The following is a 144,179-nucleotide window of genomic DNA, read 5'->3' on the forward strand; positions in this document are numbered from 1 at the left end:
CTCTCTTTTCAAAATGCAAACCAAATTGCTTTTCCACACGGGGAGCTGCATCTTAGCAGCTCCGAATTTGGAAAAGCAATGCCAGCTCCCGCATGAGGCAGGGAGCCGGCTTGGACTGTGGGGGGATTGGGGACCACCCCACAGTCCCCACCAAGAGGCCAGGCCCTGGGAATGGGGCCACGGGCCATAAGTGGCCCGGGAGGGGGGCCACGCGGCCTCCCTCCCCAAAATAAAAAAGAACATGTTTAAAAAGGCCGGCCCCAGGAGATGGGGTCACCGCGCCATTAGTGGCCTGGGGAGGGGGGCAATGCAGCCCCCCCCCCAAAAATATAAAAAAATGTAAATAAAGGCCATGTCCGGGGCCGATTAATGACTTGAGAGGGGGCCACACGACCACCTTCCAAATTCTTATATTTTTTTTTAATAAAAAGGGGTCAGGCCTTGGGGGATGGGGTCCCCAGGCCAAAAAAATAGGAAAAGAAGGGGGCCACACAGCCCCTTCTTAAAAAAAATTGAAAAACAAACTGCCCCCCTGGAGCGTTTGCAGAGGTGGAACTAATTCCCCTTGAATACTGGGGATCTCTGGGGGCCAACTAGCCCACCAGGAACCTCCAGTATGTGCCAGGGGGCTGCAATGCAGAGAGTTGTTCTGGGGCCACGCCCCTTTTTACACCTCTCTGCAACGCAGCTCTGTGGCGCTTAATGGAGGTAGCTGGTGGGCTAGTTGCACTCCAGGGACCCTCAGGATTCAAGGGGAGTTAATCTCCCAACTTAAAAAGCGCCACAGGGCGCGTTTGCTCAGTGGTGAACGGAGGGTCGGGCCTGAGGTGAAATGTGTGCAAACACGCCCTGTGGTGCGTCTTAAGTTGGGGAATTAATTCCTCTTCAATCCTGAGGGTCCCTGGGAGCCAACTAGCCCACCGGGTACCTCCAGTATGCGCCGCGGATCTGCGTTGCAGAGTGTTGTAAAAGGGGCGTGACCTCTGAACACCTCTCTGCAACACAGCTCTCTGGCTCATACTGGAGGTACCTGGTGGGCTAGTTGACCCCTAGGAACCCTCAGGATCGAGGAGGAAATAAGTTGCCAACTTAAAATGAGCCACAGATGTGTTTGCTGACATGTCACCTTAGGCCCCGCCCTCTTCCTTCACCATTGTGCAAACACGCCCTGTGGTGCGTTTTAAGTTGAGGAATTACTTCTTTTTCTATCCTGAGGGTCCCTGGGGGCCAACTAGCCCACCAGGTACCTCCAGTATGTGCCAGGGAGCTGTGTTGCAGAGAGGTGTTCGGAGGTTACACCCCTTTTTACACCTCTCTGCAATGCAGTTCTGTGGTGCATACTGAAGGTACCTAGTGGGCTAGTTTGAACCTAGTGCCCCCTAGGATTCAACGGGACTTAATCTCTTGACTTAGAACGGCCACAGGGCGCATTTACACAGTGGTAAAAGGAGGGGATGGGGCCTGAGGTGACGTGTGCAAACACACCCTGTGGTGCCTTTGAAGTTGAGAAAATAATTCCCCTTCAATCCTGAGGGACTCTGGGGGCCAACAACCCCACCTGGTGCTTCCAGTAAGCGCCACTGCACTGCGTTGCAGAGAAGTGGTGAAGGCTGTGCCCCTTTTTACATCTCTCTGCAATAGCCCTTACTGGACGTACCTCGTGGGCTAATTTGCCCCTAGGGACCCTCAGGATTCAAGGGGACTTAATCTCCCAACTTAAAACGGCCACAGGGCATGTTTACACAGTGGCGAAAGGAGAGGACCGGGCATAAGGTGACGTATGCAAACACACCCTGTGGTGCGTTTTAAGTTGGGAAAATAATTCCCCTTCAATCATGAGGGCTCCGGGGGACCAACTACCCACAAGTTGCTTCCAGTAAGCAGCACTCCACTGCATTGCAGAAAGGTGGTTCAGGCCGTGCCCCTTTTTACATCTCTCTGCAACGCAGCTAGGTGGTGCTTACTGGAGGTACCTAGTGGGCTAGTTGGACCCTAGGGACACACAGGATTCAAGGGGACTTAATCTCCCAACTTAAAACGGCCACAGGGCGTGTTTACACAGTGGGGAAGGAAGGGGACGGGGCCTGAGGTGAAGTGTGCTAACACGCCCTGTGGTGCGTTTTAACTTGGGGAAATAGTTCACCTTCAATCCTGAGGGACCCTGGTGGCCAACTAGTCCACCAGGTGCTTCCAGTAAGTGCCACTGTGCTGCGATACAGAGAGGTGGTGTAGGCTGAGCCCCTTTTTACAACTCTCTGCAACACAGCTCTGTGGCGCTTACTGGAGGTACCTAGTTGGACACTAGGAACCCTCAGGATTCAAGGTAAATTAATCTTTCAACTTAAAATGCCCACAGGATGCGTTTACACAGTGGGGAAGAGAGGTGACAGGGCCTGAGGTGACGTGTGCAAACACGCCCTGTGGCGTGTTTTAAGAGGTAGTTTTAAACCCTCTGCCCTATACTAAGGGCTTTTAGAGGAGGTCATGCTAATCACAGGGAGACCCCAACGCATAGTGTTCCCTAGTGTATGTAGGTTTTTTCACTGTATTCTAAGTGTCTTTTAACATAGCACTGGCTCTAGGACTGGTTAGTGAGACTCTTTCTGCACGTTTTACTTCTTTCTGCACTTTTCTTCTTCTTTGTTGATTTCTGTTGCTTCTTTCTTTTTTTCTTTCTGTGCGTTTTTTCTTCTTTCTTCACATGTCATATCTCTGTAGGCATAGTTAGAAATTAGCATTTAAAAACCTTTGGAATTAACTGAAAAAAACATAGGTTTCAGGGGCATTATAGTTAGCTGGACATTTCACTCGTACAAAACCATTGAAATTTCCCGGTTATAGTTAGTTCAGCTAACTATAACTCGCTCGCCCGCAATGCACTGCTGATGACATCACATAATACATCACTCATGACATGGTCAGTGACATCATTCATGATATCACTGATGACATCTCAAATGACATCACTGATGACATCTCTGATGACATCATCCTTGTAATAAAGTGGCAGACCTCCTCTTACCCTAATATAACCTTTGATACATACATTCAAAAATACAAACTAACATTTTCAAAAAAATGAACATACCAATCCCAGTTACAACAACCTATTCAGTAATTCCAAGATCTACATACACATCCACTCATTCACCAACAGTCCTATATAGTCACTCATACATGTACTCACTCATCAGATGTACTCATACACCTCTACATCCTGTTACACACCGTCACTCATTCATAGTTACTCACACACATAGTCACTCTTGCTAATAAAGAATAAAACATCCATTTACTTGCATATACAGTTATACACACACCACTACACTTACTTCTACAGAAACTTACACATACTTACGCTCTTAAAAAATCACTTATAGAAACACATACTTATTTATACAGGAACTATTCCAATCTCTCACTCTCACATATACTCACTTATATACACCAATAATCACATATACTAGTTTTAAATATACTCATAGCCACTATTGAGACAGTCATTCACTCACTAACACACCCACACACATTCATCCAACCATAGAGTCCTGCACATGCTGTCTTCAAAACACATACAAACAGTGAGTCACTCATTCATGCATCTATGCGCTAAGTAATACCCCCCACTGAACCATACAGACACTCTCACTGATACTCAAAAAAACAACTAATAACCCATATAGACACTCATGTAGCTACTCACCAAGCAATGCAGCCACTTATACACAAAGTGAGAGACTGATACAGATATTTACATATTTAAACATAACTCGCTAACCAACCCATGTATTCACTAAGATACACTTAATCAGTCAGTTATACAATCAATTTTACAAAAAAAACGTCCAATTAGACACTAATTTACCCATTTATTCTTCTATCGACCTTGAGATATACATATATAAAAAATATTTAATTTTCAGAAAGACACACATTCACTGGATGATGTCATCAGTGATGTCATTTGAGATGTCATCAGTGATGTCATGAGTGATGTCACTGACCATGTCATGAGTGATGTAATATGTGACATCATCAGCAGTGCATTGCGGGCGCGTGAGTTATAGTTAGCTGAACTAACTATAATGGGGGAATTTAAATGGTTTAGTACGAGTAAAATGTCCAGCTAACTATAACGCCCCTGAAACCTATGGGGTTTTTTCAGTGAGTTTCCAAGGTTTTTTAAATGCTAATTCCCATCTATAACGTACCTGAAACCTATGTTTTTTTCAGTGAAAATATATATAAATATATATACATATACACACATATATATATATATCAGAGTGGTGGCAGCCACCCTGAGTTTATAGTTATGATTATCAAGAGATAGGTATTATGTGGAGTTTTGCCCCTTTATAAGTTTGTACTCGTTTGACGAAGCTCCTCAAAACATTCCAGACCTATCATTCCTTATACATTAGCAGATGATGGAAAGTTTCATGGCGATTGGGCAATGGGGTGCTAAGAATAAGGGGGGTCAAATCAAAATCAAATAAACTTTATTCGGTTTTGTAAGAGAAAACCATGAAAGTTAAAACATACAAAGACATAAAACCAAATTACGTTAAAAAAATGTGTTAAAATACCAATCCAGTTGCAGAACCCCTACAATTTAATATGTAAAGCTGAGGTATATAAGAGACACAGATTAGGATAAACAACCACATTCAATACATATAAAACATAATATGCAATTATAAAGTGCAATGTGCCATGTGGGACATTTCTTCCTTTTATATGTTTGACCTTATAATGTGGACTAAAACTTCACAATTTGTCAAGAACCTAACTATCCAAACAATAACTAAGCGTCCAAGCAGATCCTGGTTTTTTTTACAATAGATTTCAAATATCCCACAATAAAAAATATACAGTCCTCTTTCAGCAACTGCAAATACAAAGGGGCAGGGCGAGCCTGAATAAAATTCAACTTCTTTAAAATGGGAACCAAAAAATGCCTTTGGGGAGTTTCATAAAACCTACATATAAACATAAAGTGCAGCAAATCCTGTGGAGACTGACCGTTGCAGCCACAGGGTGCAAGCACTTGCCCTCTACTGCATCCCTTAGGCCTTGCTAACAGGAGGTGAAAAAAATTCATCCGAAACCTAGTTAATAAAAACCGCTCATGTATGGATAAGGACCCTATAAGGTAGGGCTCCATTAGCGGGGTTGTTTTAAGCATTAAAAACTTTCGAACACTTGATTTCTGCAGCTCCTGTTCATCCCTTTCCAATTTCCAAGGGTTAGAAAACTACACTAATTGATTCCACGTCTTTCGTAACAATAGTTTCAGGTTTAAAAAATTAAATCAACTCGCCCTAACCCTGCCAAACTTCTTTTAATATAATTTAACCAGGGAATTCGCATTGCCTTGCAAGAGACATGCACTCCCGTAAAATCAAATTGTTTAGAGTTAACTCCTCGTTCATCCAACACTTTATCCAAAACACAAGAGAGGGTAGAGCCAGGGTATCACTTAGTAAGGGGACTCCCAGCTCCTCATGGGCCGCTAGGTTAGATAAACCGCACAGGACACACAACAACCGGTTCAGGAATTTGTTCTCGATCACCTTAAGGGGGTTCACAGCAATAGGTCCCCAAATTTTGCTTCTATAGCTAGCTACAGCCTCGCTTTTAGATTAAGAAACTTTTAACATGGCTCCAATCGGTTTCCTACCTACTTTAGAAGCAAAGTTGAAAATTGCCGCGTAACCTGGCACAGGTCGCCCTTTTTCTTAAACATAAGTGGCCCCCAATTTAGCTGGTCATCCAAGAGTACCCCTAGATAAGAGAAGACGTTCGTGCGAGGGATTTTTGCAGGGCCAACACTAAATTGATAATTTTTTGTAGGTCGCTGCCCCACTTGCATTATATAACATAACATGTGTATTTGTAAAGCGCACATTCACCCAGAGGTATCTTGGCGCAGAATAACATGTTTCTTTTTACCCAACTCAATGGTACTCATTTTATCAACCTCAGATGGATGAAAGGCTGAGTGGACCCCCGGGGATTAGAAACTGAGACCATGAGATCAAACACAGGCCCCTGCAGTGGAGGCATTAGTCCACTGAGCCACCAGACCCGGCATTATTTACTGCCAAATTATGGTCCATCATAAATTTGGAGAATGCATTTAATAAAGATTGCAATCCTAATGCGGTCCTGGATAAAAGAACGGCATCGTCGGCAAAAAGTAAAACAGGGATTCCGCGCCTCCCTACACATGGAAATTCTACCCCTGTGGCTCTAAGTACACTGTCCAGATCATTAATATAAAAATTAAATAAAAAAGGGGACTAAATACAGCCTTGCCGGACTCCCCTCTTAATCTCCATATCCCTGGTAACCCTAAGATCCTTAGAAAACCTGACATTGGCCGTGGTGGACTTATGCAGGTCCTCTAGAAAGTTAACAACCCTGTTGTCCACCCCCAATGCCCTCCTGGACTGCCACAATTTGACCCTGTTGACAAAATCAAAAGCGGAAGACAAGTCCATGAAGGCAAGGGAAACAGTGTATTTACTCAATAACATAGAAAGCTTGAGGCACTGGGCAAAGGTTGACTTCCCCGGTCGGATTCCAAACTGGATATTTGACAAAACCTCCTGCTCCTCCACCCAAGTAGATATTCTCTCCAGGAGAATACGACTTATAACCTTAACCACGGAGTCAAGAAGGGATATAGGCCTATAGCAATGAGTGATATTCTTATCACCCTTTTTAAAAACAGGAACTATAGTAGAAGTGACCCAGGACTGGGGACAACCGTTCCTTGTGGCTGCGTTAAACACAGCCACGAGTACTGGAGCCCAGAAGGAAGGGTCGGACTTGTACAGGTCCGGGGGAAGGCCATCTGGGCATGGTGCTTTGTTAGTAGAGAGCCCTGCGATGCCCATCTCCACCTCGCCTTGATGAAAAATCATTACCGGGGCATATGAATCCCAAACTATTTGACAAGGACAGGGGTGATCCGTTGAGCTCGAGAACATTGATTTAAAATGCAGCACCCATTCTTCCTCTGTTATGTGTGCGTCTAGGGCCCCCCATTTTGCTGATCAAAAAGAGGGATGTTAACAATACTCCAGAACCTGAGCTATTTCTGAGGGTACTTGAATCTATCAGGTCCCTCCAAGCCTCCTCTTTCAAAGCACCCTTCCGTCAAACCAGGGATAATTTATATTCTTTCCGGCAAGTACGCACCTGGGTTTGATTTCTAGGTTAAGCGGGCAGGGCTTTCCTCAGGTTTTTTGCTGCCCGAGAACAGGACACGTCAAACCAACTGGGCCTGGGACTGACTGTTCTACCTGCAGGGATACTTAAAAGTTCCCCGACTTTGTGGGCTAAAGATTCATAGGCACCAATAACCTCATCTGGGAAAGAACCAACCGCGGTACACTGTACTAGCTCAAGGGAGCAGGATTCTCTAACTGACCAAAAGAATTTTTATGGGGCAATATGAGTCCATTTCAGACGTTGTCTGCTGTCCGAAGGTCTGAGAGTACCCCTTGATACTGTATCACAACTCTGTACTGACCATGGGCCCCTCATGGAGACGCATAGGAGGTTATGATCACTATATACGCTCCCCACAATATTAAAAGAACAAAGTATGGATTGAAAAGAAGAGGAAGTTAAAATAAAATCAATAAAGGACCCCCTACCTCTCCCTTTATAATTGGGGACAGGAAAAGTGGTGTGCAGGGCAGTTAAGGACATCAGGGTCATCATGTCAAATTCATTTCACAGGTTGTTTAACAATTCTCCCTGCAGAAGATGTTCAAAGTGTAACCACAGTAAAGAAAAAAGGACATGTACCCCTATTCAGAATATGGACAGGGTGATAACAAGTTAAAAAACAAATGAGTCCCTAATAATTGTCAAAGCTATTTAGGAACTACTATATTACACAGTGCTGGTGCTTGAAGTTAACTACAGAATACCATACAGACAAAATGTTATGCAATTTAAAGTACCTCAGTGCAACACAGAGAACGAATCACAAACTAAATAATACATATAAAATATATTCCATTAGATTATACAGTCAAAATTAAAAACACTTCATAATAAAAACAATTCACGATATTACTAGAAAACAGAAAGGTCGACACTGCGTTTCGGTGAGTAGATAATTGTTCACCTTCTTCAGGACAGTTTTCTAAACGACAGAAACATTTGTTATTATCAATCTCATGTGTTGCTGACGTTCCTCTTTAAACAGTTCAATGCATACATAATATATAGGGTTTATTTTAGTGTTCTTCCATTAAGCCCTGAAAGGGGCAGTAGTGTGCTGAGACTGACCACAATATCCTTGTTTTAACAATACAAGTACTAACCATGGTTCTATCTAGTTCACAAACTTATTTTTAAGAAAACAGAAAACATTTTATCACAACCAATAATTTTTTTTACAAAAGACAAAAACATTTTATCGCAACCAATACATTTACAAAAAAAGGACCATACCTGAAAATTGGGAAGTTACTAGGATTCAATTCCACTAGACTTCTGATCAAACAACCATGTGTTTAAAAATGGGGGATTTTGAAGATGTACCACCTATTAACGACCTATTGGAGTAAAATAGAAGAAATACAGGGCTAGAGAAAGAATTTGTTCTTAGCGATACCTTCATGAACATATTCTCATATCAGAAACCAAAGGATGTTGGTTATGTTAGTTGGTGCCACCGTTATTTTATTGTTCATTAATTGCGAACAAAAACTATAAAAAAAAATATATACACAATGCATTACACAACATTTCATTATTAAATGGTTAGCCCAGAGGTAATTAGTGTTATAGATGGGTTTACCATAAAATGAGATAAAAGACCAGGACCACATTCATGCCAATGGAGGAGCCGTGATTGGAGGTACACGGTACAAGTATCCTTGAGACCCTTCCGGGTGAGTAGCGCGCGATACAAATGCCATGATTGATTGATTGATTGATTGATTGATTGATCCATTATTTCTATTGCCAATATAAAGTTCAAAGGCTATAGCAGGGAAAAGACAATAGGAGAGATAGTCACTGCCAAAGTTCTAGGACTAAAATGTCCTACTGTCTAACGGGGTTAATCAAGATATTACCTGATCAAGGTGCTGTAGGGTTCGTATAGCTGGTAATTAAAAAGCCTGTAGGAATAAAACATCGTATTATCTTAAGGTACCTAAAAGGCCTTCACCATCTCTACTCCAAGTCTAATATTGTGGCTATCTCTGTCTACTACTTATATCTACCACGTAGGTGTCCACACCTACCTACATGTAGTAATAGTACTGGTTTTGTGTATGGTGAAAACGACCGATACCTATAGTATGTACTATGGGGCAGATTTATGTTAACTGGCGCATCCCCAGGGATGCGCCAGTTAACATGCGCCACAGTGCGCCACTGCTCCGCCACCCATGGTGCGCCGCATTTATGATGCGGCGCACCATGGTGCAAGGCAGTGAGGATGCGTGACGCATCTCTCGGCGTACGTGCGGCGCATTGCAGCAGTCATGTCGCAAGTGCAACATGACTCCTGCAATGCACAGGAGCCACCTATTCTATGCATGCTGCGTCACCCTTACGCCTGCTTCAAGCAGGCGTAGGGAATTGACCTAGAAAGTGACTGAGTGAAATCTCATAGATTTCACTCAGCCACTTTTAGGAGGCGTTCCTGCGCAGGAACGCCCCCCCCTGCGCAGGAACGCCTCCTTATGGCGCAGGGGTTTCTAACGTGACGCATCTCCTAGATGCGTCATGTTGTAAATAGGGCGCATTGTTTGCGCCGCCGTTGCGTCACATTACGTGACGCAATTGCGGCGCAAGGAGGCGCAAGAGCCTCATAAATCTGCCCCAATGTCTCCACACTCCTCGGTAATACTAAATCCACCACGTGGCGGTTAAGCCTCATTCCACTGCCCGCATACATATGCACTGATCTTAATAGCTATGCGTTTATGTCCGCGAAGGTCCCGACTTTAATATAAAGGCCCCCTCTTTCTGCCAGTGTTTACATAGATATTTTGTATTGAACTTAGCGACAAAACAGCTGAACAGATTTACATGAAATTTGGCAGGCTTAAACATTGTGGTGCAGATGATCCTTTTGGGTACAACAGGTAAGTAGGGTATGCATTGTTCAAGTTATATGCTATTTTACTTTAGTGATACATGCAGTTCTGTTATTTTGTGGAAGTACTGCAGTACATAGCAATGACAAATTATTAGAAGAATGGAGAATGAATGCCTTTAAAAAGGTTAAAGGAGCCATGTTGTTCTTAGGTGCAGTTTGGCTGTGTTCTGCATTACACCAGCAGACCTAGGTAAGTATTAGGTGTGGTATTTTCTATTTTTAACTTATTTAAATATGCACAAAAAAGTCTGTGGAGTAGCGTAGTAATACCTATAAATGTTCTGCGGTACTAAAAAAATTGCAGTTCTCCCAACAGTGCTATGAAAATATTTATAAAACTATATATAAACCATTCTAAATACATTTCTTTATGTATTACCACTTTAATAAAGTGGTAAGAGGTAGTCAATAACAATGAGAACTACTATTTATCTATATGTAAGAGCCATAGCCATTTATATCAATACATCCAAGAATGCATGCTGCATTTCAGCTGTGGGTGCCCTGCCTTTTTGTGGACTTTTTGTCCTCTTGGAGGAAATGAGCACTGAAATGTTACCAGTAGCCTGAGCTCACATGCACACGACCCCACAGGGCCTGATTCAGGAATGTAAACGTACACGTTTGTCTACGTTTAAAATTTTGGGGGGTATTCATCAAGTTTCATTTTACTAATAGTAATTGTATGACTGTAGAGACTCTTCGGTCAGGGTGGAGAACTCTGCACATAAAAAGATAGGACATTCCTATCTTTTTATGTGAAGAGTATAGTGGACTTTGTTGAGTACTTCAGTAAGGCACTGAATAGTTGGGTGAAGGGTAGTGATAAAAACACCTATGAGGAGCTGTACAATCTGTTTTCCAGAGAGCACATGTTCAGTCATTGTTTTCCAGAGCTATGCCAACACCTAACAGATAGCAAGCTCCCTAGCCACAGGGAGCTTGCCAAGAAGGCAGACTGCTGGCTCAGCATCAGGGTCCACAAGAAGGTCTCAGGGGATCATCAAAAGGATGGGCAGGGTCCCGACCAGGAAAAGGAGGAGGGGTGGGGACAGAAATACAACAGGGTTTTCAAAAGGCTCACAAAACAATTCACAGGAGGATTTCCAGTCACATCCTGAACAGAAGAAGGGAGGCTTCCATGATAAAAAGTTTTCAGGTCACTTCAACCCTAAGTGTTCTGAGTGTTACAGGTGCGAGCCCTCAAAGGGCGACCCCACCTGCCTGAAGAGACAGCAGTCCCAACTAGTGGGCAGACCCCAGGAATGATGAGTGTAGTGCTCAGGGAAGAGGTTGTTTAAGTTAGTGCAGTTGTTAGTGCAAAGGTGAGCCTAGTCTCTCTGGGTACCAGAGTGATGGGACCCAAAACTTAAATAGCTAATAAAACTAAATAGTTTAGGGAGTGTGTCACCATCAATGGGGAGAGGGTGGAGGTTCTGAGAGACACATGGGCTAGCATGACTACTGTTAGATGTCATCTGGTATCCTCAGAGAATGTACTTTCTAATCTAGTCCACTGGGTGGTAGCTGCTGAAAACCAAAAGTCACTTTCCTGTGGCTCTGGTTCTCTTTGAATGGGGCGGTCTCAGGTTCCTTGAAGGTAGCTATGAATCTAGCCATGCTTGTGGATTGTGTACTCGGTAATGATGTGGAGAATGTCATCTGGTAGGAGATAGACTTCCGGTCACACTAGGAGATGTTAGGGTTGCCTGAGTGAGTGTGCCTGACTACACGCTCAATGACTGCTTAAGAGGAAAGTCAATAGCTCCTGAAGTGTGAAAGAATTGCCCAGTCACTTGAAGAAGAGGAGGGGTAGGGGCAGGGGGAACCTCCACCGAGAGATTTTCCCATTCAAGAGGCAGCTGAGCCTTAGGGTGATGCTCTGGAACCAACAAAGGAAGACATCACTGCCCTAGGAAACCTACCTGAGCTGACTTGGTGGCAAGCAGAAGTGGGCCCCTCCAGGGGAGCATTCTGCCAAGCACAGAAAGAGTTCCTCACACTCAGGGGGGCTTGGCACCAGGCTGAAGCACTGGCACATTTACACACCTCTAGTTATCACCTAATCTATTGAGAGAATGATCTCCTGTATAGCAAGCCTAAGGTTCCTGACCCTGGGGCAGCCTGTGTGCTGGTGGCCCCCAGTGCTACAGCGCCTTCCCACTGAGACTAGCTCATAAACCTGCCCTGGCAGGTCATATGGGGTTAGAACAAAACCTTTGAAAAGCTGGTCACCCACTTCTACTGGCCCCGGATGAGAATTAATTCAGAGGCATTCTGTAGTTCCTTTCCCACCTGTGAGGCCAGGAAGAAGAAAGGGAGAAAGCAGACAGCTTCCCTGGTATTGACATTGTTGGGCCTCCGGACTCCAAGACAAACCTGAGATATGGCTATATTCTGGTATTGGTGGACCATTCTACTCAGTACCAAGAGGCCATTCCTCTGATCACATTGAATGCACCTGCCATGGCCAGAACATTCATGGGGATCTTTACACAAGTGGGTTTCCCCAAAGAGGTGGTGTCTGACTGGGCTATCAATGTCCTGTCAGTGTATATGAAATCCATGTGAAACGAGTGTGGAGTAACTTGCAAGTTCCCTATACCCTATCATCTGCACACTAATGGGCGTGTGAGAGGTTCAACTAGACCCCTAAGGGTATGATCATGAGCCTGTCAGTGCCATTGAGCAAGAAGTGGGAAATCCTCCTGCCATGCCTGTGAATTGCTTACAGGGAGGTGCCTCTGAAGGGAGAGGGGTTCAGCCCCATTGAATTTCTGTATGGACACCCTGTCAGAGGGCCTCTCAGCCTTGTGAAGGAGGGATGGGAGCAAGCTCCCAAACACACCCTTCAGGTTGTAGATAGCTACATGTTGGTCCTAAGAAAACAAGTGAACTGAGAAATTAGGGGCCAGCTTGGAAGTGATGAAACTCTGATATGACCAAAGGGCCACTCTGTTTAAGCTTCAGCCAGGCCAGAAAGTGAGGGTCGGAAGCCAGTGGAGTCACAGGCCTTACAGGACTAGTGGACAGGGCAAAACAAGGTCAAGTCATGCCCTTTGGGTTGCCAGGTCAATGGGGCTAAAGTTCAGAATCTCTAACCCAAAATTCAGATCATCCTAGCTTGGGAACCCCTAAGACCTAGTCAGAAGTAAGAACCTTCTAAGGCCTCACTGGATGGTACAGGAGATTGGTCAAGGGATATAGCACCATTTTTGCCCCCTTGACTGAGCTGACTTCCAAGAAGCAGCCAAAGAAGGTGATCTAACTAGAGGTGAGAAAGAAAGCATTTGACACCCTGAAGAAAGTCATGTAATCAGCATAATTGCTATAGCAACTGACTTCTGCCAAACATTCATTGTTCAGATGGCTTCCCAGAGCGTGGCATAGGGACTGTGCTCTCACAGATAAATGAAGAGGGCTTAGAGCAACCTAATCTTGCCTTATTAGCAGAAGGTTTCTTCCTTAGTATCAGAGGTTGAATGCTAACGAGAGGAAAGCCTTTGCACTTATCAGGAGACACTGAAGAAGTTCTGAGTTCTGACAGACCACGGACCCCTCAGATCGCTATTGCAAATGAGAGATGAGAATCCCAAACTGTTGACCTGGTCCTACGTTCTACAGGCAATATACCTTATGGTGGAAAACTGTCTTGGGACACACTACTCAATTGCTGATGGTCTTTCCAGATTATTCCACCATAGTGATGGGAACTCCCATGAGGGCAGGTAATTCTCCCTGCTTTCAGCTGGGGGGGGGGGGGCACTTCTTAGACCAGTCACCCTTAGGTGGTAGTCCCTCAAACATGTTGTCTTCACCCCTCCTATCTTGCTGAAATAATATATGTTTGCTTTAGAACTCTGTGCACTTTACCACTGTTAACCAGTGCAAAAGTTCTTGTCTTCTCCCTAAAACATTGTAAAATTGTCCTGCTCCTAATTGCCACAGTTAATGTACGTGTACATCCCTGGTAAATGGTACTACATGTACCCATGGCCTGTAAATTAAATGCTACCAAAGTAGCACTTTAAAACATGTCTCAGGTCTCCCATTGCAGCTTGTAGTGCATTGTTTTATCTCAACAAAATGTATTCATTTTTAAAGGTACAAAATGGCCAGGGCCCGACAGATGCATTATAATTATGCAGACATGTCTATTAGCTATCTATTTTGTCTGACTATGGTGCATTAATATGACCCATGTATTACCCAGTGGGATTATGAAAGTCTGAATGTGACAAGGAGGGTAGGTCAATGCCTCGATATGCCACCAAGAAAGACCAGATTTTCCTGTGTTTCTGTGGGCATCTCTGCACTTGAAAGACTACGATTTCAGCACCCATGCACCTATGCATTGCCTTCTTCCAACCCCCTAAGCTTGGAGGGGAGATTGCCTTCTATTTCTGGTATATGTCCCTTTTAGCTAGAGTTAGACCCAAAAACAGGAGGTGCTGCTTATAACGGTTTTCTCCAATCTCCTCTGTGCTATGAAGGAGCAGCCGTCTGGGGTCAAGTGGGATGGTCCAAGCCAGCACCCGTCCTAGGCAGGACGTCACCTTCTTCCAAGATGGCTGTAACACAACTCCACACCGTGTGGAGGAAAGAGCCCTCGTATTTTGTACATCAAAGGCATTGGGGGACTGGATAACTCTCATCCTCCATAGCCGGGATCAGTACTAGAATTGTATGAGGCGGAAGTGCGAGGAAACCACCACATGTTGGGTGCTAGCTAGGGCATCCGTCCAGTCATCGTCCGTCAAGGTCAGCATATCAACTTCCCACGCTGCCCTGGTCTTGTGTAATGTGTTGTGTGTGTGTGAGTGATTAACGTCTGGTAGATTTCTTTGAACTTGTGGGCCCCAATGTCCCCCATTAATAGACAACATTCTAATGGGTGAAACTCTGGAAGTGTCCCCACTTGACAGATATGAGGATCTAAAGCATGTTGCAGTTGCAGATATCGGTGGAACTGAGATTTATGTAGATGGAACCTGTAGTGAATCTAAAAACAAATGGAATTTACACCTGGCAACATAAACACATTGCAGGCCTAATCCTTTCTTTTTAATACTTATAAGTCACCCCTAAGGCAGGCCCTATCACCTAGTAGGGCACGGTGATTGGTATTTAAAAAATAGTGCATGTGTACTAAAGGTTTACATGCCATTGCAGGGAAAAAATCCTAAAGTTGTTTTTCACCATGGTACTGCCGATCTCTCCCATTGACTGTGTTGGTTTATTACATTTAATAAGTGTTAACTTTGGATTGGGAGCAGATAGTGATATGCTGATTCGACTCAAATTAATTGTAATTTGAAATCCTCTTTAATGTTAAGGCTGGATTTTAAGTCACAATTCTGAAAGTGCCACTTTAAGAAAGTTGGTATTTTCTTTTCCTGCCCATTTGTTCCTTCTGCTAGTACCCTGGGTCACATGACAGTGAATGGCTCTGATATTGGGCTTTGTGTATTCTTCCCGAAGAGGAGACTAGTTTTGGTCAGGATTGGACATCCTGCCACAAGTGTGGGGGCAAGCTCTACCCTGCCCCAGTTACACTTCAAACGGTTTTGCCTCCAACACACAAAAAGGATTCTGACACCAGCATTTTTTTCATCCCAGACAGTGTTGAGCGTTACCAGGGGAAGGGAAGGACTTTCCATAACCAGATGTGGAGATAGGACATGGTTTACCGGCACACAAAAAGGATGATACCAGGTATAAATATTGGACCCCTAGAATCACTCTTCACATCACTTATGTACCTGTAAAAGACTCAGAGGAAGGACTACTATGCTGCCCTGCTGCCTCAGGAAGGTAGACTAGACCTTCTACCTGAACTCAGGGCCACTAGAATGACTACAAGGGCTACCTGGCTGGCCTCCTGGGAGAGCTGCTGGGACACAATAAGTTCCAGAAATCTTGCAACTTACCTGCCTGCTGCTGTTGATCCCTGCTGGAGCGAGTCCTAGGCCCTTTGTGGTGCCCTCCCAGGTCCTGGACCCTTGATGTTGAGGAAAAGTGGCCTCTTCTTACCAAATCCAAAATCTCAGACTTAAAATATGGTTCCGCAGAAACTGCTCTGCAAACCAACAGGCGACTGGGATTAACCTGTAAGCCAATATGAAAAAGGTGCATCGCTAGTGGGATTGACTTCACTACAGCTCCTGCTATTTTCTCATCATCAGCAGATTCTTTTCAGTGGGACCTCCCAGCAGCAGTATCCAGCCACGTGGAATCCTCTTCAACTATAGCCTGCTGATTCTTCCTGCTGGGTGAATCTGAGCTCCTGAAAAATATCTAAATCCAAGGTAGAAATCATAATCAGGCTTGTTGACAACCAGCACCCCATTGACGATGATGAACTCCTCGGCTGGGAAATGTAGCTTCAGCTGCTTGCAGCTTTTAGTGTCTTCATTAATGGCATCACCTAAACTTCGTCCATTAGTTGCCTATTGTCAATAACTCATCCTCTGATACAGCCTGCTGCTTTGCCCTGCGGAGAGTCTTCCTACTCAAGAACTTTTGAATTTATTCTAAGTCTGAGGAAAGCCGAGACCAAGTCCAAACCATCCCTTGTATCTGACCCGTGCTCCATTGCTGATGGCCACTTTGACAGGGTCTTATACGAGTAGATACCCATTGTTGACATGTTGATCTTTTAGGCACTAGATTTCACCCAAAAAAAAAAAATCATAACTCCGGCTCTACTGATTGGATTTAATTTGTGCTTATGTAATTTTATTTACTAAACTTTACTCTATTTTTTTCATTTGTGTGTGTTTTTTATTGTGGTGTTTTTCACTTTATTACTGTTTGTCTGCTTCATTAATACTTTCACATTGCCTCTAACCTTATCAAATAATAACGCAATTGGGAACTACCCAATGACAACTAATCATCCCCCTATTACAACACCCTCAGCTCACAAAGCCCATCCATCTACAACAATAACACCCACTCAGCTATGCAAATCCCACCAGACTTGCACACATCTTATTACATGACAAACTCACCAGAACCTAATGAACCTCATTTTAACTAACTCACATAGACACTCTTACACTGACCTCATAATCAATATCAACTATATTAACTATATTACCCATCCGCTCGATAACACATACTTACCTCAACCATCCCATCCACTGTGCTCTAAACTCTAAACCAACACCCAGTAACACTTCTGACTCCACTTTAGCTTCTTCATACTCCCACAACAAATAAAAACAGTGGTCCACATAACAGTAACTTGAATCCCACTCCTAATAAAAGACAACAAATCTCAAATAATTGCACTTTGAATTGGCAAGGTCTCTCTAGACATGATACAGCTGTCTCCCATACGAGACAACCATGCACTGTTATCTCTAGCCCCACCTAGTACCATCACACACTGATTCATCATGAAGATAAGGATACTTTCACCACTCACAATGACACTATAAGTCCACCACCACCTTATGTTACTCAACCATCATCCTCCTTACCAACCTTTCTGCCTCTCAACAATATCATTAATGTCAATGACCCATGCATCACCCTCCCCACAAAAACCCAGTTTCATTTCTAATACATGCCTACATACCACACATTCTTCACCCTAGACTGCCCAATAACACTTTCACCACAACGCTCTCGGGAGAAAGTCATAAACATAGCAAAATTGAAAACAAGATTAACCACCTGTGAAAGTTAATAAAGATCATGTCGACCAACCTAGCCTAGAACACTAACCTGACCTCCACGACACAGTCAGCCAACGAGATTGATCAATTCCAAGAGGACAGAGAACTGAAACTCTACGAACCAATCACCACTCAAAACATACAAATGCACCCCTGGGTAACCATTCCCAACATCACAGTAAAAGGAGATCACAATGAACTCCTAATAGCCTGTTAAAAAGAAACAGATGACATGCTTCACTCATACAACTCAGTGACCGCAATATGCCCGAAACAAAAGAAGTTCAAATCTCAAAGGAACTTGGGAAACAATAAGCGTATACAAACATACAACCAAACGGGGAGCCAAATTACATAATTAACATACCAATACAACAGAACCAAAGCAGTCAGACCGTTACAACAGAAATCAAATACATGCTCCACAACTGCAGATCAGGAACCAAACACATCACCGAAATAACTGAGGCAAACCTAATACATGAAACTGATACTATACTTCTAACAGAAACATGGCTAAATGATTTTGTCACACCACCTTTAGAAATGCTCATTCCCCCCATTTCCTACATAAAATTAGTTGATGATAGGGCTGTAAATGAGGCAGGATAGCAGCTAAACATAGCAAAACCCTACAAAGCAACACTTTCTGGACAAGAAAAATGAACCAATTAATACCACCTTAGATCTAAACCTGACGTCCCACATTGCAGATCCCTTACTCTCTACCCTAGTCAGGGAACTCAACCCCGTCCTTGCACCACTTTGGACTAAATTATTCAACACCTCACTATCCCATGGATCAGTCCCAGACTGCTTGAAACTAGGAGAGGTTACACCGCTCCTCAAGAAACTAGGAGTCGATCCTGTAGACATGAATAATGTTCTCCCTATAACCAACATGCCTTTCTTTGCAAACCCATGTGATCCAACTCAACCAACACATAGAAAACTATGACCTGCTTGACATCTTCCAGTCAGGCTTCGGGCTGGGCTGCAAGATGGAAACAGCTATGCTGAATGTCACGGATGATATCTTTAGAATGATGGACGTAGGCAATGCTTATGTGCTTATACTTCTTGACCCATCATCAGCGTTCAACACAGAGAGCCATGAAAAGCTCATAAGAACCCAACTTGTGCATGTGCATGGGAGGCACAGTTCCCAATGGGTTCAACTCTCACCTCAACAACCAGGGCCGGCTTTAGAGCTGGTGGCGCCCTGTGCGACAATGTGTGTTGGCACCCCACCCAATGACCACTTCCACCACAGATTCTCTTACTAGCACCCTTTAACAGAGACCAAGTCTCCATAACCACTCTCTCTCAGATGCATTGAATTAGTTATATAGTGCCACTCATACCAGTGTAGGGTGTCAGAGTACTTTTCTTCACACACACAATACACAGAGACAATCAATTATAAGTGTGTAAATCAGTGTATATGAAATGTTACATAAGCCAAAGGGCTAAAAGTGTTAGAGTCACATGTCATCCATACTGGTAGGCAGTATAGTTTAAGAGTGCTTGGTGTGGAGAAGCACAAACTCTGAGTAGTAAAAGAAACAGCATAGTTGGGAATTTTCGTTAATGATAAAAATCGCTTGTTAGCCAAATAAACCCTTTTTGCAACATTAATCAATGTTCTAATGTATACTTTGCAGAGTGTGTGCAGTTCTATGATGAAAGTTAATAGATCACTGTTGTATAATAGTACTTTAAGTTATAAATTGCAAGTAACAAAAGGATATCTCTTTTAAAAGCAGAAACCCGCTGATCTGTTTACATTCTATGCATTTTGTAATCTACTTGGTACACGTTCTTTGCAGCAGGCATATTAACCCTCTGCACTAACTTCACATAAGTCAAAACCTCAACTATACAAAACACTGTTCTCTCTCCAGGAAGATAATTAATCACAGGAGTTATCTTGACATTTTTGTGAGGCCTGGTAATTAAACTTGCAAACTCGGCGCCCCCAGGAAGCCAGCACCCATTGTCAGGGCACTTGTCAGGAGGCCACTGCTGCTGGCAACACCCTGAATTTTGCAAACAGACCAACCATGTGTCAGACTATCATAAGTTATGGTGTGGACAATTAAGTGCTGGTGCTGAGCACAGGAAACCACCGACTCAAATTAAGCTCGGATGATAATCCATCTCCCATACACCAAGGAGTCAGTTCTATCACATATCCTCTTCAACTTTTATATGAAACCTCAGAGTGCAGTTCTTTAACAGACCAACCATGCATGACACCTATATGCAGACAAAACTAAAGTCTACATAAAAACCTCCTCCCTCAAAGACATCCACACCTAAACAAAACACTAGAAGAGGTTCAACCCTCGATAGCTACAACCACCTGAAATGCAACGCCCTGAAGACTGAAATTCTCCTACTGTGGCCCCACAGGTAAGACTCTGCCGATCCAATAATGGATGACTCACCTAAATGCCCTCAACTGTAGCCCCCAAAAAATCAGCTGCTTAAATCACTTGGAATGGCAATAGACAGAAATTTAAGGATCAACTCCACAATGAGAAATATTATGTGCAATCTCAAGCTGCTAAAAAAGGTCAAACTTTCATCCTGAGGGGGCGACTTGAACGCCTAGATAGTGCTTAGCGGGTGAGCTCCCGCTCCAATCTGACTGCTGTGGCTAAAATCCTGTCCCTACAGACTAAGGGCTCCCAGTCTGATTGCTAGGAAAATACAACTTTTGGGGTGGGGAAGCGAGCGATGACCACAGGGCCACACTGGAGGAAGAGGGAGATCAAGGAAACTCTCCTGCTCCCACACTAGGGTAACAGCTACAGGCCATTCAGGTTTCCAGGGCTCCTGTGGAGATAAAAATATGCACAGTGGCAATGGACATCATACTGATATGAGCGAACATGGGCAGAATGGCAGAACAGCTCATGGTGATAGAGAACACCCTGAAGAAAAACATTGGATCTATAAACACTCTAATGGCTAAAATCTGCCACCTTCACAAGGCCACCAAACTTCCACATGCATGTGCTGAGGATTCTGAAGGCAGGTCATGCCACAATAATGTTCGTTTTGAAAGTTCCCAGAGAGGACAAAGGGTGCAAAGAATTCCTGGGATTACCCCAAAACCTGGAGTGAGACCGAGACCATAATTGCCTGATTTCTGCACTTCAAGGACAGTGAGACAGTACTGAGGGCAGCCCGGTTGCAGGGACCGGTCCTCTATGAGAACCACACAATCATGGTGCTCTCTGACTTCACAGAGGAGGTACAGGTCAAGATCCGATCCTCCATTAATGTGGAACTCACGAAGGGTAATCTACAATACTCCAGGCAAAACTATGCATTGTGAATGAAGGCAAGATTTGGTTCTGTGAGACATCAGAGGAGGCATGGGACTGGCTGGAGGAATGGCAGCCGGTGAGCCTAGTGAGGTGGTCCTCTGCCTCCCTGCACACAAGGAGAAGGGTCAAAAATGGTAGCAGGGCATGGTGTGGGCTCCCTCCACAGATTTAGGATGAGCACGGATCTGAGCAGAAACATACCACAGCCTCAGTAGGGGACAGATGGGACAGACCACCACATCCCATAGAAACTGTCATAGTGAGCCCAGCTCCTGACCCCTGTAGTCTCATCCAGCTCCAGTCCAGTCATCCATTTGCTCAGCTATTCCAATGTTGCAAAATCAGCCCCATGGCACAATCCTATTCCAAAGTGTTTGTTACTTTGTCCCTTTGGCATCTCCGCCCCGATCATGACCACCGTGGTCATCGCTCGCTTCCCCACCCCAAAAGTTGTATTTTCCTAGCAATCAGACTGGGAGCCCTTAGTCTGTAGGGACAGGATTTTAGCCACAGCAGTCAGATTGGAGCGGGAGCTCACCCGCTAAGCACTATCTAGGCGTTCAAGTCGCCCCCTCAGGATGAAAGTTTGACCTTTTTTAGCAGCTTGAGATTGCACATAATATTTCTCATTGTGGAGTTGATCCTTAAATTTCATTTGTACCATTCCCAGCACCAAGCACCTGCACCGAGTTTGTTGTTTTCTTCAACAGCTATGTACTCTGCTAAAGAGTATTGCATGTACTGCCATAATCATCCCATGGTTACCACTGTATTTGCTGCTCACTCGTGGCTAATAGCTTGCATGAAGCATTGGTTTGCCGAAATCCTGCAAGAGTTTTATTTCTAGTGTGAGATGCTACAACAAATCTCGGCGGACATTTTGGGCATTGTTCTATTCAAATCACACACAATGCAGACCGCTCACTTTGCCTCATGCTTCCCGCAATAGCAAGACCTTCACCTGGATCCGCTTACCTCAAGTAGGCTGCTTTTCTCTCCGCCGCATGCATTGCGGCCAGCCACTGCAGGATTCCTCTCCGGCACATTGCGACTCTGCCACACAACCTGGAAAAAAAAAGAAATTAATGGCCACATGTATCAACCGTTTTTGAGTATGCAAACGTGCCGATTCTCAGAATCAGCCTGTTTGCAAACGTAAAAAATGTTTTTCACATGTATCAAACCCAAATTGCAATTCGGTAACAAGTTACCGAATCGCAATTTGGTTTGCGATTCAGTATTAAGAAGGGGTGTGTTAAGGGCGCCCCTTCCTAATACCGAATCGCATTGTATATATGAATGTTTTGTGACCGAAATGCAGTCGCAAAACATTTGCATTTTACCACCTACTCCAAGTAGGTGGTAACTCATTCGCAAATGGAATGGGGTCCCCAGCACCCCACCTTCCCTTTGTGAATGTTTGTAAAAGCATGTTTTAAGAGCAGTCAGTGGTCCCACAGAAAACTTTTCATTTTTCTTTTTGTATAGCATCCCATTTTCCTTTAAAGAAAACAGGCTGCTTTAAAAAGAAAATTGCATGCACATGGTAGTTTGCTGACCCCAGCAGGGCACCATCCGGGTGATTTTTGCGACCTACCTCATTAATAATCATGAGGTATGTCATTTGCAATCCCTTAGGAATCACAGAAAGAGTTCAACACTTTTTCATGCATGCCCTTTTGCGATTTCCTAATTGTGAATGGCAAGGATTCGCAATTAGGAAATCTCAAAACGTGGACTTTATACATCTGGCCCTAAACAATGAAAATTTCAGAAAGAGCATGCTACTTGCGAGGTACAATACAATTAATGTATAATTTACTGTAAAGGCACAGAGGGTTATTACGAAATACTTTGTTTATTCAAGACAAGACTTAAAAGCAACATGAGAAAACATGTGTTTGCATTCCTTTCTGTTGTGTACACCAGAATGTTTGTCATTCTTTGTGTGAAACAACACAACCTAGATTGAAAAAGGAACTTTCTAGTAGTTTGCTTGGGTAATTACATTTTAGGCAAGTGTTCTGCGCATTACCATTGTTTAATTGAAATTGTTGTTAACCACACACCTGTATATTTCAGATCTAATCGTATTGGGAAAGGCCAATAACAGAGGACAATTAATAGGAGAACTGGCTGAAGAATTCCATGGATGCACAAATAAACACCTGTTCCTTCATCTAGCTGTTTCCCAGTAGAATATTCTTGTACTCACACTAATGGGGCTATATTGGGCTGAGGAGGTTGCGGGCAACCACATTATAGACACAGTTACTGTTCATAGTTTTTTTTAAAGGTCGACAGCTGTCAAGTATCAATCAATTATCCAGAGCAGGCCCCTTCCCAGGTTCCAGTCCCTCTGCTTGACGTTCACGTAAAGTCTCAGGTAGGGACGGTTGGAGCACATCAGGTGGGTCCTTATCGTCTCCACAAAGATCCTACGTTTGATGGATCTGACAAAAAACAACTTCAAGTGCTGACTTCACCCCAGGATATGAAGCCCCGGGAAATCCTACAGGCCCATGTTACAAAGACTAAAGTCGGGCATCCCTGGGCATTACATTCCCCAGTTCAGCCCAGGGAGAACCCAGCTACCTTCTGTGCTGGAGAGCAGGGCCGGACTGGGAACCGAAACCGGCCCTGGCAGAGCGCTTGTCTGGCTCGGAAATGGGGGGAATCTTTGTGCAGAAGGAAAGAGGTAAGCTTTGGGTCGCTTTTGTGGCTAGGGGCTGATATTGCCCCAGTAATAAAAATGGCCCCCAGGGGGTCTTAAACCGGCCCCCACCCTGATGGCCCACCAGGGAAATGCCCGGTGCCTGCTACGGCCAGTCCGGTCCTGCTGGAGAGGGAGCAACCGCAGCATAAGAATGTTTCTGGAGGTGCGACTCAAGTCCATGTAATTACCCCAGTACAAATACCCTTAGCACCACCAGAAAATCTTTATGGTGACAACGTTAAATTTGCAACATTCATGAATCAGCGCCACTTGCACTTCATGGCTAGAACAACTGCATTCTCTGATAATGCTTCCAGGGTGGCCTTTGTCCTCTCCTACTTGGGTCACAATGCGGTAAGATGATCCAGCCCCTGAGTGGATCAAGATGATACTTTAATGTACAACTAGAGAAACTTTAAGGAGGCTATGCGTAAATTATTCGCAGAATACATATATATTCAGGCTGTAGACAATGAACGACTGAACCTAAAACAGGGATCCTGTGATCTATTACACTATATTTCTACTTTCAACTGCCTCGTGGTGGAGGCTGACTGGCCAGAAACAAGAAGAATCTCAGCGACACATTGCATCACACATGACACAAACTTCTAAGTCAGGGTTTTTAAGCCAAACAAAACTACTTTGCATGGTTCTAAGTGGCTTCATAAATCGGAAGTAAAGCAACACAAATTACTGAATTTGGTTACTCTGCCATTGGTAGGCGTTCCATGGGTGTTGTGTGGGCGTTCCATTTTGGATTTGCACCAAAAATGTATACCTTCCCAAGGGAGACATAACAAGGAGAAATATCTCTATTTCTCCTCATTTCTTCCTCTTTCCATGTGTGCTGCTTCAGCGTACATAAAAAGAGGAATATGACTCACTGGATTGGTTTTGTACAGAAAGGTGCCCCTCATGCACAAATACAATCCTGCAATCAACACAGGCAACCACGCACCATGATGATGCGAGGGTGCCTGCGGTGGCACTAGACTGCCAAAGGAGCACCAGCGCAATTGAAATGACAGCGCAGCAACCACACACATAACGAGTGAACGCCGATATGATCACATCACATCCACATTAAAGAAACTTGGATGGCTTCCAATAGAAGCAAGATGCATTTTCAAAACAGCTTGTATCACACAAAAAGCTCTCCATCTACACCGAAATGCCTATCACAAAACCTATTAAGAGCAGTAAAAACCTGCAACCGATTCAAGAAGGAAAGGTCTCACATGCATGTGTTTTCCGGCAAGGCACTCCCTACCATCAAACATTCGTAAAACCCATACCCATCTTCAAGAAGAAAAGTTATTTTTTCTGCGGTATGAAAGTCATTTGAGGTGTTAGTCTTTGGGATTGTAGTTGAAAATCTTTTGAACAACAATTAAAATGTGCACTCTTGCACTACATTGACTCTTCCAGTGGGTACAAGAATTGGATTGGTATAGCAGACTAGCTTCCGCTGATTTCGGTAGGCTGGATGTGTGTCCCTGTAGTGAGCGTGCCAATGTTGAGCCAAAGGTACATCAAAAGAGAGCTTGTCTGTGTCTGTCCACACTTTGTCCACACCCAGCCCTGGGAATCCTGGTTCCTCCTCTCCTCAACCCGACCCTAGATGAGTTATTTGGCATCTAAGATAGCTGTGTTGGATTGTCCTACATTGTAAGCACTGCCCTAATGCTGGGTCTTTGATTACAGAAGGCAGCTTCATGTGCATTTTTTGTAAACTCTTGCCCCTTATTAAATATGTTGTAGGTCTTAACCAAAAGCTTTCATGTCTGTTACTGCTAACTTAAGCCCTAATATGTCACTATCTGATGAGCGCTTATAGTACCGACTTATGATCAATGTTCATTCACTATTAAACATCAGACATCTGAACATAAGCTTCCTAACTGAGAAATGGTTAGAACCAGAGTACACCTCTTATAATGGCAATGTCATTTCCCCCAGTCACCTCATTATCCATCATGTTCGGCCTAATAAGAAGACAGGCTGGGTGATGATATCATACAAAGTATGCTATACATGCAAGGTAGTTGATATCCCTATAATTGACATTGGTGATTGTCTACTGTTCAATGTATTGATCAACCCCAATATTCCTAAAGAGGGGCACTCATTTATAGATCTACCAAGTCATGAGGTTTTGTTCAGTATGAAGTTGTCAGAACCTTTGGCACCCTCTATCCTGAAGGTATCAACGTTAATTATGTTAGAGGATCCTAATTTTCATCTTGAGTTAAAGCATGACCTCCAGCAATATCCCTGAATCAAGACCTTGCAATTGTGGGTATAAATAAGATAGTGACAGGCCCTACACATACTGAGGGCACCTCCTGGATCCAGTGTTTACCAATATAGGGGGTTCAGTGGGTAGCACTACCATCCCACTTGTTTGGTCGGACCATTTTTTGATCCCTTTAAATCGCCTGATAGTTGGGTGAAATCTGGTAAACAGGTATTGTTTCTACTGGCCTGGCCAAGGTCAAAAGTGACAATTGGAAGCTTATGCAATGCCTTAACCAATGTATTAGGGCATCAAAAACAAAGTGATGAATGGAATGGTTGAAATAATCTCAACCACCTGCAATCACTCGAGCCGCATCCAAATACATCGATTTCCTCTCACCAAATCACTTTAGTTTGCTCCAATGAGAACAAACCAGCCCAAACTGCCAGGCTAGGTCATCCCAGAACTGTAATGCAAGCAACCCATGGCCAGTTTCACTCTTTTTAGCACTCATCAATTGGGTATGGCTTGGTTGCAGTGTCACAGTTAGCATGGACCTCCGTTTTGGCACGGATTGGGATGTGTCCGAAACAATTGGCAGTGGCTGTGATTAATTCAAGCACTCCATCCATCATGTTGTTTTCAATGACATGAGTGTGACGGGTATTCCCCATCATGGGTCCCCTGCTTACTGTGCCAGTGGAATCAAGCTATACTTGGCTGAGAAGCCCTAATAAACTTAATAACATTAAACTCATCAACAATTAATATATGCAGTTCTGATGGTCAATATTAGCAAGTTGAATGCTTGGTCAAGAATTTTGACAGCAATATAATTTTTTGTGGTCACAAAGTATGTACGATTAGATCACAAAAGATTTTGTGAAACCCGTTTTCGCGAAAACTTATTTAAACACCCGGACTATAACGTTAACCTGAAACAAATCATCATATAAACATTCTAAATTACTTTATAAACATTATTCCAATGTTACAGCATTTGAGCTCCTAGAAAGTGCTTATTTGGAGACATAGACAGCGGCGTAACACAAAATGATGCCCACCCTGCAGAATAGTATGTGTGGCCCCTGCATTTCCTATATCTTACAGATATTCATAGAACATCCATTGAACAGAAGGCCCCCTGATGGGTTGGAGGCCCCCCTGCGCCACAGGGGCTACAGGGGCCTGTGTTACCTTCCTGGGTGTAGACCATATTGATGGAAAATATAGTAATCACAAATCCGCTATAAGCAGGAGTTTACCGTTGTTTCAGGATTTTTGAGTGTGCGTTGACATGTACTACTACTTTCTTATTTCATGCATCTATTTCCAGTAAAAACATTGTGAAACCTGAGTGAGAAAAGGGATTCAAAGTGGAGGAAAACGTGGAAATTAATGTGAGAATCCCCTTTCAGCATTAATTCTCTATCTCAGACTGTGAAACTTTGTAAAATCAGGCCTGTTTAACAGACTAAGGGCTAGATCTCCGAAAGTTGGGTGTAGCAATTTCCTAGTTGTGATTTTTTGCGAATCGCAATTAGGAAATTGCTATTCCAAATGCATGAAACTCTTTTGAGTGGGTCGCAAATACAGCTACCTCATGAATATTAATGAGATTGGTCTCAATCTGCGATCCACTATGATTTGCTCCCAACAGAGGATGGTGGCCTACTGGGGCCAGCAGACCACCATGTCTGTGATTGCTTTTAAATAAAGCAATCTTTTTTTTTTAAACACAGCCCGTATTCTTTAATGGAAAATGGGATGTGAATTCAAAAATAAAAATGAAACTTTTAAGTTTCATTTTTGAAGTGTAGCCAGTGGTCTCTTGGACCACTGCCTGCTCTTAAAAATATTTTTTCAACCATTTTCAATGGGGAAGTTTTTTTTTTGGGACCTCTTCCCATTGGCGAATGAATTACCACCAACTTTGTACTGGTGGTAAATTACAAATGTTTTGCAACTGCATTTCAGTCACAAAACATTTGTAAATACAATTGCAATTCAGTAAGAGGAATGGACGCCCATAACACCACCCTTCTTTATACCGAATCAGAAAACCCAAACTGCAATTCAGAACCTAGTTACCAAATCACAAATTTGGCTTTCTACATCAAAACCAGTTTTTTTTTGGCCCCAAATGGCCCGACTCAGGCTGTTTGTGAACACAAAAGTGCTTCGTCCATGTAGACCTTAGTTCAAGCTTCCAGAAAAGTGCACACAAGGATAAGGACTGTATCACCAATCCCCACCTCCCTGCAGACAGTCCTGTAGCACTAAGTGAGCCACCACTTCAAATGCATTGGAGCGATCGAAAAGGACCAACCCCATGGCATTGCATTCGTCCAGCATGGATATTAACTCCTCAGTTGTGGAAATCAATGTAGATTCAGTCACTATTTTGAGGTGAAAATCAAACTGCAGTGGTTTGAGGACATAGCTCTCGTTCAGGGTAGGTCTTTAGCAGCTAAATGCTCAAATAGTTTGCCTAGAACTGATAGGATGGTGCAATAGTTTGCTATAGCGGTAAGGCAAAATCCCTCCAGGTTTTCAGTGCTCATTGACCATGCCTCTTGCTACGGAATTATTTATAGGAGCCAGACGTTTGTCTAGAATTTGTGGAGCCAGCCATTTTCAAAATGGCTACTGGATTTGGAGGTTCTGTACAACAAATCTAGATGCATCAGAAAATCCTAAAGGGCTATGTCCGTTACTTCCTATAGAGAGAGAGTACCTTTTTTGTTTAGAATGATTCTGATCAGATCTTATATCGGTTGAAGTGCTCAGAATTTTGGAATAAACAATGGGCTAATTCCTAACAAAAAGATCTTGAAGGCTTCTCCAGACTCTCTATTTGGAGAGGTTTTTAGGTGAACATCAAGACCAACTTACTGGAGAAATATTAGTGACATACGTCAGAGTAACTGATACGAAGATGAGATCAAGTGAGCCCCTTCTCCACACCTTGCCTAGTAATTTTTACAGAGGATTTTGCAACTGTCTGAGAGTGCATGCGCAAGTATGGGGACATAGTTCTGGTAAATATTCCTGGCTAGTAACAAAGTGTCCAAAAGCTAATTGGTCCATGAATTATATGTTTCATTAGGAGCATTCTATCATTAGGAAATCATTTATTTTAGGCACAAGGCCCTATCTGATGTGCCTTTCAGTCTGAGTGATGATGAAAGTCAGACAACTACATTTCCATCAGAGTTTTGAGAATTTAAATGCTCTCAGCCGATATCTCACAGTGATGTTGAGCTTACAGTGGCCAATAGGTTTCCATCTGGTATTAAAGATTAATTATTTTTATTTCATGTTGCCCTTATCTTTCAATATTAATGTCCGTGTACAATGTGGGGTGTATCCATCCACCCTTAAAAGTACGATATTATTACTTCCCCTGAAGAAGTTTGGCTTACAACACAGTTTGTTGGGTAACCATAAACAGAGTTCTTCCTTGCATCTAACATCACAGAGTCTCTAGCCAATGCCCATCTCCAAGATTATTTGGAAGATAATATTCTCTTCGTAGACATTCAATCAGTCTTTTACCCACTTTTGAAAAGCTGTCTGAGCTGGGGTCCCCAGCTCAGTGCTGTAAGTCCAGAGAATAACCTGTGTGTGTCATATGTGGGAGTCATTTGCCTTCTGATCTTTGCAGTTTCTGAAATTGATTACTATCACTTGCACAGTGTATTACAAAATTATACTGTTGGTACAAAAATACTCTAGTATTGTTTATCTGTATATTTAAATTTACAGCAGAGCTAAATAAACAAGCCTCAGTCTCTTCAAAATTGTGGTGTTCAAATGATGTATGTTCTAAAAACATATGATCATATTTCCAAATGCTGCGTCCAGCTGGTATGGCTCCAGATTAAATACCTGCTAACATTCAGGATCTTGCATTTATTCTGAAGGGCCCTCTGTGCTTTTATCCACCGAGGCAGCTCACTACAGTTATCCATTAACATTTAGAGCATTTCTTTATGTGGCAGTGCCATGCTTGATTATTCAAACATGGTGGTGGTGGGAAAAGCTCCATAGAGTTGCAGGACCCAGACTCTAGTCAACTTTCTGCACAATTGGATTGCCTTTCTGGCTTAAAGATTTTTAAATTCAAACTGAAATGTATCAGTGAATTCCATCTTTTGCAGTTAATTGCAGTTTTAGGTTTCAATTATTTACCATTTTTTTATTAGCTTCTATTGGATGGCAAAAGTTTTATCACTGTTTCTGTTTTTTATTTGTTCTCTTTGTATTGCTTGTTTAGCAGTCCCTTGAAGCTTGAATTGCTTCAGCATTGTTGTGTGATATGAAATTAATAAATACAAATAAAGCAAGATTGCCTTCTTCCCCTGAAAGGGTTTGGTGTTTGCCAACAATAGTGTTGTTTTCAGCTTTACTAGCTTTCTTCAAGTAAAGTTATCCATATTGACAACTGATGCCACATTATTTAAAGTTACCCGGTGGCACCAACGGCAACACTTTCAGCACTCCTGGTGCACTTTGGTATTGCAGACACGGTCACAGAGGCTTGCGTGGTGCCTTCAGTAATACAGAAAGCCCCAACATGCAGGTAGTGTGGATGCAAACCTAATGGTGCCTTCTCCCATTCACTTCTGGGTGTGACCCCATGCAAATGAGTGAAACATTTTCCCATTGTGCCCACACTGTATTACGGATGTGGGCACAGAGGCAAAGTGGCTGTCAGAGAGAGCTGGAAAGAGGTGGTGCAGTCAGAGAGCCCACCACAAGGGTACACCCTGCTTAGGGAGAAAAAGGTATGCCACAAACCCCTCAAACATCTCCAGTAGGTAGGTAGAGTCATTCAATTTACCTGCCTGAAATGGCATTCCTGTCCTCCTTTGTAATACTGGTGAGTATCACCTGCTCTGTGAAAGATGGGGCAACTGCTTGCACCACTGGGTATTTCACTAATAGGCTTTCCCCAGGGCAGACACGAGCTTGTGGCCGCCATGGGGCAGCACACTATCTGTAATATGGTGCACTGTCCCTGTTTTCACCCAGCGCACCAATTTGAAGGTGTGTCACTGTGTCAGTCAGGGACAGTGCACCCTTTACATAATGTGGCCCGTGCTATTCCACCAATGGAGCTAAGATACCATTAAAGCTTCCCATAGTTACTTACTTCCCACCTTAATGAACATAGTTGACAATCTGCAGTGCAAATATATGTTTTCTTAAATAGCGTACATTACAATATGATAGCATGTCTAGTGCTCTGTTTTTAAAATATTTATGTTTACTTACACCCAAAGAAAAGGTTGCAAATTGCACAATGGTAGGCATGTGTCCACATGCACGTCATATACTTCAATAAAACTACAATTCCAAATGTGGACTACATACCATTACCCGAGGACCATCTGTTTCACTGTAGAGACCCAGAGAATGTTCATTTGCCAAGATAACAAGGAGACCCACTTTCATATAGTTTTCCAGAAAGAGCCCACTATTTAGTAACAATGATTCACATTGATTATCTTAACCATGTGTGAGCTGGCCACCAAACCTTCTATTGGAGTGTGAATAAAGTATCTGCCTGAAAGCAATGACAACTGGAAGCAGTCAATGAATATTTCTTACTGGTTTTGGGAATTGAAGACTATGTTAATTGCAACGTATATTGCAGTCATTTTCGTTTAATTATTTTCACTGTAATCAGGAGTTAGACTAGATCACAAAAAGGCAAGATGTTATATGTGTAGAGTCACATATATTGCAGATTACACACAGAATATCTTTTACATTTGGTAATTTAGAAGGTACAGATATTTCACGGGTTATTCTTTAAAACGCTGTAGTTAAAAAGTTTATAAGACAAATCGTCGGTATCTCAGGAGTGTCTTAGGCTCATTGGCCCACATGCATCATTGTGTCTTTTTGCATTTCTTAATTTGCGAAAAATAAGGAATCGCAAATTAAGAAATGCAAAATGATATGCATCAATATTTTCGGTATTCTTGTGGGATTCGGTAAAAATCGCATTTTTTACCGAATCCCAAAGAAATACCGATTTCTTAACTTAATTTTCGCAATTCCCATTGATTCCTATGGGCCAAAAGGCCCATAGGAGTCAATGGAAATTGCGAGTGGCACTTAGAAAATTTCATGGGTGCAGGGGGGGGTCTAAAGGACCCCCCCATGCACCCCTGAAATGTACTTTTCAGCATAAGTTACATACACACATGTCCTAAGGACATGTGTGTGTGTAACTTTACAGTTTAAAAAATGCATTTTTGTGCATTTTTAATCAATTTCGCAATTTACCACGAAGTTGAACTTCGTGGTAATTTGCACTTCCAATTTTAAAAAACGCATCTTTTTCTATAATGATGCATAGCATTTAAGAAATCGCACAATTGCGATTTCTTAAATGCTAACGCAATTTTAGAAATCGTAAAAAAGATGCGACTTCTAAAATGGCATGATGCATCCCAACAAGCACTTTTGCATTCGCAAACGGCCGATTTTAAGGAATCGCACCGTCTGCGACTGCAAAAATGCTTGATGCATGTGGGCCATTATCTTTCCTGGCCTTGGTAGAAAGGTCACGGTGAGAAAGTGCCTGATTTTGCATGGTCACTTCCATTTATTGTGGCTTATGCTGCTTGTTTTTTGACTCAGTGCATAATTGGTGTAGATGTGAAACATCTCATTGAGAGTAGGCTGAGAGACACTTTTGGTGACTTTGGCACTGCAGCATGTTCCATGTTAGAATGCTTGCCGCTTGGCAAGAAAAGTAATGTTGAGGAGCAAGTTAGGAAATGTTATTTTACAATGCATGAGGAATGGCTTGCAATGATGCATAGAAATGTCCCTTCACCAACCATGGCATTTAAAGTAAATGAAGCCTTAGTCAATGAAGCTTCGCTGTGGTACTCTGCACAAGTTGTAGATCACTTCCATAGTAGGGAATTTTCTCCGGACTTTAAAAAGTACTACTTCCTTTTTAACCGCTTCAATAACTCTGAGGGCAAATTTGCCCAGTTCAACACATATGTTGCAGAACTGTCCCAGAGATTTGCACTCTTCAGGTGCACCAGTATTGGCATATAAAGCTATGTCAGTGGCCAGAGTTAGCAAATTGTGTACTGGCTGTTTTGGCGATTCCCATCTTAAGTGCCAAAGTTGAGAGGGCCTTTTCACAGAGAAACGTTTACATGGAAAGAAAATAGCGAGTGGACATGACCAAAGACTCACTGAAGTAGAATTGTATGGTGTACTACAGTAAGTTTGATTTGTAGAAATGCATTTGAAACTCATATACACTGTACATATACTGTCTACATACCAAACACTATCAGTTCAGAAAGCAAGCAATAATAAAAGTAAAACATTACATAAATACTGGAAAACTACTGTTTCTGTTGTTTTTAATGGCACAATATTGTTTAACCACTGATAAACACTGTTTTTTAAGGTAGTGAAAAACCGGAAAAACACCATCAGAATTTACAAATAATTGAAACTGAAAACAGGAAAGCCTACCTATAAGTAAGCTAACTCATGATAATTGTGGGTGATCCACTCAGACATACATTTATTAAGGTCTGGTTAGCAGAGTTAAAAAAACAGCAGGATCAGTCCAAACCTTTGGGGTGATCATGCAAAAAGAGGCATCTCCTTACACCACGGAACTTAATGTACTTCAAAAGGGCATCCCATGCTACACACAGATGTAGTTTCACCTGCACAGGGCCTCTTTTTTGTCCTCCCAGTGAGGAAGGCACCAATCCCAGTTGGTAAAGATCTGCCCAGGATTGGTGTGGAGTGACCAAGGAGGAGGAATTATTCATTATCCTGGCCTCCCCTCTTTATGGGCACATAGGCTCTGCATAAAGAGAAAATACCCGGTTGCCTTTTTCTGTATAGATAGGAGTTTCAGAGAACGCAACTAGGTTGGTCTTCCCTCGTTCGCCCTGTGTGAAATTATATTTACTATTACTACTCCACTCTAAGTAGAAGTAGGGAAAGTAGGGAAAGTAGGGAAAGTGCTGGACATTTGAAGTGTTCGATTTTCTATTTCCACTCCACTCTAAGCAACAGTAGGGAAAGTGTTGGACAATAAATTGTATATATTTGCTGTTCCCACTCAAGTCTAGGCAACTGTAGGGAAGGTTTTGGACATTGAAGCAGTTAGATTTACCATTCCTCTGAAAATATATGATAACTTTAATATCTTCCCACCTTATTCCCCTAAAAGTGAAAACACAGTGTTTAAACACACATGCATAATATTCACATAAAAATTAAAACATAAACAAATTAAAGTACACTTTAAAAGAAATCAAGCACTACAAAATAAAACAACCATTAAAATGTTGAGTAGTTTACAAATTTAACAAGCAATTAAACATTTGCTTACAAGCCCAGCAACCCCTGCTACTCTGTAAATTACTAATGACATTTAAAAATTAACCACTAAAACACCGACAATTACAAAGTATATTTTAAATATTAAACCTCAAGTCAAGTGAACAATCTTTATTCGATCTTAGCAAACAACTCATAAAAGATGCATGCAAAATTAGATAAAACAGTTTTCAAAATAATAATCGAGCAATACATTTAGTAGGTTACTAACTTAAAAATTGGAAAAAAAGAGAGCTTCCTTTGCGTTTTCAGTGCATTATATGACCAGGGACCCAGATCAAAGTTGCATATAATGGGGAGGTCATACATATATAAGTAAGAATCAGTTACAATATGGTTAAAAGGAAAATAGTTGAACATTATGTAGAAAATACATTTATCCATTTAAAAACGAGACTAAACAACTTGAGGCCTGTACGAATAAAAGTCAATATAATTTGTCTTCCCTGAAACATCATAGATTTTCGCACACGTTATATAGTTGTTGAGAAACAGCAAACTGCATAACATGTATCAGATTCTTCTAGCTGCTGTGAGAAAATTAGGGCCACTATCTATTTGCTAAACCTATTTCTCCTTAACAGGGGCATTAAATATCTCCTGGTGAGCGATAAATAACATTTTTAAAAGATTATAAAGTGCAACAGAGTCTGGGGGCCTGCTCATCACATGGGTAAATACGGATGTGTTCTGTACGAGAAACAGATGAGAAGAACCCCCAGCAGACATCTGGAGAAGACAGTATTCTTTAACAATTGGCTTCATTACTTCCATGTCCTCCCTTTGGGCCAGTCTTTGCTTAAGGAAACAGTCCTTTACCCAATCGTTATCCTTCTTAGTGATATTCTATGTTTTCCATATCAATTGGGGCAACCTAAAACAAGGGTACTCTCCCTTCTGTATTATTGCCATGGAATTTGTGAGCCAAGGGTACATGAGAGGCAGTCTCGAATAATTGGCCAATTAAGTTGAGCCTCCTCAATCAACCATATCAAGCACCAGAGTAATCAGAGTAACCCCCAACAGACGTCGGCAATATATTCTTTCCTCCATTGGAATGGTAATTACGTCTCTGCACCCTCATGCTCCGATGTCATATGTGAGAGTGGGTAGGCTCTTTCTTACATCTATTTCTAGAACCGGTGCAACAGTTTTTTGCCTATAGATGCAACAAGTGAAAAGTGCCTCCGACTGCATGCAAAACAACGTTTTAACCTGTTCTTGACACTGGGGGGCCAATTGCAGACCTCATCCAACTCCAACCCAAGGTATGGGAACTTACTCACCCTTTCTATCAAACTTCCTTCTAGCTGCATGGTACAGGTTTTAGTGTTCTTCATGCCTCAAACCATAATTAACATATTTGAGAAAGTAGTTTCTATGTCCAGGCCTTTCATAAACATCACATCACTAGAGGTCAACTTTTTGAGGCCATTTGCTGTCCTTTGCAGGAGTACTGCATCATCCCCATAGAATAATGCGGGCATAATTTTATAAACCACCCATGTCGCATCAACCCCAGCAGTCTCCAAGGTCCTTTTGAGATCATTAAGATAAGGAGAAATAAAAGGGGGCAAGGATGCAGCCTTGGCGCACTCCACGATTAACTTTAAATGAGGACATGCACTCACCATGATTTCCATACCTAATGGAGGTCATGAGATCACAGTGTAGGTGTCTCAGGAGGTTAATCAAATCCACCTTGAGTCCCATAGAGACCAAGATGTCTCATAGTTTAGATCTATTGATGCACTTGAAGGCACTCAATAGATCCATAAATGTCATCTGGACAGAGCTGCCCCATGCAAATTTATATTTTGTCACCAGATTTAGGCACTGGTCAATGATGCCAAGGCTCTTCCTGAACCAGTATTGAACTGGAGACAACATTTTACTCTCAGATAGCAGAGAAGGAGACAATACAGAACAGCTCTCCCAATTACTTTTGTAGCTGAATCGAGAAGCGAGAACGGCCAATAACATTTTGGGCCATGAGCATTTCCCTTGTTAAAGATGGGTACAACTATAGACTTGCACCAGGATGATGGAACTTCTGCCTTACAGCCAGAATTATTAACATTTGTAAGAAGGGGGGACCTGAACCCAAGATCTTTAAAAATATCCATAGAGATCCCGTCCGGCCCTGTGTCCTTCTTGTGAGAACTTTTATGGATGGCTTTGGTCACAGCCTCTAAGAAGAAAGCTATGTTCAAAGGTAGTGGGCAATCAATCAGCCCCCCTCTGGATTTGGGGTATTGAATAAGTAAATACCAGAGAAATTATCTATCTAGGCAACAGTAGTAATGTGGATACTAACTTTATCGGGGGACCTACAGCCTTCCAGAAGGCCTGGGAATGTTTGTTCTGGCAGGCAATTACAAAAGCTTCTCACTTCTTGTCTTGGAGGGCTGGCCTTTTCCTTCTGAGGGTCGAATTATATGCTTTCCTACATATCGTAATTTCTCCCTGGTCCCGAGGGGTCTGCTTCAGGACCTTATACCAAGTCTCATTAGCTATTGTGCACTCCCTATCTAACCACGACTGTGGACTGTGATACTCCTTGAGGGCTTAGGTGACATATCTTTTATGTGAAAGGTAAGTTCAGTAGAGCTACTTAGTAGAGCATTGGGGCCTGCCACTTCCAAGAAACAACATCGCACCAGGTCCACGCACCGACTGATAACCTGCACCATTAGCAATTTCATATCAGCAGAATGCCACATCAACTTACGTCCAGCGTCTTTAGCGGTCAACACCTGGCAACTCCCTCTGGTACATGGCAGGCCTTTGGAGGGGGTTGTAAATTGGAGAGCTTGTAGTTTGCGGTCACTAAAAACGGTGGTGAGTACTACCACCCCAATCAATGGGTATAGATTTCGCACATATATGTTGGTGTGACTACTGACGATGTAATCGGGACCACATTTTCCAGGTCATTGTAAAACAGAAAGGAGTGCAGATAATGGCTGGACAACAACACCCACAACAGCAAGGAACTCTTCAACGTCGTGAAAGAGCTCTCCAACCCCAACGTCAGCAACACCGACATCACGCCTTCTCAAGACCTCTGCAACGCTCTGGCCACCTTTTTACACCGTAAGATCGTCGACATACACGACAGCTTCGGCGCTCAGAACTCGTACCTTACCAGAGAAACCTACACCCCCCGCCACCACCCTGTGCGCCTGGACTCAGGTCAGCACGGAAGATACCACCCACATGATGAACACCATCCACTCGGGCTCCCCAGCCGATCCCTGCGCACACCACATCTTCAACAAGGCCGACTCCATCATCGCACCCAAACTTCGGGACATCATCAACAACTCCTTCATATCCGCCACCTTTCTCGGAGAGCTGGAAGCACGCAGAGATCAGCGCCCTCCTGAAGAAACCCACCGCAGACCCCTCAGACCTCAAGAACTTCCGCCCCATCTCGCTCCTCCCCTTCCCTGCAAAAGTCATCGAGAAAACCGTCAACAAACAGCTGACAGCCTTCCTGGAGACGAACGGCTCCCTCGACCCATCGCAGTCCGGATTCCGAGCGAACCACAGTACCGAGACCGCCCTCATCGTGGCCACCGATGACATCCGGACCCTGCTGGACAACAGAGAAACCGCCCCCCTCATCCTGCTCGACCTTTCGGCCGCGTTTGACACGGTCTGCCAGCACACCCTGACAACCCGCCTCCGCCACGCCGGGATCCAAGGAAAGGCCCTGGAATGGATCACCTCCTTCCTCTCCGACAGAACCCAAAGAGTCCGTCTCCCTCCCTTCCTCGCAGAAGCCACCAAGATCATCTGCAGCGTACCTCAAGGCTCCTCAGCCCCACCCTCCTCAACGTCTACATGAGTCCCCTCGCAGCCATCGCACGCAAGCACAACCTCAACATCATCTCCTACGCTGACGATACCCAACTGATCCTCTCCCTCACCAACGACCCCACCTCCGCCGGAGCCAGCTTCCAGTACGGAATGAAAGACATTGCAGACTGGATGAAGCTCAGCCGCCTGAAACTGAACTCAGACAAGACGGAAGTCCTCATCCTCGGCCCATCCATCTCTGCCTGGGACGACTCCTGGTGGCCCCCTGCTCTGGGACCCCCACCCAAGCCCACGGACCACGCACGCAACCTTGGCTTCATCCTTGACTCCTCCCTCACGATGGCTTGGCAAGTAAACACCGTTACCTCCTCCTGCTTCAACACACTCCGCATGCTCCGTAAGATCTTCCGCTGGATCCCCACTGGAACCTGGAAAACGGTCAACCAGGCCCTCGTCACCAGCTGTCTGGACTACGGGAATGCCCTCTACGCTGGGACCACCGCCAAACTACAGAAAAAACTCCAGCGCATCCAGAACGCCTCAGCACGACTCGTCTTGGACATCCCCCAACACAGCCCCATCTCTGCCCACCTGAGGGACCTGCACTGGCTCCCCGTCAGCAAGAGGATCACGTTCAGACTCCTCACCTACGCACACAAGGCTCTCCACAACTTGGGCCCCGAATACCTCAACAACCGCCTCACGTTCTACACGCCAGCTCCGCTCCGCCTGCCTCGCCCTCGCCACCGTCCCACGGATCCGCAGAACCACCATCGGAGGAAGATCCTTCACCTACCTGGCGGCCAAGACCTGGAACACCCTCCCCACCCACCTATGACTCACCCAGGACCATCTCTCCTTCAGGAAGCAACTCAAGACCTGGCTTTTCGAGCAGTAGCAGCCCCCCCCCGCCCATCACCTTGAGACCCTAGCGTGTGAGTAGCGCGCTTTACAAATGTTCTTGATTGATTGATATCGCCCCCTAGCATCCATGTCATCCTGCCCAACTTTATCCAACATGGGGTCAAAGGTTGAAGATGAAAGAGGTGACAAATAGCTTAGTTTAGCATTAAAGTCATCAGCCAAAACAAGATTAAGAGGCCTTCCTTCAGGTAATTCATTCTTGGCAAGTGTACCTATCAAAATGAACAACCCCTGACAATTCAGATTTTTTCTAGTTGAAACATCACTATTATAAAAATGAACCATGGTCATCCCAAATGTATTTCCTCGCCTTAGATCAAAGGCGTGAACCACATCCATCTCCCATAGTATAGGTAAGATTTTACAGTCTATATCTACTTTAAACCTGGCTGACAAGCCACCTTTGGCATTACCCGCTGGAGAGGGATATGCAAAAACACTGTAGCACATATACCAAGCAAAGAAATGTTGTTCACACCCCAGGTTTCCTAAAGAAGTACAATATGATTGGCATTGATTAAAATGCTCCATTCCTAAGTGTGGAGTTTAGCAGTCAGGCCCAAAATATTCCGGCTGAGCAGTGCTAAATTGACTCTACCATCAACAAGGGGGGGACAAACTCATACCCTCCTTTTTAGCTACAAAGATCGACTGGTTGGTAGGTCACTCAAGGCCATACCCGGAAGTTGTATCTTGGTTAGCAATAGAAGCAGAATAACCAGTGGCTATATCAAGTGGACCCCACAAATTGGAACACACACAGCAAAAAGATCTTGGTGCTCGCAGGAAAGGGCAATATTTTCCCCGTCAACAACCTCTAGCATGGGGATACTCATAGGGGGCCCAACTAGAGCCGTTGCAGGTCATTCATCTAATCCAGAAGTACACAATTTGATTCAAGAATAGACAGGGTGATCACACGACATGAAGGAAAAAAAATTGGGTAAATAATGTCCCTGCTGACAGCTACAATGGCCGGAACAGTCACTCTCCCTTGAATGATGTCAGTCATTGCCTGCGATGCCAGAAAGGACCTTAAATCAGTTCCTGAACAGTAAATGTGGGTCCGTTTTTAGCCTGTTGAAGAATTGGATGAGGGGTTAATCACCCTTATTCCCCAGAGTGAATAGAGCTAAATGTCTGTAGAAAAAACCCAGTGGAAGGATCCTTAATGTGAATGCTTTTACCTATCCAGCCTTAGCTTGTGCAAAAACCTCCCCAGCCACCAAAGGGGTGTTAAAATGTGTAATTATCTGGTTGTCCAGGGGTTTCTGCCTAGAAGCCCAATGCCCCCCACACGGCCTATAAAGAGGATCTCTTTATGAAGGTTCCAGCATCAATTCTCAAGTTATTGTTCATCCAGTGTGTCATCTTGTTTTTGAAACTCAGGCGTGCCTTCAGGCAGGCTGGTGGACATTAGTTAGGATGACTACATATGGAAGATCAGTAAACAGAAGCGGTCTGAGCTAGCTGGCCTTCCAGCAGGATGATTATTTATTTGTGGCGGGGTGCTTCGTGGCTGTCCCTCCTGCTTAGCGATCTGGAGGAGTTATGACAAGTATCTCTGCACTATTGTCACCCCTTTCGCGTGTTTTATGTTGTTGATAGAGGGTTGCACAGTGGTTACGTTACTGGAGGAGTTGTTCTGGGCTTCTGAAGAAAAAGGCCCCTGTTATGGGCCTACAGGGCCATCAGCTTCAACAAATTATTTAGATTAGCCTCAAAGGTGGTAAGCCAATTGTACACGGGTCACAGTTTAAGATCCAATAACTCACTGAGGAGACCACTCAAATGATCCCAAAAAGCAGGACCAAAGGATGCCAAGCTTCTCGGTGTACATTGTCTCTATGGGGCAGATTTATGAGGCCCTTGCGCCACGTTTACGCCGCTGTTGCGTCACGCAAGGCGGCGTAAACGTGGCGCATCCCTACGAACGATTTACAACGTGACGCATCTAGGCAGATGCGTCACGTTGTAAAGCCCTGCTTGTGGGCGTTCCGGCGCAGGGTGGGCGTTCCAGGGCAGTTGCGCCTCGCAAAAGTGGCTGAGTGAAATCTATAAGATTTCACTCAGTCACTTTCAGGCCAATGCTGCGTCAAAAGCCTGCGCCTGCTTGAAGCAGGCGTAGGTCTTGATGCAGCATTGGTCAGATAGGGCACCCCCCGAGCCTTGCTGGAGCTGCGTCGCGCTTGCGATGCAACTCCAGCAATGCGCCGCCTTTACGGCACAGATGCGTCACGCATCTGTGCCGCTTTTGCTCCATGGTGCGCCGCATTGTAAATGCGGCGCACCATGGGTGGCGGAGCTGTGGCGCACTGTGGCGCACAATAACTGGCGCATCCCTGGGGATGCGCCAGTTAACATAAATCTGCCCCTATATCTCTAATCTGGGTTTTAGATTACTCAGCTTGGGTGTCTGAACCCTTTTCCTCTGCTTTGCAGCGGACTTGAAATAGGGAAGGGGGAAGCAGACACAACACAAATATTTGGGCCCACCCATTCCACCAGTCTTTCTCAAGTGCTACTGTCACTTCTGTCTCCGTCCCCCTCAGGGAGAGTTATCGCACCTAGATCATCGCATTGTCAGCATATGCTGCAACCAGTTGTGTGCCAGATTATGAAGATATGCCTCTAATGTGGGGATGAAGGGCAGCGCTGCACATTGCCAGGACATAAAGGGAATGATTGACTTAACTGACCATTGACCCTCATCTTTGCTGTTGGGTTTGAATAAAGAGCCATAACCCTATGAATACAATTTCCCCAGAACAAATGTGTGTATAGTTGAATGTAAAAAAGTACAGAAATCCTTATCAAAGGCCTTTTCTCCATCGTGAACAAATGTAGCAGTTGGAGAGTGGATTAATTTATCTTTGTCAATTACTGGTCAAAATAGTCTGATGCTGTGGAAGGCCAATCTACTTTTAGGAAATCCAGTCTGGGAGAGGGGCTACCTTTTTTTATAACTTTCTCAAGTTTGAACGGCATCATTTTTGCATATAGCTTACAAGATTTATTATTGTTATGGTTCTAAAGTTCTTCACATCTAGAAGATCTTTTCCCTCCTTCAGCATATTCACTATCGTGGCTTCATTGGCAGAACTTCAAATAGACCTGTAGTCAGCAAAATTATGAAAGTTGGCTTTGAGAAGGACCACAATGAGATCAGCAAACGATTTATAGAAGCTACCAGAGAAACCATTGGGCCAAGGGGGTTTCACAATTTTAAGACTGTGAATTGCTTTCAGAATATCTTCATTTTTAATGGTTGCATTAAGAAATAATTGATCAAACTGTCTTTCTGATGCCTTTGTACTTGTTGTGAAGTGCTCTGATACCCTCGGGTCCAGCTAGCGCTATACAAAACTTTAATAAATAAATAAACTACAGGCTTTAAATATTCTGCACATATTTGTTGGTCAACTGGCATATTAGAATGATAGAGGTTGGAGCAAAAGACTCAAATAGATTCAAGAATGTTCTGCGTCGAGGTTACAGCTTCCCCATTTGAATTTCTGATGGACAGAGTGAGGGATTTATTTTTAGTATATTTCAAGTAAGTTGCTAGCGATTTCCCAGCTCTGTTCCTTGCACACATTTTTTCTGCTACAGAAATATTGACACACTTTTTAGCTCTCTTACTGAGTATTATATTCAATTCACATTGTAGGTTGTGTTATTTTGTAATGTTCGCAGAGCCTTTTGAACCTCTAAGTTTCATGTTTAAATTCATAATTTCAAATTCTAGGAATGCTAAATGTTTGGACATTGTATTATTTTAAATAGACATAAGGTTTGCCAGGAGCTAAGACAGATACTTGCTGGAACTGTGAAGAGGTGGTGGGTTCCTTGAAACATATGTTTTATTCCTGTGAACTGGTGCAACTCTTATGGGCTAAAATACAATTCTTGGTCCAGGACATCTTTGAAATACCATTTATAATAGACGTTCGGATGATTGTGTTAGGAGTTTTTGCAAGCTCAATCTCATCATCATTATCAGCTCAAAACTCCTTACTCTTTGACCTTCTCTTAGCTTTATGTACTAAAGTAAATTTAATAGAGTGGAAATCAACATCCCCAATCTCATTAAAAATGGTGATCTATGCTCCATGAAAGCAGACAATGACTGTGGCCACTAATTCAGCCTCTCTCAAAATCCACTAAATGAACAAGGGGACCTTGTAGGATTCATCCAGCTGTAGAATCCTAGCGGACTTGCTGAACAGGTCATTACCCCTCTCCCCCAGTTCCGCCCTTTCCTTCCCTTTTTTTCCTGTTTCTGTTTCTATCTTTTTATCTTTTCTTTTTTTCTTTTAGTGGGCACTTCCATTGGACAGCACATGCTTTTAGTCATCGGTGGACTACACTTGTCATACCTGAGATGTGGGATATATTAGAATACTAATTATAATTGAAGTATCTGTCTCCCAGTACCGTAACACAAGTATGTGAATTGTGTCGGAGGGATGGGTGTAAACACAATCTAGGAGGCTATATATTGTGCTCAATTTTGATTGGTTTATTGCTTTTACGGCAGAGTAAAACGAGATTTCTCTACAAGTTCTATTCTTTGTCTTCTCTGGTTTCCTTCTCTATCTTCATGGGTCTTCTAAAGTCTCTTGATGGTTCTGTTTCTTTTGCTGTCTCGACGTGGACTTGGCCTTGTCTTTCACGTATTGGTTTTCCTTTACTCTTCTCCTTTTCTTTCCTGCTTTCTCATGTAGAGGAGGGAGGTACCCCAGGAGGCTCGGGAGAAAGGAGAGAGGACTGCGAATAACCAGAGGTAACATTGTCCTTTTCGGACAGGCCTCCTTCACACCGAGTAAGTGCATGAAAGAAAAACACAAGGAACCCTCTATTAGGAGAGGAGAGGAAGGCAGTGGGTTAGGGAAGCACCAAAGTAAAAGAAAAAAAATGTACGTTGTGCACACTGTGGGCTTCTTGTATTTTTCTTCTCTTTTCTTTCTAGATGATAGCTATCTTTCATCCAGGAGTTAATTTGGCAGTAGCTCTTCCCCACTACAACAAAATAATAATAGAACTAATACTTAGGGCTGGTTTATTTTAATGGACGAGGAAAGAAAACAAGAGAACAAAATCAAAAAAAAAAATATATATATATATATATATATATATATATATATATATATATATATATATATATATATATATATATATATATATATATATATATATATATATGTGCAAGAAAACTCCTTCCGTGAAAAAAGAGAACAGAGACCCTTGGGGAAATTTTGGGAGGCTTTATTGTGTCCATATGGCGGATTCATTTCTGGCTGGATGTTTCGCCGTCGTCAGCGCCTCAAAGCCTCCATGGGTAAGTATGCACTCCGGCTGCAGTTCCTCCTCTTTTTAACCTGATTATATATATTTATGTTACCTACTGGCGACCGCCAGTAGGTAGTTATAGTTAGGACCTAGTTTCCTTATGAAATCCACAACATTCTATTTGGAATAACTTTGGCACCAGTGGACGAATCTTCGTAAATTTTTCCAAGAAAATGGCCTGCTTGGTTCCGCTCCTTCCCTGAAAGTTGATTCGTCAAGTGGGCGCCAAGAAAAAAGGGGGGGTCCCAAAACGTGTTGTCCTCATGCAATTTTCCATAGGGACCTTTAGCCAGGGCTACAGCCCGAACGACTGAACGGAATTACACGAAATTTGGCAGAGAGGTAGAGTTCTGTTCGCAGATTGTGCTTTTTGTTAAATGGTGTAAATCCGTTCAGTAGTGTCTGAGAATATTGCAAGTAAAATCATAGCGATATCAAGAGACGGAGTGTAGCACGCGTACGGAAATCTGTTCAATTACGAGCGCGATGCATGCTGATTGGCTGTGAACTGTCTGTCAACACTCGAAACCAGGAAGTGTTGGCGGCCATCTTGTGCCTCGCTATAACCGAGTCACAAGAAAACAGTAAAACAAAGTTGCGGAATAAGGGAAGGGGGTAGGCTAGAAACATTCTGACCCTCTAGGCTTGCTCAGGGGGTCGTACATGGATGTTTAGTCTCTATTTTTAATTTTTATTTTTTTAAAGGAGATTCGTGGCGTAGGCGTATGGAAATACGTACAATTACCAGCAAGAGCTGCATGCTGATTGGCTGTCAATACTCCAAAACAGGAAGTGTTGGCAGCCATCTTGTTTGTCGGGAGAGCAGAGTCACAAGAAAACAGTAAAACAAAGTTGAGAAATAAGGAAAGGGGGCAGGGTAGACACATTCTGACCCTATAGTCTTGGTCAGGGGGTGGTATATGGATCTTTAGGCTCAATTTTTATTTTTTTTTAAATAAAAAATGGCGGGGAACTCGTGCAGTACTTGTACGTGGTGGAAAAGGTGGGAAAAAAACTAGTAGTTCGTTTTATTCATTAGGTTCCGGGGGGCAAATTACGGGGGCAATTTTTTTTTGCATAATGGGGGCTTGTAAGGTGCCCCGAGCACTTGGGAACGGCAATCCTCTGGTTTCATTTTTTTAGCATGCGCGGGGTGGGTACGGTCCTACTCCCCGCAGTCTCGGTGAGCGGCACCCCTCGGGTCTTTTTTAAAAATATGTTTTGAGCTCTCTCCCCGTACACGTCGCGGGGAACCGGCACCTTTCTGGGGTAGTGATTTGTAAAATGACCTTCCAACTCCGGGTACCTGTCTTGTCTGGAGTTTTTTATTAATGTTGGGACGAGTGGGCTTGATAATACGTCCTTGTTAATTCCCGTAGAAGCCTTTGTTCTGGTGTTAACATGGGCTTCTATGGGAAATACCAAAGGCCGTATTATCAAGCTCATTATTGCCATTTTATCTGCAGTTTCCTGCCAATAAAACAGCGATAATTTTAACACCGGTCCTTGATAATATACACCTAAGTTTACTTGTCAAATAAGAGCAATGGGCCATATTATCAACAAAAGGCGATTCATTATCGTCGCTTTTATCGGCAGGAAACTGGCGATAAAGCGGCGATAATGGGCTTGATAATATGACCTTGTGAATAACCATAGCAGCCCAGGTTAACACCAGAAACTGGGCTTGTATGGGGAGTTACAAGGGTCTATTATCAAGCACATTATCGCCGCTTTATCGGCAGTTTCCTGTCGATAAAAGCGGCGATAATGTATCGCCTTTTGTTGATAATATGCTCCTTCATTTTTATGATAGTATGTAAAGCTTTCCTTTTTTTTGTGTAGCAGTTGTACTCTCTACTCATGCGCAGCATCGTTTCGAAACCCACGTTTTCTTTTCTTCAAGTTCAACAAGCAAACCTTTCTTTATTTCAGGTAGTAAATCTGTCGCTTTCTTTTCCCGGTTCGTGTGTGTCATCCGCTGCTGTACTTTTGTACAGTATTAATAATCATATTTTGTCTATATTCATTTGAAAGGTAGTGCCGAGGCGACAAACGTTGATTACGTACTCCGTCCACCGCCAATTTAGTAGTTTTTCACCGTTGTTTTTATTATATCTGTTAGTTAGAACTCAGTAGTTTTCAATCCTAGTCTTGAATATCTTACTATAGTATTTCAACATTATTTCTTATTGTGGACCGTCATACCCCTCCCCCACAAAATAAAAGAAGTATGTCGTTTTTTTTATTAACTTTTATTAAACAATAATATAAACTAAACTGAATTATAACTATATTAGAACTAGAAAAATAACTTTAACAAACAATGTTATAAACAAATTTTGAAATAGATTCCAAAAGGTGTCCGATTGGTAATCTGCAAAAGAAAAATGAAAATCCGAGTTTAGAAATATGTAGATGTGAGTAAATGAACTGCAGCTAAAGTGGCAATAATGGGCTTGATAATATGCTCTTGTGAATTCCCATAGCAGCCCAGGTTCTGGTGTTAACCTGGGTTACTATGGGAATTCACAAAGGCATATTATCAAGCCAATTATCGCCGCTTTAGCGGCAGTTTCCTGCCGCTGAAACAGCGATAATTTTATCACCGTTCTAGATAATATGCCCATACAAGTTTTGGTAACTCTATGGTTTTACATGTGCTGTGTGACTTGTACATTCATTCCAGTTCTGTTATAGTGCCGCATTCTAGTGGTCTCTATATGGAAGTGCATATTGCGTTACTGACGCCCGTTATGCCGACTTATTTCTAATGCCTTGCTATGAAGGCTTTGTAGATCTAGGCCTCTGTTCTTACCGTTGTAGAAACCTTGAGGCCAAACACATAGGAAAGTAGAGTTCACAACTTCTTTTGAACAATTCTTCTACACGTCCAAGCAGACAGCAGTTTCTATAAGTTTAAGAGAGAAAGATAAATGTTATCACAGAGAGTGAGAGAGAGAAAGAGAGAGAGAAAAAACAACATTAAACCTGTATTGCAGAGTCTGGAGTTGAGATTTTTTCTTGAAAAGTTAGATGTAGATTTACTGGCTCCTTGCATCACCTTACCCATGTTAAAAGTGACTCAAAAGTGGCGTAATAAGGTTGTGGATCTGTTTGACAGACTGTTGTAACCTATCTGTTGTCACTGCTCAGAGGTAATTATAGATTTTACAGAGAAGCTGCTGTACACTACGCACTCTGGGCCATAATATCAAGCCTGGGCGTCAAAATTATCGCCACTTTATCGGAAGGAAAGTGTCGCTAGAGTGGCGATAATGGGTTTGATAATATGCTCTATGGAATTCCAATCGAAGCTCATGTTAGATGTCCTTCACATCTAATATGAGCTTCGATTGGAATTCCATAGAGCATATTATCAAACCCATTATCGCCACTTTAGCGGCACTTTGCTGCTGATAAAGTGGCGATAATTTTGTTGCCAAGGCTTGATATTCTCGCCCTCTCTCTTTTCAGAAATAAAGGTTACACTACAGTTTTGGGAGTGCAGTGTACCTGGTACATTTCACTTGTTATAGTGCCGCGTTCAAGTGGTGTCTATATGGAAGTGCCTACTGCGTTACTGACGCCCGTTATGCCAACTTATTTCTAATGCATTGCTATGAAGGATTTGTAGATCTAGGCCTCTGTGCTTACTGTTGTATAAACCTTGCGGCCAAACACATAAGAAAGTGGAGCTCACAACTTCATTTGAACAAATCTTGTACACGTCCAAGCAGACAGCAGTGTCTATAAGTTTAAGAGAGAAAGAGAAATGATGTCACAGAGAGTGAGAGAGAGAGAAAGAGAGAGAAAACAACATTAAAACTGTGTCGCAGAGTCTGGAGTTAAGATTTTTTCTTGAAAAGTTAGATGTAGATTTTCTAGCTCCTTGCATCACTTTACCCATGTTAAAAGTGACTCAAAAGTGGCGTAATAAGGTTGTGGATCTGTTTGTCAGACTGTTGTAACTTATCTGTTGTCACTGCTCTGAGGTAATTATAGATTTTACAGAGAAGCTGCTGTACACTACGCACTCTGGGCCATAATATCAAGCCTGGGCGACAAAATTATCGCCACTTGATCGGCAGGAAAGTGTCGCTAAAGTGGCGATAATGGGTTTGGTAATATGCTCAATGGAATTCCAATCGAAGCTCATGTTAGATGTCCATCACATCTAACATGAGCTTCGATTGGAATTCCATAGAGCATATTATCAAACTCATTTTTGCGACTTTAGCGGCACTTTGCTGCCGATAAAGTGGCGAAAATGTTGTTGCCAAGGCTTGATGATATGGCCCTCTCTCTTTTCACAAATAAAGGTTACACTACAGTTTTGCGAGTGCAGTGTACTCGGTACATTTCACTTGTTATAGTGCTGCATTCAAGTGGTGTCTTTATGGGAGTACCTATTGCGTTACTGACGCCCGTTATGCCGACTTATTTCTAATGCATTGCTATGAAGGATTTGTAGATCCAGGCCTCTGTGCTTACCGTTGTATAAACCTTGCGGCCAAACACATAAGAAAGTGGAGCTCACAACTTCATTTGAACAAATCTTCTACACGTCCAAGCAGACAGCAGTGTCTATAAGTTTAAGAGAGAAAGAGAAATGATGTCACAGAGAGTGAGAGAGAGAGAAAGAGAGAGAAAACAATATTAAAATTGTGTCGCAGAGTCTGGAGTTGAGATTTGTTCTTGAAATGTCAGACGTAGATTTACTAGCTTCTTGCATCACTTTACCCATGTTAAAAGTGACTCAAAAGTGGCGTAATAAAGTTGTGGATCTGTTTGTCAGACTGTTGTATCCTATCTGTTGTCACTGCTCGGAGGTAATTATAGATTTTACAGAGAAGCTGCTGTACATTACGCACTCTGGGCCATAATATCAAGCCTGGGCGACAAAATTATCGCCACTTGATTGGCAGGAAAGTGTCGCTAAAGTGGCGATAATGGGTTTGGTAATATGCTCAATGGAATTCCAATCGAAGCTCATGTTAGATGTCCTTCACATCTAACATTAGCTTCGATTGGAATTCCATAGAGCATATTATCAAACTCATTTTCGCCAGTTTAGCGGCACTTTGCTGCCGATAAAGTGGTGATAATTTTGTTGCCAAGGCTTGATAATATGTCCCTCTCTCTGCGTTCACAAATAAAGGTAACACTACAGTTTTACGAGTGCAGTGTACCTGGTACATTTCACTTGTTATAGTGCTGCGTTCAAGTGGTGTCTATATGGAAGTGCCTACTGTGTTACTGACGCCCGTTATGCCAACTTATTTCTAATGCATTGCTATGAAGGCTTTGTAGATCTAGGCTGCTGTGCTTACCTTGTATAAACAGTGCGGCCACCGGAGTTCACCACTCGACTTGAACTCTGCTTCTATACGTCAAAGTATATTCAATACGTTGGATACAATTCCATTGCTGTTGCTCGATAGGCCGTGGTTGCTTCTGAAGGATGTTTGCTGAAGGAAACAAAAGGACATTTTGATTAGTCATTGTAAACTGAGTTGCGTAACTACTATCGAAAGTGAATTTTAATGTGGGTTCTTGATATTCCGTAGTTAGACTGTTGCAGCTTCAGCAAACAAAGGAAGATCAATAACTTAAAATAGGCCTGGGATGGCCATGTGACACAAAAAAAAAATACTATCATGGACGCACAATTAATAATAATAGAGGCCTAAGCACGTGGCGTAGTACAGAAATATGACATAGAAATGTATGCACGCACAATTTTTCAAATTAGAGGTGTATAGGACCTTGTGACTTATAAAGAAATATTTCAATTATGTAAGCGCAATTTAAAACCATTGAGGGGTAGAAAAGCCGTATGAAGGAGAAAAAAATAGCATTATGCATATACAATTTACAGTGGAGGCTGATGTTGTGACTTCTTCTCTTACCTTTGCTTCTGTCGTCTTTTGTCGTGTGTTCAAAGGCTGCTCTTTCGCTGAGTCTGGGGTGTTTTTGACAGTCTGTCTGTCACCGCAGCACAGGCAGGCAAAAGAGTGTGTGCTCACGTCAGTGCCCGCATTATATGGGAATTGCGGGGGCGGACCAAACCAAGCCCAGGGCCATCATTGGTAGAGTTTTCGCGGTGTATAAGAATAATGGTTTTGGGGGACATCCCATTGGCTAATGTATTGGTTTCCAGGCTTAGTGATAGCAAGCATGCTAGGTGGTGGCATGTGGGTAGTGTGGGTGGGCGTGCACCGCGCATGTGCAAGTATGAGTGTGTGCACTAACAATTAACAACACAGAGAGATAGGGGTGGCGTTATAATGTACGCAGAGGCAGGCCCAGAATCGGATCTGCAATGAGTGAACACTTCTAGTCATTCTCCTTAGCGCACCCTGAGCTTTGATTTGTCACTGAGACGGTGATCGCACCATACTTTGTACTGCTAATCATACTCAGCGTGTACCCGCGCATACGGTCCAAATATGCTTTGACGTTATGCGTCGCATTAAAGCTTCCGTGTGACGTCATGCACGGCATTCTGTACGCGAAAGGGGGAAATGTTTCTACTTGTTTTAAAACATTTATTTATATATTTAATGTACATACTAAGGGCAGACATTTGGGATAACTATGATTTTTTTTAATACTTGTAATAATCATATATTACTTTTAAAAACAATTACACAAATCGCTGTAGAACATCATGTGTTCTGATATCGAAATAGCTGCGTAAGCGTATCATAAGCGTACGCAAAGGCATGTGACTTTAAAAGTAGAGATTTCATTGGTTCATAACTTTTGCTGTGGCGACTGTTGAAAGTTCCGTCCCATTATAATTATTCGACTTTGAGTTTCTAAGAAGAAGCATTTCTTCTGAAAATCTTCTCAAATAGAAGGAAGATCACAATAATAAGAGCAATGGAGTCATCTTCCAGCAGTTCTTCAGAGGGAGATTTCATTCCTGAAGAACGTCCAAAGAAGAGGAAAAAAGCTCTAATTTGGAAGTTTTTTACTTTTCCAGAAGGACAAAAAAAGGTTAATGCTCCAAAAGTAACCTGTAAAATTGGCCAAACAACTCTTTCAAGGGGTGATCCATCTAAAAAATACTCCTTTGGCACAGAAAATATGGTGAGACACGTGAAGAACTTGCACCCCAAGAACTTTGCTCGAGCTGCAAGACGGAGGTTGCACGAGAATCCACCTGCTACTGCACCAAGCACATCAACTGCGGCAGCAGCATTTTCAGCAAGCAGTCCACACCCACAAATTGATTCTGACTTTGCTAAAGTTAAAATTCTATGCATTTATTGCGATAAACTTTTGTGTTATGGGGAACAGTCTATAGACCTGATAAAACGCAGGATGAAGGATCATTGATGTCCTCGACATTAGTTTTTTTTTTTTATTCTTTTGTTCCACTTGGAATTTGTTGAGAAAACACAAAAAAAACTACAAAACAAAAAAAACAAAAGAAACAGTTCTTTTTAGAACTACCTTCACTGTGTTTCTATGTTAGTGTGTAGTTCATAAATGAATGAATGAATATCTTACTAGTGTATGGAGAATGTGGAAGTGCAGAACTATAAGGAAGTGCTACAGCATAAATCTATAAGGTGAACGTTTCATTCAGTCACTTTTGAGCTTATGCTGCGTCAAAACCTTGCACATGCTTGAAGGAAGTGTAAGGATTGATACAGCATTTTGAGCATAGGGCCCCAAGAGCATTGGTGGAGCTGTGTTATGCATGCAATCAACGTCAAGCAATTATTAATCCAAAAATTCCAATTTGCAATTTAGTTTTGTTATTATTTTATAATAAGAATATTAAATATAATCTAAAAAATAAAATAAATATAAATATTTATATTAAAAATAAAAGAAATTAGTATAAGAAGAAAGACATAATAATTAATACATTTATAAATTATCATTTACAAAACCTTTGAAATTCACTGAAAAAACCATAGGTTTGATGTCACTGACCATGTCATGAGTGATGTAATATGTGACGTCATCAGCAGTGCATTGCGTGAGCCCGAGTTATAGTTAGCTGAACTAACTTTAACAAGGTAATTTCAATGGTTTCGTATGAGTGAAATGTCAAGCTAACTATAACATGTATGAAACCTATTGTTTTTTCAGTGAATTTCTAAGGTTTTTTAAATGCTAATTCCTAACTATAACGTGGCTGAAACCTATGGTTTTTTAGGTGAATTTCTAAGGTTTTTTAAATGCTAATACCTAACTATAACGTGGCTGAAACCTATGGTTTTTTCAGTGAATTTCAAAGGTTTTGTAAATGATAATTTTTAAATGTATTAATTGTTATATTTTTTATACTGATTTACTACATTATTTTAAATTAATTATTTTTAGATATTTTTTTTATTACATTACATATTTTTTATATAAATTGAAAAATAAATGTTTTTAAAAATATTGAAATTGTAATATATATATATATTTATATTTGTTTAATTTATATATATTTTATATAGCAGGCAATGATATTCTATGGAAGGAAATTCAAGTTACTGTAACTACGATTAGAATTACTTTTCAGGATCAGTAGTGGGCTTAAAGATGCAGCACTGAGGTCTCTCCTGATAACAGTTGAGTAAATCGGAATTTGTAGTTCGGCTGATTTTTGAGGAATTTTTTAAAGTTCCAAAACCCCACACTTAGAAAAATTTCCAAGTGAAACCAGCCAATGTTAGCCTATAGAAGGAAATTCAAGTTACTGTAACTACGATTGGAATTACTTTTCAGGATCAGTAGTGGGCTGAAAGATGCAGCACTGAGGTCTCTCCTTATAACAGGTGAGTAAATCAGAATTCGTAAATAGGCTGATTTTAGAGGAATTTTTTAAAGTTCCAAAACTCCACACTTAGAACAATTTCCAAGTAAAACATGTCCATGTTAGCCTATGGAACGAAATTCAAGTTATTGTAAGTATGGTTAGAATTACTTCTCAGGATCAGCAGTGGACTGAAAGATGCAGCTCTGAGGTCTCTCCTGATAGCAGGTGAGTAAATCGGAATTCGTAGTTCAGCTGATTTTTGAGGAATTTTTTAAAGTTCCAAAACTCCACACTTAGAAACATTTCCAAGTGAAACCAGTCAATGTTAGCCTATGGAAGGAAATTCAAGTTACTGTAAGTGTGATTAGAATTACTTTTCAGGATCAGTAGTGTGCTCAAAGATGCAGCACTCGTGTCTCTTGTGATAACAGGTGAGTAAATCGGAATTCGTAGTTCGGCTGATTTTACAGGAATATTTTACTCAATAGTGAAGGAAGGGGGCGGGGCCTGAGGTAACATGTGTGCAAACCCGCCCTGTGGCTTGTTTTATGTTGGGGAATTTATTGGGGTATTGCTATGGTAGGGTGGGAGCTGCGAGGCTCCCGCCCTACCATAGCAAACAGCAGTGTCCCGGGGGTAGGCACCCCGGGACACTGCAGGAGCTGGCCTTGGGGGGTGGCGGTCCCCAGGGCCATCGAGGTCTCCAGGAGCAAGGCCGTGCGGCCCCCTCTCACCTGTTAAAAGCCCCGGGGGGTGGTGGTCCCTGGGGCTGGGAGGTCCGTCACGCACCCCTCTATTTTACATAGTAGAGCCCCGGGGAGGTGGCGGTCCCCGGGGCATGTGGGGAGGCTTGAGCCCCCTCACACAGGTTTTTTTTATTTATAGAAATGAAGCCCTGGGGCTGTGGGGGGTTGTGAGCCCCCCGCATACTTTAAAAAAAATCCCCGAGGGGTGGCGGTCCCTGGGGCTCGGGGGGCCTTAGAGGCCCCCCAGTTTACATATCCAAGCCCCGGGGGTGGCGGTCCCCGGGGCTGCGTGGGGGCCGTGTGCTCCTGATATTATAATTACTTTGCCCCAGGGGGTGGTCCCGGGGCAGTGTGGGGGATATTTTCTTTATTTGCCCCCAGGATTTGGTCCACCACGGGGGCTAATTACAAAAAAAAGCAGACCGGGTTTTTTTTTTTTCACGGGGTACGCGTGATTTTTGTGGGACCCCCTGAGCAGGCCTAGGGGGTCAGGGTGTTTCTACCCTGCCCCATTGCATGTTTTGCATGTTTGTTTCACTGCTTTCTTGTACAAAATGGCTGCCAACACTTCTGATTTGGAGTGTTGACAGCCAATCAGCATAAAACTCGTGCTCGGGAAGGTACCGAGTACAGTACAGAGTACAGTATAGAGTACGGTACTTCATCTCTAGATATATTTATGATCTGCGAACCGAACTCTACCTTTTTGCCAAATTTAGTGTAATTCCGTTCAGCAGTTCGGGCTGTAGCCCTGGCTAAAGGTCCTATGGAAAATTGCATGGGGAAAACACGTTTTGGGACCCCCCTTTTTTCTCAGCCCCCGCTTCACAAATTACCCCCAACCTTTCAGGGAAGGAGCCAAAGGACAACATGAATTCCAATGCTTCTGGCACAAAATCTTTATTTTTGGAGCCGCATATATATATATATATATATATATATATATATACAATGAAAGGCACCAACAAAACTCTTCTTTACTGTTTGGTGCCTATTTCTCATAGCCAATACCTCACTGGGCATTCGGGGTTGGCTAACGTTGTATATTGCGCTACCCACCTACCTTACATGGTCACTTAACGCATTTGGCGCTATATTTGCTCTCCTGAGGGGTCCACCACTCCTCTGATCAGCACTCTGTCATCTCATCTACAGCATCTTCACCCACCTGGACTCGCTGTAGGACCTCTACTCCTTCCACGGCTCCTAGCATAATGCTTGTTTCTCAGCATTCTTCTCCGACATTCTGCCTGACTTCCTCTTTGTGCGTGACCGCCCACCTTCTTCCTGGTGATGACGGCACTCCTCGCTTGGACCTCCTTTTTAGGTGTTCCCGGGCGGCTGATTGGTTCCTCAGAGGGGTAGACCGGAAGTCAACCTGTGCATGGAACATCAAAGGGTTAACGGGTTAACCCTTTCAATGCCCAACTCGGCGTTCTCGGCGGAGAAATTGGCACCAGGTAAGTTGCCCCACTCGTGCGGTACGTGTCTCCCGCATCCCCCTTCCCGAACTGTCTTGCTTGCAAGATAGGGGTCTGCTGGGTAGCGGGACAAATAGTCAGCATTAGTATGGTCTTTGCCCTTTCTATGATAGGTGGTATACCAAAAGGTTTGAAGGGTCAAAAACACCTCAAAACTCGGTCATTGTGTCCTTGTTTTTTTGCCAACCACTCTAAAGGGGCATGGTCTGTAAATAGGGTGAATTCCCTGCCTTCCAGATTGAATTGTAGTGTTACAACTGCCCATTTTATAACCAAGTCCTCCTTCTCGATGACAGCATATTTCTTCTCTCTGGAAAATAGCTTTCTGCTAATGAACAAGATGTGCCTCTCCTGACCTTGTGAATCCGCTGGGATAATACCGCACCCAAACCATGATGGGAAGCATCCGTTTGTAATATAAATGGTTTATTATAGTCGGGACGTTGGAGGACGGGTTGAGTGATGAGGGCTTGTTTTAGCTGGTTAAAAGCTTGTAGAACCACAGGGGAGGGGTTTTTAAGTTCCCTTCCCATTTTTTTATCCTTCCTTAAAAGGTTGGTTAATAGTATCCTAGGATACCCGGAAAGGCAAGAAGGTCTTTTCATGTCTAAGGGAAGGGTAATCTGGTTGTGGCTGTCACTTTTTCTTCCTGTGGTTTATTAGAACCTTCTCCCAAAAGGAACCCCATGTATTTCACTGATTGAGCAGCTAGGCGGCTTTTAGCCGGATTTATGGTAAGGCCACCCTTTTTCAGAGATCGGATTACGGCCTCTAGATGGCTTAGGTGTTGTCTCCTCGAGTTACTATAGATGACTATGTCATCGATATAGGCCACTGCAAAAGCTTGATGAGGTTTAAGTATAAGGTTCATGAGTTGTTGGAAAGTAGCAGGGGAACCATGTAAATCAAAAGGGAGTACTTTGAAGTGGTACAACCATCCTGGGGTAGAAAAAGCGTTTTTTTTCACTGTCCTGTTCTCTAAGTGGCACCTGCCAGTGCCCCTTACACAAATCTAGCGTACTGATGTACTGGGCTGTCCCTAATCTTTCAATCATCTCGTATATTCTAGGCAGGGGTAGGCATCAAACTGAGATATTCTGTTAACCTCTCTAACCTCTCTAAAATCGATACAAAATTTAATAGAGCCATTGAGTTTTGGAACAATGACAATTGGAGAATTCCATTCGCTATTGGATGGCTCTATGATTGCCATGTCCAACATTTGTTGGATTTCCTTTTCCACGGCCTCCCTCCGAGATGACGTTATGCGACAAGTTCATAACTGTACAACCTTCTTCAATCTATGAAGTCCTCCCCAGGGTTATGGAAAACACGTCCCGAAGGGGGGGTGAGATAATCGCTTAGCTCTTGTCGCTGTTCTACGGGTAAATCAGGATCTACACTTTGCAAGTACAATGACTCATCACCGTCTATTTTCCCCATTAGAGTTGATCTGCTACTTTCCCATTTCTTCAGCAGAGTAATATGGTATATCTGTGTATTCCTTTTGTTTTCTGGGTCTAGCTCCAGGCGATAAGCAACATGTGTTACTCTATCAACAACTTTATAGGGGCCTTGCCACTGTCCTAAAGGTTTATGGTTAAAAGTGGGCTTCATCATGAGCACCAATTCTCCTATTTCTATGGTGCGTTCTTTGGCTTTTGTATTGTACTGTTTCTTTTGACTTTCTTGGGCCTGTTCTAGGTGGTCCTTGACTATGCTTCGGATTTTGTGGCGATGGGACTTCAACCCGAATATGTACTTGGGCAGGGATTTAGCCCCTTCTGGTTATTCTTCCCATTCCTCTCTCATCATGTCAAGTAGGGTACGTGGCCTTCTCCCATACAATAACTCAAACGGGGAATACCCAGTGCTTTTCTGCTGCTAGGGGTAAAATAGAGCAAATAAAGCTGAGGGCACCAAGTCCTCCGATTTCCGGGTTTCTAGTTCAAGTAGCTTTTTCAGCGTAATTTTCAAAGTTGCATTATATCATTCCACTAGCCCATTCGTTTGGGGGTGATAGGCTGCAGTGCGTATTTGTGTTATGCCTAACTGACGACACACTTGTTTCATTAACTACGAGACAAAGGGGGTCCCTTGATCCGTTATGATCTCTCTCGGGAAACCTACCTTGGGAAAATAGTAATCATAGCCCTCGCAATCTGAGCTGCATTAGGTTGTCTCAGAGCCACAGCTTCAGGGTGGAGTAATCGACTAAGACCAGAACATACCGGCACCCACTTCGTGATGGTAGAAGAGGCCCTACAATGTCCATCCCTACCCTGGAAAGTATTCTTCTATTATGGGTGGGGGCCTCAAAGGGACCTTAGTGGATAATGTTTGGCTATTCTTTTGACAAATGGGGCACTCCCCATAGAATTTTCGGACTTGATGATATACCCCGGGCCAGTAAAAGTTCTTTAGGATGGCCTTCTCTGTTACCCCCCCCCAAAATGACCCCCTAACAAATGGCTGTGAGCAAAAAACAAGACTTGTTCTCGATATTGTTGTGGAACTAGCAATTGCGGGGTTTGAACTTTCCCTCCTTTTTGATAGAGCTGCCCCTTCTTTTGAAAAAATGGTGGACCTACTTGATTGAGGTCTTCTTGGGTGGAGAACTGTTTCCAGGCTTTGCGTAGGCTGGGGTCTTCTCTTTGAGCAGTTCGGGATCCACGATCATGTTTCCAAACTTCTGACATACTGAAATTGGTTTACTTGGAGTCACATCTATTTTGTCTAGTTGGGAAAAGGGAGCGGTTTCTCTCCACGCTTCCTCGTCCCTTGTATCCTGAATAAGTTGCTTCATGTGTGGGTAATCAACCCCCAACACCAGAGGCTCCGGTAACTTCGGTATTAGTCCAACTTTAAGGGCTATTGGTTTCTTGGAGGGGGTATGCTGCACATAGACCTCCGTCGTAGGGTATCGTTTTTGATCCCATTGTACACATTGAATGTTCACATGTCCTGTAATGGTTTGGACCCCTCCTGGAACAGCCTTGGGCTGTATTATACTCTGGTGACACCCCGTGTCCACTAGTGCCTGTCTACCCTCCCCTTTAACCTTGACTCTCCCATGGAAATATAGGGGGTCCTTGGGCTCTGTGGGAATACCTAAAAAAGACCAAGTGAGTCTAATGTCCATAGGCTCCTCCTTTTGAGGACATACTCTGGCTATATGTCCATGGTGCCCACAGTGGAAACAATGTGGTCTCGAAGGGACGGGAGATCATGCAGGTATTGATACGGGTCCTTTTGGCACCACAATGGGCTCTGCCTTCCTACAGGAGGGGTTCTTATTTGATTTTACGAGAGCTCCCTCTGCAGATTTCCATGAGGCTCGGGAGCAAGGAGAGAGGACGGTGAATAACCAGAGGAGCTTTGTCCTTTTAGGATAGGCCTCAACCACATTGAGTAAGGGCATGAAAGGGCATGAAAGAAAACCAAACAGAACCCTCTATCAGGAGAGGAAGGGAAGGGGTAATGTTGAGCACACTGTGGGCTCTTTGTATTTTTCTTCCCTTTTCTTTATATATGATAGCTATCTTTCATTCAGGAGTTAATTTGGCTATAGCTCTTCCCCACTACAACAAAATAATAATAGAACTAATAGTTAGGGCTGGTTTATGTTAATGGGAGAGGAAAGAAAACAAGAGAACAAAATGTAAAAAAATCCATATACAATAAAAGGAACCAACAACACTCTTCTTTACTGTTTGGTGCCTATTTCTGATAGCCCATATCTCACTGGGTGTTTGGGGTTGGCTAATGTTGTATATTGGCCCAACCACCTCCCTTACACAGTAAATCACCGTGTTGGCCGCAACGCACTATATTGGCTCTCCTGAGGGGCCACCATTCCTCGGACCAGCACTCCATTCTCTCTTCTTTGGCGTCTTCACCCGTTTGGACTCGCCATAAGACCTCTAATCCTCCCACGGCTCCCGGCGTCTTGCTTGCGTCTCGGTGTTGTTCTCTGACATTCTGCATGACTTCCTCCTTAAGCGCTGACCACCGCCTTCTTTCTGGTGATAACGACACTCCTCGCTTGGACCTCCTTCTTCAAAGCATTCCAGGGCGGCTGATTTGTTTCTGAGAGGGGAGACCAGACGTCAACCTGTGCAGGGAAGGTGAAAGGGTCAACACTTTGATCGCTCTCCCCATTTCCTCCATGCCCGTACTCAGCTTTGTCTTCGGAGAAATCAGCACCGGGTAAGTTGCCCTACTTAGGCGGTACATCTCTGGTATTGTTATATATGCTGAGATCTAACTGCTTTCATTGAGCATACTCACTGATGTCTGCTTATCCGCTTGACGTGTACCTTTTTTGTTATAAATCTTAATAAATTATGTTGAAATAAAAAAAATCATATATATATTCTAGAAAACAATGATTCAAACAGAGTGCATATGAAAAATGAAATTTAGCAGAACAGGATCAACGTCACACCATCAAAGGAAAGAACCACTAGATAGCCATATGTTGAACCCTCCTATTTACTGAAAACAGAGGAATTTGGGCAACAGACTAACACTGACTATACATTTGTCCAAAGGAATTTAGGGACAGGTGTAGTAACATACGTACTTATGCCTACTACCCCACTTGGGGTATAGGCCATCAACAAGGACACTGCAGCCATCTCTGTACTGGGTTTTTCTTTCAATCTGACTGCATGTGTAACCCATCTCTTAGCAGTCATCCCTGAGGCTTCAATGTCAGGTGTTTCTTGGCCTTCCTCCTTTCTGTTTCCCTTGAGGGTTCCAGGTGAGGGCTGGTCTGGTGGTGTGTGATGCAAGCTTATGGAAGATGTAACCTATCCAGCCCCAAGTGAGCTGTGGTTGGTGCCAAGACTAGCTGTAAAAGTAGGAGGGTTATGTGTGGGGCTAGAAATCCTACCTACTAAAAAGTCAACCAAAAGACATCCTGGCCTTGGGGAGAAAGGAATCTCCTTCATGGAGAGCTATGATGCCTTGCGGTGAAAGAAAGAGATCCCTGGAAGCCACAAAGCCGATACACCTGCTTTTGACAGAGACCATCGCCATCAGGACATGGAAAGTTAGGACCATGTATGAGACAGGAAAGACAGCTAAAGTGGCAGTACAGATGAAAAAATACAACCTTGCTCTGCTTGGCATCAGTGAGATCAGATGGGCACAGTCCGAACAGTAAAGACTGGCTCCAGGAGACAAGGTAGAAAACTCCCAACATACTCAGGGAGTAACTCTCATGTTAACAGCAGCAGCCAACAGAGCTCTCATTCGATGGGAAGCCCACGGTCTCAGAATCATCACGGTGACCTTCGGCACAAAGAAAAAAAGGAGCAACATGAACGATAATCAGTGCTATGCACCTACAAATGACAGCAAAGAAGAGGAAAAAGAGTTTTACAATAGACTCCAGTGCATCCTGGAGAAATGACTTGAAAGAAACAGCACCATACTGATGGGGGACCTCAATGCCAGGATTGAAGCCTGGGTACGAAGTAGTCATGCGCAACCATGTCCTTGGTAACATGAACAAGAATGGTGAAAGTCTTCCAGATCTCTGTGCCCTTAACTGTCTGATGACAGGCAGTAGTGTAATCGAACATGTGATGTAACAACGTGATCAAAAGGATTGCGGTTTGTTACATCGCAGTTTTTACAGCGCAAGTCATTAGAATGACTTGCGCTGTAGGGCGCTGGACTTAGGAGTAGTAAGATTTACTGTTCCAACACCAGTCTACGTACAGTAGGGAAGGTGATGGAAATAGTAAATCTTACTATTCCTTAGGTTATAGCGCCGTCCAATGCAAATTGATGTAATGACTTGCATTTAACGGCTGCGTTGGAACTGTGTAAAGGATGTTTCCCAGTGTAATCCCATGCAAAAGAATACACAAGGCAATGTGGGTGTCACTAGACCATTCAACAGAAAATCAGAACGACCATTTCTGCATTGCCAAGAAGTTGCAAATGGGTCCCTGCAGGATGTGAGAGTGCTAAGAGGAGTGGATGAGGCGTCAGACCATCATTTTGTTGTGGCCAGGCTAAAGCTAAAGTGGTAGAAAGCATGGGTGGAACCGACAAACCAACAACATCGAAATAGCAGCCCCTTCTCAAAGATGCGCAGAAATAGGAGCTCTAATGAGCCTACAGCAAGATGGCCAGCCAGGAGCTACAATCCGCCTGAAATCTTGCAATTCAACATCAATTGCTTCTGAATTTTAGGGGACATGCTTAGAGTTTGCAGGGAGACTAAAATGCCTTGAAAATCGAGCCCTATACCTGCAATTGAATTGAAAAGCGACTCGCAACAGGCCTGCCGCGTGAGCCATTCTCTGAAGGTGAGGCTGTGACTGTGAGGAGCGACATACTTGGCGAGAGATGGTAGGCCGCAGTAACAGAGAGCTCACTGACGGCCCACCTTAATGGCCGGCTGGCAAGGCAATGACTGCCAGGGATCTGTCGCAGTGAGGACGCATCTGAATGATGCACCGTGCCTGACAATCCACGGTATCTGGGGGCGAAGACACACCTGAATGATGCGCCATGCTTGACCATTCAAGGGCAAATTAGGTGCATGCTGGAAAATCCTAAAGGGGCCACTTGAGGCCCAGTGGGTGATTGTGAGGCCCTGAATTGAAGGTGGATGTGTGGTTCTGGCAGGCAGCAAGAACAAGCAGGCCACAAATAAATTAATGTAAGGAGCGCTTGACATATCATGTTCTCTGTGGCCCAGTGCATCTCTCCTAAGTGTATATTCAAAACACTGCAGCACATCGAGACCTGGTTGGACAGCCTGGTCTTCTGGCAATGCACCAGAAATAACTATTGGAGCTCGCACTGCACCCTGTGAATGAGGACTACTAGCTGCAGTGATTCTTTGCATATGAGCACTGTGTGTGGGGAACCCTATTTTATGCAGCATTGGTCCAGGAAAATCTGCAGACATTGGGAAAATGGATCGTAGCCGGATGCATCTCACCTTTGAAACCAGACGCGCTACCAGGCTCCCGCAGGATGTGCTTTCAGACCAAGAGCAATAAGAGGAACCTCAGGGTGCGACAGCACTGGATCCACGCTGCTAGCCATGCAACAGAGTTTACAATCCATTGATGAGAAAATTGACTGGTTAAATTTGTGCATCAACCACATGCCAACAAAGCTAGACAAGTAAATGGCGAAAATCACAGCAGTAGAGCAGCGCATATCTGCTACAGAGGATGATTTACAATCAGTGAGCATAAAATGTTTTAATATGGAAAAGTACTAGCAGTAATCCAGGCAAAAAACAAAGGTTTAGAAGAAAGCTCCGGCCACAATAATCTACTCATCACTGGCATTCCAGAATACACTAACACAGTCAAAATGGAGCAATATGTGGAGACTTTGCTAACCACACTCTTAAGCAGCTACAATCTGTCGCATGTTTCTGATTATGATTCTTCGTTTTTTAGGTTGGGGGACTGCCTTTGGCATGCTTGCGATGCTGAAGTGGGTGGAGCGGGGATTAATTGTTTATTGCTTGTGTTGCCAGCAATATGCTGCTAAATGCTATGCAAATTCTGTGCATTCTACACCACTCGGCATGACCTACAGTGTAGTCATCACTACAAGTCATCAGTATGGCCCATCCTGAGGACACATGTCTCTCCTGACCTGTAAAGTATGGGGACTTATAAACCCCCATAAAACTTGGCAGGTACTCTTATATTTAGACAGACAAGATGTACAGGTCACATTCCTGAAAGAGACACATTTAACATGTCAATTACAGTGTACTATAGATACCCATTGGGTACCTTATAAGATAGCATCTCCCTACTTCTACTACTCCTGATGAGTCATGATTTTGGTAAAAAAGGGACATCATTTACAGTCACTTAATACACAGAGGATGGCCAATATGTGATAGCAGAAGGCAGACTATGTGACACCTCTGTATCCCTGGTGAACACATATGGGCCTAACATAGGTGACCCCGACTTCTACATGATGCTTTGCTGCCAAATACGCACTTTCAAACCAACCAGCATTATATGGAGTAGAGACCTCAACACATATTTCGATCCCATCCTTGATTAGTTAGCCATGATGGACTAGCATTCAAGCACTCCACAAAGATCATATGCAATGATATGGAGGAATATGAGATGGTGGACCTATGGAGACTCCAGAATCTAGGAGGGCACGTTCACCTTATCTGTGCACAGGTCATAGTCTCAACTAGATTATTGGTTAGTGACCCAGGATGTATGTGCTTAGGCAAGTGATGTAACACCCCTGCCCCCAAACTCTTCTCAACAATGCCCCTGTGAAACTTGTGATTTCAAATTCCACTCATGCTCCTACACAATTCACAGTGAGGTTCCAGGTTACTGCACTTCTGGATCCTGTGTTCCGAGAGGGGTTCGGTTCAGCTGTTATTGAGCACTTTGATAAAAATGTTGGCTCTGTGGATGGTGCTGATGTGCTGTGGGAAGTGTTCATCGTAACAATCAGGGACTTTTGTATCAGCACACATGCAGGTGTCTTGAAAGCCATATGCACACACTGCAGATTTTAGAAAATAAAAAATAGTCCCTAGAACGTGATTATGAAACTGAAACTTGCCCTGCTACCCATGCTGCCATTTGGGAGCAAATTACAAATTTTCATGATATGGCATCTCAGGCTCTATGATATTTATCTAAACGCTATATAGCAAGAACCTATGGAGAGGGAGGGCATATGGGACTCAGTCTGGCTGCCAAGCTGAAGGTGCCCTGGGTACACACACATACGATGTGAACACTGTCACCCCAGAGGGGGTCGGCCACTGTGACATGCCTGCCATACTGTCTAGTTTCAGAGACTTCTATATTAACCTATACAAAACCTGGCCCCCCTCTTCAGTGATGGAGACAGCAGAATACATGGAGCCCAGGTCTGGCTGTCCCTTTGCCAGCGAGAGTATTTGATACAACATATTACAATTGATGAGATCAAAGATGCCATACACTTACTCCCCAATGGTAAAGCTGGATGGTCTTGCAGGCGAATTCTACAAGGAGTTTGTTGGCATTTTAGCACCACACCTATATGCGTTATATGAAGAGGCATGCACTAAACAGACCTGGCTGCCCTCTCTAAAGGAAGCCTTAATTATCACACTATTAAAACCTGAAAAAGTGCAGGAGGAGTGTGAATCCTATTACCCGTTCCCTTTAACTAATACTGATGCAAAGATCCTAGCTAAGATACTACCTGCAACCACTACCCACTAGTTTAGTATTGCTAGACCAATCAAGCTTTATACCAGTCCGCTCCATAATGCATAATTTGTGCACCATCTTCATGATATTACACCAGCTGAACCCATCTCTGTAGGTGGAGGTGGTTCCTCTGAATGCAGCTAAAGCCTTTTATTCCATTGAATGAGAATATATGTTCACAATACTGGTCTGGATGGGGATCCCTGCAGCATTTCTACGATGAATTCACTTACTATACACTAACCCAGTTGCTCAGTTGCGTTTCACTAGTAACACGTCTGAGGTGATGCACATCCATAGGGGACAGCCATAGGGGCATGCGGCAGTGGTGCCTGTTATCATCCATATTATTCGCAATCACTCTGGAGCCCCTAGCAAGTGTGATCTGCCAACAGCATGAAACTTCTGCATTGCAGTTCCGGCTGCAGCCCCTTAGTGTCTCCCTGGATGCAGATGATATTGTGTTATACCTCACAAACCCTACCACACATCTATGATCCATACTGCAGGAATACATTAGGTTTGAGCAATACTCTGGCCTGAGCATTAATTGGCCGTAGTCGTTAATCCTTCCTCTAACCCCAAATAAACCATTCCACACACTGGACTTCTCCTTGGTGTGGTGCATGGACCCTGTTAAATATTTAGACATCTGGATCCATAGAGATCTGGAATTGGTGATTCACTATAACTATGGTGGGACCATTTTACAGTTGGAAGACCAAGTGCACAGATGGTCAAGCTACTGCTGTCTTTAGCAGACAAAATATACATCATGAAAATAGTAGTGATACCCTTATTTCATTACCTCTTCATCAATATCCCTATAGTACTGCCACAGCTTTTTGTGAACACTTCAGTTGCAAATGATCACACTAGCATGAGGGAACAACCCAGGATTTGTTGGAACATGCTCACACTCCCATATACGCAGGGGGATGTAATGCGCCACACTTAAAATTATTTTATTTATGCGTCCAAGCCCATTTTGCACATTACTGGTATCGTCCCCATGACTATACACCACTTCTTGCAGTGGTGCATGATGATGCCTACCTCATCCTGCTCAAAGTTATCTTGCCACATAGATGCAAGGGTATGTCACAAATGGTGATCAATACAATTCGTTGCACCATGAGGGCCTGGAGGGCACTTGGGTCACAGGCAAACAAGGAACCTTTATATGCTCCAGCACTTCCTCTACTGTTCCACCTATTCATATCAGTCTCACAGGAGGACAGAGCACTGGCCATGCTTGGCAAGGCACTGCTAAAAACTAAGGGTAACTGTGAGAGGCTGACTTAGTATATGGGGCTCACTTAAGTAAGTGTAACACCTGCACTAATCCAGACAACCCTTCTGGTGATTTTAGTGGTCTTAGACAACCTTAGAAAGCTCTCTAAGTGGTATCTGTGGAGAGAAGCCGTCAGGCTTGGTCCAGAAGGAGTGTAAAGCAAGTTTGCTTTGCCAGTACATAATTTTATGGTATAGAATCACAAAATGTAGCTATAAAAATAGGTCGTTTATTACAAACACTCACTTACACATGTCTACAATCTCCTACCCAGAGATAGAAACACAATACACACAATACCTAGGAAATAGAGCACGTAAGTAGCACAAATACACAGTGGTCTCCAGGGGGAGACCAAACATATACTAAAATAGTGGTTTGTGAACCACTGGACCCAGAAAACGTAAAAGTGTTGGGGACCCAAGAAGCCACCGAAGGTAAGTACCCAGGAATCCCGTTGAGGCTTTGTGCAGAGTGTGAACACAACCGTGTGATCAACACAGGTCAATGGGTAAGTCGCAGTTGCATTTTTTTAAGAAAAACGACCCTTACCAGCGGACCCTGAAGAAACCCCGTGGAAGATGGAAGGTTAGAGAGCCACCCCACCTGTGGATACCCCAGGAATCCAGATACCTACACCAGGGAAGTTGTGTGCCTAGGGGTCAAGTGGCATCAGAAACCACCCTAGATCACAATGGAGGGCGTCAGGAGAGATGCTGGTGTAGAAGAAGACAAAGGAGTCCTGTGGGTCCCAAAGGGGGATCCAGATTGAGAAGAAACTGCAAGCAGAGGGGAAAGAGTCTATGCCACTCAGGAGTGACCAGGAGGCACAGAAGCTGAATTCCTACCAATGTAGTTATATGCAGGTAGGTTTGCTGGTGCCCTTAAAGTTGAAGCTGTGCAGATCAGCCCTGGAGCCATTCACAAGCTGTCCCGCATTGGATGTCGGGAGCCACTGGGTCAATGTTCGGCAGATGCACCAATACACCTTGGCAACAGGCATAGAGATTGAAGAAGGTGCAGTGTCAGGACCAGCAAGGTCCAAGTGACTCACCAGGACAAGGTAAGTCAGAGCAGGCCCGAGCAAGCAGGGGAGCCCACTAGAATCCAAGATGTCCCTTGAAAGGACCCAAAGATCTCTGGAGATGAGAGTCACCCAGCCTTAGCAGCTGCCAGCTGACGCGGTGCACAGGGGCTCGGTTCTGGCGGTGCCGATGAGGGAAACTGGCCTCAGATACAGAGGAATAACTCCTTCACTCCAAGGGAGATTCCTTTGGGTGTCTTGGCTGTCCACAAGCCCTGCGAGGAACCTGTATGGAGCACAAACACTGACGGTGCAGCAGACTTGTGGTCTCGGTTCCAAAAGCGAATTTCAATTCGGTCAGTCCGGCATGGTCAGTCTGCCGTGGTCAGAGTGTCAAGACGGTTGAAGATGACACAGAGGTGATCCTTAATTGAATACCACGATGAATCTAAGGACCCACCCTCAGTTAAGCCCTTAAGTACCTGTAGGAAATGGTTCGGATGATTCAGGGGTCCCTCCCAGAGGAGCGGCTGGATACTCCCATGTCCTTTTTCCAGTTTTGAGCCAGAGCAGGAGCCAAGGGCTCACCGAGCTGGTTTGAACTGGAGTATGCAATGTCTCAGTGTCTCAGTGATGTTAGCAAGCACCCCACCCTGCCCCAATACACTAAACACTGTCTGCGAGGTGGTCACACCTCCCTGTGACAGGATACCTATTGTCTTGACTTCCCCTGTTCGAGCTTGGCTCAAAAGCAGAAAGGCAGGAACATGTCTCTGGCTGGCAGCAGCCCTAGCTTGCTGCCTGGTTCTGGAAGACTGGTAAATGGAGCACTGAGGGCCTCCTGGAGGAGCTTTACTGTGCATGGAATGATACCCCCCATACCATTTCAGTGTGGGGGTATGATTCCAACATGTTTGATACCAAACGTGACAGGGTTCGTTACAGCCAGTTTTGAGACGGTCATCCCTTAATGACGCATGGCCACTCTATATGTTGTAACGGCTGTTGCGCTAACAACCTGGGAGAATGGATTCCGAAGGTTGTAGGGGTGTCCTGACACTTAGGACCCAGCACCCTGCCTTCAGGATTGAAAGGCCTACCTTAGGGGAGACATAGTTTTTAAGTGTAGTGACCTCAGATATAAGGAAACCTATAGCTGTCGTAAGTTCACACAGGCTGCAATGGCAGGTCTGTAGTCACAATTTGAGTGGTCTCTCATGGGTGGAATAATATATGCTGCAGCTCCTGGGAGACCCCTGGCGTACCTTTGCCTTGTGTACTTTAGTACCATATACTAGGGACTTACAAGGGTACACCAGCAGCAAATCTGGAGTTTACCTAAGTACTCACCATGTCCAATTTAGGGAGGAAGCACAGAGACTGGGTTCTAGTTAGCAGGATTCCAGTCAGACTAGTCAGGAAAACATAATGACACCAGCAAAAGGTAGGGGTGACAATGAAAGCAGATCCTACTTTCCTACAGTAACACTTACCCTGGTGGGACTTCCATTGCTCTCACTGACACTCACATACTCAGCAACACACCCCAATGTTGATATTCACATACCATCTCCTTCAAGTTGCCACACAAGAGTTATATCCTCAATTGCCTGGGGAGTCCACAACAACCTGTGCATGGCAATCCTTACTCACTAGAACAATGCTTATGAGTCTTTTTAATACATTATATGTTGCAGCACAGACTGACAGGCCAGCAGCCATAGGCCCAGCGCTAGACAAATGGAATGCAATGCTTGACTTGCTGTTTGAACCGGTGAACTTGGTCTATTGTTGCACATAGATGGACATGATCACTCCCAATTGTAATGTGTGCATTATTCATATTAAGTTTGGATATCAAAAATACTATATACCTGTCAAATTGTACAAATATGGTCGGGGGGGATGTGAATTGCTTGCGATGCAGAACACCAGATGTGGATTTCCTGCATCTAGCCTGGTCACGCTCTCTCATTCAGTGCTTTTGGGCACAGGTTACAGAAGCTTTGGCAGACATGGCAATGGTGATGGTGGGGTGCTATCCCAGGGTCTGTCTGCTTGGACTTGTTAAAGAGTTGCAGCTGGCCAACCATAGAATTGTGGCAGTAGCCCTGTTACTAGCAAAAAGGAGAGTAGCTCTACATTGGGGCAAACATGCAGCACCAACCAAGTGGCAGTGGCTCTCAAATATGGGAACAATTGGAACTGTATGGGAAAGATTTACCAAGGTCCTTCAGGCCTAAGGACATTTGGGGTCCACTTACTGCTTACCTGCTGACAGTCCCCGAGGTGGCTTAAAAGGTTGGGTGAACTGGAATTGTCTTCAAAAGATTGTATGATTGAAATGTTCTACATGTAGTTTCTAAACAGCACAGGTAATGTGCTCCATCTCATTTTTACAGCACTACTTGACACTAAGTTGTTGTATTTCTTGTATTAGATGCATAAACGTAATAAAGAAGGATGCACAGAAGCAGGGTGAATTCATAGGCACCCTCAGTAGCAAGTTTCAAATCCAGCAAGAACTGGAGGATGACAGAGAATGCCAGTGGGAGAATATCTAAGAAACAGTGACATAAACCTGCCAGTAATTGCTGGGTCCCAAGAAACAGCTGCATAAAGAAAGGAGTTCCACCAAGACTCCTCCAAATGCAGGTGAGAAAGGCAAACAAAGCTGCTGTCAACACCAGCCAAATAAGAGCAGAAACATCAAATGTTCAAGGCCAACACACCAAGACCATCAAGAGAGCAAAGAAAAGCTTCTGAACAGACACGCATAGATTAATCAATCGCCTTGCCACAGAAGCCCAGGAGGCAGCAAGCCATGGAAATTTGAAAGAACTCTATGATATAACATGGAAACTCTCCGCCAGATATGGCAAGCAAGAAAGACCTGTTAAAGACAAGGAAAGGAAGACAATCATGGGTAATGAAGTCCAACAAAGAAGATGGGGGCTGGACTTTGAAGAACTGCTGAATCAGTTTGTGCCACAGTCTCCACCAGACATACAGCCAGCTGACAAAGACTTTCCAATAGTCTGCAGCAGACAAACAAGGGAAGAGATACAGAAAGTTGTCAAACATCTAAGAACTGGGAAGGCAAGAGGACCTGACAACAATCCTTCAGAGGCACTGAAGGCAGACATTGAAACATCAGTAGACATGATCTACCCCATGTTTGGAATGGTCTCTGAAGAGGAAAAGGTGCCATAGAGCTGGAGGGATATCTGATCAAGATCCCCAAGAAGGTGACCTGAGTAACTACGCAAGCTACAGAGGGTTAACTCTTCTGTGAAACCCAGGTAATGTGTCCAACAGAGTCATCCTGAGCAGAATGAAGGAGCAAGTCGATGCTCAGTTATAAAACCAGCAAACTGGCTTCCGCAAAGATAGCTCCTGAACAGACCAGATTGCAAGTTCATTGACTATGAGAAGGCATTCAACAGCGTGGAGAGGAAGACCCTTTAGAAACTCCACGTCAACTACATTGTGCTAGATATACTTGTTAGAATCATCAGGAACTCTTACAAGGGAATTACCCGCAAGATATTCCATGGAGGACAACTCGTGGAAGTCTTCGAAACGGAAGACTGAAGTATGCCAGGGTTGCTCGCTCTCGCCTTTTCTCTTCCTGCTGGCCATTTACTGGATCATGAAGACATCCATAACAAGGAAAAGAAATAGAATTCTGTGGACACCTTGAATGCAGCTCGATGATCTGGACTTTTCAGACGACCTGGCCCTACTCTCTCATTGTTGTGTTTCTATCTAGGACCCTAATTCGATATTCCCGATTTATGCCCTTATATGGCTATAATAAATAATATCCTTATGGAGGCATGAGAATCATATCCATATTTAGTAATAGCCCATGCAGTCCAAATATGGCAAGGCTACTCCCCTAGACTCCTAGAATGTACAACGCGTTCTTTAAACAAACCAAGCCTCCAGCAGCCCGGAAAATCCCCCTGCTCTTGTTTAGATTTGCACAAGAACTCCTAGAGTCAGAAAGAACTGTTAGTTCTTGGTGACGTCTTATGTCCAACCTTACGCCAAACCCGGCACCTTTCAGGTATAAATATACCAACGTTGCCTTAAGCAAACACACGGTGGTTTGGAGCAGAGCGGCTATCTACTTGCCCGGAAGCCCAGCTGATGCGAGGAACCGAAGGACGCCGCCCCTCCCTTTTGACGCACTGAGAAAGACGCTGTCTTTTTCTCCAGCCAAGAAAATCCAGATCCGGTGTTTCCAGTCACACTTGCGGGTTGCTGGGAGATTGAGTCCTGAGAGAGAGTTACAAGCCCTCCTACATTCTATTACCAAGGTACGGAGCTGACTAAATCCTTAAGAGAATTCTTGATTCAGATTCTTGGCAAAAACCAACTTAACTAAAAACTGCTACTTACTTACTCCTTCCCACGTATTAGGCTTAGGTCAGGTACACCGGGGTAGGCGTAGATTAGAAGCACCAGTCGAGTACGTTAGTTAATGTTTTTATGTATGTATATATTTTATCCATTTTAAAGTATCATATGGCTAAGAAACCATATCAATGCTTTTACAGTATTATTTCATAATACTCATTTTACTGTACACACTTTACTTTATGATAAGTATTGCAATTGTGGCAATTCATTTCTCTTGCATGAGAAAGAAGACTGCGCAATAAATAACACATTTTATTGAAAACGCCCGTCTCTCTATTTCTCTGCACTCTGGCGAAACTAAGTATGCACGATTGACTGAGTGAAATAACTGTCTATTGTTTTCACACGACTCTAGAGATACACTCTTTATTCTGAGGGAGCAAAGTTGTCATGTTTATGCGGTTGTCAGAAGCTAATCCCTTCTTGTCTCAATCAGGAGAGTCAACTCTTTCCTGAACATTCGAGAAAGTTTCTAGTGACCTCTGAGCTAGCTGGCAAAACGAATTAAGTCTAATATAGTCAGTAGTGACCTAGTCAACCTCAGTCCTACGTCTCACTGCTGTTTATATTATTGCAATGCGCAGAGCCTATTGGGAATATAGGAACTACACTACATGGCGCCCAACGTTTGGTAAGGCGATAATCTAACGCAAGACATTAGAGTAACTCAGTCTTGCTTTTTCACACAGACCCCTTTTCCCGTAAAAACTCCAATAGACGTCTGGAGTGGGTAAAAGGTTAAAATCCGCCAGAACTTAGTAGGAAGAAATTCCTATGTATAGTTTTTGGTTTAGTCAACGTTGAAGGATACAGTGTTCCAAAATATTGTGCACCTAATCTTTGTTTCCTTGAAACTTGATCTGCAACAAAACTTTCTGCCAGTAAAATGGTGGAAAGTGATGATGAAACAGAGAGAGCTCGATTAGCAGCTCAATTCCTAGCGGATGACACAAGTCTCCAAGAAAATGACCCAAATGCTATTATCATTCCGGTAAATGTAAGAAGAACTATAACTAAGAAACTTTTAGAAAATGGAGTATCATCACGAGGTGGTACAGTCATATTCGTGGTAGAGGCCCATGAATATCGGCAGACAGAGGTATTCTATTCATGGATACATTTTCCAGCAGCACACGCTGTGACACACGAATTCCACTATTACAAAATAGAGGAACCTCCGGATGAATACACTCCTTTCGAGGACGTTGAAATCCCACCAACTTACCAAGAGCACCTGCTCTGGTTTAAAGGCGCCCTAAAACATCAAAATCACATCAGCAGGCTCGGTCCACTAGGTAGACCAGGAGCCACATGGCCGGTTCTAGCCAGCTACACACCACATCCCGACATTGAAACAATGTCAGACCAGGAACTTTTAGCTCAGCTAAAATTGCTAATCAAAATACATAGACAATTGGTCCAATATGTAATGCGGACTTCAACGGTCCAACGAGCAATACAAATTCCACAGACCACCCCTCACCAGGGGAACACAAATAAAATCACACCACAGAATATACAATCAGCCATTGGCAAAATACCCGCAAAACGGGAACAAATCCCATTCTGGTTAGCACAAAAATCACTCAGATAGAGGCAATATTTACAAATACTACGCCTACTGAGAAACTCAGAATTCTGACTATCTGTCTTCCAATGGGGATCGCACCACATGTGGAGGACTGTGACACTTGGGGCACAGTCTTTGCTTCAATTTACACTAAAACACATGGTGTTCCGTCCATGGCGGTTATACCAGACGTACTAAGACAGATTCAAAATGAATACGGTCCAGAACCTGCTTTAACTCTGGGTATGAAATTACTGAAAGACTTCAAGCAGGTCTCGGCTATATTATTAGCCAACATAAAAGGAGAAGCAGCATCTGTGGCGATCTGCCAGAAATTGAAAGAAACAGATATAGCAGAACAACCTTTTGAACTTGCCAGAATCATAGAAAAACCCTATGAAGAACTAGGAAGAGATAGTTTGAGTGGGAAACCAGTAAAACCCCAACTAATTGAAAGTCCTGAAAAAACCTTTAATAAAAATAATCTAAATTCTCCAAAGAAGAGTTGGGATGGTAATAAACAATCCACTCCCAGGGAAAAACATTTTCAGTCCAGAGGAAAGTCTCCTCAACGGAGAGAAAGATCTCCGGACCGAGGACACAAGTCTCCCCACAGGGAGCCCTCTGAAAAAAGATACAACCTTAGAGATAGGGATAAATTAAGAAAACCTGACAGATATCAAGATATTGATACACGTCCCTCTCGATCTTTTCAGACTTCCTCACAGAAATCGGAAAGAAGAGGACGGTCAGAACACAAGGAAGAGCACGTCAAGTCCAAAGACAAGGAACCTGCTCATCAAAATAAAAAATTAATAATAATAATAATAATAATAGGGGGTCTTGTAAAGCGCTTGGTGACGCACAACGGCGTGTCCCCGCGCTATGATGCGAGCGCTAGCAGGAGAAGGTACTAAGGTGGGAACCCACTACCGGGCATATAGAAATGTTTTTAGCTTGGCTCTGAAAATGGGCTCTGAGGGTTCCAGGCGCAACGCCACAGGAAGTTTGTTCCAGCTAGATGCAGCCAGATACCTGAAGGATCTGCCGCCCATCCTTGCTTTGGACACCCTAGGAATGGACAGGCGCCCTGAGCCAGAGGATCTGAGGGAACGAGAGGGCTCGTATTGTGTCAGCAGACCCTGTAGGGGAAGAGGTGCCCTGCCGTTGACGATCCGATGACATTTGCATAATGCTTTAAATTCCACCCTGCTTCTCACCGGAAGCCAGTGCAGGGCCTGGAGCGCGGCTTTAGAAGCTGATCTTCTGGGCAGTCTGAGAACCAACCGGGCTGCGGCATTTTGTAAAACTTGCAGGCGGCTCAGATTCTTCTCGAGAGTCCCCAGGTAGAGCAGGTTGCCATAGTCCATCTTAGATGTGACTAGTGCGTGCACTAGTATTTGGCGGGCTTTGATAGGAAGGAGCTCCAGAACCTTCCTGAGGGTCTTGAGGATCCCGAAACAGGTACCAACCACCCGATTGACCTGGGGTCCGAAAGTTAGGTTGGAATCGAACCAGACACCTAGATTCCTCACCTCCTGGCAGGGAATTGGTGCTGGTCCCAGGCAAGGTGGCCACCACGCCGACGTCCAAGCCGCTCGGTCTCCCCCCACCACCAGGACCTCAGTCTTGCCTCCGTTGAGCTTAAGGCAGTTGGCAGACATCGAGGCAGCTAGGTCTTGCATGCATGCTCTGAAGATGTCTGCCGCAAGACCGGGTGCACGCGATAGGGAGATGACCAGCTGCGTGTCGTCGGCGTACGACACCATGCGCAAACCGCGACTCTCCACTATGGTGGCAACCGGGGCAACGTACAGATTGAAAAGAGTTGGACTTAGGGACGAGCCCTGCGGCACCCCCTGGTCCAAGGCTACTCGCTCGGAGTAGCAGTCGCCCTGCCTGACTTGGAAACCTCGGCCAGATAGAAACGACTGGATCCATTTTAGCGCTGCACCTCCTACCCCTCCTTTGTTCAGACACTGTAGCAAGATGGAATGTGCTACAGTGTCGAACGCAGCGCTAAGGTCCAGAAGGATCAAGGCCATAGTATGGCCCTCGTCGGCACCCTGCCTGATGGTTTCGGATGCCATGAGGAGCGCTGACTCCGTCGAGTGTCGAGGCCGGAACCCAAACTGGGTGGGATGTAGAAGATTGGTATCTTCCACAAATTGCATTAACTGCAAATTGGCCACCATCTCCGCCACTTTAGAGAAGTAGGGTAGAAGAGAGATGGGACGCAGATTCTCCAGCTTTTCGAAGCTGATATTAGGCTTCTTGCGGAGGGGGAGCACCACAGCTTGTTTCCATTCCCTAGGCATAGTGCTGGACCTGAAGGAGACATCCAACAGATGCCTAATGTATGGTTCTAGTGTCGTCAAGCTGTCCCCCAGCCGTTTAGGTGATGCTGGGTCCCGTGGGGAGCCTGATTTCACTGATCTACATATTTTGATCAGGTCTTCTACTGGTGGGGTAGAGAAGTTAAGCAGCAGATTTTGTTCATCAGCCTCTCTTACTGATGCTTCAAACTCTCCCCCTGCCAAGGGTTGGGCAGGAAAGGCTGAGTAAATTTTGGACACTTTGTCGCCAAAATAGTCAGCAATGCGATTGCAGGCCACAACTGAACAATCCTCTAATCCTGCCGAGGACTTGGGGACAGCCAGGGATTTATAAACACAGAACAATTCTTTCGCTGAATTCTCTGCTCCCAAGATCCTATCGGCATAGTGGGCAGTTTTCGCTCTCCTGATTAGGTTGTGATATGCCCGTCTATTGACGAGATATCTCTCTCTCGCCTGGCTGTCATAGGCTACCCTCCACTGCCTTTCTGCTCGCTTACAATCCCTCTTAGCACAACGCAGTTCCTCATTGAACCAGGGTGCCGTTCCCTGTTTACGGCCGCCCTCCTTCGGCCGGCCTAGAGGGGCCGTACGGTCCAGGGCAACCGTGATACGGTCATTAAGCAATTTATTTGCCGAATCCGCGTCATCACCTCCAGGGGGGACCTCTGCGATAAGAGCCTCATTGAACTCTGGGAGGGAGAACCTGGCCCATTTGCGCCTGGGGTAATTAAGGGGAGTGGGGTCCGTCACCTTATGTTTAGGGAGAAGAATTTCAAATGGTACCAGGAAATGGTCGGTCCAGGGGAGGGGCACGGGGAGAGCCGCTATGACTTCCTCCCAGTTCGCGAATACTGGATCAAGCAAGTGGCCATGCTGGTGTGTTGGAAGCTGGCCCTTTAGCTCTAGTTGTAAGGCCTGAAGTTCTTGACGGAACTCCATCGCTCCTTTGTCCGACAAATCCTCTAAATGCATATTAAGATCTCCCAGTAGCAGAAACTTATCTCTCCGCAACGCTATCTCCGTGACGCACTCTAGTAGGTTACCTTTAAACCTTGCCTGGGGTCCTGGGGGACGGTAGATTAAATAACCCTTCACCGTAGTGCCCCCATTAATTTTTATGGTAAAAACACCAGCCTCGCTTCCCGCCATATGGACTAATTCCAATTGACAGGCAAGCTGCTGTTTAAATGCAATAGCTATACCTCCTCCTCTGCCATTGGGTCTGTCCAGTCTCACCATCAGGTATTCTTCTGGTAATGCCTGAATGATGTCGGGGTCAGAGTGAACATCCAACCACGTTTCTGTGAGGAATAGCAGGTCCAGTTGTCTATCCACAAGTAAGTCGTGAATATCGAGCTTATGACATCGTAGCGATCTCACGTTGAGCAAGCCACAGGACAAGGTGGGACTGCCCCGGGTATCAGCTATCGATGTACTAAATCGGAATTGACAGTGTCTGCAACCTACTTCCTCCCCTATGTATATGGTGTGAAGGCCGGGTGTACAAGTAATGGTGGACAGACTTACAAGATCGTTCCTACTCCAAAGTATTCGGTTGTCAGGACCAGGGGTGGTGGCCCTGGGCCGTGTCCGGTCACGGACGGGCGCAGACGGGCTTGGCTTAGGCGCGGCTTCAGCGCGCGCCCGGCGCGCCCGCTGCGCCAGCCTGCTGCGCCGTCTGGTCATGATGCACATTATATAGTAGTGAGAGGAGGGTGGGAGGCCGGCGCGACTAGAGCGCTCCCCCAACCACACCTAAGATGGCGCCCACCGCCGCCAGACACCGGCTCTGAGATCGGCAAGGCGAGGCAGGGAAGAAGTTAGGAGAGTGTGGAGGGTGTCAGAGTGCCTAGGTTAGTAATTCCCACATTTCCACAGTTTAAAAGCCCCCAATGCTAAAAAAGTTGGTCAATTTCGAAGTGCTCCTAAAAATGTTATAAAGATAATCAGCACACAGAAGTAAAATTCCAGCAAGCAAGCTCGCAGCCCTAGTAGTACTCACTAGGGAGAGCTAAGAAAGAAGGTAGCTAGTATTAAAATAATAAAACATGCAGAGGATACTGAGGACACAACTGAAAAACGGAGAGTGGGCCCAGACAATGCTAGGCAGCGCAGCAGAAGTGACAATAGCTCGCAAGATCCTGATGAATCTTCTAGAGACAGTGGACACGAATGAATACATTCAAGTGGAAACTGCAGACACCAGAGTTAGCAAATCCCATAAATTATACGAAATAACATTGCGTATAGAGGGGGACAAGACTAGGACGGTAAGGGGTCTCTTTTGGGATAACTTATCTAAAGGCTATGACATCCTGTTAGCTGAGAAAGACTGGCCACCAGAGTTTGTCAGGGAGTACCCTCATGGCGAAGAAATGATTAGGCCTGCCTTCTTAACCACTTGGATGCTAAGCATATTTGTTGATTCCCATGTAATTTCCATTGAAGTCAATGGAAACTCCATGACGAGTTACCCTTGTCATTAGCACTGAAGGGGTTAAATCATATTCCAATTCATAAAACATATACACTTGCAAGAAAATGGGCAGTGGCCGAAGCCCCTGCATTATACAAAAATCATGTAGGATGGGATGAGGACTCTCCTCCTCACAAAATCCAGTTAAAAAATCAGCCCACTGCACAAAGGCAGTACCCAGTTAAGCAAGAAGCTAAAAACAAGTCAGGGAGATTTTAGATCAACTTGAATACCAGGGGGTGATTGAAACATGCACCTCACAAATGAACAGTCCTTTGTTTCCTGTCTCCAAGCCAAACGATTCATATCGTCTAGTTTTGGACTACAGACACCTAAACTCCTGTTGCAAAACATTTGCAGTACAAAACTCACACAGTGCAGCACTAATGAATAACATCGTGCGCAAAAAATATAAAACAACATAAGACATCTCTAATGGATTCTTTTGTCAAAACATTGCACCTGAAAGCAGGTATTTGACCGCTTTCTCAATAATGGGGACGCAAAAAGACTTCTGTCGACTCCCACAGGGGTTCAAGGATAGCCCAGGATTATTCTCAGCAAGAGTAACAGAGTTACTACAAATATATGATGATGAGGCATTATCTTATGTCGATGACATCTAGTTCACAGATGATGACCTGGAGACACACTTGAAAAGAGTGAACACCATAATACTTGGGTTTGCAGCTGAGGGTTACAAGTTCAACTTTAAAAAGTCACGAATTGCCCATCTAACTGTCCTATTTTTAGGATATGAATTATCAAGTGAAGGCAAAAGCCTAGCAGACTACTTCTTAGAGAAGTGTGCTGTACTCCAAGCACCAAAAACACTGAAGAACTTACAATCAATACTAGGTTTCCTGAATTTTGGAAGAACATACATTCTAAATTATGCAGAGAGGGTTAAACCTCTCTATGTATTAATAAACCCTGATTTCAAACCAATAAATTAGACTCAGAAACACACAGAAATTTTAAGATCATTGCAAACAGACATGTTAGCTAAAACAAAATTGCAAACACGCGAAAACGTACGCAACCTTGTAATCCGAGTCATCCCAGGAAGATGCAGATTCACGTACCTAACCTCTAATGAGGGAGAAACGGTACCAATAGCTTACAAATCACACTTGTACACACAAGCTGAAATGAAATTCTGTTCTACTGAAAAAATTCTAACTGCAGTTCAGACTGCTGTAGCAAAAGAAAGAGCCCTAGCACAAGGTAAACGAATAATAATCGTTACAGCAGTACCTGCCCTAGAAGCAGTAACAAGAGCAAGCATTCCAAATGCTAAAGCACTACATCCAAGATGGATACAACGGGTTAATTCTCTTGCTGCAACAGACGTAGTATACGAATTTGATACGAATTTAAAGACACAAGAATTTCTCCAATATGAATATGAATGTTCTCTGCCGACCGAAATCCTGCCTCTGGAACATTACGGCTGTATAATATATACAGACGGATCAGCACAACCCGCAGTTGGGGGAAAACAATCTTACAGTGCTGCGTGTGCGATTGTTAAAGGTCGTTGGCACAAAGGAAAATTTAGACCACTGGTCACTAAAACTCAATCTCTAGGAGATTGTACAGCTCAGCGAGCTGAACTACTGGCTTTTAAGATGGCGCTTGAAAATACCGATCGCGAATTCCCCACACTAATAGTGTGCGATTCATATTACTGCGTTCAGTCTTACAATGAATACTTGCAGAACTGGGTTCAAAACGGCTTCAAAGATGCAAAAGGTGGCACAATCAAGCATAAAACGCTTTGGGAACAAGTAGTTCTTTTACAGAAAGAACTACAAAAGACTCACGTGATACATACACTGAGTCATCAACGTGATGGCGTTCACATTGCGGGGAATTCATTGGCTGATGAAGCCGCGAAGGCAGCTGTGCAAACGGCTTCCGTAGCTGCTATCACACGGTCAAAAACACAAAATAGACAGCGATATAATACAAGCTGTCAGTGCTTCAGTAAAAGATGATAGAAAAACACTCCCAAAAGGCTTTCCAGTAAAGTACTCATACATAACTGATGTGAATAATGTTCCTTTTGTTCGAATCCCTGGAGTGGGAACATGGAACACAGATTAGGACTAATTATAGCGGCACACGAAGGGCTCGCCTCTGCACATGCTGGTGTTTCCGCCACAATATCATTATTAAAACAGAGATATTGGTGGCCAAGCATGAGGAAACCAACTAGAAACTATGTTCTAGAATGTGAAATATGCCAAAGAATGAAAGTATCAACAGTGAAACGACCAGCACAGACGCCCCTTCTAATCTCAGACAAACCATTAGCATGTGTTTACCTGGACCACTGTGGTCCCTTACAAAGAGATGGCAACTATAAATATATCATGGTCGCAGTGGATTCCTGCACGAGATTCATTTGGATGTGGCCCCAGCGCTCGGCTGACGCCAGAACTGTTATAAAAGATTTGCGAGTCTTTATCGGCACATACGCAATTGGCATGCTACATTCTGACCAGGGTCCTGCGTTTAGCTCTAGGGCTTGCAAGGAGGTCATGGCCAGCATGGGCATTGCATTGCGGTACTCTTCTCCATACCATCCTGAGGGAAATGCGGTAGTGGAAAGAAAAAAACGTGACATAAAGCAATCTATAACGGCGAGGGTATTAGGTTCGGGTGATGGGTGGGTCAAACATTTAAAAAGTGTCCAACGTAGTCTTAATAATCTGCCAAGAAATTCTCTAAAAGGTTTCACTCCATACGAACTATTGTTCGGTACTAGAATACATATTCAGGATCTTGATTGTCACACTTCAGTGGTAGAAGAAAAAGCCTTTGAAATCAAAGACCGTTTGGCTGTTTTACAGGACTTAAATGAAACAAGAAGAAGTCTGAGTAAAATAAAGTTAAAGCCAACAGCCACTGAAGAGAAACCACCTGTCCCAGCAAGACCTGTCTGGATTCCAAAGATTGTGGATCTGGTCAGAGAAAAGATCGCGGTAAAGAAGGAATTTGGGCCTTCTTACAGAAAAGCTGTACCTGTCTTAGCTGTCAGTGGAACAAGATCAGTTGTACTACCGCCCCTTGCTGGTAAAAAGGAGAACCGAGTTGTATTCATCGACCTGGTAAAACCACAATCATGTGGGCAATAATAAGTAGCCACAGACAAAGCTTCAGCTACGATGGAAGAAACGATCCTAGCAATACGCTACCAAGACCGAATCACTAAATTCATCGGATTAGCACGGCTAGGAGATCTGAATACAACATGGTTTCTTTCATTCAGACCCATCTGGCAGAATTGCATCTTACCTGTGCTTCGATGTCTGCTATGCGGAGAAGAATGCGTGTTGGACATCTGTCTTACACTACCATCAGCAGTACCAATGGATATCGATACTTTGCTTTGCAAATGTTTGCGATTAACTATTAGGAAAATGCAAACAGTTATGTGCAACAGTGTGTTTTACATGGCTTGCAATTCCAAATGGGTTGCGAGGGATCTGCCTCATTAATATTTATGAGGCAGGTCGCTATTTGCGACCCATTGGGAATGGCCGGCACTCACAGGGATGGTGGCCTGCTTGGGTTTTCAGACCACCATGCCTGTAACTGCTTTTTAAATATTATTCTAATACTACAGGCAACCCAGTTTTCCCCAAGGAACTGTGCACTACATTCTATTCACAAAAATGTACCTCAAGGAATTGTTTCATACTATTCACAGGATTAATGGTCACACATGTGATACTGTTGCATATTGCCCATTAAATCAAATACAGGCATATTGAAGTATAAAAAAGTACATTATACTTTATGACATTTAGTACATTATCTCCAACAATGTTCTATCATATTTATAGCACAAGCATTTAGTCCTTTGCATATATCACAGCATAAGGCAGTACATACATTTATTACTGTGTTCAAACTGGCGCAGCTAAAGAATTCCTCCGTTCTACTAGTGTCAGTTTATTCCAGAGATCTGGAGAATCGCATTCAATCCTCTGAAAGATAAAATGGTTATAATAATCCATGGGTCTATCAACTAAATTATTTACATTCAAAACAATCCAAAGGAACGTCATTGAAAGTAAAATATAACATATATTGTTAAGAGAGATGTATTGTCAACGTTTCGGTCTCAAGTGGCCATATAGGTCCGTGAGACCATCCTCAGGACTCAGCATTGAAAAGTGGATAACACCTGTAAGTACTGACATCAAAACAAATCAATGGGACACAACACTAGAGGTAGTCAAAACAATATGCCCAAATATTTTGTGCATCGCCTCCTTACAATGAAAGCATCACGAAAGTGACCACACATCTACTGAGTGAAAACCAGTGTTGTAGCTTAATCTATATCACGCCCTACAAACCTCAAGTGAAAAATCCCATAGAAGCTACATCATATCCAGTGTCTGAACATAAGCCCATTATAAATAGTGCTTCATCTCTACAGCAGTACCGTGCTTCCACAGTTATGGCTCCACAACGGATGCCTGATCAAACAAATCAATTGCACTGTGAAGTCAAAACCAAAGCTTCCATTAGATGTGATGTGCTACACTCTAACTAGCATGCAAGTTCACCATAAGGACACTAAGCAGTCTTACCCAAACAAGACTTCGATACGGGGTTATTCTATCTAGAAAGCACAAGTAAATGCCATCAAATTACCGCCCTCTAACTCACAATGTCAGTTTCAATGCTTTTCAGCCGTCAGGAGCCTAGCACTTACTTAGACTCCGTATTACAGCATCTGATACGTATCTCCACTATCACTCGACTATTCTCTCATGGCAAGACACAGTAGAAGAAGCGTGTCTCGGCACTGACAGCCCCCTAAAACACTCATGTGTGCAGAATAAAGATACATAGTGGACATCTTTAAATGGTAGATACCAATATAAGCATACAAACAACATTGATTAACTAAGGGTGCCAAAGATTTAAAGATAACAATAACTGAAACAGACTCACAAAACAGATCTGAAAATAAATCTAGAAATAGAGTGGTCTATGTCGGCTAGGAAGGTAATTTACTTCATCCATTTAGAGATCAAGCCTTGATTTAAGTTAGTCCTACCTTATAGATATTTAACAACAACAGAACAGAATATCGAGACACTTCCTTTCCAAAATGTCAATATACCCTAGAAGATAGATGCGTCCTCTAGACCTGTCACAGTGTGGCCAAAGTATGCCACTCCACATGCTGGTTCAATCCTTTGTCCACTGTTTTGGACATCCAAATCCACCTGTTCTTTTTCATTGTAAGTAAGGGGTCCACATTTGTCTCTGCATCTAGAGCCCTTGACCACCTATAGGACAAACCATGTATTTGCATTGGTGGCATGTGCCATGCTTACATAATGATCAACTAGAGGGGCATTAGCCACTTTACAATATATATTTGATTGATACAAATTGATTTGCTTTTTTAATTCTTGAGTAGTTTTTCCAATGTAATGTAATGCACAGGGACATTCAATACAGTAAATAACTTTTTTGGAACAGCAGTTTGAATGTTGTCTCAAAGCCCATGATTTCTCATTCAATGCACAGCATTTTACTACAGTTGTTGCGGCACCAGCTGAACAAATACCACAAGGGTAATGACCTACCACTACTATTTTTAAATAAAGCATTTTTTTTTATTTTGAAATCCATCCTGTTTCTCTCCAAGGAAAATGGGATGCATTTAAAAAAGAAAAATGAAAAGTTTCCTTTTCATTTTTACGAGTAGGCTTTTGCCCGTGGGACCACTGCCTGCTCTTGAAAAATGTTGGCGCCCACATTCGCAAAGGGGAAGGGGTTCCATGGGGACCCTTTCCCATTTGTGAATGGGTTACCACATCCTTCAAAGGAGTCGGTAAAGGATGAATGTTTTGCAACCGCATTTCGGTTGCAAAACATTCATACATTCCGCTGTGACTTGTTATTAGGAGGGGACGCCCTTGCCACGCCCCTTCCTAATAGCGACTCACAAACCCAACTTGCCATTCGTTAATAGCTTATCGAGTCGCAAATAGGGCTATGTACAGTTAAGAAAAAAATTAGGTTGCAAACAACCTGCGAATCGGGCCAGTTGTGAGCTGGAAAAAGCTATGTACATCTGGCCCATTTCTGACTTTTAGTGTTGCACCCGCAAAATTGCTTACTACATCTGGCTCTTAGTTTTGAAGCTCAATGGTGTAAAATGCAACCCTTGTTAAATGACAAGCGGAATAGCGATTCACAAACCCAACTTGCCATTCGTTAATAGCTTATCGAATCGCAAATAGGGCTATGTACAGTTAAGAAAAACGATTAGGTTGCAAACAGCCTGCAAATTGGGCCAGTTGTGTGCTGAAAAAAGCTTTGTACATCTGACCCTTTCTGACTTTAAGTGTTGCACCCGCAAAATTGCTTCCTACATCTGGCTCTTAGTTTTGAAGCTGAATGGTGTAAAATGCAACCCTTGTTAAATGACAACTATTGCTTTTTGAGCTGTGAAGTCCACATTTTATTCTACAGATGGGACCAGAATACTTATTCTGCAATACAGGATCTGCAGATGCTGATCGAATGATCAAGCATTCATTGCTTTGAAGGGAGCTGTGCAGCATTGTATAGCAGGCACTTCACTCTTGGCCAAGCACATACTCGTTTTGTAAATAATGACAAGAGGCAATCCAGCACATCAGAAGGAGGGAGAGTGACTTGGCCACAAAGGATGTAATCCATTAATACTACGATGGCACTTTATACGTCAATGAACTATATGCGCCTTACCAGCTAGGAAGGACTTCATGCCCCCCTCTCAGAATAAATCAGGCGATCCCTGAAGGCCATGGATGCTCAGCCTCAATCAACATTAGGGATCGGGGGGGGGGTGGGGGTCATGGGACTACATCTGCCTTTGTGAGCACCCTCAAATGAAAAACCAAATCTTCATTCAAGTTGAAAAATGATGGCATGTGTTTCAACGGAAATGTTCTGGGAAGAGCATAGTGCTGTGTTATTTATGAGTGTACTTTTATGGTACTTTGGATTGCATTTTGTGAGGAATCACATCATATTATACCTCTGCTTCAACATATGCGAGCAATGGTATTGAATAATATGGATGCTGTGCTTCATAAGTCTTTGTTCTATGACCTATAATTAAATAATACACAGAATGAAATCCTTTTTTATGATGCATTTTGGAGTGATGTCCTTTGATTTAGGTGATGACTCTCATCCTGTAACGGACTTGAGAATTTCCAATCAGGCACTTTTCAGGCTTATCAATTGGGAAGCTGGCATGCTGTATTCTAATCAACTGATAGCATCACATGCCCAGGATTTAGATAGTAAAGTCATTTACTTTAAATTCCTGGCCACTGTTTTACGGTTGTCAGTTCCACATACTCCACATACATCCGTGAGGTATATCTTGTTGGCTTAAGACTATAACACTGTGGTCTGTGAATATCCCCCTGTGTCAATTTAACCATCCATGTGACAGGAGGGAGGTCCCTATGAAGCACTTTAATTGTTTCATATACATGTATGTAATGATGTCATCTTCTCTATTATTACTGCGCCCCACATCTATAAGAACTTTTTCCATGTGATTTTAGTAGGAAAAAACATACTGCAAAATAAAATAAAACATTGACAGCTCTGGACAGAAACATTGTTACAACACATTGGAAACACAATAAAGCACTGCTAACAAGAACGTGAGAAGGACACAAGGAAGTATAGATGAGCCTCGGAACACTTGCCTCACCTAGAAGAACAGGCATTAGAAACACACATCTAATTCGTTCCAGTTCTGTGGCTAGTTAGGCTACTTACCACATAAAATCTAGAAAGGAGGCTCTTATTTCCCGTAGTCCAGAAAGTAATTTATACATTGGAGAGGGTCAAATAATTTATGGGAGCCTGGTCTGCAATCTAGGAGAATGCAAAATGTAATAAATATGAGAACACAAATAGGAGCACGTTTGAAATATCAAGCTAATGCCAAATACATAGTTGTCTAGAGGGCTTGCAGAAAAAAATCAATGGTGGAGAAGGAAATGGGTGAGTCATAATCCTTTTTTATTGTTGCTTATGCATCACTGTAAAGTGCCATCTCAGGGTCAAGTCAAGTTATGCTATATATATATAGCTAAATAATGACACATTAGGAAGTCAAACTCAGAGGTAGAGGAAGTAGCAACTGCAATTGTTCATAGTAGCCCAATGGAAATATTTAACAATGTAGGATTAAAAAAAAGCAAGCTACATTTCTACTATGATGTGGCTAATGTAGAGGGGCATAATTTGAATTGAGTTACGATTATGACATAGATCACTCCGGTGTAGGCCACTGATATTAGCAGTTCATGTACATATTTTAAAATGCGCTCCTACACGAGGAGGCCTCGTGATGGCGTAGTCTGACATAAACACCTGTTCGTGAGAGATGCTTCCAAATGTATTTGAGGGTACCACGGGAACCTGCACAGCACAGACAAGAAAGTTAAATATCTAATGGGCGTACTTATTTCAATGATATGTTCAATAATTTAGCAATCGGTTTTTCAGTGTTATTGGACTATACAGGCAACAATTAAGTGCGTATGCTTAGTCCTCTTAAATGACTGAGGCGCCTGCTTCATTATAGGACGACTCAAGGTAAATCACTTACCAAAACATGCCTAAATACTTTAAAATAATCCTGGTTCCTTCGGTCTAAGGGCATGGTAGATTGTTGTATCGATGTCAACTATGACCCGGATTGCATATTACCTATGCCCCAGATTATGAGAGGACAGAGTTTTCTGATCATTGCACAAAACGAGTTCTTGCAGGGTTTACCACACCCGACACTTACCAGGTGTATTAAATGTCTGCAAGCTTTACTAAATTCCAGCAGACCAAACCTGCGGTAATTTGTCATGGTAACAGATACAGTACTTATTGTGACTTGCTAATTTTGATGTAGTAAGTGCGAAAATATTCACCTTAGTAACTAAAAACTAAGACTATCTACGATTCAGTTTACCAGATAAAATCTGAACCCAGTGGTTTCAGATGTTATCAGAGGATACACAGCACAGACATCTCCAGGACACTCTTGATGAGAACTTGTCTTGATAAGTGAAATCAAAGTTCAGTCTTATGCATTTATCCTCTTAAAACAATAACCTGTTAACAAGAATGAATATTGAAGTAGCTTCTCATAACATGCAAATTAGTAACCTGAGTACATTCATTCAATATGTGATCAATAATTTCAGCAGTCAAATATCATTTAAGAATGTTACTTGTCTTTGTATAGAGTTGTGCTTTCAACTGTGCTATTGTCTTTCAAAAAAGAATAGGCAGCAATAGAAATTAACAGCCATTTTGTTGAGTCAAATGTAACACCATACTGACGTCGATTTTTGATATATTGTATTTTTACTGAGGCAGGTACATCTCTTCCAAACTGCTTTGCTGTTATCTTTGATCTAGACGAGTGCGATAGACATCCAAAACTGTTGAAAGTGCACTCAAAACCTCAATGACCAGAGGGGAGGTGGACTTGTGGTGCATGGCTGTGGTCCAAAGTGTTAGACCTCAAGCTGAGTTGCAGATACAGTAGAGAGGAAAAGGAAAGCCATGTCTGATTTCATTTTGAATCATAGGAAGAGACTTTTTTGTGGCTGTGAAAAATACGGCCAGAAATGAAGCTACTGACCACAAACTGTTAAGCTTCATTTCACCTGCCGGTAAAAGACACATTGGCCTTGCAATGCTTGTAGTTTTCAGACCTGCACTCCCAAAGAAAATTCAATTGCAGGAAAGTCAAGGATGACACAGGAAAGGGTTACCGTACTATTACAGGACGTCTCGTTTGAAAAGATTCAAGAGGGATACAAACAATGTCTCTTTTCTACTATAAATTGAGGTTGGCATGTTATGTGCATTTGTATCCTGAAGGCAGGTAAAATGTGGTATTTGTGAATGTGTCATTAAGAAGAGCATCTAACCAATGCAGGTTAGTAGTGTGAGGTGGTGAATTACATTGTCTTCAATTTGAGTCCCTAATGATTACTTCGAATGGATTTCCCTTGCATGAGGTATTTTCTTTACTGTGGGCGGAGTCATAGCCATAACCTCTATACACAAACCTTGAGGTCCTATCGCTGTCAGCTGCAACGGTGAATGAATATCGTGTTGTCAGAGGTGATATCGTGGGTAAAAATGAAGAATCGCTTAAGTAGTGATATCTAGATGGTGGACACGCGATAGTAATCGGTTGTGCTAGCTGCTGCAGGAGGTGATCTTTATTTTACGCTGCTCTGTTTTAAAAATAAATTGTTCATCAACCTACCTTGTATATGTGCCTGTACTCTGCCCACTCGTAACGCCAGCAATCTCCAACTTCCCTACCCCGGTCCACCACGGGCTTGTCCTGATTGATGTGGAGGGTAGGGTGGCCAATTAACACTCTGAATGCTTGCAGGGTGGAGTCAGGGGCCAGGGCGTTTGTGCACTTAAGGCAAGGTCTCTCACTGTTCACTGTGGACGCGCAATAGTAATCGTTTGCGCTAGCTGCTGCAGGAGGTGATCTTTATTTTACGCTGCTCTTTTCTAAAAATTAAATTGTTGTTCAACCTACCTTGTGTATGTGCCTGTACTCTGCCCATTCGTAACGCCAGCAATCTCCAACTTCCCCGCCCCTAGCCAGGTCCACCACGGGCTTGTCCCGATTGATGTGGAGGGTAGGGCGGCCAATTAACACTCGGAACACTGGGAGGGTGGAGTCAGGGGCCAGGGTGTTTGTGCACTTGAGGAGATGCACTTCCAGATGTGCAGCGGGCGCGCCGATGGGGCGCAAAAGGCAAGCCCATCTGCGCCCGTCCGCGCTTGTGCCACGTTCAGCGCCAGCCATGCTGCCCGAGTCCACGCAACTAAGCGACTCAGCTGGTCTAGATCGAAACGTCTTGGGCTGTGACCCGGAACTGAATGTAGCCATATCAGGTGCAATCCCTCGTGGCTGTTCAGCAAGCAGTTTACATGTAAGGATTGTTCCTTTTCCCTCACTCCATCTCTTCCACGCTTGCGAGTAGACAGGACAGAAGGTCCATGCCAAGAACCCCCGCAAGAACTCAAAGCGTACCTTCTTAACTGCCGGTCCCTTACAAAGCATGCAAGTGAGATCTGGCCATCCCTCACCTCGCATTCTTGGGACCTGATGTTCCTAACGGAGACATCTATAAAAGACATCACCTTAGCAATTCCCTCGGACTATCAGTTGGTCAGGATTAATAGACCTGCACAAAATGGGAGGGGGGATTGCCATAGTACTTAGGTCGCACTGGAAGATAACGTCTAGGAATCTAGTTAAAACAGGGCCGATCGAAACAATGTATTTCAGGATCTCTGATGCTTCGCACTTAATCTTTGCAGCGGCGCTGATCTACAACCCACCTAATACTCAGCCCAGGTATGTCACAGACTTATTAGTGACCCTAGCTGACCTATCCTTAAAACATCCCCACTTCACTATTTTAGGTGACTTTAACCTGCATATTGATGACAACAACTGTGCAAAAGCAAGGTCCTTGGTGGAAACTATGGTGGGTATAAATCTCGACCAGAAAGTACAGGGCCCCACCCACATAGCGGGTCATACCTTGGACCTCATATTCTCTAACCTACCAGGCCTTACTACCCTAGTACCACTCCCTCTGACCTGGTCAGATCACTTTGTAATCCTATTCTACCTTAATACTTTCCTCCCCCTACTCCTCAGTGCAGGACAAAGAACATAGGGAGAAAGTGGTTTAAAGTCACGTGTGACACGCTCGAACCTGCACTGACCACTCTAAACTGGCAACCCTCAAACAACTTGAATGCCAACGTCGAGAAATTCAACCTACACCTCACTACAGCTGTAGAGACCATTGCCCCCCTAATTACACTTTCCTCGGCCCGGACTAAACCTTCCGTGCCTTGGTTCTCCCAGACTCTGCTGGAAGAAAAAAGTAAATGTAAAAGGTTTGAACGCCTATGGCGTCGCACCTATGACCCTGCTGCTAAAATACTCTACAAAGATGCTCAAAAAAAGTTTCACAGAATTAAACAAATTACTATAAAAGATTATTTTACTAATAAAATTAAAACAACTGATAATTCTGCAAAAATGTTATACCAAATCGTGAAATGTTTTGCCAAACCAGCGGCTCTCACTAACTCGACTAAACCCAGCCAAGAGCTCTGTGATGGTCTTTCCAACTTCTTTCATGAGAAAGTCATTGACATCTTTTCCTCTTTTAACACTGTTGCTAGGGCCAGAGAGGAGATTCCACCCCTTAGCCTCGCCCCCACTAGTGATAAGAGGTTGTGCACCTTCAAAACTATCTCACTGGATATGGCCGTGCAAAAAATACAGCGGTGTAAGTCGGGTTCCCTGTTAGATCCTATGCCCGCCCAGGTGTTCACAGCCGTGGCACCGATTGTCATGCTAACCCTGACAGCATCATGGAATGCCTCCCTTCAATTGGGCCTTTTTCCAGAGGCATGGAAACAAGCCATATTGGTCCCTCTTCTAAAAAAATCAGAGGCGGACCCGGCAGTGTATAGTAACTACCGTCCCATATCTCTTCATCCCAAACCAGCAAAGATTCTAGAAAAATTTGTACAAGAACAACTCTCCGACTACCTAAAGTCAAATGATCTTCTTCACGACTCACAATCCGGATTCAGGTCCAGGTATAGTACGTAGACGGCACTATTGGAAGTTACGGAGACCGTAAGGGAAAGTATGGACAGAGGACAGGTAGCCATGTTGGTGCTCCTCGATTTGTCCGCAGCTTTCGATACGGTCTCCCACTCCATATTGCTGGCTAGACTGCATGATATAGGGATCTGTGACACCCCACTGGCCTGGATCACTTCATTTCGTACGGATAGAACACAACAGGTGTGGTGTCGACCCTTCAAATCCAAAGAAAAAAAAAACCCTCAGCTGTGGAGTCCCTCAAGCGTCGGCTCTCAGTCCTCTTTATTTTAATGTCTATCTTGCACCCCTGGCCAAGGTGATAGAGGCATATGGAGACAGAGTGGTCTCATATGCTGATGACACACAGCTAATTTTCTCTTTTAGAGACCACTCCGACCACGGACTGGAGAATTTTAAAACATGTCTCTCCAACATTGTTTCCTGGATGACTAATAACACTTTGAAACTTAACGCCGACAAAACTGAGTTGTTATTTTTTAATCAAGTGGCCCCCTTACAGCCTGCCAAGTGGTGGCCATCAGAGCTGAACCCTTCCCCTGTTAATGTTGCGCGCAATCTCGGCGTTCAAATTGATAATGAACTATCCTACAAGACTCAAATCCACAAAGTAACTTCGGCCTGTTTCGGCAAACTACGCATGATAAAAAAGATCTCCCCTACCTGCCCATGGATTCAATGAAGACGGTAGTCAATGCCCTCATTACCTCCCACCTGGACTACACCAACCGCCTCTATGTGGGAGTACCAGCTTACCTCCTACAACGGCTACAGATCGTGCAGAATGCTGCGGCCAGGCTGATCTGCAAGGTTCCCTATCGCCACTCTATCTCCCCTCACTTGAAGAACCTTCACTGGTTGCCAATATCCTTACGTATCTAGTTTAAAGCCCTGGTACTGATCTTCAGGGCTTTGAACGGGAAGGGTCTGGATATCTTAGACGGAGGTTGAAGTTAGTCCATTCATCACGTGCCCTTAGATCTAATCACCTTCATCTCCTGCTCCCCCCCAGATTCCACAGAGCCAGAAAAGGTGGCAGAGCTTTCGCGGTGGTTGCATCCAGATTCTGGAATGCCCTGCCGGTAAATCTTCGCCTCACTGATTCTGAAGCGCTGTTCAGAAGTAAAATGAAGACATTCCTATTCTCCAGCTGTTAACCTTAGGTTCCTCTTTGTCGCTGTCCTCAGCGCCGGGACACCCCCGTTGGGGGTAGCCGCGCGCTTAATAAATGTCAGAAATAAATAAATGAATAAACAAATAGATAACTTGCTGTATCTAATATTTTATTTAGCTTCTTTAACAAATATGGAATGAAGAAAGTTTCAGATTTTAGCAACTATGTCATGTTTTCTGCTCAATAAATGATTTGGTGCTGTGGTTCTCAACCTTTTGACTTCTGTGAACCCCCACTAAATCATTAGTTGAGTCCGGGGACCCCCACTGAGCCATTATTGGAAGTCAGTGACCTCAGCCTAAGCAATTCCTATGATTTAAACTGCAAAACACTACACAAACAATGAAAATAAATGTATATACCAAACCGATGTCCAAACATTGAAATATTTATTTTAAGTCACAATCATATAGAAAAAGGTTTTACATTTTCAAATTTGCTTCTTTAAATATATATACTTTATTATTTTGTATTTATTAATTTTAATATTATTTAATTTTGGTACATAGTCACGGATCCCCTAAGTAGGCCCCGCAGGACCATAGGTTAAGGACCCCTGGTATGGTGAATATTTGTAATTGGGGTCAGGGTTGTAATCAGATTTTCTTACAAGGTATTTTCAATGCTTGACAGCTTCAGAAAAATGTTGTTGTTGAGCTTTGCACCAAAGGCCAGATGAAATTGATGAGATTAAATGAATGGTGGATATATGAAGCTCAAGGCTACGCCAAGGAGTCTCCCAGTGCTAATAAAGTAAAGGAGGTGGATGATTACTACACACAGTTTTGTGAAAAAAGTTAGCTTTTGAGCTTCTTTTTAAACTGACATTGAGAGTCAGTTTGACGGAGTTCCAGCAGGAGTTTATTCTAAGCCAAGGGCCCCAAATAGGAAAAAGAGCGGCCACCTGTTTCTAAAAGGAGAATCCTATGGACTCTGCACCAATAGTCTATTGGAAAATCGCAGTTTCCTGTAAGTGCAACATAATGTATTGTGGCCTATAGATATCTTGGGTCCTTTTGATGTAACACTTTGAAAGTCAATGTGTGTGATCACTGGGAGCCAGTGCAAGGCCTGAAGATGTAAGGAAATATGAGCCCTCGATGGGAGCTTGAGCATTAGGTGAGCAGCAGTATTTGTATTAACTGTAATTTATTTACTAGGTAAAGCGGAGGACCAGAATAAAGTACATTTGCATAGTCGAGCCTAGCCATACTAAGGGCAAGAATCACCGTTTTTTTAATGCAAAAAATGTTTTTGCTCGTGCTTTTGAGGCCAAAACATGTTCCTATCATAGTATTTATTTGTATTTGAAAGGACAACTTTTTGTCAATCTTGACTCCCAGATTTTTTACCACCGCAATTTGCGGATCTGGAGATGGAACTCCATCTGGCCAGTGAATTTGCCAGTCTAGAATGCAATCATGTTAAAAACAGAGAATCTCCATCTTATCTGCATTACACTTTGGTTGGTTCAAGCACATCCATTGAAAGACAGCAGTAAGACAAGGTTTGATGGAGTCTGGGGTAATAACTTCATGTAGGAAGGTGGAGTATTTTGTGGGCAAGCTGGTTAGGCTTCACCATGCAGAACTGTCATAATCCCCAAAGATGGTCCTTGGATTCACACTAATAAATCCTTAGCTCAGTCTTGGCAATGTGGCAACGAGCAGTCAGGCATTACTAGAGGAACATGCTTTTAAGCACTTAGGCGTACCAACATTGATGATATGTAATTGACACAACTTGTAAGAAATTCCACACCAATTTATAAAAATAAAGCATATTTCTCTCTTAATTTAGACACCGAAATGAACGGAATAGCATATATGTTGTAATGAATTTGTCAGATTCACAGCTTATCTTGATTGAAGTTTAATGTTAGGAGAAAACCCAGAACCACCCTACCAGACGCAGCTGGTTAAACTGTCACTACCACACTCGACAGTGAGCTCAGAGATAGAACCCCAATACATCATAGATAACATAACCCAGCCTCACGTATAACATTCTAGTACAATATAACATATCTCCCCATCTTATACTTACATAAAAAATTAAGAACAGAAAAGAAAAGAACAGAAAAGAAAGAAATGACCATGTGAATAAACTACAGAAAAGAACAGAAAAGAAAAGAAAGAAATGACCATGTGAATAAACTTCTTTAGAAGATCCCCCAAGTAAAATTAAGGTATTTCCAACAAAGACAATATAATCTCTAAGATACTCAGGTGCTCTTCACACCCACACTCTTCACTTCCCACCTGTCTCTAAGCACGAGAAGAACCCAACAACCCATCTCCTCCTCTTCCATAACCACTGTCTCTTACAACCTCATCAGACACTTTCCTTCTGTAACTTTCATTATTTTTCTTAAATTCACCATCAGCCGACATCATCCAAGGCGACACTCCTTCTTTTCCAGCCTCCATCTGCAAATCCAACTTGCACTTTCCATTCTTCCTCTGATAAAACGCCACCCTCTTCAAATTCCACGTCTGTCCTTTCATCAACTTTACCCAATTTTCCACCAACCGCTTTGACCTTAAACGGACCTCTGAGAAAAAATTGGAGTAAAAACAATACTTGACCTTAACCCAATCACCAACATTGATGAAAAACTTATCTGCCTTCTCATCAGACAATGAGTCTTCTACCTTTTAGAAACCGTACTAAAAGCATCCAAGCTGGAAGCAATTACCTCCCAGCTACCCTACCACGCATCATCACAAAAGAACTCACACCTAGACTACTAATATCGGTTGTCCTATATGCCCACACTGTCTCTTACCACCTCATCAGACACATTCCTTCTGTAACTTCCTCTTTCACTATTGTAGGACACTCACCACCCTAAGATTAACAGTACTGGGGAACTGACCACCCCACAAACTCACCACCGTAGGGCACTAACCAACCTAAAAATAACAAGGACTGGGGTACTAACCACCCCACAAACTCACCACCATAGGGCACTAACCACCCTAACAATAACAAGGACTGAGGTACTAACCACCCCACAATCTCACCATCATAGGTCACAAATCACCCTAAAAATAACCAGGACTGGGGTACTAACCACCCCAGAAACTCACCACCGTAGTGCACTAACCACCCTACATAAAAACAAGCACTGGGGTACTCACCACCCCACAAACTCACCACCGTAGGGTACTAACCACCCTAAAAATAACAAGTACTAGGGTATTACCCACCCCACAAACTCACCACGAACTGGGGTACTAACCACCTCACAAACTCACCACCGTAGGACACTAACCACCCTAACAATAACAAGGACTGAGGTACTAACCACCCCACAATCTCACCACCATAGGACACAAACCACCCTAAAAATAACCTGGACAGGGGTACTAACCACCCCAGAAACTCACCACCGTAGGGCACTAACCACCCTCCATAAAAAACAAGCACTGGAGTATTCACCACCCCATAAACTCACCACCGTAGGGTACTAACCACCCTAACATAACAAGTACTAGGGTATTAACCACCCCACAAACTCACCACCGTAGGGCATAAATGAACTACACTAATGCACTCAGCACCACTACTCCACAAATAAATGGGGCACTAACCACTCCAAAAATACACAACACTGGGGCACTCTCCACCTACACTCAGCATCCACTACACCACAAATAAATGGAGCACTAACCACTCCAAAATACACAGTACTGGGGCACTCACCACCCTAAAACAAACTGCACGGGGCACTCACCACCCCAAAACAAAAAAACAAAACTCCCCACCATAGGGCACACACCACCCTAAACAAACACCCGCCACCCCATAAATTCACCACCATAGGTGCCTCAACCGGTTCTATTACTTAGTTATCTAAGAAGTGTTGGATTATTTGCGGCCTAGAGCCTTTCTTGAGTCTTTGTACAAGCACATTGCACAATTAATTGGTCCCTTATCATTTCCTCTTGCATCTGTCCAAACTCACACTTCGCTGAAAGCTCCCTTAACCTCACAACAAAGTCATCAATAGATTCATTGGCACATTGTGGCTGTGTGTAAAATGTGTGTCTCCTCATTACCACATTTACTTGCTTAGAAAATGTCTTTTGTAATCTCAACACAGCCTCTTTATACACATCCTCCATTGCTCCTCCTTGAGCATTTCCTTCTGGTGGTAAATATTTGAATATATGTTGTCCTTCTTTTCCTAAAGACCCTAACAGCAATGCCTTCTTCCTAACTGGAGAAAATTTTGTTCCATCCAATGCTATTAAATAATTTTCAAAGCTATCTATCCACTCCTCCCATTCAATTGACGGCTCGCCTTGTGCTATCAAAAATGGAGGTGGTACTGCAATAGCATTGCTGAGATCCATTCTCTACTTTTCTGCTAAATTGTCTGCAGTTTCAATAAAGTTTTCTTTATAATGTGAAATAAAATGAAATTTTTTTAATCTTGAACTTCTACCACTAGGTGGCACTGTACTCCACTCAAAGTCTGTACTGAAGTCAGCTTTGTTTGCTTCACAGTTATATCCACCAATCAATTCCTCCGTTGCACTCTTGATCTCTACCACCAATTAACTGTTGCCTTGCTTCAGCTTTACTTCACAGTTAATGTCGTGGACAGAGAATCCTACTTCTTAGTAAGTTTGAAGTTTAATGTTAGGAGAAAACCCAGAACCACCCTACCAGACACAGCTGGTTAAACTGTCACTACCACACTCGACAGTGAGCTCAGAGATAGAACCCCAATACATCATAGATAACATAACCCAGCCTCACGTATAACATTCTAGTATAACATAACAATATATATAAATGGAGTCATAGATTTTAGAAGCAATATAAAATCAGTGCAAATAATAAAGTGAAACTTTATCATTGTGGTCAACGGCAAAAACCACTAGGGACAATTGGTCATTTGCAGGTCGAGTTGAGTCGAAGCTGTGCATGGTAAAGGTGATGCAAGTCCCAGGACAAAGCCACGACAGTCAGTTTATTTTACGTGACCCGCGGAGCCTGGGTGCAGAGTTGTCGTGGCTGTCCCTAGTGCTGAACGGGAGCTGTGTGATGACCTGCTTTTACCACTAAAATGGTGCTGCGGAAGAACAGGATGCAAAAACACAACAACAGGGCCGCTGCTGATGTCGGGTGAACATTGGATAGAGTTTCCTCTAAGTGTAGCATCGAGTGCAAGGGTGGGTTGCTGGACTGGTGATAATTAGAGCAGATAGATACTTCAAAGTCTGGTGGTCCTGGGGAACACAGTATTTGCCTGTACCTTCGTGAAAAGCAGGACTATTGTTCCCACAGTGCCCTAGACCATCTGGATTTTGGGGATTCCTCGGAGGGCCTGATGGCCAATGTTCCTTCTTACTTGGGATGTTGTTGTACCAGCAGTTTGCAGGGGACTAGCACCACTAGCCCAAGGTAGTCAGAGGGTGCTACAGGTTCTCACAGGGGTCCATCTGTCTGGGGGACCAAAGAGCTATCCCAGGACCAGGCCCGATCAGGCAGTTCCAGAAGCGTTGCTACAGGAACAGAGTATCCCTCTTTTGCATTATGCAAGTCCCGTTGTCGCAGACAAGGGTCACTTCTTTGTCCTCTTTGATGCAGGCTTTTCAGAACTGAGATTTTGGTGCCAGGGGTAGCCCTAAATCCTAGATCCTAGGGATGTGGGTGCAAGTGGTCAATGGGATCCTACCCCGAGTGGTTCATCTCACCCTGAAGTGACAACATGTGAGTATGAAGGTCACTTTTCCTACACAGAACCCACTTTTATATCAAAGAAGTCTTCCTTGACTGTAAAGACCACGTAGCTCACCCTAGAGGTGTGACTAGCCTTCTCGGGGTGTACGCCTCCTACCTATAAAATGTTCCCACTTGCCCAGGTGCAAATGTGCCTGGGGCAGCAGTATGGCTGTTCCTTCATTTGGAAGGAAGCCTGGATGCATATCAGAGGTGGTGTAGCCTTTGAAGCTCACCCCCTTGATGTGCCACTTCTCTAGCCTGCCTGATAGGGAGGAGGTATGGTCTCCTTCCTAGCCAGGTCTTTGTTCCTGACTCCTGGAATGTTCGTACTGCCTGGCAGGAGGTCAGAATACTGTATTGGCAGCAGCAAGCGCAGGTTATCAGCCAGGGCACAGGAAAGCTGGGGAAGCCCCAAGGGCAACCTTCAAGGTATCCATCTGGGTGCATGCCACATCCCACCTGGCTTGAGATGCATGTAAGGTGTAAGACGGCACATTGTTCGATACTAAACATGATATATTTAGGCAGTACCATAATGGTGCTCCCAACCTTGAGTTTACCCGGGGTCTATTCCTTATTATCCTATGGACTTTCTATCACTTATAGTGTCCCTTTATGTTTAAGGAATTATAGGGGCATATACGCCTGCACTTATATGTCCACATCTTTAATATACAACACCCTGCTTCCTGGGCTTTAGGAGGCCTTCCTTAGTAGGGGCTGACATATCAAAGACAGTGCATTGACTTTGCCACACATGATGAGGGCAGAGTTGAGTTCGAGCACTTTGATCGGCTCCTGCAGTCTGCAATAGCAGGCTTGCCATCTGTAGTTTACTTCGGTCCCTCAGTAAACTAGAAGAGTGTCATATCACTTTGGTACACCTGTGGCAAATAAAGCAGCTCAATCAACATTTGCCAAAAATAGAGGCTTACCATGAACACTGCAAAATATTTTAAGGTTGAAGGACTGGTGAGATAACAATACAATTTTGTCAACACTGAGGAAAAGGCATTTGAGCAACTCAGTTTGATAACGTTTGATAAATTGCCTTTGGGTAAAATAGGTACAAGACTGCCCTTTTAGTTCATGAAACGCACCTAAGCCAGCATCTTAGGGCTGTGGCAAGAAGTATTCCCAGCGAGGGAAAAACAATCGTATTATTTAGTAGTTTGGCCAATAAAAAATCCATTTGCCTAGTTTGTCTGATTGTTGTAATTTGTCCTGATTAGCTCCATCTAACCACTGTGTGAGCCACTGAAGTTGAGCTGCCAAAAAAAAAAACTCATAATTTGGAACTTCAAGACCTCCTTCATCTGTTGGGCATCTAAGTGTTGCTAGGGGCACTCTGTGTCTGCCCCCGTCCTTTATTAGGTTCTGCAGTAGACTGTCTAATTACTTGAACCAGGAGGTTGCTACGTAAACTGGCATATTGGCGAAACAGTAAAGAAGCCTTGATAGCATCATTATCTTAGATATCGCTATACGGGCCATTATGGATAGCTTCAGGGATCTCCAAAAGGGTACACTCATCCTAAGGGAGCGCAAAGTTCCTCCCAGATTGCTGTCCCTTAAGTCTTCTATCATGTGGAATACCTGTATTCCAAGGAATTTGAAGGCTACTCGAGAACAGTTCAGGTCGGTTGGGAGTCATATGGGTTTCTCCAGTCCCCGGCACAGCAGGAATACATGCATTTTGGACGTATTCACCTGGAGACCAGAAATTAATTTGTATTGTGCTAGCTGTGCCATGGCTTGAGGAATGCCCGCCAGTCAGTCTCTAAAATAAAGGAGTATGTTGTCAGCATACAATGGGATGATATGCTCTCGACCTTTCACTTCCAAGCCCCTTCCCTTTGCTACTTGTCGGAACCGGACAGCAAAGGATTCGATTGCTAAAGCAAACAAAAGCAGGGAAAGCAGGCATCCCTGTCTGGTGCCTCTGTATACTTCATATTGTGATGACAGTGTGGTTCCTATTCTAACTCTCGACGTTGGAGCACTGTACAGTAATCTGAACCATTTAATCCAGTACTCCTCCAGACCCATCCGTTTTATTACAGCGATCAGGAAGTCCAATCGCACTGTGTCGCAGGCTGTCTCCAGGTCCACTGACATCAGCATAGGTTTGCGGGCAGTCTGCATTGTTGGGTGATAGATGATATGATAAATTCTTCTAAGGTTGTGCGAGGTACTATGTGTGGGTATACACCCATTCTGGTCTGCATGTACTAATCCCTGCATGTATGGGAGGAGCCAAAGGTCTAGTACTTTGCTCAGGATTTTAAAATCAAAGCTCAGCATGGATAGGGGTGAAAAACAGTCAACTTTGTGCCTTGCTCCCTGCTTTTTGGTAGGGGTAGGACTACCACATCCCTAGTTGACTCTGGAAGCGAACCAGTCTGCCAGGCCTCCGCATATCATTTCTCAAGGTGAGGTGCCAGTATTCCAATATATGCCACATAAATTCAGCGAGTAGCCCGTCTGGCTCTGGTGTTTTGCCTGTTGCTAAACATTTTACTGCAGCACAGATTTCCTGTATGGTGATGGGGGTCCCAGGTCCCCACAGTGCTCCTCTGCTAGTTGCTTTATCGGTACTTGTGTCAGATGGCTATCCAGTGCCTCCTCGGTAAGACAAGGAGGTGCCTTGTACAGGGTCGTGTAATAATTACAGAATTCTTGGTTTATCAATGTGGGGGAGTATATAGGCTGTCTGCTGTGAGTGCGTATCTGAGTAATGGAAGAGCTTCCTCACTCTGGTTTGATAAGCCACGCCAGCATTCTTCCCGCCATACCTTCTTCCTCATTCAACTTCGTGATATAGTGTTTGCAGTTGTGAATCCTCAACTTCTCTAAGGTGGTGTTATATCCCTTTCTTGCTGCTTGGGCTTCTGCTATTGTTTCCTGGTTGTCCCATACTGTATTATCCAATATGCATATCCTCTGTTCCATTGCTAATAATTCTTTGCGCAGTTCTGCTAGCGCTCCTACCATTTGACTAATACAATGCCCTTGTACCACCACCTTGAAAGCCTCTCATTCAATCAGCCTCGTGAACGCAGTGCTCAGGTTGTTAATGAAATAGCTAAACACAGCATCTGCTAATGAGTTTTGATAGTGTGTCTCGTCCAGCAAGGCAGGGTTAAGGTGCCATGTAGGAGCTGGTGGCCTTTCATCTGTCGGGACATACCGGAGCATTACCGGACTAATATCGGAGATAGTTGTCCCTAAATATTTCGTATGTGTTATGGATTGGGCTATTCTGGGGAGCATACAAAGTGGTCTATTCTGGTGTGGAGCTTATGTACCTTGGAGTAGTATGAGTATATACATTCTGTGTCGTGTTGTCCAAGCCATACATCAGTCAATCCTCAGTTCACAAGCCATTCTCGCAGACCTGACCCCAACTTCCTCACTACTGTCCATTTCAGGGAGGGTGGGACCTGTCTAGGGGTATGTCAAGTAAACAATTAAAATCCCCCCGAGAAGGAGTGTATCGGGTGAGAAACATGTCATGCGCTTTAACAGTTAATGGAAAAAATTCAGCTGTTCCTGATGGGTGGCATAGATAATACCTATGGTGATTTCTGTGCCATACTGCCTGCCCCCAACCAGAACATATCTTCCATCTGTGTCTATGTCTAAGTGTAGCAGTTCAAATGGTGTTCCCGCTCCTATCCAAATTAATGAGCCTCTGGAGTTTGCCGAACAGGACGTTGCAGGAATCTGGCCTCTCCACTTCCATCTCAGTCTGTCGATTTCGAGCCCCACTAGGTGTGTTTCCTGAATCAAGGCAATTTGGACCCCCCCTGTTCTTGAGGTCTTTGGTCTCTCTGGTTTGTGTCCTGTGCTCAGTCTTCCATGTGAAGCAAGATGTAGGGAAGTTAAATAAAGAACAAAGAAAAGGAAAGGGTGAAAAAATACAAATCAAACCCCAACAACAACTCCTGAACCTCGGGGTGGCACAGCAATGGCTTGCGCCCAAACAGCCTGAAACAACAATGTGATACTAGAATATCTCCTCTGGTCAGCCTGTACTGGCTTTACCAGAAGGGGTGTGTCAAGATGTGCTGCCTGACAATCCCATCGCACTATGGCAGGCCTGTGTGTAGTGTGCAAGTTCAATTACCCCGGCTCAAGGATAACCTCACTTAGGAGTGGAGGCAGTACTAGTCCTCCGTTGTAGTCCCAAATATTAGATATCTCCTTAGTTCTGCATGATTATTTTCTCTTTCGGTCCCCCACTCTCCCACCCATTACCGAGCTAGGTGCATTTAATACAAACTAAACAATATGAAGGATATAAAATAATATTATCTGCAGTCTGAGGTGCCACCACAGGTAAGTCAGTGTCCTTGTTTCCAGAGGATGTTGAATTCATTCTCACTGATTTCTACTCCAATGATGGGTCTCTGACATTGGAGGAGGGCTGAGCTGCTCATATCTCGGGAACCGCCTGCAGCACTGCTGCTCTTTCCACTTCAGTCTGTGATGGCGAGGGCCCACCTCCCGTGGTGTTCTGTATTTTTCTGCAGAAGCAACCTCTTTTCCCTCGTTGTTGAGGTAGCGCTTTTGGGTGTGTCAATTGTGAGGTCCCTCCTGCTTTGTAGTCCACTAGCCACGACCAGGCAAGGTCCGGAGTGTCACAGAAATGTGTGGAGCCATCCATGATGATTCTCAGCTTCGAGGAGTACACTAGAGAGTACTGTATTCCCTGGTCTCGGTGCGCTTGGTTGACCTTGGCATACGAGGCTCTCTTGGCATGACTGTCACCGTATAGTCTGGGTATATGAAGACTTTTTTGTTGGCTACTGCAAATGGGCCTTTCATGCGTGCTTGCTGCAGTATAATGTTGCAGTCTCTGTAATGTAGCAATCTGGCTACTACTGGTCTGGGCGGTTTGCCTGGACTTGGTGGCCTGGGGGTGGCTCTAAGCGCCTGTTCCAATGTGAAAAAAGGAGTGAGGGATCCTGTGGTCACCTCAGTCGCAGCCACTTCTCCAAGTAGTCTATCATCTTTCCAGCTTCAATGCCTTCTGGAAGGCCCAACACCCTGATGTTATTGTGCCTATTGTGGCCTTCCACATCTTCTGCACGTTTTTCCAGGGATTCTACTCTGTCTCTGAGTTCTAATATGTGCTTGGAGAGCTTTATGCACTCCGGTATGACCTCCTCGATCTTGTGTTCTACCCCTTTGACATGATCTGCCAGCTTATGATGCTCTGTCCTGAGTAATCCTAGTCCCACAGACACTGCTCCTATATCCTGCTGTTGGATGTTTCTGGTTTCTGTGATTGCTTCCAGGATCTTGTCTAGGTGTAGTCTTGTTGGGTCTACTGGGGAATCACTACATTCTGTGCCAACATTGGAGTCGTGGCCCTGCTCCTGCGACTCATGCACGGTTCTCCCCATCTTAGTTCTGGGCTTCCCCATTTTAGTCACTGTTCAGCGCTCTTTCTTCTTCTCACTTCTTTCAGTGACTATCTTTTGAGGAGCTAGTTTGATTGTGTTCACACTTTTGGGTGTTAATTAGTGTTGTATTTTGGTGACAGCCACACGTTTCGTATGTATTGTTCATGGCGCTTATGAGTGCTCAAGACCTGGTACTCGCAGTCTCTTGATCGATTCTCAACTTGTCTTCGTGAGGGCTGAGGATGCCGTCTCCCAACATTAGGCCTTAGGGAGTTCTCATCCGGGGGCTCTCCACTCGATCCTCTTCCATGGGTGCACTAATCTGGGCTCTCACCAGCTCCTACCCTGGTGCAGCTGCCGACGTATGGGGCTTCCAACAGTTGTTCCTCCTTTTGGGGGTTATTGTACAGCAGGTACAGGCCCTCTGGTCTTGTCCACTGTGAAAGTCTTATGCGTAGGCCCAATCTCAATAGGCTGCCCCAATGTCGTCTTACCCCTATATCAAGTTCTGGCTCAGAGGGTTCCATACTCCAGGGTTTCAACAGGGATACAGGGGTATCAACAGCGCCTTTGATGCTAAGCTTTCCTAAACAATTTACAAATTCCTCAAGGCACCATCTTTTTCTGGGTCCCACGCCTTCACCTTCAGCCCTTCAACATTCTGAACAGAGAGGTATTGGTTACAAACAATTTTGGAGCCAGGCCCAGGGTTCTGCACCACAACACCTTCACTCTCGTCTCTGTCTTCGGGGGTCTGCGTAGGGGGAAGACCTGGACATAGGAGACACCCGCCGGTACTGGGGACCCACTGTCCCCCTTCTGCTATCTCTTGTTGGTTGCATGCAGGTTAATACCTACGCGTGAGTTCTGGCTCAACCAGATCTCCGCTGGCAAGCCTACAGGCCTTGCCTCGACTCAGGAAGGTGCGCAGTGACCCCACTGCACTGGCCGGACCCAATTCAAGACCCTCACCCCTCAAGATTGTCCAGGGCTGGTTTCCGTTGTTCGAGGCACCGCCGGACTACCCAGGATCTCCGGTGCCTCCAATCATGCTCTTGAGTCGCTGTTAGTGAATGTGGCACCAGCAATGCTCTTTCAAGTTTGCCTCCGATATCCCAGTAAGTTGTGCAGTTCACAGCACTACATCGCGCCTCATCGAGTGGGCCTTAAATCCTCAGCCCTTGCATAGTGTGTATGCCTTTCCGCTCCGCCTGGACTGCACTACCTACCTCCTTCGCCTCCTCTCTGCATCAGCTTAGCACAGGACTGTGCCATTCGGATCTGACGGCATACCGGGGTTCACAGTGTCCTCGTCCAGGGCTGCACCGCCTCCCTCGTTCCGTCTCCGTCAGCAGCCTGGTCCTCACCACGCCTTGCCATATGTCCAGCGTCAGAGGTCGTCTCCAGCAGCCTTGCTCGCTCTGGACCTCTTCTCAGTGGAGTTCAAATATTAACAATACTGGTTCCTGTTGGAGGTCTCCGGAGAGGTTCTGCACCCACTTCACCTGTTTTTGTAGGTAGTAAATGTCGGGATATAGGATAACTGGCGGGCTCGTGCCCGAGCTCAGTTACAGAGCATCTGGTATGGTCGCCATCTTGGCCATGCCCCCATACTGTTCAATCTATTAACATTCCACAAAAGTATTTTATGTGTCAATCATGGATTTTGGTGGGTCACAGTGAGTGTGTAGGGACCATCTGTGATAAATCACACAGGGTTTTCCTACATTACGAGGTAGTTCCCCTTTGTCCTCCTAGGTAACTATCTGAGGCCCTTCTGTATTGGCAATTATCCACGGTGAGCACCGGGCACAGGAGAATGTAACCTACACTGGTAAAGCACCTTTGCGCTTAGAACCTTAATAGGTAAACTGGCACACCCTCCATTTTTTAATATAGTGCAAGAAATGCATAATTGCACCAAGACACCCGAATAGGAAGTATCACTAGGCCTAATTATTCGCCCACGGGGTCTACAAAAACATGTGATGGTAACAACTCAAACAGCCGCATTTTAAGGGCATTTGTGGTTACACAGGATCGCTCGTATTTTCGGACTAGGCACCAGGCAAAATATGTGTATTTGTCATGTTGTGTGTATGTGTTTTTAAATGTCCCTTTTTCCTTACAGATCTACTTTCACATTCAGAAGTGCTGAAGGAGTGATTTTTCCGAACCGGGAGTAATCCGGTTCTTTACGTGGACATAGGTTAGGGTGCACCTTAACAAGTGCATACCGCCATGGTCCCTGGTCCTGTGGAAAGCCTCGCAACTGGCACAGAGAGGCTGAAACATGTTGACCTAATGTTTTAATTCTGGATGTGGCTGATCAATTTATTCAGTCGCAACGTCCACCAAACACTTTTTAATCTAGTCTTACTACGCTACCATTACATTTTTTTTAGGAGTAGTAAAGACTATTTTAACATCACTTACTGCACCATCACTTGCACTCAACACACAAAAATCCTGCTCAGCTGTGATCAGGCGTTGAAGCACACCGGAGAGGCATTCGGCCTCTCTGGTGGGGGTCCTATGATGAAGCATGTCACCAACCTGGTAGGTGAGTCAGGACCCTTCTTAAAAACATGAGCGATTCCTGTGGACCCTTCTTAAAAACATGAGCGATTCCTGTTTATACCCCCTGACACCCTGGCTTCACTCTTTTGTTGTTTATTGCATACTCCTGGGGAACAAGAGTGGAGACAAAGAAGTTCCCTCTCTCTCTCTTTGTTTAGATATTTACTTCTGCTCTGCCCAGGCCCTGGCTACATTGGTAGAAAACGTACCGTGTTTGCCCATTGCACCATGCATGAGGTGAACCTTCTAGGTTTAGGGACTGGCCAGTTGCTATAGGTAACAAACACATGCACTGTCCACAACCACAGTTGGTGCTGCATTTTCTGTTAATTTCTGGTAGCCTCATGTCTTGTTTCACTAACTCAGTGCCCAATGATGGGCAGCACCCAAGAGAGTGTGACATTGTTTGCAAGCGAAAGGGTTCTTGTAGATGTCCCATTAAGATGTTGGACAGAGCTCCCTTGGTGAGGTGTGTGCTGACTTGCTTTCTCCATACATTGAAATGTGTTATGTCCACGAGTGTGCCATGCACCGAATAGCCAGATAATGTTTTCAGACGTCTACTCCCTCCTGTGGTCTCCCCTGACCCTTTATGGAGGCAGTTACTTTTTTCAGCACTTTCACATTCTTCCTTCATGATATGGGTCTGGTGGCTCAGTGGACTAATGCATCCACTGCAGGGGCCTGTGTTTAACCTCATGGTCACAGGTTCAAATCCCGGCGGGTCCACTCAGCCTTTCATCCATCTGAGGTCAATAAAATGAATACCATTGAGTCGGTAACAATAAACATCTGTTCTTCAGTGCCAAGATGCCCCGTCAGAGGTGACTGTGCGCCTTAAAAAATACACATGTTATGTTTATGTTATGTTATGTAATCCCTGGGGAAGCCCATGGCACATCATTTGTAGGTGTTTGCACTGGTCCTCCCCATCCTTCGTTTGATAGCATTTTTTTTTATTGTGGGTGCTTTTCATATAGGGTATTAATAATTGAAAGAGGAATGAAATGTGATTATAACCCCCCTCCCAAAAAAAAACCTGTGTTTGCCACTGGAAAGTATCAATGTGTGCACAAAGCTGCTGCGGCCTCACCATAAAGAGGCAGATTTATGACCCTTGAACAGCCATTTTCTCTGACAGTCAGAGAATGTTTCTGGTGTACTGTATACTCCTGATTTCATTTAAGACGATGCTGAACACACACGGGCAGTTCATGCAACCCTGATTCCGATCCTTTAAAGAGTTTAAAGGTGAGGTAAGTGTGCTATTGGTTTAATAGCTAACATTTTTTTTAATCTCTAATTAGTGGGCTGTGGTATGGGTGGGTGGCTAGCACCAGCGGCAAACTCCCGTACATCCTCCCCGCTGACCTGGGACCACCGCCTCCCCTGGGCAAAATAAAAAAGGAGGGGGTCCACGCGACACCCCTCCTGGAACCAATAATGGTGTGGGTACCGCCACCCCCCCCCCCATGGCCAGCTCCTGCTATGTTCTGGGGTGCCCACCCCCGGGACATAGCAGTTTGTTAGGACATGGCCAGAGCTCTCGATTGCTCAAAGCAGAGCACAAGTGCTTCTACTCACAGGGAGCTGCATGTTAGAGCCTACAAGGACCTTGGAGGCCTTGAGGCTCCCTACGGGGTCCCCAACATTTGGGGTGGGACCAGGGCACCCACACTAGATGCTGTGTCCTGGGGATGGAGCCCTCTGGGCTGAAATGAGCCCAGGAGGGCACCCGCTTGTCCCCAACCCTTTACAAATTATTTTTAAAAATTTACAAATTGGCAAGGCCCCGGGGGATGGGGTCCCTGGGGCCAAAATCAGCCTGGGAAGAGGAGCTGCTCGGCCTGGCTCCCTTTAAGTTAATACAATTTTTTTTAAATGTCTGGGTCCCTGGGCATGAAGTTCCCAGGCCGAAACCGGCCATGGCACGGGACCGTGTGGCCCACCTCCCCCATTCCCCCATTTAGAAAAAGCTGGGCCCTGGGGGATGGGCCCAGGGTAGACAAGCAATGCAGTGCCCCTCCCCTAAAAAAATATATTTTAGAACTCCTTCCTGTTACCTCCAGTAAATCCCACACAGAGGGATTGCTGAGAGATCTTCGGAAATCTCCTCTCTTTCTCCACCACTCTGTAAATGCAACTATTTGTGCACTGCTGGTTGGGGGGTGAAGATCCCTTGGATTCTGAGGGTCCTTGGGGCCAGCAAGCCCTCCTGTTACCTCCAGTAAGTCCCACAGAGCACAACTTCTGAAAGCACTTTGAAGGCCACGCCCCCTTTCTCCACCACTCTGCAAACCATGCTTCCTGGTGCACTGCTGGTTGGGGGATAAAGTCCCCTTGACTCTAGAGTGTGATTCGGGGCTAACAAGCCCTACTGTTACTTCCAGAAAGTCCAACACATCAAAATTGTTGAGAGGCCTTTGGAGGCTAAGCCCCTTTTCTCCACCACTCTGCAAATGCGCCTACTGGTGCACTGCTGGTTGGGGAATGAAGACACCTTGGATGCTGAGGGTCCTTGGGTGCCAACCAGCCCTCCTTTTACCTCCAATAAGTCAGACACTGCAGGATTCTGAGAGCTGGTCAGAAGCCCCGCCCCCTTTCACCACCACTCAGCAAACTCAACTACCAGTTAAAATATCATGAAAATTCAGTTAGAAAAAACAAAGGTTACAGGGTCATTCTAGTTAGTAAGTAGAATTTAAAAATCCTTAAAAATTCACTGAAAAAATCAAAGGTTACAGGAATGTTATAGTTAGGCTCAGATTTCACTTGTACAAAACCAGTGAAATTCACTAGTTATAGTTATCTGAACGAACTTTAACTTATGCCCCTGCAAAGCACTGCATATGACCACACATATTCCATCACTGATAATATCACTGATGACATCTCAAATGACATCAGTGATGACATCATTAATGACATCATCCTTAGAACCACTCACTCCCTCATACAACCTCTCATATGCCCACTCACACACCCGCACACCCACTCACAGATCCATACCAGTACTCACACACCCACTCACTCCTCCATAGAGCCACTCACACACCCACTTGTACAGCCACTCACACAACCATTCAATCTCCCATACAGCCACTCATACAACCAGTCACTCATCCGTACAGCCAGTCTAATACCCACACACTGACCCTTACAGCTTTTCAGGCACCCACTTATTTATATACACAGTCATTGACACACCCAGTCACTCACCCATACAGCCTCTCAACACACCCACTCACCTACTCATACTAGAACTCACACACTCATTCACACACCCACACAACCACTTACATACCCATCCACACATCCATACAAGCACTCACACATCCTCTCATTCACCCGTATAGCCATTCACGCAGCCTCTCACTCTCCAATACAGCCACTCACACACCAACTCACTTAACCAAACACCCACTCAAACAGCCACTCACTCACCCGAACAGCCAATTACACACCCATAGAGCCACTCACACCACCACTCACTCACTCATACAGCCACTGACACACCCACTCACCAATCCAACCACTCACATGGTAATTCCCTTACCCGCACAGCTACTTACACACCCACTTATATGCCCATACAGCCACGCACACACCCATACACACAAGGATAAATACAGTGACACATCCACTCACATTATATAGGTTAGAAGCAGTATCACTCAGTAGTAGTGCACCTTGTGTACTGATTTAACTTTTGTAGTAGATAGTATATATGTTTAGGAACCATAAACTCTTAGAAAACACTTAGACTCACTTGATGATGTCATCAGTGATGTCATTTGAGATGTTATTTGAGTTGTCATTAGTGATGTCATCATTGGTGTCTCTGACCATGTCATGAGCAATGTAATCTGTGAGGTCTTAAGCAGTCCATAGTGTGTTCATAAGTTATAGTTAGTTCATGTAACTATAACTGCAGAATCTTTCTGGTTTTGTAGTGAAATCTGAGCCTCACTATAATATCCCTGTAACCTTTGTTTTTTTCAGTTATATATACAAGACACGTACTGTACTACACATGGCTGTTCAAGATGCAAACTTTATGAACATCACTCTGTGCCAGAGTATATTATACATAATATTTAAGAACAGACCACTAGTATCATTGTCAAAGTTTCAACCCTATTAGGTTACTTAAATGAGGGTTATCATCAGGACTGACAATTTATATAGTAGCACCAGGGGAGACAAACTGTGTGGGTGCCTGCGGTTGTAGGTGTGGGACCCGTGGAGTGAGGAACTTGTGAGGAGACCTGCTCTGCCCTTCAGCCTCCCTCGAGAGACTACCGCTCTCCAACCCAACGCGATACCACCTCCGCTCCACCTCAGACAGACAGCATCGCTCCCCATCTTCGCAAGAAACCTCAAAACCTGGCTCTTCGACAGACCCCCTCCTTGATGGAATGGAACCTGCACCCCCCCAACCCCCCCCACCCCTAGCGCCTTGAGACCCTTACGGGTGAGTAGTCGCGCTTTAACAAACTCCTGATTGATTGATTGAAGGAAATCAACCACGGGGGACTGCGTGATAGTTAACTTCCAGCACCCCCAACATGTCGCCACAGTCTTGCTACGTGCATCCTCACTTGTCTATAATGCAAATAGTGTCTGTGTGCGTCCCTTGGGATACTTTTACGCGCCCAATCAGAACTTACCTAAAAACCCCCCTAATAATTTTCGTGGGTACAGACCTATATCACAAGCTCAGACTCCAAGTCCGGTAACACCATATATGTACAACAACAATACTAGTGGGCTGATTGGCTGGCAAACACCGGCATTAAATGTTGACGGCTGGTGGACACCAGTAGTAAACTTTAATGTCGACAATCAGAACAATAGAGGTTACAATGTTCCCCTACATAATCGATTTGATATGCTCTCAGGGCTGGATGCCTGCGACTGACTGAGGGTCTCGGAGGGTCAGAGTACCGTTCAGACGCCTGCAGTTCAACAGATAGAGGCGATTCCATCAACTATACCAAAAAATTATGTTATATGTTGGAATGTGGCGGGCTTAGAAAACAAAATGCAGGATGAAAGCTGGTTAGCTTACATTAGGGGCTTCCAAATTATTTGTTTACAAGAGACTTGGTCAGTAAAATGTGATATGTATATTGAAGGTTATAAGGCATATTTTGTACCTGCTGTACCAGTAACTCGGGGGAGACCAAAGGGGGGTATGGTAATGTTTATATCGGTAGCACTGAAATGTACAATTGTTAGCAGGCCTACAAGTAACCTTGACATTCAAGGTCTAGTTTTATCTGCGGGCAACTGTAAGGTTGGTCTGATCAACTTTTATAATTCTATTAATAATGTTACAAGTCTTGGCAACTTAGAAACCTTAAGTGAGTACATTGATATTTCAATGAGGGATTGTTCACACAATTTGCTGATCATGGGTGATTTTAACATTCACCCTTGTGGTGACCTCCCAGGGAAAAATCTTACGGAACTGTATTGTCCCAGAATAAACGGATTACATCTGGAACACACCGTTGAGGGGGGATTTTTTAATAATTTACTTAATGAACATGGTCTTACCATTCCAATGGCATTATGTGATCCCTTAAAGCGCTTTCTTACCCCAACTTTTAAAGGGCATGGGAAGGGAACATTTATTGACTACATGTTGTTAACTGTCCCCATGCAGGAGTTCGTGCGCTCATTCTCCATAGACAGTAACTCTCTTAGTGACCATAACCCTCTGACCATACATTTAAGAGGGCCCTGGGTGGCCACAGAAAGACGAAACCTAGGTAAGGGTAGGGTTACAGTAACAGATGGTAGACGCCGCCTAAAATGGTCTATGTGCACTCCGGCCTTTATATACCAGAACATCCAAACTAATTGTAGTGACATCATCGCTAGATGTACTCAGGTTGACTCCGACCCAACCCAGGTTCTATCTGATTTTAAGAGCTTGACTGATAAAATAGCTATTTCAATGACAGAACCTTTAACGTGCAAAGGGAGGGTTGGCCCGAGGTGGTTTAGCAAGGAATGCTCTAAAGCGGCCCGTGATCTCAGAGCAGCCTTGATGTTAAAACCCCGAAACAAGGAATTAGTTCAGAGATCACGTAAAGAGTATAAATCAGTCATTGTAACAAGAAAGGAGGCACTGAAGAATGAGGCCTGGGCTGAGATTCTGGAACCAGAAACATTGAAAAATAGTGCTAGATTTTGGGAGGTGCTTAAAAAACCCTTCTTGGTGAAAGACTCAGGGGAAGGGTTAGAATGTGTCATTACTAAAGAGGAATGGGTCGCACATTTTGAACAACTGTATGGGGGAAGTGAAACCAATGTGGTACCCTCCGGACGTACTTCAGGGGGTACTTGTTTGAACGTTAGTATAGGAGAGGTCGTGGTGGGAATAGAGGGGCTCACAGCGGGCAAATCACCAGGCCCGGATGGGATACCCCCGGATCTTTTTAAATCTGATCCTAACTTCTGGGCACCGATTATTGCGGCGGTCATCAACGCAGCCGCAAAGGTGGGATGCTCGCCATCATGGGGGCTCTCAACCATTGTTCCCATATTTAAAAAGGGGGACAGGGATAGTCCCCTCTGTTACAGGCCTATCTCCCTGATTAATTCTATGGCAAAACTTGTGGGGAGAATAGTACTGCGGCGTCTTTCTGATTGGACACGGGACAATGATATTCTGTCCATCGCCCAATATGGTTTTTGTAACGGCCGCTCGACCACAACTCAATGTCTGAACCTCTTTCTAATACTAAGTAAATATACTACAGTCCAAAAGGGTACAGTCCACTTGGCCTTCATGGACCTATGCTCAGCTTTCGACTGTGTCAACAGGGGGAAGCTGTGGAGGTCCATGAGGGACAAAGGAGTGGACAACGATATCATAAACTTTTTGGCTGACCTCCATAACAACACTAGCGCAAATATAAGGTATTCCCAAGACTTAGCTGTAACCGATGATTTTAGAACTGGGAAGGGGGTACGGCAAGGCTGTATACTAGCCCCTTTCCTTTTTAACTTTTATATAAATGAGTTGGATGGCGTTTTAAGGGAGGTGAAATCTGATAGTCCAAGAGTGGGGAATAGAAGCATCCCTGTTCTGCTATACGCAGATGATGCGGTGCTGTTAGCAAGAACAGAAAAAGGCCTTCAATTGCTACTTAACGCATTTAAAAAGTTCATGGAAGATAGAGATTTGTTAGTGAACAACTCCAAATCTTTCATCATGCAGGTGGGGAAACAGCCAAAGAGACAATACACCTTCAAACTAGATAAGGCAGTTATACCATTTTCTAGTACATTCTCATATCTAGGAGTACTTTTTGACTCTAAACTATCTTGGGCCCCGCAACTTGCTAAAAAAAAATGTGATGTGTCTAAGGTCAATGCCTCCATTTTTAACTTCGCGTCAAAGCTTGGTAAAAAACCTACGGCTGCTATGATTAAACTATATGATGCAAAATCTGTAGCAACCGCTGCATACAGGAGTGAGCTCTGGGGCTATATGGTCGGGGAACAACTTCAGACCACAGAAAATGTGTTTATAAACGGCTTTTATGTGTTTCGGCCTCTACTTCTAACTTTATGGTACATGAGGAACTAGGAGTGGGGTATTTGAGCGATATCCTGTCCCTACGACCTCTGTTATGTTGGCTGAAAATGTGGTTATGTGAGGAAATCCCCCTGACACACCTGATTGTTAATGACTTCATGGCTCTTGAGAACGCGTCACGCACTCCCTGGCTGAAGTATTTAAATACATGTTTTACTGAGTTGGGCCGCCCTGAGTTGTTTGAACACCCATCAGGAATTGGGAAGGCGGACATTGATCTAGTCAAGCAGATGTTTTATCAGCGCAAGAAGGCTGAGAGGGAGGGTGCTGAGCTACAAAAAGTAAGTGTGAGGAAATTCATCATGGTTAAAACATGTTTGTCAACAGAGCCTTACTTACTCGGCACTTTCAGCACTCACGATAAGTTCTTGCTTACAAGATTTAGATTTAATCAGTTTCAGCATCTGCTTATCAGACCTAAAAAGGAGAGCTTCTGTAAAATTCCCTCGTCCTGTGGCTGCGACGGAAAGTCTCCACAGGACATAATGCACTTTATGTTTCTATGTAAATACTATGAATTCCCCCGTAAACGCTTTTTAATTTCTCTTTTAAAAAAAATGAATTTTAATCAGATACGACCAGCCTTTTTATACTTACAACTGCTATACAGTAATAGTGTCCTTCAAGTTCTTGAATTTTTAAAATTGGCTCTGAAACTGCGATTATGTTTGGACCAATGAAAGAATTATTGTATGTAATGTACATAGCCCTTTTACTTTCTGGATTTACAATGTAATTTGATGTATGTACTGTATGTTTTATTGTACTTTTATGGTTGAAACACACCGAATAAAGTCTATTTTGAATTTGAATTAGTAGCACCAGGCTGTTGTGGGGACCCCTAAGGTGTGATGTATAAGCCATTACTTTGTCTTTCTTTATGCTTTTCTCCAAAACCCAGCAGTAAGGAAACATCTCACGCCAGTGGACTCTACGTTCAAGTATTCTTCAAAAAAATCAAAGAAGCGGAATTACGTAAAAAACCACTGTCAAACAATCGGTGTATCACCCAGTAGTAAGGATAACTCTCAGATCTGTGGGCTCTATGTTCTTGTATAATCAAAGAAGCATAAGTACTTGAAAAAACACTGTCAAGCAATTGGTGTACTGACTGCATCCCTGCTGGAGCCCCACTCCCCCCCCCCAAGGGATTATTTTTTCTTAATTGGTTGTCCAGCCTATGTCCCAGGGTTACTGGGCTGTCCCTTTTATGTAATGAGGAAAACAAATATAGCAATGTGTAAATTAAGCAAGAGCATGAAATGGGGCGGTATTAAACACAGATTATTACATTTGAGGTTGTCAGCATTCTGTATGAAGCATAGTGCTCACCTAGCCAGAGTATGGACAGATATGTTCAGCCTGAACATCACAAGAACCCTAGAATCGACTGGTATTGGTAAAGCCGGAGATTGTAAAGAGGCAGGCCGGCAAATGGGGGGTGAAGAAGAGGTTTAAAACTCCTTTTCAGCATGGCAGTTTTATGATACACTTGGTCCTTTATTTGTGCTTACTTTGGTCAGTCCTTCATTTGTGTTATATTTTAGTTTATGGGGGCTCTGGTGGATCCGCCACTGTATTTACATTTGTATGTGTTTACATGTGTCATTGCTCATGCCCCGCATTCCTTCTCCATGGGACCCAGCTGCAGTAAGGTAAGTTATGGCTTGGATTCCTTGGAGGCAGGACATGTCGGACCTGTGCTCCGGTATATTCAGCAATTATACTTACTTTGCTTGGCACCTGGAGTCTCCTGGTCTTGTGCTTGTCACCTGGACAGACCGTAACAATGACAGTCTGCCCCAAAGACTGCCCCAAAGATACCGATTAATGAGGTCGAAAGAACTATTAAATTGTGCATCATCCATTACACCCAGAACTTGGGATGTGATGCAAATGGCAGGGCTACTGGGGAGAGGCCAATAAAGTACCAGAGGTGGCAGTGGTGGGGACCTAGCACTGGTAGGACAAGCATGTCAGTAGCCTGCTGAAGGACAGTTTACAAGGTGGCAAGTTGAGACTAAAAACCGCAAGTGATCAACCACCCACAGAATTGAATATTATTAGGAGTAATAATTGGAATAAGATTTCTTTGATTTTAATTGAATATACACGAGAATTATGTTCCACCTGCTATAAACAGTGTCCCCCAAAGGGCGGCGTCTCTGAGTTGATCGAACACTTTCAGTTTAATCGATAACTGATTGGGAGGGCGTGGCTCTGATGCATAGATTAATGGTTTGATGACGTTCCTCCATTGACCTTTGCTATAACAAATGGCGGATGAGTCTCTGGGCTCACGGACAGGCGCGGTGCGTCCATTGGGGCGTAGGGGCGAAGCTCCACTAAGCCCCATGGACCCACCACGTCCTCACTAGAAGCCAAACACAATTATTTTTAAAAATCGCGCTATCTGCCGGCCGGGAAACCGGGAGACACCCAACCTTCCCGGAGTGCGCAAGGGGGGGTGGGGGGGGGTGGGGGGGGAGGATCGGGCTGCTGCAGCTGCGCAAGTGTATTTTTGGGCACAAACATGCCCGCGCATGCGCAGATCGTTTTCTGGTGAATTCCCCCTTAGAGAGAGGACCAGGGGGCGGGCCGCAGCCCCCGGGGTTACACAGGGCGACTGGGCGAGGAGTCATGGTGCCCCCCCAGCCAATCCTGGCGCAGGATTGGCCACTACATAGCCCGGTTACATAACCCCTGACGGATAGCACGGCCGACTTTGGTGCTGGGAAACCAGGTTCGAGCCTCTTATCGAACCATAAAAATGTATACATGACTTACTTTGGTGTTAAATAAATAGATATTTTAAAAAACAAATAAAAATGATGTTCCGACTAAGGTGTGAAATTGGTGTCGAATAAATACATGTTTTTAAAAACAATTAATATTAATCATGTATCATTGGTGCTGGAGTACAAGGTTCGAGACTGGTATTAAACACTGACAAGCTGTGTGCAAGTTATATGGTCATAAAAATACATGAATGATGGATGCAGGATGGGTGGATGCATGAATGGATGCAGGATGAATGATGGGTGGATGAATGGATGGGTGGATGCATGAATGAATGATGGATGCAGGATGGGTGGATGGGTAGATGAATGAATGATGGATGCAGGGTCGATGGATGGGTGCATGAATGAATGATGGATGCAGGATGGGTGGATGGATGGATGATGGATGAATGATGGGTGGATGAATGGATGGGTGGATGCATGAATGAATGATGGATGCAGGATGGATGCAGGATGGGTGGATGAATGAATGATGGATGCAGGATGGATGCAGGGTGGATGGATGGGAGCATGAATGAATGATGGATGGATGGATGGGTGGATGCAGGAATGGATGCAGGATGGATGATGGATGGGTGGGTGGATGGATGGATGCATGAATGAATGAATGATGGATGCTGGATAGGTGGATGGATGGGTGGATGAATGAATGATGGATGCAGGATGGATGGATGGGTGGATGGATGGATGGGTGCATGAATGAATGATGGATGCAGGATGGATGGATGGGTGCATGAATGATGGATGCAGGATGGGTGGATGGATGGGTGGATGGGTGGACACATGAATGGATGCAGGATGAATGATGGGTGGATGAATGGATGGGTGGATGCATGAATGAATGATGGATGCAGGATGGGTGGATGAATGAATGATGGATGCAGGATGGATGCAGGGTGGATGGATGGGTGCATGAATGAATGATGGATGCAGGATGGATGCAGGGTGGATGGATGGGTGCATGAATGAATGATGAATGCAGGATGGATGGATGGGTGGATGCATGAATGGATGCAGGAATGGATGCAGGAATGGATGATGGATGGATGGGTGGATGGATGGATGGGTGGGTGGATGGATGGATGCATGCATGAATGAATGATGGATGGATGGATGGATGGGTGGATGGGTGGATGAATGATGGATGCAGGATGGATGGGTGGATGGGTGCATGAATGAATGATGGATGCAGGATGGGTGGATGGATGGGTGGACACATGAATGGATGCAGGAATGGATGCAGGATGGATGATGGATGGGTGGGTGGATGGATGGGTGGATGGATGGATGCATGAATGAATGATGGATGGATGATGGATGGATGGGTGGATGCATGAATGAATGATGGATAGATGCAGGATGGATGGGTGGATGGATGGATGGGTGGATGCATGAATGAATGATGGATGCAGGATGGATGGATGGGTGAATGCATGAATGAATGATGGATGCTGGATGGATGGGTGGATGCATGAATGAATGATGGATGCAGGATGGATGCAGAATTGGTGGATGGATGGATGGATGGGTGGATGCATGAATGATGTATGGATGGATGCAAGGTGGTTCGGGCTCGCTCGCTCGCTGCGCTCGCTGCGGTGCAATATGCAAATTAGTTTACGCCTCACCACTTTCAAATGTCACCAGCCGCCCCTGCTCACGGATAAGGGCAAAAAATAAATATGTCATAAATGTCTTTCATTTCTTTTGAGGGAAGACGCCCAGTTCCTAATGGGATGCAGTGCACTCAGCATTCGGTTTGTGGGGATTTTACTGTTAAATCTTTGAGTATAACTATCTGAGCAAAAATTTTATAACTTTTCTTTAACTGAGAAGGTAGGACATTTGTTACCAGCATGGTTAAACACATTCAGCTACCACAAACAGCAAACTCACGGATTTAGGACTCACATTATAAAACAAAATACTTTTCATTATGCAAGATAACAGAGACAGACACTCTTAGGCATTTTTATTTAGTTTGAGAATTTTTTTTTACTATGTCCCCGTGAGACTCGAAGTGTTTAACGATCAAGGGGTCCCCCACGACACTAATCGGTAAATCACAACAGACACCAGGCATTGTTTTATAAAACACACATATAACAGTAAAAACGTTCTTAACAATTCCTAATGCCACTTTGAAAAGACGTTTTTAATTGAAACTTCAAAAACGAAAAAAAAACACTGGTGCCTTTAACTGTAAAATCCATTTTCGCAGCAGGAAGCTGTTATATGATTACCACAGTTATTTTTTATTGTCTGTCTGGTGCAGTTTTTTTAACAGCAGGTACAGAATAAATCAATAATGTCATAAAGCCACGCTTTCTAAGGGGACCTTGTTCCGGACCTTCACAACAATGTGACACGGCGCCTTTATGCCCATGAATCACGCCTGCCCTATTATTATATAAAAAAGAATACAGTTTCGAGGCGGGAACAAAAGGCAACATACACCGTATTCCAATTGTACATTGTGGGCACCAGCGGCCTTAGCCTTGATGCCAAGGGATCAGATTAGAGAGCGAACTCCATTTTCAAGTGAGGAAACGTCGTGTGATCTAATCAGGCTCCCGGGTTAGGTTATATCTGCGCTGACCTTGGTGTCTGTTTAAGCAAACACCAATTTAAAAATATCATTTTGAAGCACTTGAGCGTTCTTGCTCGCGCTTTGTTAATAGGATGCCTGACTTGAGCTGCATGAGCGAGGGGGGGGGGGGGGTCAGGGAGACTATAGTTTACAGGTAATGCAGTCCCCAGTCAAATGGCCTTGGCCAATCATGATTCACCGTCGGCGCTTCTAAAAAGATGACAAATCTTTTCTTCATTTTTCTATGTTTTGTGACGTTAATATTTGACTGGGTATCTACAGATAGAGGGCCAGCCTTTTGATATTAAAAGTGCACACTTTTAATTACGACTACTACTTCAGAGCAATGACTTCCACTATTTCTACGCCCCAGTAATGCACAGCATGGCCACCAGCACAACAAAAGGAAACACTTTTGCATTGCCTTGTGTCATCACTACCCAGGCAGAAAGTAGTAAAACTATAGTGAAACAATATTGATTGCGCTAGTGACTGAAAATCTTTTTGTATTCATTTGGTATAGTTAGTACAAGCACCCAATGCCCATTTGTGACAGCGAAGAGATGGTAATTGGATACGAATATGAGAGAGCGCAAACTGATATAAATATATGAGTACATCACACTTACCTATAGAGAGCATAATTCATGAAGAGAAATGCCATGAGTGCTAATAGTATCTGAAATTATATTCTAAATGTATATCTAATATAGAGATTTAAGTAGAAGTGGAATTAATACAGAAAGGTGTGACATTATATGATTTTATTAGACGTGATTATTTTGAATCTATGTCGTGTAGCTGTTAACATATAAGATGGTCTGTGGTAAAACGCAGAACGTGGTAGGCCTCAGGGCCAGAGCTGGAGCTAAAAGGGAAGGTGTTTCTTTTCACGACACAGATTGTTTAACGTTTTTGGTCATTGCATTAATGGGCCATGATTTAGAGTAATGTTTTCTAAATAATAGAATAAGAGTTTTAACATGCTTTAATTAAATGAAGAAATTGAATGCTATAATCATAATGTGAAATATTGTAGGCCTGAAATGTTTTAGCATTGATTTATACGTACATGTCTGGGCTGAGAAATGTTGCAAGCCTTTTTTAGAAGTCTATGAGAGTTGGGTTCTTGGCGGCAGATATCTGTCTGCAACAGGAAAGGGGGGATCCAATTATAAGTGAATGAATAGAGGCCTGTTCAGTAGACGGCCCAGACATGGAGGAGGGTTCTGGAATGTTTAAGGGGTATCAGCGGGCCGGAGAAGAGACTGAGAAGCAAGGTCAACTCTAACGTCTGAGGCCCAATACAAAGCATCATGGAAAAAGCCTGAAGTTGCACCACGTGAGAGGCGTTTCGCAAGGGGCGTCTCAAATGTTGTTGACTGTTTTGTATTAGGGACAGCACCCCTGGGTGGAGTTAGAGCAGAGACCTGAGGACCCTTTAGAGAGCGGATGGGTAGGCAGTGAGGGGTCATGACTGGAGAACTTTAGGTTTTCACCAAGAGACTTAGAGTGGGTGACTTCCCTTGGGGGTCATTCATTGCTGACACCTTTGTTAGGTTGGGATTTGGTTAAGTAGGGATACCATCTAGAACAGGGTAGGGACGCCTAACCTGTGTTTGTTTTCCTCCAACCTAAATGAAGGAGAGATATGCGTCTATGCTGATAGCTTTGCTATTTTTAGAACTTGTGTTAGTGATTTCTGTTGCTCGTCTGAGGGCTTTTCGAGAGCACATGTATGTAATTGGACCTGTGTATCTCGTGAATCTCATTCTGAGATGCTTGTATTTGCAGCTCATTATATCTTTACAATAAACTTTTGAAACCTAGAAGTTGTCCGTGATCTTTGAGAGTAGAGTCCTTTCTTGGGTGAACTAATTTGCAGATAGGTGTACTGTTTCCTTCCAAGACAGGCAATAAAGGTTCAGTCGACCAGATCGAGGTTTGGATCAATAGATATAAGGTATCGATCAAATCTCGCCCTTTCAGTTGGTAGCTATAGAGGATGGTTGCCTTCTTGAGGACGGTGACCTAGGCCAGGTTAGCTTACCCCAAGGCCCCTAGAAATCGATGATCGGAGGAACAGCCCGCAGATGAAGATCCGGATGACGTGAGACAGAAAAAGCAGCAGTATCGGTCGAGAGTGAGTATAAAGGGTTATGCGTGTTAGATTGCGGTGTTTTTGTATTGTATCTATGTTGTAATGTCTGGCGGAGTTGAATGTCTGTAGAGTGACTGTGGAACAGGTTGTGAGCGCGCGCAACCGGTGGAAATCTTAAGTTCAAGGAGAGCTTAAGTGGTTCGGGTGTATCGGACACCCAGAGTAATTGTCAACTAGTGTGAAGGGGGTCATGAGGTACCATTGATCACCCGAGAGACCGAGATAGGGGGAACGTAAGAGTGAGTGCGTGAGTAACGGACGCTGGTCGGAAGTTACTGTGTGTGTAAGTAACCTATCAGAGAGACGATAGACATCTCGTCAGTTGTGTTGACAATTACAGATAGACTGTGGACGTACAGTCGAGAGAAGTGACCGCTTGGTCGGAAGTAGTCATTTTTCAGTGTATGAATGGGACGCATGCATAACCGGGAGACGAGTTGAGAAAGGAGGGGTGCTGCTGCGAAGCGGAGAAAAGAGACGTCAGGTGGTGTCGCGCAGTGATTGGCTGACCGGAGAAAGAACGCGCTGTGATAGGCCAGCTAGCGAACACGTCATACAGGGTCGCGACGTGATTGGCCAACAGGAGAAAGACCGCGCTGTGATAGGCCAAGCTAGCAAAGCCGCGACAGGATTGGTGGATTGTCATCAGGAAGTAAACAGAGTAGCGAGGCTGGATTTTGTGCGCATAATTATGAAGTGTTTTAAATGGTTGAAAGCGCTGTTTAAGAAAGAGAGGCGAGGATCGTATGAAGGGGAAGAAGCCCCGCCGGAGGGTACGCCAGCTCGTTATATGGCAGTAAATGTTGGGTTGCATACGATCCTTTGGATATCAGAGTGGAGTAAGATTACTGAAGGAAACGAGGAACTGACGTTCCCGAAGTACGGGACGTTCAGATTAGAGGTGTTACATCGATTGAAATCAATCATGACCTCAAAGAGACCCTTGCCTAGACCAACCCAGTTTGAAGCCCTTGATGCATGGCTTAGGGCAGCGCATGAAAGGAATATGAACAGACGACAAGAAAGGGTGAAACGCTCGGTAAGGGCAGTACAGGATGCCAGGTGGGATGCGGATGCTAAAAGATGGAGAGTGCATAATTTGGAAATAAATAAACTGTACCCAGTGTTAGAGGCGCAAGTAAATAAAAGCCCCCTAGAAGAAGATGATGAGAGCGAAACAGAGGACAGCCTGATAAACAGATTACTGACAGACAGGCCACCCCCGTATAATAGAGCAGGGGGAGAGGTCGAGAATACTGAAGGAGAAAAGGGGGGCAATGCAGGAGAGCATAGACCGCTTCCCAGTTCAGAGTGGGATCCTGAGCCAAAGAAAGAGTTGCTCCAGCCTAGTCAGGTGCAACAGGTAGTCGGTAGGTTTGTGGTACAAAGAGCGCCGGAAACGGAAAGCGCCACATCCTACCCATTACCAGATGCACTACAGGTACCTGTTACCATAGGTCCTATAATATCGATATATGACCAAGAGAGAGCAAAAGGGGAAGAACGGAAACGGAAAGACAGAGAAAGAGCAGAGCAGGCAAGGAGGAACGATACCACTAATTCCCCAAGTCAGATGCCGATACCCAGAGAGTGGAGCACCCCGATGCACACAGCAGGGGACCCAGGAGGAGATCCTGGGGGCCCTAGAGGGCCAATGGATCTGAGGGGATCTGGACGAAGATCCTTTCAAGAGCTAAATGAGTACATGAAGCAGTGGGATGAGGCAGTGAAGGCTCAAAAGTGCATCAATGCTGCAGAAGCAGAAAGGGAAAGTCAGGACAGCCGAGCTCGGACTCACTGCGGGGCTGGAGAGAGTAGCCCGGAGTGGGACTGTAGAGGGAGTAGGGGAGTCACCCATTGGGCCCGGAGTGGAGGTAGAACAGACCTGGAAAACGGGGGCCCCGGGAATGGAGGGGTGGCGTGCCCAATACTCAGTGAAGGGGAGAGGAGAGCGCAAGAGTACAGGAACAGCTTTAAGTGTCCACACTGTGTGCCTGGCACCAGAGAACAGAATGGGAGTTGTGAGAGGTCGCACCATAGTCCCTGTGATGACGGCAATGAGCGCAGCCCAGGGAATATGGGGAACCAGGAAGGATCGTATCGGATACTGAGCGATACGAGGCAAAGGGAGTGTACCGACCAGAGGGAAAATAACAGAGAGATGTGCGGTGAGAGGAGAGAAGAAGAAGAGAGTGGGCAGAGAGAGAGTAGGGATAACAGGCCCGTGTTCCATCACCTTCCAAGATCGGATGGCCGAGCATGGGACCTGGAGAGATGGGAGCAAGGGAGGCCACCCTTTAACTCTCCTGAGCCCAAACGCAGAGCTCGAAGTTGGGATGGTAGGGAGACCAGTGAGCCCCCTTCAAAAGACATATTGCGAGCTGAAATAAAAGCCAAGAGACTTGATGTCTCCAGCTTAAGGTCAGATCTGGATGACATGGTAGATGGTACCCTGCCTTTAGAAAGAATGGAAATGTATGAACAGGATGAAATACTGTATATGGCAAAGGACATCACACGAAAGGCGAGAGCAGTCCATGAGAAGTTAGTCGAACTAGCAGGCAAATATATGGTGGACTTGTCAAGAACCAAAGCATTACAGGGTAACCACAGGCTACATTACTCAGATCGAGACCTGGATGAGAGGAGAACGATTGGGCTGAAAACACACATAAGGGAACTGATTACTGGAATAAGGACATGGAGGGCACTAGATAAGTGGGAAGAGAGGTGGTCCAAGAAAGGGACCGGCAGAAGAAGCATGATTGGTATAACACCAGGACAGCAGGGAATAGAAGCTTACCCTTTGCGTGAAGTTGCCAATGGGAGCTATGTACATGTCCCTTGGAGTAGGGGAGATTTAGCTGCTTTTACCACATCTTTCCCCAAGTTACGAGAGAGCCCCGTGGAGTGGTACAAGCAAGTCGAGAGGTTTGTAAAGATCTCAAAAGTCCTATGGATAGATCTGAACACGCTGTTTGACATTGTAGTACCAGGAGATCTGTGGACAGCATGCAAGGTTAGCGCTGAGTGGCCCACAACGGAGCCAGAGAGAGATGCTAGGACTAATGGGCCGTCCGAGATCGTGATGGCAAAATTCGAGAGAGTGATGACTTGGCTGAAAGAAAAAGTGCCAATGCAAGACATAGATTGGGTCAGAATAGACAGAACGAGACAGGAACCCAAAGAGACAGTCCATGAATATTACGAGAGATTGCTGAAGGCGTTTAAACAGTATAGCGGCTTGGATGTAATGGATCCAAAGGACATAGGGCAATTCGTGTCCAAGTTCGTCCTGGGACTGAGACCGGATATTAGTTTAATGATTCAGCAACACTCGATTTGTTGGCAAAGTAAACCCCTAGATGAAATACTGAGATATGCCAGGTACTGCTGTGATGAGGTAGACTCCAAGGCTAAGAAACTAAAAGAGAAGCTGATGGTGGTACAATTGCAGGCAGCAGGAAAGGGGGGACCGCAACAACAGCAGCAAGGGACAGGTACAGGAGGTAAGAAGCAGTACAGTCAGAACAAGGGTAATGAGGAGAGTACTACCTTTAGACCCAGAGTAGACATAGCTACCTTGAAGAAAACGACTAGGTGCCACCAGTGCAACGAGTTGGGGCATTGGAAACGCGAGTGCCCTTACAATGTAGAGATCGGAGAGCAAGAGATAGAGGAGGAAGAGGTCCAGAGCGCACCTATGAGAGGGGCGACGCCATACCAAGGAAAGGTGCTCAAAGGGGGGGGGGCTCCTCCCCGAGCCCAGTTCCCGCAACCTCCTCGAGTAGGGAGTATGGGTAAGACCTATAGACAAATGCCCCTGTTTGTGGAAGGTGAAGAATGCTATTATGTGGACCCATTAACCGGACAGAGAGTGGAAAGAGAAGACTGCACCCTCGGGGCAGCCTTAGAGGTAGATCAGAGGGGACCCTATGTGGAAGCAGAAGTAGCAGGGTGCCCTACGACATTTCTGGTGGACACAGGAGCCACTAGATCCACGATCAGATCAGCTGCAGTTCCAGACCTGCCCATGTCTGGAGAGACCATACAGGTGGTAGGGGTCGCAAACAGGAGAATAACCAGCCAATTGACAGAACCGGTACAGGTGAAAATAGGGAAGTACAGCGATGAGCACCAATTTGTGGTTTGCGATTCAAGCCCTGTGTGTCTGCTAGGAAGAGACCTGTTGTGCAAATTGAATTGTACTATATATTGTACACCCCAGGGAGTGGAGGTATTGACTAATGATGATGATGCAGATTTCAAAGTTGCAAACTCAAGAATATGTGTGGAGCTGTACCCTACTTTGACAGTAGACGAGCTTCCCTGGGATTTGAGAGAGACAGTGGCATCAGAGGTATGGGATTTCACTGGGGAAGAGATTGGATTGGTCAAAGGGGTGGACCCAGTGAAAATTGTAGTGAAACCGCATGCTGAGTTCCCAAGAACACCCCAGTATAAATTGACTCCAGAAACGATTGCAGGCATAAAACCCGTGATCGAGTCCATGATTAAACAGGGAATACTGAAAGAAATCGTGGGTAGTCCATGTAACTCCCCGATTATGGGTCTGCAGAAACCAAATGGGAAATTCCGGATAGTGCAGGACCTTAGAAAGATTAATAACATAGTCGTTTCATGTTGTCCAGTGGTACCGAATCCATCAGTGATACTGTTTCAGATTCCATTCCAAGCTGAGTGGTTCACTGTGATAGATCTTTGTCAGGCTTTCTTTTCGATCCCTTTGGACGAAGATAGCCATTTTCTTTTCGCATTTAAGCTGGAAAATCGCGTCCTAACATGGTGTCGTATCCCTCAGGGGTATACAGAGAGTCCATCGATCTTTAACCAGCTTCTGAAGAAAAATCTTGAAAGTCTAGTGCTGCCCCAGAAGTCAGTTCTGGTCCAGTACATAGACGACCTCCTTGTGGCGTCAGACACAGAAGAAGCTTGCAGGGAAGACTCCATTGCTTTGTTAAATCACCTAGCTGCCAATGGGCATAAGGTATCCCCGGGAAAATTGCAGTACTGCCTGACAGAAGTGCAGTACTTGGGACACAGAATTGAGAAAGGAAAACGAAAAGTGTCACCAGACAGGATAGAGGCGATCATGAAAATGAATGCGCCTCAGACACAGAGAGAGGTCAGGATGTTCCTAGGGATGGTGGGTTATTGCCGACAGTGGATCGTGAACTTTTCACTGAAAGCAAAGCCCTTGCAAAAACTGACGCACAAAGAGGTGAGTGATCCGGTACCATGGGACAAAGACTGTTTGATGGCATTCTTACAGCTGAGAGAGGACCTGTGTCGTGCTCCGGCATTGGGAATGCCTGATTACAATAAACAATTCTTTCTTTACTGTTGTGAGAGAGAAGGTTGTGCGTTGTCTGTGTTGGTCCAAATCCATGGGAATGCCCGTAGACCAGTTGCTTATTTCTCAGCTACTTTAGACCCAGTAGCCGCAGCGTTGCCCGGATGTCTCAAATCCGTTGCTGCAACGGGTGTCAGCATTGAGAGATGTGAAAATATCGTCATGGGGCACCCGTTAGAGGTGTGCGTGCCACATTCTGTTGAACTGTTGATGACCAGGACCAAAACACAGCATCTGACCAATAGCAGGCTCACGCGCTATGAGCAAGTTATTCTTGCTGCAGAGAACGTGACCCTCAAGAGATGCTCTGTTTTGAACCCTGCTACCTTAATGCCACTTCCAAATGATATTGATGATGATGATGAATATACAGACCATGACTGTCTCGATGTGACTGAACTATGCACCAAACCCAGACCCGACATCGTAGATGAGCCACTGACCGACCCAGACGAAGTTTTCTTTGTCGATGGCTCATGTGTAAGAGACGAAGTTGGGCAGTTGAGAGCAGCTTATGCTGTTTGTACAATTGAAGGAGTTGTGGAAGCAGGGTGCCTGGAAGGAGTAAACTCCGCTCAGGTAGCAGAGATTATTGCCCTAACACGTGCTTGCTTAGCAGGCAATCAAATTCGAGTCACCATCTACACCGACAGCCAATACGGGTTTGGGGTAGTTCATGATTACGGGCAGTTATGGTCTCAAAGAGGGTTCATGACTTCTTCAGGCTCTCCCATTCGCAATGGAGAGTTTGTGCGCTTGTTGTTAGAAGCATTGCAATGTCCAGCAAGTATCGCAGTTGTAAAGTGCATAGCACATACCAAAAATGAGGACTTTGTTTCGAAAGGCAATAGATATGCTGATGAAGTTGCGCGGTATTGCGCAGAACAAGGTTACTCTTTCACAGAGGTGGATGTGGGTGGAATAAATGTAAGAACTGAATTAGCCATGATACTGGAAACTGTTGATACTTGGGATGAATTGTCAACCATGCAAGAAAATGCTCCTGATTCAGAAAAGGAAACATGGGTAAAGGCAGGATGTGTAATGGGTGAGACTCATTTTTGGGTCTCAGCAGACGGCAGAGCAGTGTTGCCCAATGAGATGGTGAGTCCAATGGCTAGACTCATACATGGTCCCGTACACTTAGGGAGAGATGCTATGCTGAGAGTGTTTAGACAGACTTGGTACAATCCTAAGTTTAGAATAGCAGCAGAAGCAGTGTGCCAGCGTTGTGTGACCTGCCAGCAGCTGAATGTAGGGAAAAGAACACCAGTTGCACTAAGTCACATAGGAAGGTCTGGAGGTCCATTCAACAGAATGCAGATAGATTTCATTGAAATGCCAAGATGCAACCGCCTCCGCTATGTCCTGGTGGTTGTTTGTGTGTTCTCCAGATGGGTTGAGGCATACCCTACACGTAGGTGCGACACCCTCACAGTGGCTAAGTTACTGCTTAGAGAACTTATCCCTCGTTTTGGGGTGCCGGCCTTTTTGGAATCAGATAGGGGAACACATTTTAACAGCGAGCTTGTGAAGATGATTTGTGTTGCACTGAATATAGACCAAAAGCTCCATTGCAGTTACCGACCAGAAGCCTCAGGAATTGTGGAACAAATTAATGGCACGATCAAGTCCAGAATAGCGAAAGTTTGCTCCTCAACGACCCTGAGTTGGCCTGATGCCCTGCCATTGGTACTCATGAGCCTTCGTAGTACCCCAGACAGAAGAACAGGGTTGTCACCACATGAGGTGTTAATGGGGAGAGCAATGAGACTGCCATCTATTCCAGCTACTGCACTGTTAAATATCACAGATGATATGATCCTGGACTATTGTAAGGGGCTGTCTGACGCCATGCGTTCTGTGTCCCTTCAGGTGCAGGCTGCAGAGGTTCCAGCGTGCCAGGGCCCTTGCCATGACCTGTATCCTGGGGACTGGGTCCTGGTGAAGAAACATGTGAGAAGAAGCTGCTTGGATATTCGTTGGCGTGGGCCCTACCAGGTCATCCTGATCACAAGTACAGCTGTAAAGGTGGGAGGCCTGCCCAACTGGATACACGCGTCGCATACGAAAAGGGTTCCAGCACCTCTGGAAACAGCTCCTCTCTCGGATGGACGTCCAGCTGAGGACCAAGAAGCCATAGAGGGGGCTAGCCAAGCTGTAGAGGTGCCAGTGGAAGCAGGGAACGAGTCTGACCAAGCTGAGGACGGTCAGTACAACAGCGAAACAGAAGACGCTACAGAAGGAGAAGACAGCTGGGAGTACGAGTCTGACCCTGACAGGTCTGAAAGAGAGCGAGAACAGACCAGAAGGAGAAGGAGTAGAAGGGCACGTGGAGAAGCAAATTGGCCGCAAAGAAGAAGTTCTAGCCTGAGGTCAACTCCAGAAGCAACCCTTCCTCCGATATCAGAAGACTCAGACCCAGAAGAAGGTGCTCAGGGCGCTGAAGCACCAGACCGAAGAAGGTCAAGAAGAGTGCGTGTGCCTAACAGAAGATACTCCACACCTGAGTGGACATATCTGGCGACAAATGTCTGTGAAACCGGAGACAGGGAGGATCCGAGCGGTGGTGGTGTCCAGTTCTGAGCCCATTATCACCGTGGAAATACAACTGTTGGTACCCGGTGTCGAACAAGAAGGGTCACTAACATTCGTGCTCCCCAGACCTCCCCGCCTCAGCAAGTTAAAACACATGTTTCTTACAGAATTGAAATTCCCCGACTTTGGTACCACGATAACAGCACATGAAGAGCATACTCTTCGCATGGAAATATTGAACTATGCTATTGAAGCTGCAACCACAAATCTAATAGTCGATTGTTAAAGGACTTTGTAAATAAAGCAAGCAGAAGAAAAGAAAATTACCTAGCGCCCAGGAAGCAGAGAATTTTAGGGAACCCCTTGAGTGGATGGAGAAGGGCTAGGGTTGTCTTTTTGAACTGTGAAAGGACTTTTTGCGAAAAAGGCTGTCAGCCTCCAGCTGTGTGGATTCTAAAGACAAAAAAGGATTGAAAGAGACTGTAAAGGAACGAGAGGAAAAGAACTTTTTTTGCAAAGAGAAAGGGAAAAGCTAGATTGTCTGACGAAATGGAGGCCGGCACCCCGAACCGCAGAGCTAAATGTATAATAGGTACACTAATAGTAGGAGTGATAATATTAATAGCTTTAGTGGTAACAATTTCTTATGTAAAGGGACATGAGGAAGAGGTAAAGGTAACTGATGCGAATTCTGTAGTAACACTTACACCCACTGTTGCAGGTGAGAAAAGGGAAAACACTCAAGAGAAAGCGTTATTGGCTGCAGAAGCCCGCAGGTTACATGTAGACGAGTCCCAAGGAGACTTTAGGTCAAATGCTTATGCTAAACTTTTGTATGAATACGTGGATGCCATGGAGGTTAAGGATTGCTACGTCTGCATGCAGTTGCCTGCGTCTGTAGATGAAGGAATTCGATATCATCACCTCCCTCTGACATATGGCATTACATGTAGCTTATTGCTTAGTATATTTTATGAGAGAGATAGTTTTGAATACTATTTCTCCAATTATGATTCTGTGTTGCCAGAAGTCCCGAATTATAAGCAGATGAATAAATGGGATTACTGGAAGAGTGAAGACAGATTGGCCAAGTTCTTCATTCCTTGGATTACCTTAGATACTTCACATGCCCGTAGAAATAATCTGACATGCAAGGTGTCAGAAGTCGAGAAAAAGTTCATAGGGCAGGTGGATGATCGTTACAGGAGACAAAAGATTTTGAAAAAATCAGGACAAGGGAAATTAGATTGGACCGAGGAAGAGAAGTCACACAAGAGAAAGGGTAGTAGTGGTCCAATAGCTTTAGATAAAGCGCAGAAAGGAAAGTTATGTCTTCACCGAGCCAAAACGTATTATGAAAATGTATACGTGGGTGAAGTTGACTGTGAACATGCTTTTAATTTAGAGTACTACACTAAGGATTTCCTGAAGGGAATGCAAGTGATTCCAAATGTGTATTTTGTATGTGGAAGAAATGCTTACGTGAGACTACCTGACAACTGGTATGGATCATGTTACTTGGCAATTGTCTTCCCCAAAATATATCATGCACAAGACTTATTGATCATTGAGGGCCAGACATCATCGAGGGGAAGGAGAGATTTAGGCGATGCAGAAATGGTTGGAGATGTCTTTGGAGCTATGTTCCCTCTTTTGGGAATAATCCTTAATGATGTTAAAATTAGACGACTGGCAACAGTTGTCGACAGGTTGTCTGCCAGCACTGCTCAGTCCTTAATGCTGGTAGAAGGAGAGATGCAATCGATAAGGGCTATGGTTCTTCAAAATCGGCTTGCATTAGATGTCTTATTAGCAAAAGAGGGCGGAGTCTGTAAGGCTTTGAAGGTTCAGGAATGTTGCACTTACATTCCAGACCTTTCAAAACCCCTTGAGAAAGTTATTAAGAACATAACTAATATACACAAAGAGATCGAAGACTTGAGTAGAGAAAATGTCTGGGAAAAGGTGGGCCACGGAATGAGTACAGTTGGAGGGTGGTTTTCCACCTTAGGCAAAAGCTTTATTTGGTATATCCTAAAGCCTATCATCATAATATTGATCTGTGGGATAATATTGTGGGGATTGGTGAGGGTATTCAAATGGTACAGAGCAAGAAGGTCAGAAAGGGCCCAAAGAGAACAGTTGCAGAGATTGGCTGCCATACAAGATAATCAGTACAGGAGCCTGAGAGCTCTGGAAGCGCAGAGAATGCCAGCAATAACTGCAGTTTAAATGTTAGTGATGACCCCGAGAGGTCATCAAAGGGGGGAACTGAGAGAGCGCAAACTGATATAAATATATGAGTACATCACACTTACCTATAGAGAGCATAATTCATGAAGAGAAATGCCATGAGTGCTAATAGTATCTGAAATTATATTCTAAATGTATATCTAATATAGAGATTTAAGTAGAAGTGGAATTAATACAGAAAGGTGTGACATTATATGATTTTATTAGACGTGATTATTTTGAATCTATGTCGTGTAGCTGTTAACATATAAGATGGTCTGTGGTAAAACGCAGAACGTGGTAGGCCTCAGGGCCAGAGCTGGAGCTAAAAGGGAAGGTGTTTCTTTTCACGACACAGATTGTTTAACGTTTTTGGTCATTGCATTAATGGGCCATGATTTAGAGTAATGTTTTCTAAATAATAGAATAAGAGTTTTAACATGCTTTAATTAAATGAAGAAATTGAATGCTATAATCATAATGTGAAATATTGTAGGCCTGAAATGTTTTAGCATTGATTTATACGTACATGTCTGGGCTGAGAAATGTTGCAAGCCTTTTTTAGAAGTCTATGAGAGTTGGGTTCTTGGCGGCAGATATCTGTCTGCAACAGGAAAGGGGGGATCCAATTATAAGTGAATGAATAGAGGCCTGTTCAGTAGACGGCCCAGACATGGAGGAGGGTTCTGGAATGTTTAAGGGGTATCAGCGGGCCGGAGAAGAGACTGAGAAGCAAGGTCAACTCTAACGTCTGAGGCCCAATACAAAGCATCATGGAAAAAGCCTGAAGTTGCACCACGTGAGAGGCGTTTCGCAAGGGGCGTCTCAAATGTTGTTGACTGTTTTGTATTAGGGACAGCACCCCTGGGTGGAGTTAGAGCAGAGACCTGAGGACCCTTTAGAGAGCGGATGGGTAGGCAGTGAGGGGTCATGACTGGAGAACTTTAGGTTTTCACCAAGAGACTTAGAGTGGGTGACTTCCCTTGGGGGTCATTCATTGCTGACACCTTTGTTAGGTTGGGATTTGGTTAAGTAGGGATACCATCTAGAACAGGGTAGGGACGCCTAACCTGTGTTTGTTTTCCTCCAACCTAAATGAAGGAGAGATATGCGTCTATGCTGATAGCTTTGCTATTTTTAGAACTTGTGTTAGTGATTTCTGTTGCTCGTCTGAGGGCTTTTCGAGAGCACATGTATGTAATTGGACCTGTGTATCTCGTGAATCTCATTCTGAGATGCTTGTATTTGCAGCTCATTATATCTTTACAATAAACTTTTGAAACCTAGAAGTTGTCCGTGATCTTTGAGAGTAGAGTCCTTTCTTGGGTGAACTAATTTGCAGATAGGTGTACTGTTTCCTTCCAAGACAGGCAATAAAGGTTCAGTCGACCAGATCGAGGTTTGGATCAATAGATATAAGGTATCGATCAAATCTCGCCCTTTCAAATATGTGGAAGAGCTGGGGAAGGAGGTCACACAGAGATCTTTACTAAAGGATGGCTGGTTGCATAAAAACCTGGCAGGGCTCTGGCGCTGGTAACTTTGAACAGTACAACAGCATAACAGTGTCATTGAAATTGTGCAATTTTAGCCTCTCTGCACAATGGAAATACAGATCAGTGCAAAGATTTGAAATATAGCAGTTATCCTAATAATTTTAATGTTGGGAACATTTAACTGCTTTTTAGCTAATAGCACTGTGCATACTGGAAAGTAGATTCATAGTGAAAAAAGTCAAACTACAAATCCAAGCATGCTGAGTGCTGTACTCTAAAAAAAAACCTGCATGGAAAGGATCCAGTTGGCGGCTGTATCTAACCACATGGTTGCATGCCAGCACACGATGCTGTATCCCTATGATTGGCAAGAGCATTCAACATCAAAACCCCAAAATTCATCAAGTCGTTAGCCAGCCTTGAATTTCATATTATCTTCGCTTGCACTGGCTAAGTGGTTAAGAAATTGTCAGAGACTGACGTAAAGAAACTTTACTTTACAGTGTGGAATAATGCATGTAAAGAGTTGTCGCTTTTACACAACGTACCACTGAGAAGGAACACCATTATGGTCCTTTAGGCAGTTGCTGTTGTGCCGGGATATGTTAAGGCCCAATCTTGTCGATTTTGGGCTGTATCATATAAAATTAGCACTGGAGCTACTAATTTAAGTCACAGCCTCATTCGCAGTTTTGAGCTGGGTGATGCCCTAAATAGTTGAAGGGCTGGAGAAACGGAGCCAGTGGTAAACAGATGCATGCCACTGGAACTTTTAAGGCATGCCCTAATTTTGCCTGGAAAAGTAGCATTTTTGTCATATCTAAAGTAAACAACACAAGGTAACGTGACATAATAAAATATGCAGAGCAAGTTGCAACATAATTCAGTTTAAACATACCAGGACATTGAGAGAGCGCTAAACTGAAGTGAAAATTGTAGGGGTGCACCATATGTACAAGTAGTCAGCACCCGTATATATATAAAGGGTTTACTAATCATGTTCAAATGCAATGTAGGGTTGAGAACTGAAGTATTTGATGTTAGAACTACATGCAGAACAAATGTTAAGGGTTTGAAACACTAATGATGCAGTTTTAATAGATTATCATTGTATGTTTAGGTCTGCTTTATTAAAATTCGTATTTGCATCTTATATATGGATAAACTTGCTTGAAGTAGAAAATGTATTTGCTTTAAAGTTGGAGGCCTAAAGAACGAGAAGATTGTACATGCAGGACGTTGGGCCTATAAAACGTGCAGAGATCTTGTCCATTGAAATCGTGTAGGCCTGACTGGAAATATTTTGCTTAGCATTAAATGGTAGAAATGTTTAGTAAAAGCGGCCTTTGGCTAAAATGAATCAACGTTAAAGAATGTGTGAGCCGATTCTCATGTATTTCCTTGCAGGTGCCGGACCAAGTAGACAGTAGAGTAGAAGGGCCCATTGTGTATGAGTGTTAGGATGTTAGACTCAGACATGGAGGAGTAGCCGAGGAATTTAAAGATACAACTTGAAGCGACTGAGAGTCTGGGACCCAAGGACGTTGGACCGACAAGGATGGAAGGGTGCCATAATGGAAAATTCTGAAAACCAACACCTTCGAGAGGGGCGTACCTGAAGGCGTGTCACCCGTATTGTGGGGTTTTGTATTAGGGACAGCACCCCGAGGGGGAAGGCAGAGCAGATGAGCTGAGGAGCTAGAGAGAGCGGTTGGATGGACAAAGAGTTTGGCTAGGTCTGAGGATTCTCTAGACTAAGGAGAAAGTGAGTGAACTTCTTTGGAAGTCACCACGGCTGACACCTTTTGCTAGGGTGGGCTATTGCTGAGTAGGGATATCACATAGTATAGTGTAGGGATAGATTAACTTGACTTTTTCTTTTCAATGCATACCAGAACTCAAGTTACAGCAATCTTTGTTAGCCTGATGATTTTGGAATTGATTCTCGTACTATTCATAAGTCGCCTAAGACTTTTCCGTAGGATTATGTTTGTATTAGTGCCTGTTTATCTCCTGAACCTCGTGTTGAGGTGTTTGTATCTTCAGCTGTTTTCATTTCTGTAATAAATCTTCAAACATAGTCTTAGTCAGTGGTTCTTTGGGGGAAGCAAGTGGGAATTGTTGAAAGTATTGATTATTGATAAATAGGTTGCCTAATTCACTCTATGACAGGTAAAAAGGTCCAGTCGACCTGTGACGGGATTTTGGAATTGGTAAGCAGACTCTAGAATGAAAATCCCGCCTTATCAACATTACACAACGAAACAGTTAAAAAAAACAACCAACAATGCTAAACAGCCACAGTAGAACACAGCAACATCATATTGTAATATTGCAAAAACACCGAAACACTAAAAACACTACAACACATCAGCACCACAACAGCATTCCCCACAGCAAATATGCACAAACTTTCTCGTCACCCATTACCATTTTTGAAAAGCTGCTTTCATAATGTAGTGGTAAAAGTTGATCTCTCCAAACACTACTTTAAGGTTCCACCAAAGACATGAAAGAGAGGACCAGCCAAAAATGTCTAGGAAGCATCTTTTAATTTCATACAATGATTATTCCCCATTACATACAACAGCGCTCAGAAAAGAGACAAGGCTGCTTTGAAACGATCAGTAAATAACACAAACATTTACAGTTATATGCACGTTTTGACGCTGTCTCCCTAAGCTCATCTACTGAAATCTGCTGAGGACACAAACCGCAAGAAAACAGTGATGTACATCTGAAATTACCAATCCGTGACAAAGCCAATAAGTCTATTTATGAGTGAAACTGATTCTTCGGGGAATAGTGATTTGTCTGTATAGTTTTATATATAGTTGAGTGGGGGAACGTGGTAACCCCCCCCAAAAAACCAGTAATGTATATAAAGCTCCAGCACCTGGGGGGGGCGCTGCTGATAAGTCTCCATACTCAGCACTCTTCACACAAGAGCAGTTTGGCACTCATCACAGACACTAAGCAATAAGCTCCCTCCAAAGGACTCTTTGCTCTTCTGAAGAGTTCAGAGGAATGCAACACTGGTGTCAAGGAGTAACAGCACTGAGTTTCAGCACTCAATGGACTGAAAGATAAGTAGCAAGTTAGGGAAAGCCATGGCATGTATTTACCATGATCCACTGGTGAGACCTATAACAAGTGTGCAACTCCATCCATCCTCTAGCAATCAGGAAATAATGAGTGATTGAACACATACCTACGTTTTGGGTGAGTTCAGAAATGGGTGGATATGTAAATGAGTACATTGATACAAGAATTGGTGAGTGCATGAATAGCGTAATATGTTAGTTTGGGGATGGATGCAGACAGTTTACACAAATTATGCTGGCAAAATCCTCAAGCGGCAATATCAATAATGTGAAAAATTTCCAGTATTATAACAGTGCAAGCATTGCCATAGGACTGAATACTGCTGAGGCAGTAATTCCCACAATACAATTATATGTCAACGGGGATGATACTTTGGGCTATGAAATGAAAGCTTGTCTGAACCTCCACTCTTATGATAAGAATAACAGGTGCAGACCGGTTCTTGCTCTCTGAGGACCAGTGCAGATAAATTGTACAGTAAAGAGGCGTTAGATCTGCCATCCTTAAGATGGTCTTCCCCCAGACGTTTTACCTTTACCTCTTGTTTTGCTGATTCTTTTTGTTGGCCTTAGAACTCTGAGCACTTTACCAAAGCTAACCAGTGCTAAAATGCATGTGCTTCTCCACTAGACATGATGACACATGTGTATACCCGATTGGCATATTTGATGTACTTGCAAGTCTCTTGTGAAATGATATACCATATACCCAGGGCCTGTACTTCAAATGCTACTAGTGCCTGCAGCACTTATTATGCCATCCACATAAGTAACCTTTGAAACTTATCTCAGGCATGCTACTGCAAAGCGCTGTAAGAAGAAAGAAGCCGAAGAAGCCGTCTTTCCGGACCTGACTGTCCAGGCAGTAGTGCTTTGTAAAAGTGTGCAGCGAGCCCCACGTAGCTGTCTGACAAATGTCCTGCAAAGGGACACCGCGTCCCACTGCTACTGCAGTGCCCATCTATGTAGTTTACTGCCACTTCAACTTGGCATTTAAAACAACTTGGCAAGCCTTAAACTCCCCTTTTAAGACAAATAAGTCATCCTTAATGTAGGCCCTACGTAACCCTAAGGGTAGGGTGCCATTGTAGTAAAAAGTAGGATATGTGTGTTCAACCTTTACATGTCCTGGTAGTGACACACCTCCAAATTTGTTTTTCACTGCTATGAGGCCTATCCCTCTCTTAGGCTAGCATTATAAATAATTTAATGCACTGTTAATCTGTAATTCCTGATCAGAGAGGAGTAGCTTTTTCATGTTTCAAATCTTTGAAATGGTAATGATAAATCCTCCTCACTTGGGAAGTTGGATTTAACATTACATTTTTAGAAAGGCCACTTTTAGAAAGTGGACATTTCTCTGCACTTACTGCTCTGTGTGCCTAGGTTGGGTGACAGCTACACTTTGGGAATTCCTCTAGACAGCCATGATACAGGAAATGTAGGTTTGTCTGAGTGCCCATTAACATACATCTGCATTCTTATGGCCTTGCCTGGGTAAGATGGTAGTGAGGGGCTAACACTTCACTTGAAAAGGCTGGTCTCTGTCCCCACACAAAGGACTGATTACCTCTCACAGATAGCCTGGCAGACAGGACTGGGTTGAAAGGGATACTTGTGCACTTCATAGAGCTGTTTTGAAGTCACCCCACACCAAAGATACTTTGGGTATAAGTACTGGGTCTCTGACCCCCTCTAAAATCATGCACTACTGGACTTGTAACTAAAGGTCTGACAGAAAAACTGCGGTGCTGCTTAAAGGACTCAACTTGACTGCTGGTCTGGAGGCCTCATTTTCTGTTTGTTGCCCTGCTGCCCTCTGACTCTGCTGAAGGAGAGCTGGACTCTGCCTTCACTTCAAGTCATCTCCAAGGGCTTATTGGCATGCTTCCTTTTGCTTGAGACTCAGGGATATCAAATACTCTTCCCCTGCTCTTGTGCCTGGCTCACTGTAAGTAGCCCAGATACTTGCAACACAGATTTGACACATCTCATGTCTGTGTGTAGCAGAACTGGTGCATCGACACGGTTGCGGGAGTAAAAGCTGTGTGTTGAGGTTCAAGGGAACCTGGTTCCCTCTGTCTAGTTCCCTGTTAGCGGTTTTTTCTTAACAGTGCCAAGTGCATATGCGAATTGAATGACGCTCCCTAGGGCTCGCTTTAAAAGGGGGCTGCCAACAGGAAGCAGGTGCTTGGTTTCTATATTGGTCCCTTGCCGTTTGATTCCTGTTCCTGTGGTCCTACCCTGTTTCCCTTCCTTCGAGCTCAGTTCCAGCGGTCTTTTCTGGTGCTGGGTTTAGATCCCCTTTTACCCCTGTTCCCTAGTTTTCCTATTCCCTTGGGCATTTCTGAACCCTTTATTGGGGACCTGTTTTTGATCTTCGGTGACGTTCTAGGATTCGCGGCTGCGTTTCCTTTGGGTTTTAAAGTCCCGTTATTATCCCTTTTTGTATCCAAGTCATCTTGTTATACGCTGTGTTTGGGTGGTTTCACGAAGGAGCTGAATACCGGCCGTTTTTGCGCTACCTTCGTGTCATTTTTTAGATTCCAGGTTTTTTTTGGGTATCTTTCGTATTCCCTTGATACCATTTTTCCCCTGTCCCTTTTTTGTCCTAAGAATTGTGATTTCCACCCCCTTTGTCATTCTCGGTGTTTTCCAAGGGGGCGTGGTTGGTCTGGGGTTACGCAAGAAACAACCAATACGATTGCAGTGGAAGAATTCCTGTTTCGTATCAAGCCACTCCCGTTTGACATCTGGGGTAAGCAGGGAGGTCGGTGGTTCGTGTGTGTACTTGGCACTGGTAATAGTAGTAGGGGTGTGTCTAAACTTGTCCCCTTCTTTCATTTTAGAGGTCTCGTCTGTGTCAAGCTGTCAGCTGCCAAGAAGCCAGAGGAGACGAGTTGTGTTCCCCAAGACCTTGGGTTCCCTTGTTTTGTTACGCACCTTCTCCCGGTGTCGTGTTCTCCACCATCCGTTTGGATTGCGGGTGTTGGGGGTCACGGTGAGGGTAGAGGATTGGGACGTTCTTCACTCCTGCGGTGTTGGGCCGGTCGGCATCGGAACAGAAAACCAAGCCCACGAATTAACACACCGCCCGAGTGAAGAATGGGTGAGGTGAAGGAAAGCACTAAGAGAAGAGGGAGGGATCCCTCAGTTAAGGCTAAGCCCCCATTGATTCAACCAGCCACATTTAAATATGAGAGGAGTGGGGGGCAGGGTGGGTCTCCTTCTCCTTTGTCCGTTACAGTGAACACTCCTGTGTCGGTGCCTCTAGCAGCTTCAGAGAGTTTTTCTGGGGATAGTAGCAGATATGCTATATTTAAGAACCAGATGCATAGTCTGTTTGCTAAGCATGCTTTTATGCATGCAAGCGATGTTGAATTGTTAAAGCTACGGCATCGCCTAGTAGCAGAGACACAATGGCCCATGGCAAAAAGAACATCTTTGTTTTATCAGGGCTTGTGTGAGGTCTTAAAAGATAAGGTCTCTCAGGTTGTAGACCCCCCTGAAGATTGTGTGGAGTTCGTCGATTTGGTTGTCAAACTCAACCATCGAATGAGTGAAAGACAAGGGGCGGTTCAAAGAGTCCCGCATCATTTCATGGTATCGGCTTGCTTCGCTTACTCATCTTGTGGTAGAGCTTCCTTGTCGGTATTATTGGATTGTGGGGCCACAGGGAATTTTATGGACATTGGGTTGGCCGAGTCGTTGATGGTTCCCTGTGTAATGAAGAAACGACCTGAACCCGTGAGGGCTATTGACGGCTCGGAGCTAACCTCTGGGTCGATGGTACGACAAACCGAACCTTTGTTGATGACATTTGATAATGGGCATTCTGAGACGGTCTGTTACAATCTGATTGCCGCACCAGCATTTGGGGTGGTACTCGGGGTACCCTGGTTACAGGCCCATAATCCCAGAATCGATTGGGCGCGGAGGCTGGTTACGCTTGATTCAGAGTATTGTCCTTCATCGTCCTTGGTTGGGCATCCGGGGGTCAATAAGACCAAAGAGCTGTGTATGCGTTGGTTTTGGTGGAAGCCTCTGACCCATGGTGTACAGGTATTTGTGGCCTCATGCCCGGTGTGTGCTGTTAGTAAGTCATCGCACATGTCTCTGTCTGGGTTGTTGCACCGATTGCCAGTGCTTCCTTCCCCCCTGACATACGGTCAGTATGGACTTTGTGACCGATTTGCTGCTTGATTCAGGGTTTACGGCCATTTCAGTTGTTGTGGATTTATTCACAAAGATGGCTTACTTCGTTCCCTTGCCAGGGTTACCTACATCTAGAGAATTGGCTGATGTGTTTATGGCCCAAGTGATCCGACTGCACGGGGTTCCTACTGCCATCATTTCAGATAGAGGGGCACAGTTTGTTTTACATTTTTTGGACTACCCTGTGTCGATCATTAAAGATGGAAGTACGTTTGTCAACAGCATTTATTTGAGTCCAAGAAAGCCATGAAAGTACAGGCAGATAGGCATAGACGGCCAGCTCCTCTGAGGGAGGCTTTCGGGAGGGGGTACTGTTGGGGTTCAAGGGGGCCTGGTTCCCTCTGTCTAGTTCCCCGTTAGCGTTTTTTTCTTAACAGTGCCAAGTGCATATGCGAATTGAATGACGCTCCCTAGGGCTCGCTTTAAAAGGGGGCTGCCAACAGGAAACAAGTGGTTGGTGTCTATATTGGTCCCTTGCCGTGTGATTCCTGTTCCTGTGGTCCTACCCTGTTTCCCTTCCTTCGAGCTCAGTTCCAGCGGTCTTTTCTGGTGCTGGGTTTAGATCCCCTTTTTCCCCTGTTCCCTAGTTTTCCTATTCCCTTGGGCATTTCTGAACCCTTTATTAGGGACCTGTTTTTGATCTTCGGTGACGTTCTAGGATTCGCGGCTGCGTTTCCTTTGGGTTTTAACGTCCCGTTATTATCCCTTTTTGTATCCAAGTCATCTTGTTATACGCTGTGTTCGGGTGGTTTCACGAAGGAGCTGAATACCGGCCGTTTTTGCGCTACCTTCATGTTATTTTTTAGATTCCAGGTTTTTTTTGGGTATCTTTCGTATTCCCTTGATACCATTTTTCCCCTGTCCCTTTTTTGTCCTAAGAATTGTGATGTCCACCCCCTTTGTCATTCTCAGTTTTTTCCGAGGGGGCGTGGTTGGTCTGGGGTTATGCAAGAAACAACCAATACGATTGCAGTGGAAGAATTCCTGTTTCGTATCAAGCCACTCCCGTTTGACATCTGGGGTAAGCAGGGAGGTCGGTGGTTCGTGTGTGTACTTGGCACTGGTAATAGTAGTAGGGGTGTGTCTAAACTTGTCCCCTTCTTTCATTTTAGCGGTCTCATCTGTGTCAAGCTGTCAGCTGCCAAGAAGCCAGAGGAGACGAGTTGTGTTCCCCAAGACCTTGGGTTCCCTTGTTTTGTTACCCACCTTCTCCCGGTGTCGTGCTCTCCACCATCCGTTTTAATTGCGGGTGTTGGGGGTCACGGTGAGGGTAGAGGATTGGGACGTTCTTCACTCCTGCGGTGTTGGGCCAGTCGGCATCGGAACACTGTGCATTGCCCCGGAACCAGGGCTTTGCCTCCAGACATTGACACATCGGACAGCGTATTGCCGCTGCAACAGATTGGTGGGATTGATACATCCCCTCGGCAGTGAGGCAGAATACAGCACATCGTTCGACGACTCTCAACTCTGGTACCAGTCTTCGGAACTGACGCATTGCCTTCACTGCGAGCAGAAGATCGCCGCATCCTGCACCTGTGGGCCTCAACATTGACGCATCTTGCTGTGTGCGACCAGAAAAGGTTTTTTATTCCCTGGCGCCAGGTTGGGTCCTGTAGCCAGCCGACATTCCTTTGTGGTCGGCCCGAACTTTGACTTTGCACTGGTCCAACGCGACATACAATAATCTTTTCAGCTTTACATGCTTCTAAGCTTTTTATTGCATTTATTCTAGTAAAATTCAATATCTCAACTTCTATACACTGTACTTTTGTCGTTTTTGGTCTTTTTTTGTTCAGAATAAAATAATCTATTTTTCTTAACCTGTGTGAAGTCTTTCTGTGGTGTATTCATTGTGTTACTGTGTGTGTGCATGTTGCACCTATTCTTCACACATTGTCTCTTTAGTTAAGCCTGACTGCTCTGTGCCAAGCTACCAGAGGGTCAACACTGATTTTTTTTGTTGACTGTATCTAGCTTACCCTGACTAGATCGATGGTTCTTGCGTGGCCTGGGTGCATACCTCAGACGACCAGGATTGACAACTCAAAATATGACTTTTAAAGGGTTTCAAGCAATTCTGCCAATAGGAAACTATGGATGCTTGATTTTTACACAAAGTACCTCAAATGCATCAGCATCCACACGCCAAAACAGCTACAGTGGAGGTACGTGTCAGAAAACACATCAATGCATCAGTTCCTGAGTCCTTGAGGAGGCAATGCAACATTTCCAAATCACAGAGGAGAAGTGATAGTCAAATCCGACAGTAGACGAAAGTTATGCGTCGATTCAAAGACGGTTCTGGTCTGCGAGTTCTGTGTCGGGAAACCTTGGCACACAGGCATGATGCATGGAAATCCAAGATACGTGGGGGTCGATGCGGCGGCGGCAAAATGGCGCTGCGTCCATTTCATCAGCCATTTCACCAGCAATGTGTATTTTCTTTTAGCTGCACCGCAGGACCTGTATCTGAGTCGGTGCGGTGGTCTCAGACTTCAGATACCGGTGCGTCGACTTCGGCATGTGGCAGTTTTTTGGGCTTCTGACAGGTGCTGCATTAATTTCCTCAGCCGCACAGGGCTATGGTTTGGGATTTTCTCCTGCACGGCTTTGGTGCATCAGAAAATAAAGCCACAAAAAGGGTGAAGTGTTGACTTTGCAGGTTTCTTCAGTTCTCTGCAGCAGGGACAACTTCCAAGGGCCCAGAACTGGATTTGGCACCACAAGGCAGGAAAGAACTCCCAGCAGCAGAGTTCAAGGATGCTGCAGATGAAGTCTTTGAGTCCCTGAGATTTCTTAACAGGAGACAGCTGTACTTCAAACCCTTGGAGAATCTTCTTAAGCAGGATACCACAGCAAGGCAAACGTCCAGTCATTTCCACTGCCCATAGACAGAAGCATCAACTGCAGGCCAACCCAGCAAAGCAACACACAGCAAAGGGGCAGTGCTTCTCCTAGCAGCTTTTTAGCTCTTCTTCTTGGCAGGGTCCTCTTAGTCCAGAAGTAATCTAAAGTTCTGGGCTCCTAGGCCTAAATGTATACCCCTTTTTCTGATTGAAATCTTTATGCAGAAAGCCTCTCTTGCTCAGCAAAAACAGTTCTGGCCTCCCTGGTCCGGCCACACTACAGAAGTGGAGACAGCATTGTGCAGGGCAGCCACAGCCTATTCAGGTGCTAGTGGCAAATCCTCCTAGCACCCCAGCCCAGCATGGCTCATCAGCATATGCAGGACACCTCATGTCCCCTTGTGTGAGTAACTGGATTGAATTCACAAACAGGTCCATGTCAGTCAAAACCCAATATTGATTACACAGGCAGGCAGAGGCACAGGACGGTTAAACAAGAAAATGTCCACTTTCTAAAAGTGGCATTTTCAAACACACAATTAAAAACCAACTTACTAAAGAATGTATTTTTATATTCTGAGTTCAGGGAGCCTTATCTCCAAATCTCTATCATTTCCCAATTTAAAGTTACACTTGCAACATGTTACAAGGCATCTCCAATCATAACCTATGGGAGAGATAACCTTTCAATTGTGAAAAAAGAAATGCAAAGTATTTCACTATCAGGACATGTATAACACACCACTACATGTCCTTCCTTTCACATACACTGCACCCTGACCACGGGTGTACCTTGGCCTAACTTAGAGGTCACTTACACGTACAAAAATGGGAAAAGGGGAAATTAGAGCCTGGCAGGTGGGTACACTTGCCAGGTCGACATGGCAGTTAACAACTACACATGCGGACACTGCAGTGGCAGGTCTGAGACACATTTGAAAGGCTGCCGACCCACTTGTAGCATTTGATTTACAGGCCCTGGCCCCCCACACTGTGCACTTTACTAGGGACTAACCAGAACATCAGATATGCCAATCATGGAGAACCAATCAGAATTACAATTTACACAGGGAGCACTTGCTCTTTGGCACTAATCAGCAGTGGCACAGTGCCCAGAGTACCAAAACCAGCAAAAACAAAATCGAGCACACAGTCAAAAATACAGGAGGTAGAGACAAAATTACATGGGAAACTGTGCTAAGGGTGCCAGGCCTAAAATAGCCTTTTTCAATTCTCCCTAAATTGACATCTTTTTATTTTTCCAAAATCCTTTCGCCCAAGTCCCATTTTTTCTGCAATGTCTCTGGTCATACCTGGCACTATGGAATTTGAGCTGGCCAATCTGGAAGCATATATAATGGCCCAGCTCAAAGGATTCTGCCAGGAGAGAAGGGTGCTTGTTGAAGGAAGTGCTAAGAAGGCAGACATTCAGAAAGCCGTAAGATCATAGGCAGCAGCCCACCCAGAATGGGAAGTGGTTGAGGAGGAGGGATCTGAGTCTTTGCAAGGATCAGAGAAGGACCTGAGAGAGGGTCTTCTCATGCAGCCTACAACGGGGGAGC

Source organism: Lissotriton helveticus, chromosome 12 (genome assembly GCF_964261635.1).
Source record: "Lissotriton helveticus chromosome 12, aLisHel1.1, whole genome shotgun sequence".
Taxonomy (NCBI): Eukaryota; Metazoa; Chordata; class Amphibia; order Caudata; family Salamandridae; genus Lissotriton; species Lissotriton helveticus.